Source organism: Tachypleus tridentatus, chromosome 9 (assembly GCF_004210375.1).
Source record: "Tachypleus tridentatus isolate NWPU-2018 chromosome 9, ASM421037v1, whole genome shotgun sequence".
Lineage (NCBI taxonomy): Eukaryota > Metazoa > Arthropoda > Merostomata > Xiphosura > Limulidae > Tachypleus > Tachypleus tridentatus.
Genome location: NC_134833.1, coordinates 146,508,486 through 146,652,664, shown reverse-complemented (window position 1 = coordinate 146,652,664; position 144,179 = coordinate 146,508,486). Strand labels below are relative to the sequence as shown.

The following is a 144,179-nucleotide window of genomic DNA, read 5'->3' as shown; positions in this document are numbered from 1 at the left end:
AACCAGTATTGAAAAGAGAAAGGTTGTGATCAGAGAGCATACGCTCTACAGAGTGACCCCTCCTTTCAGTATCAGCACTTCCCAAGAGAGGACGATGTCCATTAAAGTCCCCCAGGATTAAAAGAGGAGACAGCAACTGTTCAATGAGAACATCAAGGTCTGATTGATCATATGTAATTCCAGGCGACAGGTAGAGAATAAACAGTGATGGTATGACTCAAGGAAACACGAATGACTGTGGTCTCCAAGGGTGTGTTGAGTAGCAAAGACAGGGTGGGCACATGCTGATCAACCAATAGTGCCACCCATTCACACACTCGTCCATCACACAGCCTGTCATTTCTGTACAAAAAACTGCCGAAAAGTGACTGTATCAGCAGACTTCAGAAATGTTTCCTGTAAGGAAAGACATACAGGATGGTAGGAAGCAATCAGTGTTTTAATGTCATCTAGATTAGAACGTAAACCTCGACAATTCCATTGTATCAAGGTGGCCATTTTTATTTAGGTGCAGGTGAAATGGGTGTAGAACTCTCCCGTTTACGACCACGCCTTCTTTCTTTGCTATCTTTATTCAAGGAAAATCTATCGACCTCTATGGATCCTGTCCTGGGTCGATTGGGCAGGTCTTTGCTGCTGGAAGAGGATTCTAGTAACTGAGGATGTGAACAAATGATCCTTTTGCAACTTGGGGCAGGAGAAGATGTACCCGAGAAAATGCCCTTACCCAGAAACAAAGAAAGTGGATCTTGAGGTTTGCTGGAATGAATGTTAGGGACAGAGATGGGTGTTGACATTACTTATCAACTTTTTTAACCACGGAGGTCAAAATACTTTTCAAATGGTTTAAAAACTATTCTTTTGGAGGCACTGTAATAGTGGAACGAAGTGCAGCAGCATACGTCTGAAGTGAAGTGTTAGACAGCAACTTTCGAGCCTCAGGATAAGTAATGTTTTGAATCGTCTTCAAACTCTGCATCTCTTTTTCATCCAACAATTTAGGGCAAGAACAAAAGTAGGATGGGTGAGAGCCTTTGCAATTGACGCAGTGAGGGTACGTTTCACACTCATGGGCATCATGGTCCTTGCCATCACAACGAGTACACGTCAAGGAACCACGACGTGACGTATTTGAGTGACTGAACCGCTGACACTGGAAACATCAGAGAGGGTTTGAAATGTATGGCTATACCCTGCAATTAAGATAACCTGCCTTGGTGGTGGCAAATGGACGTGGTGATGTAAATGTCAGAATGAGAATACTGGTCAGCATCGTAGTCCCATCTTTGCAAGTGGAGATATGCCTAACTGCAGAAATTCCTTGAGTGGAGAAACCAGCGAGAATTTTCGACTCTGGGATGTTCTTCAAATCCCTCTCAACAATAACTCTTCATGATGAATTCAAAGTAGCATGAGGTGTAACCTCAATAGGTATATCCCCAATCGCCTTTGAATGTAAGAGGAGTTCACTGTGTTGAGATGCAGATGTTTCTACCAATATGTCACCAGATCGAAGCTTCTTTACTGACTTTGGGGAGCCAGCAAGGGTCTCTAGTCCATTCTGAATGAAAAAGGGAGCATCTGCTTTTAACGTTTGTCTGAAAGAGAATGTAGTATAATAAAATGAGGTATGTGTGTTACAGATGTTCAAGATTGCTGCACAGAATCTTCAAGACATGGTTGTTTACCTGTGGACTGTTTTTTCACTATTATATTTAAGTTTTTATTTGGAGGACCCATAATAAAAAAAGAATATTTCGGTGCCCACTGACCCCACTCACCATGGAGACCTACGAGGGGATGCACTACATTGTTAAACAGGACACTGCAGCAACGCCAGGGTTTCGTGAGCACTCTACCCAAACATCAGCATCAGATACAATGTCCATAACACTTGTTGAAAACATCCAACACTGGTACTTGGTTGATCCTAGCCCAAGTGGACCAGCCGATTGACCCAAGTGGGTAACCCGTCTACATGAATTCAAGGCCAAAGTGGTGTCTTAGTGGTGGTTGGACCCCTTAACCACCAGGATCCTTTCCTCCCTTTCACAGGTCGCCACGCACGGCAAACATGTGGGTGAATGTTTAGATCCCAGAGGAAGTAAACTGAAAGAACAGAACCTTCCTTGGGAGGACCCTCACCACGTATAGGAATCGACATCGAGAGCTCGTTGGTAAAAGAGTAGCCCAAGAGTTGGTGGTGATGACTAGCTGCCTTCCCTCTGGTCTTGCATTGCTAAATTAGGGTTATCTAAGAGAAGACTAGATGGAAGGCAGCTAGTCATCACCACCCACCGCCAACTCTTGGACTACTTTTTACCAACGAATAGTGGGATTCACAATCACATTATAACGCCCAACGGCTGAAAAAGTGAGCATGTTTGATGCGGCGGGGATGCGAACCTGCGACCCTCAGATTACAAGTCGCACGCCTTAACCCACCTGGCCATGCGGGACCTTGCCTATTGCAGCAAACGTGGACTAATATCGAATACCCGTTAGACGTAATAAGAGAAAGTAATGTTAAAACTGCATGGTTGTATTTTTTTTAGTTGAAAATATTAAAAATTATTTAGGCCATTCTGTATATTAACTGTGATTACACATGTAGTTCTTATTTTCCTTCTTTATGTTTATGTAAAAACAGTTTATTTATTACGAATTTATAATTAAAATACCTTCGTATTCGAATTCATTTTGAAAGTTTTAAGTGGCGTACACGTGACTGGGAAACAGACAACAGGTAGTTTTCCTGGTTATTTAAAGAATCTGTAACATTCTTTAAACTCTGCATTGCACTGGGAAAATTTAATGTAATTGTTTTACGATAATACAGTCTATGTTATAAATCTTGAAGAAAAATATACCTCTTTATGTTATCAACATAGCGTCTAATGCTTGTACTACTTTGTCGTCTCGTATAAACACGAAGATCGTGTTAGACTTATCGTCTCGTCGTAACACGCTTGTAGTGTTAGACGTATCTTATTGTTTGTTTCTGAATGTCGCACAAAGCTACTCGAGGGCTATCTGTGGTAGCCGTCCCTAATTTAGCAGTGTAAGACTAGAGGGAAGGCAGCTAGTCATCACCACCCACCGCCAACTCTTGGGCTACTCTTTTACCAACGAATAGTGGGATTGACCGTCACATTATAACGCCCCCACGGCTAAAAGGGCGAGCATATTTGGCGCGACCGGGATGCAAACCCGCGACCCTCAGATTACGAGTCGCACGCTTTAACACGCTTGGCCATGCCGGGCCTAAACGTATCTTCTTGTTGGTCTATTGGACTTCGAAGGCCAAATTCTTGTTTTCTTGGGATTACAGAGCAATTGAAAAGACAATGTTGTGACTTATATGTTGTAAATTGTGTTGTATTATCATGTAGGTTAGAACTGACGTGTTAGATTGTAACTTGTATAATGTGAACTGTATTGTATTATGGTGTAAACATAAATTGTGTGTAAAAGATTTTTTCCAAGTTTTTTTCGCTAGTTAACACTTTTAAGCCTTTCTCTGTGTTTCTATTTTAATTTTATTTAAAATCAGCAACATCAATTGAATATGGCTGAGTTAATTCATGTGGTTCACGGTCATAAACTTAATCAGCTTAGACCTTGTCTTTAGCTATAATCCTGCTGCTAGGTGATAATATTTCTTAACATTAAACCATCTCTTTCTTTGTTTTTGTACCGTACTATATTATATATAAGTAGTTACTTATGTTGGATATCCACTCACCTCATGACGTTACACGTATGTCGACTTCTGATGTAGAGGGGTAGAGAAGATGATGTCATAGTTTCACGAGATATTATCAGAGGGCTCGCAATAGGGGATCATTACTAGACCGTCATGACAGGTGGACACGACCACGGATGTCAGAAAATTTGTTGATAGTTCCACAAAGTGGAACCAGGGGGCAAAGTAGTATGATGTCATAATTATTTCATCACAGAGTGTCTTTACCTGTAATTTAACAAATCTGCTGTTTGAATTTTACAGGCCCGTCGTGTCCAGGTGGCTAGGATGGTCGACTCGTAATGTGAGGGTCGCAGGCTCGAATTACTGTGAACTATTAATTATATACTTTTACGTATATAAATCGTTGTTAGCCAACTTATTACTGTATTAACATATGAGCTTCTTTACTCCAATTTTTGTATGCGTCTTCTCTCTAACCACGAATCTAAAAATTAATTATGTACACAATATGTAAAAACAAAGAATGTTAACAGAGTAAAATATATCGACATGTTTTTAACATCATTCGTACACACAGATGTGTCAGGAATAGGAAGAGAAAGGGGCTGAAAGCTGATAACGAACTTTTCTCTCTATTATTCTAGGCCCGGCATGGCCAAGGGGTTAAGACACTCGACTCGTAATCTGAGAGTCGTTGGTTCGAATCCCCTTCACACCAAACATGCTCGCCCTTTCAGCCATTACAGTGTTATAATGTTTCGGTTAATCCCACCACTCCAACGAGTAAAATAGTAGCCCAAGAACTGGCAGTGAGTGGTGATGACTAGCTGCTTTCCCTCCAGTCTTACACTGCTAAATTTGGTACTGGTAGCGCAGACAGCTTTTGTGTAGTTTTGTGCAAAGTTCAAAACAAACAAAACCACCGAAGGCAATCGAACCCATAATTGTAGCGTTGTAAATCCAAAGAGAACAGAATATAATGTTCGCTTATTTGTTTGACCTGTACCGCTCAGAGTTTTACACATCAAATCCATATAACTAAGTTCATATTACTTCTGAATGGCTTTTTTTCCTTACTGTGTTATAAATTTATGCTCTAAAAGGTTTCGTATCTTGATACCTGACCATAAGATATCTTTTGCATGATTTTTACCGTTTAATGCACGGATAACCACCAGCTACAGCTGGTTGTTATAAAAAAGATGTCAAATTAACATTCCTCTGTGAAGTGCATTATAGTGAGAATTTATTAAGATTTTAACTGTCGAATAAGTAAATATTTTGATTATAAATTTACACAGTTTTCTCTAAACATGAAGAAAGGAAACAAAATATTAAAATGCACATCTGGAATTTTCAAAAATATAATCTATTTATCAGTTGCCCACAAAGCATTATTCTACGTCTCTTACATATTTTATGTTAACTAGAAAGATATTGTTTTTATTTTTCTCGATTTGTGCAACTTAGGCAGATTTTCCCAATTTTCACATAATTTATGTTAATTAGGCAGATTTTTTCCAATTTTCACATAATTTATGTTAATTAGGCAGATTTTTCCAATTTTCTCATAATTTATGTTAATTAGGTAGATTTTTCCAATATATGCATAATTTGTTAATGAGAATGATATATTCAGCTTTCGCTCAACTTATGATGAACAAAAGGATCTCTCCAGGTTTTACCCAAGCACTTAGTTAAAATGTTAAAAAACAAATTCCTCGATACAGTAATTCGTCTGCAGATGGAATGAAATTTGAATACCATGTGTAATAGAAAGCTACTAAGATAATTTATTTGTTTCCAAAGTGTATGTGCGTTACTATGCAAAACTAGTATTTTTCCGATTGCTTTAGTTTCAGATGTCAACATTAAACAAATGTTAACGTTAAAAGTAAGTAAAACATGAATATTCCAATCTTTTCGGCTCGTGCTAAATTAACTTCAAATTCTCTTTGCGAAATATTCTTACGTAAATAATTCCTCAACCGTATTCGAAATAAAACTTATACTACATTCAGAGGGCGCTACTTTCTAACCCTATCAATTAAGGTGTAAACCAAAAGCATTTCCGTAGTATCGAAACATAGCTTTAGCCAGTGGTGTACACAATTTAATCTTATCTGTCACATAGAGAGAGAGGAAAGAGGATTAGAACCTAAAGATAACTGAAAAGGCTTAATATAGTTGATAGGGATAACAAAGAAAATAAGATTACCATTAACCCAGTACTGAGTATATAACGAATGAGCTGATAGTGTGAACCAAATTAATAATATTTGTCGTGCACGGACAGAATAAAACACTAATCTCGGATTATTTCAACTAAGCTACCACTGGCCACAGTTTCAATATTAAATTTTCAGTCGGTGTGATAGGAAAGCATAAATTATAAACCCTTAAAGTTAATTACTATATTAGCAGAAATATTTAAACATGTGCGTTTACTTCACGTAAGAACCCGGCATGGCCAGGTGGGTTAAGGCGTTCGACTCGTAATCCGAGGGTCGCGTGTTCGAATCCCCATTACACCAAACATGCCTGCCCTTTCAGCCGTGGGGGCGTTATAATGTAACGGTAAAAGAATAGCCCAAGAGTTGGCGGTGGGTGGTGATGACTAGCTGCTTTCCTCATAGTCTTACACTACGAAATTAGAGACGGCAGGCGCAGATAGCCCTCGTGTAGCTTTGCGGGAAATTCAAAAACCAAACCGTTACGTAAAGAAACAAATACAAAAAATTGATAATAAATTTTAGTTTAATTAAAACGATCATAAAAATAATTCGTATGTAATGTGCTTGTCAAACTTGAATAATAACCATGAACGCAGTGGTTTAAATTGGAATTTTTTTCTTCGCTTTTCCATTTTGAAAGAGGGTATTACACCCGGATAACGGATGGGCTTTTTCTAGTTGAAATAAAATTTTACGAACGAACTGCCCTCTAGCAGTAATACGTCAAACTTGCAGAACACAAATGTAATATGATACTTTAAATAGCTAAGAAATATGAGGTTTGTTTGATATTCTAGAAAAAAATGTAATGGTAATTTTATGATATATTCTAGTTTCAGAATTCTATGCGGGTTTCAATCGAAAGTTTTCTTTCTCCTGTCACAATCTTGTATATTTCATGTTAAAGACAAGTTCTGCTCAATACGTAAACTGCGGGTTTCTTAATTCGTGTTTGCTCGCGATATCCTGTCAGTAAGCACACACAGTTTCATCAAAAGATATCGACGGGTCAAACAACATGCGCGTGACATTACAAACCTCCCTAGGTTTGTAGAAGATGATAACACAATTGGTGTTTGGATCTATTTTCATATCTAACAACCTGACTTCAAACTGTATTCGATGCCGTGTGAATGCTTCACGTGTTTCAACTAAACTGTTCTATTGGCTCCAAGCTCATTAAGTCGACTCCCACAGCCAGTATTTGTCACTTGCTTATTCAGCGAAAGCATGTTATCTGCTTGAGAGAGTCCAGTCTTACGTAGATAAGCTGGCTCTGTAAAGCTTCCTTCTGCTTGAGTGTCACATATCTTCTCTTGCCTCTTTATATTTAGTTGTCCTTCATATCTCTCAGGGTACATTCTAACCTTAAACGGATGAATCATTCTACCTCTATCAGAGTCGGTCCGTCCTTCTATACCAATTTATCAACCGTCGTGCTCGCTTAATGACCATTCACTGTGTTTTTGCTGTTGTCTTCTTAGTACTCTGTCTACTCCAAGGGATCGAACCACGTATTTTAGCTGACTTGATAGAAGAACCGCGTTTCCTTAAAGACACCTCTCATTCTGTAATTTTATCATGTACCATTTTCTTTCCAGTTTCTCTTTAAAATGTTTTCCTTCATTGTAATCTATTGTTCTATCTATTTTTGAAAACAAGTTTATTTATTCTTTTGCTTTTTTAGCTTCTAGCCCCCAGGTGGCTCAGCGGTAAGCCTAATGGCTTATGACGCTAAAATCCCTATTTCGATACTCGTGGTAGGCAGTGCACAAATACATGTATACAATTGTCTGGTTTAACAAACAAACAGACCCTATTTACAAAAAAAGTAAACATTTTCTTTTTCCCAATGAATTATTTGTAAAATTAAAAACGGCTTATCAGAAGATATAAATCAGAACTTGTCGTGCATCTTGTTTTGTTTCCACTTTATTTTCCCATCATATTGTCTCTTTCTTCCCACTCTCCCTTAAATAATAATGTTGTCTCCTAACTTAAAATTGCTTGTTTCTTTCGTTTCAGTTTTACGTCACAACCTGAACTCTCTTCTATTACTTTAATCTTTCATCTCTTCTATTCTCTTCAACTATTTATTGTCTTCTATTTCCTTTAATTCTTATTTGCGTTCTTTCTCTCTTTTCCAATGTCTTTACTTCTCTTCTTACCTTTCACACTTTCTTTAACTGATTTTTGTGATATTCTGTCTGTCTGTCTGCCCTTAATTTTCCTAAAGCGCTTGTCTAATAAACAAGATATTGCGAATTCGATTCTCGCCGGTGCCTTTAAGTAGTTTATCAAATTAACTTCACTGACAAAAGATATCTTTCAAAATAGAATGAGAAATATATTCCGGGCCTGGCACGGCCAGGTGGGTTAAAGCGTTGGACTCGTAATCTGAGGGTCGCGAGTTCGAATCCCGGTCGCACCAAACATACTCGCTCTTTCACACGTAGGGGCGTTATAATGAGACGGTAAATCCCACTATTCGTTGGTAAAAGAGTAGCCCAAGACTTGGCGGTGGGTTGTGATGATTAGCTGCCTTCACTCGAGTCTTACACTACTAAATTATGGATGGCTAGTGCAGATAGCCCTCGTCTAGCTTTGCGTCACTTTGATAATATAGTAGATAACTGGGTTCCAGATACTGTGGTTATACAACTGTATAATCATTTAGTAACATTCAGCTATTTCTGGTATAAATTTGATTCTTTATCAAGATTTAAATAGTCTACAATTCTTAAGATACTTCCTTAAGATACAAGTTCAATGTGGAAACGAATGTCATTTCTCTAATGACATCTGCACACACAAGAACTTTGACACAAGTTCTAGGCCTAAGGCCACAAACAACATTTCACAAGGATTTTCTTGTGCAATGGCCTGTACACCTGAGTTACTTAGCTTTTGTAGACAAATAAATACGTAATTCTCTAAGTAACTAAATAGCAAAATGGACGTGGTAACTTTCAGGATTAAAACTTACTGTTCACAAATTTACTATTTAGCTTATTGACTAACTGGCACCAAACACTTTAATTAAATAATTACTAATTATTAATAATCATAATATACTCATGTTTATGCAGATTATACAAACCTCCTTGATTATTAACTTTAGTTGCCTTTATAAATCTTAGAACTATCATAATGACGAGCCCCTTTTAACCAAAATCTAAACTGAAAAACATAGCTTACAACACTGCCCCTTCCTCTATTTTGAGCTCTTACAATCCTAATGCTCAAATAAAACAGTACTTTAAACTGTCCATTCATGAAGTCTTTGTGTTTTCTTTTCCAAGATTGATGGTATTCAAAAGTGACTTTTTTGTTGTTTTGTGCAATTTTGTCACTAGGATAAGTAGTCCTGCGAATCCACTGATGACTACCTCATTGATTTTCTTGTGAAAGTGGTTTTGAAGAAACCATGAGCTCTTTAGCAGATTTACATTCTGCAGTCGAATTCTCGCATAAATGTACTTAGTGGGCCATTCTCCACCGACGTACTTCCAAAAACAATAATGATGGATGACTATCAGCTTGGTCTATCTGCTCTTCTGAATTACAATTGTTCACCAGTCACTTCAGTGCTACCTGATCTATCATAAGTGTGACTGAATTAAGGCTAGAACAACACTTTGGAGGTAATTACGAGTGGTATAAACCTCCTTTCTGCACCATTCACTGCCTTACCGTAGGCAATCACATTTTATTATGTTATACTTGTAATAACACTGCTCTTATTGCATAATAAATAGTATCTGTATCTACAATGAATGGATCTTCAAGAGTTTGGTTTGCTAATAAAGAAGCAGCAGTTAATTACTTCTCCAGTTTATGGAATGTATGATCACAATTAGCAGTCCAATAAAACTTGTTTCCTTTCTCATGTAGTTTCTGTAGAGAACTAGCTATATCAAAAAACAACAACAAAATAATACAATGAGAGTAGGACCGAGAAGTTCTCTTGCCTCACTTAAGTCCTTTGATACTGATCAATGTTAGATAGATGTTAAGGTTATCTTATATTCGCCAATTGTTAATTAACAGCCTTTACTTATACTTCTTAGTAGTATAAATACACACTATATTGTCTTTGTTGGGCTTAGGATTCTTCTACAGTAGGTGTCTGTGACTTGTTGGCGATAAATTCAAAAATCAACGAGCAATATTCACTCCACTTGTTTTCAAAATAACGTATATATTCAGAACTAATTTAGCTTGTGTACAACAAATTCTTCACGCAATAATGATCATAAGGATAACATAAACACTGTATCGTTCTTTTTTTTTCGTGTTAAAAGTCCACTTAGACCTTTTCAAATACTTTACAATTTTAGTTGACAAGCCAAACTACCTCTCCTATTTCTATCGCACTAGTATTCTAGGTATAATTCACTTACAAGTAGCGCGAGTCACTGCAATCGTATATTACTCTTCTATTAATCGTCTGGTTTTCAAACTCTAAATATCATTTGTTCCTTTTATCAAAGTGCAATGTTCATGTTCAATTACTTCAGAACTCACTTCGGCGGAATAAACAATACTTCTTGTACCTTTAGAACTGTAAGTTTCCTCTAACATATTAAACGTTAGGTCTATGTTAATCGTTACACCTATTATTTCTACAATAGTTAACTTCATGACAAACATTTCTTTTGCCGTGACTTTACTCTCTTCTGATATTCTCTCTGTCTGTCATTAAAATTAATTAATTTAATGGTAAAACAGCATATTGTAGAACCTTACGGATTCACCTTTCTTCTTCACAAGGATGACAGGTGATGTCCCAGGACTAACAATAGGTTCTCTAATTTCTTGTTCCTTAATGGTTTCTATCGCTTAGAAGGTTTAGTTTATTTTCCCGAGTATAGATAATTGAAATATTAGGACTACATCTCTGGTATTAGCATTGTGTGATATTTTATTCACGAGTTTCATCAGAGATGGTATTCTGAAATTATATGAGTAAGCCATATAATCTCTGGAATTGATCAGTTTTATGGTCTCCACAGCTGTAGTAATGCAGTTATTTTAAACGAGATGGCAATCATATTTATGTGAGTATTTGACATCATACTACCTCCCAGTGGTCCAGCAGCAATTCTTCAGACTTACAATACTAGCATCCTGGTGGACAAAACATAAATATTCTGATGTGTGCTTTGTGCTTAATTATAAACCGCCATATTATTGTTTAATGTTGAAAGATGGCTTAGTGTAGGTAGTATTATTAATTGTTTTATTTTGTATTTGTAATTGATTTTTATTTTAAAGATATATAGATTTATGGAAGACCTAAGTGATATAAGAATAAATAATGGAGACCAAACGAGATAAAATAAGGAAAAAGTAAAGTCACGTGGAAAAGGAGCTCAGTTAGAGAAAAGTTAAACATAAAAAAAGTTAACCATTGTGGGAGTGAAAGGTGTAACAGTTGGCATGTTTGAGTGAGATAACCAATTTTAGAACAGATAAAGAGAATATGCTATCTCTTCAAGGAGAATTCTAAGGTAAATGAACCTGCCTAAATGAGCTTTGATAAGAGACAGGCGATTATTGAGATTGACGAAAGAGCAGACGATTTTCTTTAACTTTAGAATACCACTGCGGTAACTCATCGACAACGTAAGTGAACTACACATAGACACTACAGTGATAAGAAATAGAAAAGAATAATTAGGCCTCTCAACTGAATTCTAAAACAACCGAATTGGCCTAAGTGGACTTTTGATAACAAGAAGAAAACATAAAAGAGTTTGAGATATAACTATGACCTCCATACTGTGAAGAATATTTATATATACAGTACTTTGCAAAAGTGTTAGAACAGAATCAAAAATATACTTCAGGCTACTTTCAAAGAACAATTGGAAATTTATTAATATTCATATTTAGTATAATAGAAACTCAGTGGAAATGCTTGAGTTCAGTAAACAGTTAATATTTTGTGTGCCCCTTTTGTTTCAATAACTACAGACAGTCCTTCAGGCGTTTGAAACATATTTAATCAAAGTATCCTTTTTTGAATTTAATTCCGAATGTCAATAATAAATTTCTATAAACTATAAACTTTTAATTTGTCGTGTTTTTTTTTTTATCTGTAAAATCCCAGTAGGGGCCATTGCATCATTTGAATGACTTCAGCTGTTTCTTTCTTAGCTAATTAATGTCTACATAGGTTGAATGATTGTCTGAAGTCATTATCTGCTTGGTAGTAAAATTCTTAACCAATATATGCAACACCATGGCAGAGTAGCATCTGATGGTACCTTTATTTATCCATTATTCCATCTATTTTTTTGGAAATATCTCCTGTGTTCTTATCAGAAAAGCACCTCCAAACCATTATATTCTCTCCCCACATGCTTCATGGTAGATGTTATGTACTGAGATAGTTAACTTTTACCTTCCTTCTGCTGGACGTACAACCTACACTTTGAACTAAATATTTAGCACTTGGACTTATCTTTTAATACATTATTTTTTTAATAATCAACAGTCAGTTTGTACTTTTTTTATGAAATTTCAGTCTCTTATCGGTATTTGGAGATCGAAGTAAAGGTTTTGGAACTGTGACACAATCAAATATTCTATTCCGTTTAGTTTTCTTGACACTCTAGACCTGGACACTTGTCATTTGGTTCACGGTTGTTTATCTCATGCTTGATATCAGTAGCAGTCTTCCTTCTGTCCAAAGGCTGCATAAATAAAGATACCTAACATCAGTATCATTGAGTTCAGGTGTTCTGCCTTTCACTTTTCTATTTTCATATTTATCTATGTATTTGATAATGTTGTGGGAACACTTCAAATCTGCAGCAATTTGTCAGATAGTCCAACAAGTACCACTTACAGCTTTTATGCAGACTATTTGCTCTACTGACAACTACCTGTACTGTTTGAGCTGTAGCATAACAAAAAAACTTTATATATATATTGTTAAACAATGTTTTATCAAGGTTTATTTGTGAGTGGTGTTAAATTGATTTACTTTAGTATATACCGGTACCATATGTACCATATAGTAGCTCCTTGCTAGCTTCCTTCTGTATAGTTAAGTCACTGTATGAGGTACCATGACAGTTGACAGTTATTTCGGACCCTAAGATTGATTAGTGTGTTCGTTCAAACCGAATTCTTATAACATGCCCTTGGTACAAATACATGGGATTATAAAGAATGATAACTATTCTGACCCTAGTTCATTCTATTGTCAACAGGAGTCAGTGAAACATTACCACTGTGTTGAAATTTACATTCTGTAATGACATGAAATAATGAAAAATGTAGTCTCTTGTCCTAATACTTTTTCGCAGTACTGTATGTTTATCTTGGTTCGAATGTTCATTTTCTTAGTCTAACTCATCTATATACTTACTTTAATATACAAAATAAAAAATAAGCTCTTGAGAATCATATTTCCTATATCTTGTCTCAAACGTGACTAAGTCTAATGTTATTTGAGGTACACCTTCATATATTGTATCCAAACTTGATGTGAAGTTAATAGTTTGTTGTGTTAACAGTCCAAATGATGGCATTTATATTATTCCAGCCATTAATCCAAATGGAATGTTTGGTTGTACTATGCCTCAATAGTATAAGTATTTTACTTCTTGGTGGTACAATGACTGCCCTCGTCTTATCAATGTCAGTTCAAGCTCTGATGTAATAACTGTCATACAAAGAACAGGGATTACCTGTTCATAGTTTGTAAGCTATTCGAATCTTATTTTACTTCGCAGCTATGTCTCCGCAAGAAATCATTTCTTAGTACCTACTGTTCCTCGACGTAATTTACTCACATTGTGATGTGTAGAGAACTTTCTTACAGTACAACCTTTCTCTTACTGGAACTTTATGTCCACATTCTCTTTGGATCAGTACATCATCTTTCCTCATTGGTAGAGACAAGTTCGTTTCTAGTTTTTCATTACTAAATTAGCTCGAAATTTTGTAGCTGTAGAATGTCACAAACTTACCACAAGTAGACTTATGGACTGGTTTCTTTAAACAAGGAATTTCTTATTTTATTTTGGACAGATGGACTATTCTTAGCTGAACTTTTCCTATAATTCAAGTTGATTCCGGTTTCTTGGTGTCCAGTTAGCTCTTTAAGTAAATTGGGCTAGAAAACCCTTCCTAGGGTGTTTTCTCCTCAGTACACCAACAGTTATTAATTCCTCACAGATTTAGTTATAATGACTCTGCTTCTCACACTTATCACACTTCCCCTCTGCTGACATTATTCATCCGTAGTTCCTGTAATATATCATTTCCACTCACACTCGGAACACCTGTTGTCTTGTAGTTTATTTTCCCGTTTCTTTGTAACTAGTTGTCTAAGTAATCATTTCATTTCTTACAGACTACTTGATTTAATGATTCTATAACTACTAGAATGTGTCTTTAGTTGTTCATTTGCAATCTTAATGTATTCAAGTTACGTTGCTAATTGCAGAGAGATTTACACCTACTGTGCTTCAATCCAATTCTCATATAATTGTATATTATAGGAACTGCAAACTGGTCAAATGCCAATAAATCCATCATTTCTTGTAGAGCATCTAGGTAAAATAACTAGGCAAGCCTTTCTACATTATCTGCAAATGTGGTTCAGATGTCTTCTTTCCTGTGTACCCTAGTTATAATTAATAATCACTTACTTCTGGTGTGTCTCTTTCATTCTGTTAAATAAGTTAGTACCAATACCAGGCAAAACGCCTCTTCAGCACAGGACATGAAAGTGTGGTTGACACAGTATAATGTATCTTACTGGTTCTTATTGACGTTATGGTTGCTTGCACTGCAAGAGGTACAGAAGACTAGATCACTGGAACAGCAATTCTTGGAAGAAGTGTAAAAACTAATTTAAAATAATAAGATCCTGAATACATTTTCAGTTAAAATTAAGATGTTATACCAGTTGTTACCATAAACATCTGATTTGCAAATGACCCAGACAGAACTGAAAATTATTAGAGTTAACTTACGTAAACTGGTTCATATTATAACAATCGCTGTTCATGAAAACCGGATATATATATATCACTATTATTTGAGTCGTATCCCAGCCAGTCCTTATATTGGTTAAAAAGCCTGGTAAGCAGTTAATATGACAGATATAGTGTGTTAGACACATTAAAGGATATTACTGCTTCTTTTCATTCGTGGTTTTTAGATATGCATGAAAAAGTAGTTACGATTCTAAGTACTTCATGTTATCGAGACCGGTCCTTTGGAAGGGGCAGTAAGATGGTTTATTTGTTCTTCTCTTCTAAATATATTCATTTGGAATAATTTCAAACAGGGACCTGATATTGTTGGTTTCTCAGACTGATAACTTCATTCAACTGGCCAGCCTAAATTCTAGAGCTGAATGTAACAGTGATATGGCTGAAGTAGTCCAGGAAGGTACTGCAGTAACACACTGCAGTAGTCCAAGAAGGTACTGTAATACACAGCTGCAGTAGGTACTATAGTAACACAGCTGTAGTAGTCCAAGAAATTACTGTTGTAACACAGATGTAGTAATCCCAAAAGGTACTGCAGTGATACAGTCGCCGCAGTCCAGGAAGGTACTGCAGTAACACAGATGTAATAGTTCAGGAAGATATTGCAGTAACGCAGCTGTAATAGTCCAGGAAGGTACTGTAGTAACACAGCTGTAGTAGTAAAGGAAGGTATTGTAGCAAGACAACTGTAGTAATTCAAGAAGGCACCAAAGTAACACAGATGTAGTAGTCCAGGAAGGTCGTGTAGTTACAAATGTCACAGTAGTAGTCGTAATAGGATTAGAACAAATAGGTGCTTTTATTCAACATTTTGGTGTGTAAGAAAAAGTGTGGATGGTTGAATCTTACCATTTACAAATTCTCTTTCCAAGTGTTTTATGCTAACACTGATTTTCTTTTTGTAGTTCTTGGATTTTATCACTACTTCGTTTCTGCACTCCTTCAATGTTGTTGTTGTTGTAATCTCCAGTAGTTTAACCGTATTTATTTTTGTTCTTAATGTTTTTTTAAAAGATCATGTCTCTACCTTTTACGATATGGCCTCTTACCAGGGACCCATCTCGGAAGGGTTAAGACCTATGTTAAAGTTCTGTTTTTCTTTTTTGTTGTTGTTTAATTTTCTATCACGTTAATCTTTCAATTTTCTATAGATTACTTCTTTATAAACTTTAATTTTTGAATATCTTTATATTTAGCTTTCGTTTAATTTTCTATCACGTTCTTCTAATTTTCCTTCTTCTATTGATCTGCCTTCAATTTTCTTTCTCTTTCTGTCCTTCTTATAACTGGTTTAATCAATGTATCAGTGCTCAATATCTCACTGCTTAGCTTAGTAGTCTATCAGTCTGACTTGGTCATCACTCATATTTCTATCGTAACCAATGTTTCTACATATTACACGAACCTTCTCAATTCTTGACTTTAATTATATCATTAGATCTTAACGTTACAGTAATAACAAGCTCCATCTACCAATCATCTACCGTAAAACAAGAGAAACTAATATAAGAATATTCTAAGTTTAGATAATAAAGAGTTAAATTCCTTTAATTTTTGTTTAGGCCTAAAATTAGAAAGACTATTAAGATAGAAATTTATGCTATTTTGGTTACTTAGCAATTGAATTTATCATTAATAAAACTTGGAGTAGAGAATTCAAAACAATACATAGGATTTGACACGTGTAGGTATTTAAATTGTTTATTTATCAATAAAACAAGTAAAGGCAATTTCCAATCCGTTTACCTGGATTATTTTGGACTTCCTACTTTTAGGTTTCAAAACCTATGAATAATTCGTCGTAAATCACAATGGATCATTTGTACCATTGTAAAACACAATGGACCATCTGTACCGTTGTAAAACACAATGGACCATCTGTACCGTTGTAAAACATCTTGGACCATCTGTACTGTTACCCATCATGGCTATCGAAACATAATTTGTAGCGATATAAGCCTTCACACTTACTGCTAAACCAGTGGAAGTCAGAGTTCAAAGCAAAACCAAATAAAAAGTGGTAAACAACAATAAGTAGTTGCTGTCAGCCTGAATGTGGTCGGAATTAGAAATGGCATCTCACTTTGTGGAGTAAACATTGACAAATGGTTTAACTCTATGATTACAGTAAGAAATATCGGTGATTTGGCAGGCGTTGAAGTTGTCCAGCGTTTCGATCAAATCATAATGTTTATGTGAAACTTTCTTACTTTAACAATAAAGCTGGTTCGCTGGTTTCCACGAATGGTAGCAAATTTAATTCAATTAAATAATGATAAAAAATAAATACATGACAAATAAACAATATGAACAGAAACAGAAATAATGTTTCAAATTCTTACCTGAAATGTGACTTGAAAATGACTTAACAAAGTAGAGACAATAAATACACTTCACTTAATTAATCATAACGTTATTGTCAATTAAACTAATGACATAATTTGTTCCTAGACCATTCTTATATCTATAGTATCCTAGTTTGACTGACAAATCCTAGAATCGAACCCATGATTTTAGTGATAATCAAATCTCATTATGGGGTCGGACAAGAACATCATAAATGTTAGCGTGGTCACCGTGATCAGTTGCCTTATCTCCAAACTGTCAATTTCTAAATAAGATGTATATTAGTTTGTGTATAAATAATTTCTAACGTTAATATGTTAAATAACAAGTAAATTATAATACTGATTTAAAATGTTCGTTATTATTAACCGATAGGCCCGGCATGGCCAGGTTGTTAAGACACTCGACTCGTAATCTGAGGGTCGAGAGTTCGAATTCCCTTCACACCAAACAGACTCGTCCTTCCAGCCGTGGAGGCGTTATAATGTGACGGTCAATCCCACTGTTCGTTGGTAAAAGAGTTGGTGGTGGGTGGTAACGACAAGTTGCTTTCCCTCTAGTCTTATACCGCTAAATTATAGACGGCTAGCGTAGATAGCCCTCGTGTAGCTTTGCGCGAAATTCAAAACAAACCAAACTGCAAAACTAGACGTTTAGGCTTAAGCGTCTAAAACTATGTAAAAAGGATATACCTGCCAGACCTGACTCGCAACCCTGGCTTTCACCACCGTCTGATCCCTCTCCTACATCCTGTTTCAGGTAAGAGAAGGCTGTGGACTTAACTGGAGAATCGAGATACTGGGAAGGGGTACATCCAGCAAGGGCTGACTTAAAGGATCTCTCCGCTTGGTCGAAGTAGGCTAGCCTGGTGGTCTCGTAGCAAGAGAGAAACAATTCATAATGATGGAGACTGGGGTTAGAAATAGCCCATGAAATCATGGTGGAATACATCAATAATCTCACCGACAACATTCCACGTCAACTTACAGAGGTTATTAGAGTACGAGAAGAATCAACCGAGTATTAAATATTTAATTAGAACTAATAAAAGATAAGAGACGCTATTTATAAAATTTTGGTGTTACGTTTAGTCGTTATAAACGTTTTGGTTACAGGTTAAAAACTGAATTACACATCTTTCCACAGGTGTCTGAAAATTTGTTTGATATTCCAATAAACTGTTCATAATGTCCTGTCTCATTACACAAATTACACATGTAAATGTTCAATATAACACATTTCTCAGCTTCATATTCTAAGTGTATTTGTTTTCCATGTTCATAATAATACTCTAACGAGATCTGTTAGAGGCTTTACATAATAGTGCTGATGAATATAATCTGTATGTGTCAGTAAAGTTCATGTGAAAAGCAGCCTAACACATGTTAATAACGTATATTTTTAATATCCACTAGAACTTTAGTGTTTACAAAACAAGCCAGTTATTTTGATGACGAGAAAACCCACTTGTAGAGAAAATTCTAAATTTAAAAACGACTGATATGGGTAGAGAAGGCACTAGTAGGGAAGCAAACAACGTTTCGACCTTCTTCGGTCACCGTCGGTTTCACAAAGCTACCGGTCAGTAACCCTTTCTTTCTTTGTGAACCTGACGATGACCGAAGAAGGTCGAAACGTCGTTTGCCCTTCTGCTAATGCCTTCTCTACCCATATCAGCCATTCTTAAATATATAAGCAAGTTCTCGATGAACGAAACAAGTTCTTTCGCAGCGATATCATATTAAATTTGTGTTGTTTCAAACTAAGATCGTATTATCGGTATATTTACTTTGGTCAAGTTAAATTCGTCATGTTCGAAAAAGTAAATGTATAACTTACATGAATAATGTTGAACGCCTGAATCTTTAACCAAAGTATTGTCGTTTCATGACTGATTTACTCACCGGTAGAGGGAAACACATTAATAAATTTTGAGAGTCTTTAATCAAGTAGGTTCAGTAAAAGAAGTCTGTTTAAAAAATAAAATAACTGTAGTCTAAGATTACTAAGCTTGACATATCAATTCTAAATATTGTGTTCATTTAAATACCATCAATATTCTACAAGAAAAGACAAAATTTTATATGGTGTAAATAGTAATCACGATAGCAAACAGTGGCTAGTTTTCTGAATGACAAAAAAAAAAAAAAAAAACACTATTGGGGAAACAGAAGTAACAAAAAGTTAGAAACTGAGTAAAGCAACGTCTGCCAAGAAATAAGCAATAACTCTGACTGCCAGAACAAGCCCCATCAGATGTTACTGTGTAGAGCAGAGAATGTTCTGAAGTTGTAAATGTAAGCACTTCTGGAGAAATGGCCTTCATCCTAGAGAGAACAATGGTGAATATTAGAAGCTTCCCTTTAGTGAAAGATGAAGTCGAGACTCTGAATACGATAAATAGAAAAAATTCATTCTATTGTTTATTTGTTGTATTTTGAATTTCTAGTCTTTATTAGGGTTACACATTGGTTTCTATCAATGACAAAAGGAAATTTCTTGAATGTTACAAACCACACCATCAACTATCAGTCACTCCTTCGGATAAACTTTTTATCTGATAGTGCACAAAATAAACAAAGAAAAGGGAATTTATAAATATTCACAAAACTTTCCAATTTGTCCTTACAAAACTACAAAAACAACTGTCTTTGTTCTCCTGTAATAAGTTGAAAATAGATAATGGAATCAAAGTTTGCTTTTGAAGAATCGTTAGTTCGTATTTCTCAGTAAGTCATCTTTTATAAAAATAATAATTATTTTATTATCTATAAATAATAATTGAAGATAAAACCCATTAATAATGTGAGTAGGAAAATTATCTGGTTAACAAATACATTGTTGAGAGATAAGTTCGTAATAGTTAAAACCTATATCAATGATAAATAAACAAACAACGATTTATAAGCATAAGGAAAAACACTGATTTATGGTGAAACATACAACATGTTTCATACCTAAACAGGACAGACTGATGTTCTGACGAAATGTATAGCATGTTTCAACATCAATCAAACTTTTCCTTATGTTTATAAATAGATGTTTCACTACCTACTGTTATATTAGTGTAACATAATTCTGTACTTAAATATATATATATTAGTGTGCTTGACACAGCGCCTTCTGGTGAACTTATCTTTACCTCTATTCACTTGTTTTGATTGTTGGAACGCACCACTAATGATTAATTTGATCTGACTGATTAATAGTTTACAAACTCAAAGACTCTACTACCAACTAAACTTCGGTACAACTTCAACAATTGGTGTCTAGACCAGAAACTAGCTACCAGAAATAGCACTCTTTGTAAAATGTAATTTCTTTGCATTAAACAAGACAGGAGAGAAAACGCGGGAGAGAGGAAACTCTCGGGAGTTCTCCCCCTGTAGAAGATGTAGTAACATTTCTTTTTTTATTAACATTGGCCACAAGCGTCAAAATACTTACAGGGATTTCTATATTTAAATTGTCATCCGTCAGGTAGCGCACGTTTCTTTAAAGGGTGAGTTTTTACTATGGTCTTTCTTGCTACATATTAGAATGTCCGCGTTGTTTCTAATATAAATATGACGTCTATGTGCGTAGAATATCTACCTTCAATGTTCTCTTGCAGTCGTTGCTCAAGTCTGTAGAATATCCTATACCAAATCTTCATTCGATTAGCGGCTTCTGAACAAAGTAAACACCCTAGGAATCCACTTACCGGAGTAGAACACGACAAAGCCTCGCAAAGAACTAAACAAGCATTAAAACAGAAATGAATAAAAACAATATAACTTGAGCGCTTTTAAAAGGTAGATCTCTCAAAACCGCTCGGGTTATAGGGTTTTATTGATTTCTATCCAAACGTATTGATGTTACCTCTAACATCATAAAGTATTTCCCTCCGCTAGTACAACGGTAAGTCTTCGGATTTACAACGCTAAAATCAGGGGTTCGATTCTCCTCGGTGAACTCAGCAGATAGCCTGATGTGGCTTTGCTATAAGAAAAACACAAACACACATAAAGTATTATATAACTAGAATTCAGACACTTGGCACAATTTAACATGAAAGAGCTAATTACATAGTATCGTTCAATTGGAATGTTACTACAACAAAATAAAATAATTAATAGTGATTAGTTAGAATGTTCACATGAAAGTAAAAGAAAAATTAGTGTTGTAGTAAACTATAATTTTAGCACTTTATGTGTTTCTCTGCTAGAGGGAGCAAATTAAGTCATGGTGATGATGTAATCATCTATAAATTTAGTATAGTAAGGAGAAAACGAGAACATTATAAATAATAGAATGAATAAAGTTAATGAATACAAAGTGAGTTTGTTAGTTTAGTATAACATATTACATAATCCTGTCATTATGTACATATATATTTTAACCCATTGATTGTGTCAATGCAGAACAGTTAGTTTGTTATATAATCGTATATTATACAGATCATTGACGAAAGTTTTATTCGACTGGCTAGATGAGGGGTCTCTGTCTTAATAAAAGCTTTCTTTCATGGTTGAGACCGTTGCTCTGAATTAACATGGAGGTTGTTACTGTCCGAAACGCTTTTTGGTGCGCGTTTCCCTAATTACTTGAAAATAAAGTAGGCTCTCTTTTCTTTATTTCTCAAACATTGTGTCTCTTGGTTTTGCATCTCTGTTTTCATCTGTTTTATTTTATAGATACTAACAGTGTCGCCCATAGCATCACGTTTGACATCTGAGTTGACAAACTCTGTTGGTTCTTCTTTATAAATACGATCAGTCCTGTGTTTGGTTTGAAAGTAATTAAAAATAACAGACAACTCATGTAACGCATGGTTTATGACTTCCTTTGATTTTGAACGACATTTCAAACTCAATGTTGAATTTATTATCATAGACCGTACCGTCGTCTCCAGATATAGAATACAAAACCACTGGACTGAAACATAAAAACAGCCCACATATCAATTACACTAGCGAAACGTGTCTTGTTAGAGCAAGAGGTCGACAAACGTTCCTATATCCGCTACATTTACGAAGTAAGAATCGATTATAACTTTTGTATTTAACTTTCAGTTGAGATGAAACAAACGTTTCTGTGTTGAGCTACAGAGAACAACGTACATCAGTACCAAAGTTTGTATTATAACCTTTGTGCACTATATACAGTAAATTAGTTGTTTTGGGGGAACCGCTGAGAGGCGCTGCTTGTATGGTTAAAGTTTTGTGCCTCGCACTCCACCACTTTCATCGTTAATATGATTAAAACCAGGCTGTTATTTACTCTGTCCTAGTTAATTATTCACAGAGAAAGTAAGGAAAGGACACCTTGCGACTAACAGATTCATACATCAAAGTGAGCACTACATGCTTTCGTCTTCAATTAAGCAGGACCGGTCACGTCGCTAACTTTAAGATATTTATATATAAGATAACTTTTAGAATTACGTCATAATTAATTAAAGACTTGTTTTAGTTAACTTGACGTAAGAAGCTCGCTCGAAACATTAGATCTTACTGTGTTGGGTTCCTCTCACACAAAACCTAGAGTCTATTAGTGCTCTCACACACATCAATAACAATTTACAGAAATGAATTTCGTTTAAAACTATATTTTATGTTTATAATATTTATTTCTACAGACATGAGACTATATATACATATACTGAATTTTCAATTACAAAGTATTGGCACACTCCGAAATCCAAATTGATGTAGATGTTAGAATGTACTAAATTGAAGTTCGGGATTCGATCCCAGGAATAGTCTAAGCACAGACAGCCTATTGTTCAGTTTTTTGCTTAACAACAAACAAACAGTTACGAGTTGTACATCTCTTGTTCTGAAAAAAAAAACAGTAGAAAATTATCAAAACTATGAATGTTTTAGCATTGTTTATCTGATTTATAGAACCTGTAAAACTTTGAATCTTTCTTAACTTCACTTATTTCTCAGAACAAGTGTACGAACGTGATTAAACCATCAAGTCCAACATTCGAACCGATGGTTAGAAGTTCCACTCCTTCCGGTGTGGTGTTAGAGATAAATGAAGTATTGGCACGTGACAACCGCGGCTGACCAAAAGGTGGACCCAAAACCTGTTATGTAATAACTTACCATTTATCATGCTGACAGAGAAAGGCCTTGGTTCGTGGTCAAGTCCAGAGAACACGATATCTAATAAAGTTTTCTTTGGCCAGGAAAGATTTGTAGCTGTAAAAAGGTCATGACTTTCTAATCTACTTTCAACGACCTTTCTTTGTTTACATACTTATTAGTCGCTCACACAATTCTATATTAGAATATCATTGACAGTCGACGAACTTTGATTTGTTCATACACAGTTAGCTATTAAATATAGAATAGCACATTTTCATATTAAAAATACACAAGTATTATTATTGATGGGCAGGACATAAAAATAACTCTTAAAACACGAAAATTCAAAATATAAAAAAGAGCTTGGTAAAGATAAATGGAAGTTGGATTTAAATATTAGACAAATAATCTGTCAATATAGATAGAATATGGATCTAAACATGAAATAAAGAATTCGTCAAAATGAATAGAAGGTGGACTTAAACATAAGACAAAGAAGCTGTCAAGATGGATGGAAGGTGGATCTACACATAAAATAAAGAATCCGTCAAAATGAATAGAAGGTGGACTTAAACATAAGACAAAGAAGCTGTCATGATGGATGGAAGGTGGATCTAAACATAAAATAAAGAATCCGTCAAAATGAATAGAAGGTGGACTTAAACATAAGACAAAGAAGCTGTCATGATGGATGGAAGGTGGATCTAAACATAAAATAAAGAATTCGTCAAAATTAATAGAAGGTGGACTTAAACATAAGACAAAAGAAGCTGTCGAGATGGATGGAAGGTGGATCTATACATAAAATAAAGAATCCATCAAAATGAATAGAAGGTGGATTTAAACATAAGACAAAAAAGCTGTCAAGATGGATGAAAGGTGAATCTAAACATAAAATAAAGAATCCGTCAAAATGAATAGAAGGTGAACTTAAACATAAGACAAAGAAGCTGTCAAGATGCATGGAAGGTGAATCTAAACATAAAATAAAAAATCCGTAAAAATGAATAGAAGGTGGACTTAAACATAAGACAAAGAAGCTGTCGAGATGGATGAAAGGTGAATCTATACATAAAATAAAGAATCTGTCAAAATGAATAGAAAAATATATTTGTAAAACGGCTGGTTTAGGTTGAGAAAATTTTTTATGCAGAGGAGTGAACAACCTTTCGACCTTCTTCGGTCATCGTCAGGCTCACATGTGTATTTTTTTCTACAAGTGGGTTTTCTCGTCATCACTCAAAATGAACACAAGGTGGACTTAAACATAATTTAAACAATCTGTTGAGTTGAATGGATGGTTGACGTAAATATAACACAAATAATCTGTCAAAATGAATGAAAATTGAAATATCGGATATGGTAAGAAATGTGTAGGTTTTATTGTCCGTAATTAGTTCATAATAAAATGTGTTTGCAACTTTACTTGTTCTTTAGTGACGTAGTCTGTTTCAAATATTAGTTTTGTGGCTTTTTTAACAGGTTGGATATTTTATCCTGTCCATATACTCAACAGCTGACACCATATATTAACCATTGTATTTTGTGTTATCTCACTAACATTGTATCGTACATTTTGTCTTATCTCACTAACATTGTATCGCACATTTCTGCTTCTTATCCTAGATTACAATACTTTGACTCTTTTATTATCTTCAACACCCCCTACTGGCACAGTGGTAGGTCTGCAGACTTATAACGCTAGATATAGATAGATACAGAGCACAGATAGCCTGTCGTGTAGCTTTTGAAACAGAGAATTGTATTTAAACAGTAACCGACCCTATCTGCAGCACGCACATGAAAACCACGTTCATTAATTCACATTCAAATCATTTGACAAAGGTCGTGCGAAGAGTTCACGTAGATATATCAAATAACAGACTGTGGAAACACAAGGATTACACTGAATACACTTTGCTTCACGTGTGGAAAGCTAAATGGTTTGTGTAAAATTTGTTAATTTTCCAAGCTGTTAACATATATCACTTGAAACCGTGTTTCGATGTTCAGGAAGTGGCCTAGTGGTTGGAGCTTTTGGATCTTAAGGTTCAGAGATCTTTTCTCCGAATCCTCGTCACACCAAACGTGTCCGCTCTTTCAGCCATGGGGACTTTATAATGTGATAGTCTATCCCACTATTCTTTGGTAAAAGATTAGCTCAAGAATTGGCGGTGGGTGGTGATGATTAGCTGCCTTCCCTCTAGTTTAATTAGGGATGGCTAGCGCAGACAGTCTTTGCGCGAAATTCAAAAACGCACAAACAAACAAACAAACAATCAACTAATTTAGAAAAATGACATGAAATATATGAAGGGATCAGCTTATGTTTACCAAAATCAACACCATAAATCTGACTCTTTTGTCGCCTTTACTCGTGATTAACGTTCCATTAACAAGTTTAGTTGTTGTTTTTTGACAGAAGTAATCTGTTAACGTAACGTTTCTAGAATCGCGTTATGTTTAGTTGTTTTTTAACAGAAGTTACCTGTTGATGTAACTTTTCTTAGTCGTTTTCCACAACAGAAGTTTATGATAATAACACTACTTTTACTGTCAGGTCATCCCGAAGGTGACGTCTGAAAATACAGAAAGTGCATCATCATTTCTGGCTTTGTTGAAGTCTTTAATGACTAAGATATGTGGTAGGACGTTGATAAAAATGTTCAGACAAGTAAAATAAACTAACCCAACTCCACTTTTTCAGATCATTAATCTAATAAACCCTTATGAAAATGGACATGTCAGAGGAGCACATTAGGTATATAATACTTTATGAGTTTGAAAAAGGCAGTAGTACAGCAAAAACTACACGAAACATTCAAGGTGTTTAAGGTGCGGAGTCTCTCAGTGAAAGAAAATGTTGAAGATGGTTTCAGAAGTTCAGATCAGGTGACTACAACTTAAGTGATACGCCACGTTCAGGTCATCTTGTTGAGTTTAATGATGGCTTGCTGCTGGCTGCACTTGATGAAGATTGTGTTGTAACAGTTGAAGAACTAGCACAGAAGCTTAATTCAAGTCATTCAACAGTTCACCATCATCTGCAACAGCTTGGAAAGGTGTCAAAACTTGGTAAATGGGTCCCCATGACTTGACAAAAGCCAACCTTGGAGCAGATTGGACATTTGCATTTCTCTGCACTCCCGTAAACGTAACTCACCATTTCTGGACAGGTTAGTAGCTGGAGATGAAAAATGGATATTTTATAAAAGTGTTAAGTGCCGCAAATAATGGTTTAGTGCAGATATGCTGGTTAAAGCACAGCGCAAAATTGACCCCCAATCTCGGAAAGTCTTGTTAAGCATTTGGTGGGATATTGTTGATGTGATCCACTTTGAGTTGTTGCCCTTCAATGTAACGATTACATCAGACTTCTATTGTTAACAGTTAGAGTGCTTGAATGTTGCACTGAAAGAAAAGAGGCCTGCTTTGATCACGGATCACATCTGCAAAGATTGAAGAGCTAGACTGGAAAAACTTCCACATCTTCCTTATTCTCCAGACCATGCCTCATCTGTTTATCATCTATTCCAAAGCTTGCAGAACTATCTTAATTTTATAGAAATGGAATTCAGAAGCTTGGGAATCGTTGGTAGGAAGTAATTAATAATAATGAAACATAAATTATTGATTAAATAACATTAAAAGCGTTTGAAATCCTTTCTCCTTTTCTAAATCCAAAATCAAACATTACTTAAAGGACGAACTGATATAACATGTTGCTAATGATCGTCTTTCTCCAATACTTTACACAATATATATTTTACACCAAGAATAATTCTATATACTCATGAAGCCAGCATGAAGGACGAGAAGTAATAGGCACGTTATGAGTTACGTCTCAGACACTAGAGTTACCGAGAAAGTAAACTGTAGGATTTTTTATTAATGTGAAACATATATACCAACAACACTGAGCAGTTGAGTCACGTATTGCTAAACAGAACGTAGTATGTCCATGAACATTACAGTTTCAATTAGTGTTATATAGTGGAGAAAGAGAACAGTGACGTTACGTATTGATAAGCGAGCATTAAAGTTTTAATTAGTGTTATATAGTGGAGAATGGTTTTATTTAATATCTTTAAGAAAGATACAGTTGATTTTATATCCCCCACTATTGGTGGGAATGTCGCGTGACCTAACAATTCCAACAGTCCCAGAAAATGGATTCTACCAATCACTCGGAAAGCTTTTCCAGTAGTTGTTTTCTATTACTTTAAAACGAAGGTAGGAACCAGTTCTAAGCCAAGCACGATCATGCGTATGTAGATTTGGTCTGCAAAGTAGGAGATTTTCAATCCGTTCGACGACTTCTGTGTTACCTTCACAGAATAGTTTGTATACAGGCGTTTGAGCTCACGAGTTCTGTGATTTAAAAACACTATAAAAATGTGTCACTCCGCACTATTTGATATTGTCATATTGAGATAGTCTTGAATACGGCTAAGAAATAAATATGAAAGACGTAGTCATTTCCTTTTCGGATGCTTAGCCTAAATGTAACGCTGCATAAGATATTTTTCTCTCTAGTTATTAACTTTCCATCGCTAGCTGCAGGCACCAGAATAATCACGAACCAAGTATTGATCAAACGGCTTCCAGAATGTAACTGAGGGCGGATGAATAATGCAGAAAAACTCTGTCAACAGTTCTCCGGACTGGACAGACGGTTCTAGAAAAAAAACAAGTCAGATTTGGGTTTTGTTTTTCATTGTAGATTTTACGCGTCTGAAACAAAGTTGGTTTTTAAGTTAGTATTTAGGTTTACACGGATTATTTCGGCTTACTTTAAATCATCTCCTAGTCACTTTAGGAAGAACTGAGTTTATTTATCTTTCACCGTCCTTTCTCTTAAATCGATTTTTTTCTGATAAAATATTCCATTTATTAGTTCACACGAGAATTTAACCGCAGTTAAAGGTTTGTTAAATTACCACTTCTTCTTTCTATGAAACCCGTTAAGGTTACATACGATTTCACTCTTATGAATTATTAAACCGTCCATATAAAACGTAATTTCGTTTTGAGAGATTTATAAATATATTCTCAAAGAAGAAAATTTTTGTGAACTTCATAGATCGTGGCAGGTAATGTTACACATAAAGTAGTTCTAAATATTCTGTTCTAGCTATTATACTTAATAAATTGTTTGTTTCTACCTAATACAAAAACAGATTTCGGTTTATTGTTTTTGATATAATACAAGTTTGTTTAATCCCATAGCCCAGAGTATTGTGAACCTTACAGAAATCAAACCTCTTTATAAGCCCTCAAGTTCAACCATCGCAGGAGGGAAAGACAGACTACAGACAACAAAACTTATCTACTTATCGAATTATATTATTTTTAAAAGCTGAGTGAAATGCGTTTAAACAATAAATAATTGCCCAAGTAGTAAAAGCCGCACATTAAACGCACCGCAAGAGAGCGCCACATGTGTATCGAGAGAAGAGAGAATGATGTAATCAAATAAGGCGACATCATAGTTACATACGTTACCACCAGATGACGTGTCGTTAATGGCACGTTGTTGGGCTGCCATATGGTTGATAACGGAACACTATCAGAAAGCAGGAAACTTATTTTTAGGCCGGCATGACTAATACAATACTTATCTCATCATGTCGGTAGTTAATCAATAATTACCTTAAATCGTTTCTAAAGAAAGGACGCTTAACACTAATTTATTAAATTAGGTATAATTAATTCATTAAATCATATATAATTACTTTGTCTTATAAAGAAAGCTTAACACTAATTCATCAGCTAATTGAATGTCCTTAGTATTTATATATCCTTAAAAAATGATATAAGCTTACTTTCTAAAATTATTAACCAAACGTTTTTCATTTGACATGAAATATTATTTAGCGTAACATGACCAAAATTACACACGTTTTTACCACACGCACAATAGACGATTACATGTTTAAATCACCCTAGAAAGGGAATACCATAGAATAATTAAACTTATACTTTTATTAATTTGATTTTATACAACAATTTACATCATCAGTAAAACGTTTATTATGCAATGAAACTCTTACTACTTTGTAAGAAAATAATTCTCATATGTTTTACAAAGAGAGAATTTCAAATACACTTAATCTCAATTACTAGAGTATGGTTTTAACAAATATCATGTAATAGCACTTCTACAAGTCACCAACGTCTTGATTTAATTATGTTAAAAGTTATTATCTGTGATAAAAATAAAAATGATTGACTTTCTGTATTCGTCCATTTCCTATATAACCATTTATTACCGGTAAACGTACCCAACACGTGTAAAAGAATAGAACGCATTTCTAAACCGTTCAAGGCTTCTTTCAGGCAATGTTTTATATGGCACATAATGTTTCACAAATTATACATGACCAATAGGCCCGGCATGGCCAGGTTGTTGAGACAGTTGACTCGTAATCCGAGAGTCGCGGATTCGAATCCCCGTCACACCAAACACGCTCGCCCTTTCAACCGTAGGGACGTTATAACGTATCGGTCAATCCCACTATTCGTTGGTATAATAGCCCAAGTGATAACAATAGGTGATAATTACTAGCTGCCTTCCCTCTAGTCCAGTGGTTCTTAACCTGGGTTCAATCGAACCCCAGGGGTTCGATGAGTCAGTCTCAAGGGTTCGGCGGAGGTCAAGACACACACACAGTGTGTGTGTGCCCTTTCCGTTCATCCCACTCGTGTGATTCGTGACGTCATGCTCCACTTGGCCATCAATGGCTGCGGCTGATCACGTCACATCACTTGGCCTTAATATCTGTGCTGCAGGGAACTTCGTGCGCTTAGCAGTCGACTTGTGACTGTAGTAATCGTGCGTCATTTGTGATTTTTTCCCTAATCTTTCAATCTCTTCATACTAAATATGTCAAACAAAAACAGAAAGTGGTCGGACGAATACGTATAATATGGATTAACGTGTATAACGGAACATGGTGGGAGTCAGCGTCCTCAATGCATGATTTGTAATGCCAAGTTGAGCAATTCTAGTCTAGTACCGAAAAAACTAAGAGAACACTCCCTAAAGCTGCATGGAGATGGGAAATACAAGGTAATTTCAAGGTAAAGCACTCGTAAAAGCAGCTGAGTTAAAGATGGCGAATAGCATACTGGGAAAAGCTGCTGAAAATAAGTTATCCTAAATTCCTCTTTCAAATGACACCATCAGTAGCAGAATAGATGACATGAGCTATGACGTCTTGGCTCAAGTAGTTGCAGATCTGATTTCAAGCCCAGCAAAATTCAGCCTTCAACTCGACGAGACCATCGACATTTCCAATCTAAGCCAGCTTGTTGTATTCGTGCGCTACGTGAAGAACGACGAGATAAGATATTTTTTATTTTGTAAGCATCCTCTTACAACAACAACTAAGGCAGTCAACGTGAAGAAACTTGTGGATGACTTCTTCAGAGACAACGATATGGTTTCTTCAGTCATGCTGGGACGAAACTCTGGTTTAGGTGCGCTTGTAAAAGCCGATGCACCACACATCATTGTAATGCACTGTGTTCTGCACAGGCATGCGTTGGCAACAAAAACCTTGCCTTCAAAACTGGCAGAAGTATTAAAAATTGTAGTGGAATGTGTGAACTTTGTGCGAAACAATGCCCTGAAGCACCGCATTTTCAAAGAATTATGTAATGAAATGGGCTTTGAATTCGAGGTACTTCTGTACCATTCTAACGTTCGGTGGTTATCCTGGGGAATGGTGCTGAATCGTGTTTATGCCATCCGTGTGGAATTAGCCCTGGTTTAGCGAGAGCACCAACATTGTCATGCAGATTGTTTCGAAAAATCTGAATTCATTCTCATTTTGTCGTACATGGCCGACGTCTTCAATGCTTTCAGTCATCTCGATCAACAGGTGCAGGGCGGTGGAGTCAACATCATCGAAGCGGAAGAAAACCTGAAGGCTTTTCAAAAAAAAACTACCATTATGAAAACGACGAAAAGTGAATGATAACTTTGTAAACTTTCCCCTGCTGAACCACTGTGTAAGTAAGATCGAAGATGTTTCTGAAATCGGAAACATTTCTGTACACAGGGAACTGAAGCAAGCAATTGCCATGCACTAAGATGAGCTCGCAAAGTCTCTCAATGGTTACTTCCTCACCAGAGAGTCATATCCAGCATGTGTGAGACAGCCGTTCACGTTTAGTGTTGCGACAGCAGATGTCAATGATGAATACCTCGACAAAATCATTGAACTTCAGCAGAACCAGGTTCAACAGAAACTTTTCAGAATAACAACGCTCTCAACGTTCTGGTGTCACCAAATCGTAGCGTACCCTCTTATTGCTAAGAAAGTCCTTGAGATAATCATACCGTTTGTTACAACATATCTTTGCGAGCAATCCTTTTCGAGGATGGTAGACATAAAAATGAAGAAAAGGAACAGCCTTTGTTGCGAAAATGATATAAGAGTGGCACTTGCCAAGGTGAAGCCGCGCATTTCTGAACTTGTCTCTGACAGACTACAGCAAAAGTCACATTGATTTGCAGTAAATATTCATTGAGTTATGTTTTTGTTTTTGTGTGAAATATATGTTTTGTGGGTTTTGTTCTTTGAACACAGTGATATTATGTGCAACTGCTGCATGGCTCATTTTGTGCACTGATAAAATATCCACTTATGTTTTGAATTTGAAAAAATCATATTTTATTTTTACAATTACGAATGGTTCAGTGAATGCAAGTACAAAACTTTCGGGGTTCAGTACCTCCAACAAGGTTAAGGACCACTGCTCTAATCCTACACTGCTAAATTAGGGACGGCTAGCGCAAATAGTCCTCGCGTAGCTTTGCGCGATATTCAAAACAAACTAAACCATAACTGATAATCACTCTTCAGCTAAATATAATAAATAAACCACTTACTGATTAACAATATTTAACATACCACAGCTTTCAGGTTGTATATCACGAAAGACACTTACATGTTTCTACATGTCGTTTCTATTATAAGTTCATAAAACTAACGAACCAGTATTAGAGGTGAAACTAGAATACGCTTATAGACAGTTCGTTAATTTGACTGCACGTGATACAAATAAAATTTTCTTCTACAACACCGTCGAGATACTGACGTCACCAACACACAGCTTTATCAAAGGTCAGATATGAGTTAACCAAGACTATGCTGTTTGGGTTTCGATACTCGTAGTGGAGACAGCACAAATAGTTCATTGTGTAGCTACGTGCTTGAATACAACAAAATAAAATAGGTTGAAAAACTGTCGAAAATTTGCAAAAATATCTGAAAGTACATCTCATAACATTACGAGCAGTTAATCATACAACGCGAGCCAAGTTAAATTGTTAAAATTAATTAACAATAAGTCGTTGTCACCATGAATTACCGGCGAGTTTACATGTCAACATTAGTCAACAACTTAAGTTGTAAACGTGCATTAACAGCAAGTTAATAAACCATTATTAAACAAGCTGAGTTGTCAACACTAGACAAGTGTCTGTAATCTATCACCTTCATAGTTAAGACGTGTTGAAGTAGCTACTGAATATCACAATGAATTACTTTACATTGTGTTAAGATAACACTGGTCAACAAAGTTTTTGTTGCATTTATATCAAACACTTGGTATTACATAATTTCTTGCCCTGATTTCAGATCTGAAGTTAGTTTTTTCTTCAGTGCTCTACTTTTTTTGCAATCAAGGTATTTGAAAATCTCAAAATTTCGTCATCATCACATTGACGTCGTAGTCTATCATGAAAAATATGTGATAAAATATGTTATAAAACTCTTTAATATAGCTGGGTAATAAAAAAGAAAATGCAAGATAGTATAAATGTATTCAAGTTATTTATATAAATTCAATTTTATATAAAGTTATAATTCAATTTATTTATATAAAACTGATTAGTAGATAAGACATTTGCTACTATGAGGAGGCAAAGCTCAATTGCAGTCTACTCAGGCATGAATTTCCGCTTGTAGCTCTTGCGTTTGTGGACTGTCTCAGGGCATTCTCGTTTAATGCTCCAGCAGTAATCTGCCATCATATGTTTGTCCCATCTCCCTTGGTGACGCTCTTCCATGGTCTTGAGGTCCTGATGGAACCGCTCGCCTTGCTCGTCACTTACAGCTCCTGGGTTCTCAGGGAATCTATCAAGATGACTGTACAGGTAATGGAGTTTGACACTCATGTTACATCCAAGATCGCGAAAAGCTGACAACATATTCGCTACAAGGGTTTCATAGTTGTCAGCTTTTTTATTACCGAGAAAGTTTGCCATCACCGCCACAAATGAAAGCCATGCAGTCCTTTCCTTGTCGTTCATCTTTCTGGCAAATTCTTGATCATGCACAAGTGCACGAATCTGTGGTCCATCAAAAACACCTGCCTTGATCTTCTCGAAGGACAAACCAGGGAGCACAGAAAATATGTGTTGGAAGCATTCACCGTCAGTATTCAACGCCTTCATAAACTGTTTCATCAAGCCCAGCTTGATATGGAGAGGAGGAAATATGATCTTTTCTCGACTGACAATTGGATCGTTGACAATATTTGGCATACCTGCCTTCAGAGTCTCACGTATGGGCCACTCCTTCTGGTTCCAGTGCTTTTCTCGAGCTCGGCTGTCCCACATGCAAAGATAGCAGGGATACTTTGTAAATCCTCTTTGTTGACCTAAGAGGAAAGTAACCATTTTGAGGTCCACACAAATTGTCCAGTTGTGCTCGTGGTATTTTAGTAGGTCAATCACAGTCTTAATGTCATTATATTCCTCTCGTAAATACACAGAGTGTCCAATTGGAACAGCTGCATAGACATTGCCATTATGAAGTAGAACACACTTCAAACTTTGCTTAGAACAATCTAGAAATAATCGCCAGTCATTTGGATGGTATTCTGGCATCCCTAATTCCTGGAGAAGACCTGAGATATTATGACAATAAACAAACATATTCTCCTCTGTAAAAAATGGCACAAAAGTCTGCTCCCGATTTCGGAAGTATGACACTTTAGTTGTATGGCTCATCTGATTCTTTTCTTGCATCCTGGAAGCTAACACTTCAGCTGCATTTTTGGAGAGACCCAAATCACGTACAAGGTCATTCAACTCTGGCTGGCTAAACTGTTGAGGAGTTAATGACTGTGGGGTCTCATAAGAAGGATCGCCAGATTCTGAAAGTATTTCTTGAGTTTCATCAGCAGTCTCTTGCTCTTGGTCACTACCCACATCTTCAGATGGAAGAAATCCTTTAAAAACTGGGATTGGGAGCTCATCAGAGTGCAGAGTAGGTCGGATTGCTGAGGGGATACTAGGATATGAGATTTTGTGTCTGTTTTTCTTGCCAATGCCCTTTGTATTGACCAGACAAAAATAGCAGTCAGTTGTGTGGTCCATCGGTTCTCGCCAGGTCATGGAAATCCCGAAAGGTAAACCCTTACGTTTCCCTTTTGTCCAGTCACGCAGCATTTTCTCGCAGTTATGACACACAATATGTGGGCCCATTTCTTGTCTTGGTCACCAAGAGCAAGTCCAAAGTACGCTTTATAAGCACGCCTCAGAAACGATGTTATATTACGCCTTTGACGTATAAGCGTGAAGCATCCACAAATATAACAGAAAGCGTCCGGCTTGTTCTCACATTGACGTCTCCTTGTAGCCATGATCAGATCTGAAACAAAATCAAAACAATTTTAATATCTCTGTTGATAACATAAACGTGTAAGTAATTAACACGTTTCCTGCGATGGGACCCACCGGTGTCCCACTATTGTCTTACCTTTAACTAAGTTGCAGGCTGGAGACAAGTGTAACGACAACCTCACGTTATCATAGCTCATGCAGCACTGAAGCTGTCAGATGTACAAGAGCATCGCAGCAGTTGCCGGTTTGCCAATATAGGCATTGCAGGAAACGTGTTAATTTGACCACAAAAGGCTAGAATGAAAAACTTAAAATTGCATTAAAACTAGAGCATGTAGAGCTGAACCGTTTTCATATTTGAATTTAGCAGGTCACAAAGGGTAAGAATGAGTAAAAAAATCTTATGCAACTGAGATTTCGAAAAAATTTGTTGACCTGTGTAATCTATCTTGGTTTGATTAAACTTCCCGCTCTACATGATTTTAACGGTATAATCCTAACTTAAATCCATAAAGTGTTGAATTAATGTACAGGGTGGCCTGTGAGTCCCAACCCATCCACATGTTATTATGTTATATTCAATTATGCATGTATTATAAATTTGTTTCTTTTTTTTCAGAGAAATATGGTCGATGTCAGCCCATTTACACTTGAAGAGCGTATTGTGACAAGTACGTGGGTACATGAGCACAAGAATACTGGTGACACCACACAGATACACTGGATACATAATATATATGGATGGGTAGGGACTTACCTGTCACCCTGTAATTATCTAACACATCATCCTCAGAAACTTCGATCTTTGTAATTTAATCACCAAGTAAAAACCATTAACAATTATTATACTCCCAGACGAGTCGTTTGAAACACTGTAATTAAATTTTTCAGAAATCATGCAGGGTTGTTGAACCAAAATAACAAAACCAAAAATAAACATAAATTACCAAATATAATATGGAAGGTGATATGTTGAATGTTATAATCACTTACACAAAGACACACACATATATTTTAAGTAAAGTAAATTTGTGTGATACTAATATAAACAACACCTGAAAAACACGATTATATGAAACTCGATACTTTTGGTTACGTCACTGATGAAGGACTCACCTTGAGAAAATATAGTAGAAGTTGGTATTGTTTGTTTGTTTGTTTTTTTTGAATTTCGCACAAAGTTGCTCGAGAGCTATCTGCACTAGCCGTCCCTAATTTAGCAGTGTAAGACCAGAGGGAAGGGAGCTAGTCACCACCACCTACCACCAACTCTTGGGCTACTCTTTTACCAACGAATAGTGGGATTGACTGAAAAATTATAACGCTCCCACAGCTGAAAGAGCAAGCACGTTTGGTGTGACCGGGATTCGAACCAACAAACCTCAGATTACGAGTCGAACGCCTTAACCCACCTGGCCATGCCGGGCCATAGAAGTTGGTAATAGTACAAGACCTCCGCACTTTCAGCTATTTGTACCCATAATGGCTCAGAGGTAATTCTGAGGGCTTATGATGCTGTACATTTTCCTTCTATAACCTGTGGTAGGGTAGAGTGCAGATAACCCATTATATAGCCTTATACCAAGCACTAAAAACAAAATAAAACATTTTTCCTGTAACTTCCTGCTACTGATGACTCAGCGGTAAACGTTAGGACTTACAGTAATAATTCGATTTTATTCTTCCGGTGCTCGTAATAGAAGTATAGTGAACGGGCTCGTAGCAAACTCTGTTCAGTGCTCCTAGTTTCGTGTAGGCCTAGGTAGAATGAATATAAAGTATTATAATAAAGTGAAAAGCAGTACAAACCAAAGATACAAAGAATATACGTAATCAGTACCTACAGAAATTACACTTACGACCTTCAAAACTAAAAACAGAGAAATTAAAACTTTATAAGGCCTTTAAAATATAAATTCAATTTAAGACTAATTTAAGGACTACTAGGAACGTTGTTTTATTCTCACTAGTTTGATTTCGACACTCACGTGACAATATCATAATTCACTGTTGAATCAATCTAAAAATAATTGTTCACACCATGGTTATGCAGTAGTTCGTAAAATTATGGTAAAATTAATGTTGTCCTTACCATACTTATGCAGGAAAATACGAGTAGTGGTTTTCGAAGGAGATAAAAATGTTGAAGGTCAAACCACTACATATCTGTAGCTAACTTCTTAATGGTTTGACCTTTAACATTTCTCTTACCATACATATGAACGAGTTGGTAAAAGTAGTGTTTCTTACCATGATTATGGAGGAGTTGGTAAAATTAATGTTGTCCTTTCCAAATCTCTGGGGCACGGCATGGCCAGGTGGGTTAAGGCGTTTCACTCGTAATCGGAGGGTCGCAGGTTCGAATCCCCGTCGCACCAAACATGCTCGCCCTTTCAGACGTGGGGGTGTTATAATGTGACGGTTAATCCCACCATTCGTTGGTAAAAGAATAGCCCAAGAGTTAGCGATGGGTAGTGATGACTAGCTGCTTTTTCTCTAGTCTGACACTGCTAAATTAGGGAAGGCTAACGCAGATAGCCCTCGTGTAGTTTTACGCGAAATTCAAAAACAAACAAAAACAAAACAAACCCTTTATGGGGCAGAGACCGTTTTTGCAGCAAAGGAGCGCAAACCATGAACCATCGGATTTGCAATACAGCACGACAAGTATAGTTTTTGAAATTATATAACATCACAGAAAATAATTCCTTATTATTGTAATATATAAAGACCAGAATGTTAATTTATTTGCGATCCATTCATGAAGTCTCCCGCTGGTACAGCGGTAAGTTTACAAATTTACAACGCTACAATGACGGATTTGATTCCTCTCGGTAGATAGCTTGGTGTGGCTTTGCTATAAAAAAACACAAACACACATTCATGATATAGAAGTATTTTGTGGGTTGGTAACAGATATTTAAATTGGTGTTTTCTATAATTCTTCTAAAAGGATATCCTAACTACGTGTTAATAAAGACCTACGACATTTTAATTCAAACTTTAAAATATTATTAAGATATTTAAATTAAACATATTAAATGGGTCAAATACAACACGCGAGACAATTATTGGACAACTTAATTATTGTGTAACACAAAAGGCGGTTAAACAACCATTAGGTCGGACTTGAGACAACTTGTTTGTTCTAACGATTACTCTAATAATTATATCTCAGAAATTTTCTTGTTTTTTACAATACAGATATTTAACCCTGATTTTTAAAAGTTTCTTCCAACCAGAGTTCGACTCTACCTTCTGTGAAAACTTTTAAAAATCACGGTTAAATATCTGTATTGTAAAAAAAACAAGCAAACGAGGTCACACAAAACAATTAATTGTTCATTCGGCTTTCAATAAAACAATTATTCTTTGTCGAGAAACTGTCTTGATAGAAATATTGAACTGGTTTGATCTGATACTATTAAAAATTTATATATTAAATGACACATATCCAATGTCGTTTGTTTGTTTTGGAATTTCGCACAAAGCTACTCGAGGGCTATCTGTGCTAGCCGTCCCTAATTTAGCAGTGTAAGACTAGAGGGAAGGCAACTAGTCACCACCACCCAGCGCCAACTCTTGGGCTACTCTTTTACCAACGAATAGTGGGATTGACCATCACATTATACACTCCCACGGCTGGAAGGGCGAGCATGTTTAGCGCGACGCGGGCGCGAACCCGCGATCCTCGGATTACGAGTCGCACGCCTTACGCGCTTGGCCATGCCGGGCCCTCCAATGTCGTGATCAATACATTGGTGAAACTTGTCGTTTAGTACAAGAATGTTTAACAGAATTGTTCCGTGAACCTGTATTCTTGAGAGGCCACTTCCTTATGAAACATGGTACATAAAACACTATTTATCGATAAGCTCTATTGAAATACTAATAGTTTAATTGATCGTGGACTCAGAGATTCTCTCTGGATTTAATCTTATGAACCTAAAATAAATAGAAATAATTCTTTGTCTTCGTAATGAACTTTTCCTCTTTCTTTTTTTTATATCTAAATCCCCTTGAGGTGCGTGCAGTTGCACGTGAAATTACCATTGTTAAATCAGTTTCTAATTGTTGGATGTGTATTTTTTTGGTTGTAAATTTGTATGAGAAATTAATAAATCGAAACTTCGGTTTTGATTAAAATTGTTTCTTATGGAATGTGATTTCCATTTTGTTGTTACTGTTGTCTTCGTAACGAAACATTGCATCAGCTGGTGATAAAATGAAACGTCGTTATGATGTTCATGGTTACATCAAGGTGATATGGTTTGGCAGAATAATTCCCTTCACAAGAAGGAAGAAACTCCAAAGTTAAGTAGGATAAGTAAAACTAAGTCACATGATTTACAGAAGATAGAAATACGAGTAAAAGGTGATTCGCCAAGGTCGTCAGCGAAAAAAATGGACACTAGATAGTTTCAAAAAAACGTTTGCCTGAACTTCAACCTGACGAAGATACCAGAGTTACTGTTATGACCACTTCCAGCCTGGCATGGCCAGGTAGTTAAGGCACTCGACTCGTAATCTGAGGGTCGCGGGTTCGAGTCCCCTTCACACCAAACATACTCGTTTTTTCAGCCGTGGTCAATTTGATGGTCAATCCCAATATTCGTTGGTAAAAGAGTAGTCCAAGAGTTGGTGGTGGGTGGTGATGTTTAGCTGTCTTCCTTCTAGTCTTATACTCCTAAATTAGAAGCGACTAGCGCAGATAGCCCTCGTGTAGCTTTGCGCAAAATTCAAAACAAGCCAGATCATTACCGATAATCACCCTTCAGCTGAATATAATAAACAGAACACTTACTGATTAACAATATTTAACATACCACAGCTTTCAGATTGTATATCACGAAAGACACCTACATGTTCCTACATGTCGTTTCTATTATAAGTTCATAAAACTAACGAACCAGTATTAGAGGTGAAACTAGAATACGCTTATAGACAGTTAGTTATTTTGATAGCCTATGATACAAATAAAATTTTCTTCTACAACACCGTCGAGATACTGACGTCACCAACACACAGCTTTATCAAAGGTCAGATCTGAGTTAACCAAGTCTATGCTGTTTGGGTTTCGATACTCGCAGTGGGGACAGCACAAATAGTTCATTGTGTAGCTATGTGCTTGAATACAACAAAATAAAATAGGTTGAAAAATTGTCGAAAATTTGCAAAAATATCTAAAAGTACATCTCATAACATTACGAGCACTTAATCTCATAACACGAGCCAAGTTAAACTGTTAAAATTAATCAACGATAAGTTAAGTTATGAATATGAATTAACGGCAAGTCAACATTAGTCAACAACAAGTTAAGTTGTCAACATGAATTAACAACAAGTTAATAAACCATTATTAAATTTGCTTGAAATTTAAAATCAAACAACAAAACAATATGAACACTTCTTATGGATCAACAAACAGAGCCACCTTCATGGGAAGAACTCCGCTAGGTACAGCACAACCAGGGACGACAAGAGAAAGGAAACCATCCTTTACTGGATCACGGAAAGAAAGACCACCAAAGGTCAAAAAGAGTTATCGAGTGAAAAGTCTGGTATAGCGTTTTATCTTCGTATTAAATACTTAAGAAATTTCACAATACATTTTTGTAAATTATACTTTCAATATTTTAATTTAAGTATTTTCTTGAGAGCACGCAAAGTGAAATCAAATAGGTTCATAAAAGCAATCGAAGAAAACATAGGAAATTCATAATAACGTAAAGATCTGCTAATATACAATAATATCTGGTCTTGGTTACGTTACATTGATCATACATGTAACATAACATGATGTTTAGAGACAACAAGAGACCTGCTAGTCCATCTTAGCTGTTACATCCTCTGAGACCGACTAGAAATATTAAATGAATAAATTCAAAGCCAGCCCCTTATCATTCATATATCTATCAAGTTTTATTTTAAAGTCACTCAAATTTACTGCTTCCACAACATTCCAAAGCAACCCATTCCGTAGGCTAAACATTATTTGAAAAATAAAATTGTCTTAGCTGAAGGCGACTTCTAAATTTTCTAAATCTATATTTCTGTCCCCCTAGTTCCATAATTCTCGCTGTTAAGTATGAAAAATGTTGATGAAGCATCAAAATTATCAATTGGTTTTACAATCTTCACCAGTTCAATCAATCTCCTTAAACATTCTTTTGGAAGAGAAAATAATTTTAAGGATATTAATATCCCCTTCTATGAGAACCCTCCTGTCCCAGGTTCCAATTTAATAACCCTCCTCTGAACCTTTTCCAACAATTCAAAGTCTTTCCTAAAGTGAGGAAACTAGTACTGAACACAACACTCCAAATGTGGTCTAACCAGTGACCTACACAAGGAAACTATAACTTCTTTAGACTTGTTTTCACTATGTCTGCAGTTACAACCTAAAAACCACTAGCATCAGCACACTGCTTGAATGGCTTAAGGAGGTAATCAGTTATTACACCAATATCCTTTTATTTCATGATATTCTTAAGGCTATTCTCATCCAAATTATGATAACCCACGTCTGTTATCTGGCATTTATTATAAATAAAACTCATCTGTCAACTCACTAAACGATCTAAATCCTTTTATAAAACAGCAGCGTCCTCTTCACAGTCAGAAACATCTAAAACTTAATACCAACTGTAGATTTAATTAATTTATTGACCCTTCATTCTTCTGTGTAATTGATGTAAATCCAAAAGAACAACGGTTCTAAGACTGAGCCCCGAGGTGCACCACTTGTAGGATTAATTCAGTTTGACTGAACTCAATTTATAACAATTCTCGTCTTTATTTCGTCAGACCACTGTTTTGTTCAATTAGTTAGCTTATCCCCACACCTAAGGAACACTTCGTCAATCACCTGTTAGTTAGTTAAAAGTCAGTTAACAGCTAGTTAGATAGTTAGTAGTCATTCCACTGAGTAAACAAGTGGAGAAGCAGTGTATTCAATGTGTATATGATAGAGTGATAATTAAATATATTCAGTCAGAGAAACAGTAGCTCGGAGCAAATGTTATTGATGAAATACAATAATTAGTTATTGTAAAACAGACTGGACCTCGCAGTTTTACCAAAATATCTAAAATCAGCAGTTCCAATGATGAAATATTTTAGAACAGTAAAAATAGAATATAAAACGTATACCACTGATGCAGTTCTTACAACACAATGGCACAGTGCAAAACTTATATCAGATTTTATAACAACAAATCACGTAACCTTTACCGATAAGTTTAACGACAAATTACGTAGACCAACTTGCGTAATGATGAAAAACGAATGCATACCACTTTGTTTAACGTAAGTCGTATAACAATCTGAATAATGGTAAAAGATAAGACGTGTACTATTCTGTACTATGAGAGAATACAAGATGTATGGCATTTCATATAATGGCAAACACGAGTGTCTTATTACAACACTAATTAACTTAAAGTGCTTATCAAACTGTGTTTTATTGCTTTCGTTTATCAATTACTGAAGGAAACCTTGGAGGAATAAGAAACTTAATACACTAAATCAGTAAAAACTGAAAAGTTTCTTTTGAATTTCAAACTACGTAATTAGTGTAGCTGACAACGATCATTAAATCTTCATTAGCTGATACTTGGTTCAACATGCCTATCCTGATCTCCTCCCCTCACTTCGTCTTCATTAACGATTGAATAATATGTGTATGTACACATTTATTCTTGGGCATTTGAGGACCCGACATGGCGAGGTGGTTAGGGCGCGCGACTCGCAATCCGAGGGTCGCGGGTTCAATCCCCGTCATAACAAATATGTTCGCCCTTTCAACCATAGTGGTGTTATGATGGTGGTCAATCCAATTGTTTGTAGGTAAAAGAGTAGACTTGAATTGGCGGTGGGTGGTGATGACTAGCTGTCTTCCATCTAGTCTTACACTGCTAAGTTAGGGACGGCTAGCACAGATAGTCCCCGTGTAGCTTTGCGCGATATTAAAAAACGAACAAACAATTATGCTTTTTATATACTTTAAACTTTTCTGCTAACCACCAACATTATGCTAAACACTTTATACAAAATTGGAGCTCTTTTATATATCTACGTTATATTAGGTCCATATGTTATTTGGACCTTTACTTGTTTGTTTTACAACAAAGCCTTGTTGGGCTATCTGCTGTGTCCACTGCTGGGAATCGAGCCACAGATTCTAGCGTTGTAAGTCTGTAAACTTACCGCTGTTCCACCAGGGACTTAAATTCCATACAAAAAGATAGCAGGAAGAAACTAGTAGACAAACCAATCAGTTCTGATGTATAACTTTGACACTAGAGCAAAGTTCAGTTTCAAGAAGTGAAATGTTCCTCTTGTTCTCTTCTTTTACAGGAGGAAGTGAAGGCTTTCAGTATCAACTAGGCTTAAGTCTCATGAAACTATTAACTAGGTCATAGCTCGAGTCTCATGGCATTGTTATAGAGGAGCTAGAGTATCATTACCTTCTTAATAAGAGCATAGCTTAAGTCTCATTACGTTGTTAACTAAATCATAGCTTGAGTCTTGTAACATTGTTATAGAGCAGCTTGAGTATCATTACCTTGTTAACAAGAGCATAGCTTTAGTCTCATTACGTTGTTAACTAAATCATAGTTTGAGCGTTTTAACAAGTCTAGCATTACGTTGTTAGATCATAGCCTGAGTCTCATCACGTTGTTAACTAAATCATAGCTTGAGTCTTGTGGCATTGTTATAGAGCAGCTTGAGTATCATTACCTTGTTAACAAGAGCTTAGCTTCAATCTCATTACGTTTTCAATTTGGTCATAGCTTGAGTCTCATTACATTGTTAACAAGAGCATAGCTTGAGTCTCATTACGTTGTTAACAAGATCATGGCTTGAGTCTCGTTACGTTGTTAACAAGATCATAGAGTGTCATTAGATTGTTAACAAGTATAGCTTAGCTTACAATCTTCAGTTATGTTTTAACAATTTTACGTTTGCACATAACAGTTTAAGCAACATAATGATTTTGACTATTCAAAACAGAAAAACTACAACTAATATCGTGGTGGAATGAAATGCATCAGGGATATATTTTAACAATTTTTATCGTTAGTGATAGCGTTATAAACAAAACTGATTGCTTTTAATAAGGGTGTGTAACAGCCCCCTTCGACGCTGAAATCATAAAGATTTGTTCAGATTGTAGATTTAGAATTTTCAAGAAGTATTATCTAGTACACTTAATGGTATTAAAAAAACAAAGAAATGTGGATTAACATAGGGTCCCAGGACCACCCATAAAGAGATCTATAACAAGTACCGCCGCTGAAGTGGTAAACAAAGGTCAAAGTATTATAACAGGTGAGAATCCACGAACACATAGATCAGTGGCAAGTAGTACACAACATAACATAGAAAAATCTCTATCTGGAAACGAAGCCAAACTAGAGATTCACCAAGACAACCCTTTAAGTCATACCTTCCATTCCAATTATACAATCCAACCAGCTGTAGAAAAAAACAACAACATTAAAATACTTGTATTTAGGTATTCCAAACAAAGACTTATCGTTCAATTCACCTTTGGATTTCTTATTAACCCTCCTGTCTTATTAAGAGCCAACGGAGAGAAGAAGTATACATCGTGGATAAGACGCTTACGACAGAAATACTTGTAATGGTAAATACACTGTTAGAATATTGTCAAGATAAACTGTGATTGAACATAGTGGTATGAAGCTGCAAATACGTTTTAATGCAACATTTACTGAACCATCTTTCGCTTACAACCCATTTATTCTCATTTGGTTAAGTATTTAACATTTGCCACACTAACCAACCAAGCATTTTTTATTACCAATCCTAGCATGTTCAAAAGGGGGATTATTTTGGAAACCGGTAATTTATGATTATTTCGACAGATCTAGATGAATGAAGCTGGGCACAAAATGTATAGTAATGAAAATTATACTTAGAGAAATATATATACCATGGTGATATCATGCTGGGTACTATACGATCCATCTTATATTTACTCATCCTTGTCTAATTGGCATCTTAAATTTTATAATTTGTAGAAACATCTTGTTGTATCATGCATTCACTTCAACACTGTATCTTTGGGCTTCACTGTGCCTTTAGTTTCACAACATATTTAAAGTAATATGATTCTATGCCCACTTTTCAAAGACAATAATACTATTGTGCTCTTTATTTTATGTTTTGCTGTCAATCCAGTAATCAATTGACGAATCTTCGATTCAGCTGGTATGGTGGTCTGGAGACCTAGACTTCAAAATAGTGCCAAGTATCTTGTTTTTGTTCAATCAAGATAACCCAGAACTTTCCAGAATGAGTCCTTTTTTGCATCCACTTAAAGATGGCGGGCTGATTCATGTTTCTGATGTTAAAAATCTCAAGAGAGTAGAATGGGGTCTCTAATCCCAGTAAACAAAATCTGATTACCTGATAGTTGTTTCGTTTTCTAGTAAATATTTAAAGGAAATATACATAAAATCTTTATTTTCTATAGGCTGATAAATTAATTAAAACATTAGAAAGTACTACAACTGTGTGTACAAGCAGTTCATTTTACAGATATTTATTTCAGTCCTATAGAGGTCACCACGTGTACAACATTATATTTCACAAAATATTACGTGTTTTGAAATAAAATACCGTCAGAAAATATATATATTTCAAGAAAATTGTTACATTTTTCCTACAGTTTAATATTCGTATAAATGCGATAAAAAGAAATACAAGAAAAACACGTCAAGGGTAAAGTCTTAAATTCACGTCACGAAAATGTCTATTGACCAATCATAAATTTGATTTTTGTTGATCCTGTACCTGTCTCTAAATAAAGTAAAAACTCCAAGCGAATACATGCACTTCAAAACAAAATTAGTGTTGATGACATATGGGTGTTGTTTAAGAAGCAAAAACACTCAGCGTGTAATTTGTTTTTGAATAAATAAGACAAAGCCAATTGTCTTCCCTAAAACAAATTGGTTATCGTGGCGTATAACGAAGACCATAAACTCAATTAAATAAATAATTACTTTTTTATCTGTCTATAAGAAGTGTGTGATCTACCCATAACAAGTACGAAGGCCGAAATCCAAATATCATTTTCCACAGGTTCGTATGACGTCATGTGAGTAACGCCTGTAAAACTGTTTTCTCCTCAACGTCACAATGAGAAAGGCGAAGAAAGTTCGCGGAAGTACTAAAGGGGCTAATTAATTGTAATGAACAGAAAACTGACCTTTTGTCACTTTAAATTTGCCAACATTTTAGCATTCATTAAAATTTAAAATAAAGTAACAACAATAAACGCACTGTTAAAACAGTTTAAACGTCTGTTATTTCATACACAAGTTAACAAGAGAGTGTCTGCAATTTCTTACGTTGATAAATACTGGTTTAGAAAATTCTATTTTGATCATAAAATAGAGATTTCATTTAAATGGCTGCTATTGTTCTTTTTGGCGCTAAACTAAATAATGGGCTCTGTTCACTGAGAGGAATTAAACATCAAATTTTAACGACCGCAAAAACACAACTGTTTCACTGACAGCCTTGGTTTAGAAGTGATATCCTGGAGGAAAGAGAGTTAGTCAACACCACTCTTTGGTGAGTAGTGGAAATGACCATAACAGACTCCAAAATAGAACGATAAATTCGTGATGACGAGAAACCCACTTGAATTCAAAATGTATTTTCAATGGGTATTGAAACTTTTATTAAAATAAAGTAGAGAACAACGTTTCGACCTTCTTAGGTCATCTTGAGGTTATCAAAAAGATAGTTTGCAAATTACCGTTGCCTGGCACATGTCTTAGGTCATCTTCATTAGAACGATAATTACTTCTACAAAACAGCTTTATCACACATGATGATAATATATCTAAGTACTTCTAACCACTAAATCTAATCAACTCTTCATATAACCTATGGTGAAATACTTACTTCTGGGTAAACTGGTAACTTGATATAAACGTTAACATTACTTCAAAATGATTTTCTTATATGTAAAAGTAAGATTACTGCTGTAAGTCTTTTTACAACGGTATTTACGGAACTGGAACTGTTTATGTGAATGTATGTTATATTGACAAGAAACGAAGAAAGTGAAATACGTAAGAACAAAACGAGAAAAAAACTTATGTTATATAGTCATGGAAATGGCCAGAAAGAGGCCACTCGCATCTGAGAACGAATAACACTACATCACAAAATTTTTACATTTTCTTGTTCCTGACCAGAAAGTGTTATTTCCCAATTTCTTATGCATAAAGTAAATGAAAAATACCGATTTTTCTCTTCAAACTTTGCTTATATGACCCGGAAGCGTACAACGAAAACATGATGAGAGACTATATTTGTGGGCTGATACGTGAAAGTGATTTACATTTCAGTCGCAAATCTCGAAAAACTATAACTACTCACTTCTATACATTTTTGTATAACTTTAGTATAAATACATGTAAATCTTGATTCATATGTTGTTTTATTCAGACCTTATGTAAATGGAAATATGCAAATTTGTCCATTTCTACATATAAAATAGGTTAATTTATAAATTTCATTATCCAGGTTACAAAAGCAAAGTTCGAAGGAAATCATGGCCATTTTCTGTACTTTTACAACATAAGCAATTAAGAAATAACACATGCTATCCAGGAATAAAATTTGTGTTACATAGTGTAATTATAACACTTATGCATTGTGTAAAACGGGTTTTCCTCACTATTGGACGAATTATACCGGATATCTTTCGTGGACTTCATTCTCAACAATCACGGACTAAACCAACAGCCAGAGGAGGATGGTAGAGATCCAGAGTGTATCCAATCCTCCTAGATCCCTTGACCAAAAGAGTGACCACAGATCAGACAAATGTTCAACTTTCGCACCACGAATTACTTCCAAAATTTCCAGCCAGTGCCCAATATCCAAGCCGAGTGTTTCGTAACATTTTTCTCTATGTAACCTCTTGGCCACATTGACGCAATTCATCTTTGCTCGTGACGATGTGGAGGACTGTCTTTCTCATTTTTCACGTAGAATGTGCCCCCAAGTGGCTCAGCGGTATATCTGCGGATTTACAACGCTAAAAACCGGGTTTCAATACCCGTGGTGGGCAGAGTACAGATAGCCCATTGTGTAGCTTTGTGCTTAATTCAAAACAACAACAACAATCATGTGATATGAGAAAAACAACATTTGTGTTATTATTTTTTCACCTTTACAAATCTTGTTTCTCTATTTGAAACAGTTCTTCTCTTTATATTACAGCCAGTTGTTACTCTATATTAGTATTCAAAGTAAAATTATATTTATAAGCGGGGATGTCTGTGGGCCTGTTCTTCATGCACAGCGACATCTTTAAAGGCTGTTGCTTTTACTCGCACATGCACACACATTCCGTCAGTTAAACAGGTTTGCTTGAGGTATATTTTGCTTTGCTTGCTTGTACTCGCAAAAACCAGCTATACGATGACCTTACAAAAACGCTTATTTACGTTATGTTGCAACGAGAAAAGCATAAATTAATTCTTCGTGAAATGAAACGATAATAAAGTCAAAATACGCTACAAAAGTGTGACAGAGCAAGTTTTATGTTTATGTTTATTGTTTCCTCGCATCGCTTAGTTTATCTATAAATAATTTATTGCATTGAAACATTAACTTATCTTTTACCCAACCATATCCATTTTGAGTCAGTACGTATGTATGATGAAACTGACACCAACTTCTCTAGTGATGACGTACAAGTACTGTTAATATATAAAAAAAACGAATATGTAAATCTGTGGCCACATGAGGATGTACTCTCGTGACCTACTCTGCTAGAAGTTTAACCATGAGATAAGAGAGTCACGAGGCAGTTAATGAATTATTGCTGTTTATCACTCGATATTGTGACTAAAGGGTATTTTAATAATATTTTATTTACTGTATTGTTTGGGGGAATCCATTGTTCCATTATTTGAAATATATATATATAATATTAACTTATTAATATTTATGTTAAATTATTTATTAACACTAGTATGAAGTCCTGCCTTTATTTACTACCTGTGTTTAATTTATTTTTTAGCGTTGTTGTTATTGTGAACAACTTGTGTCAATGTTGTTAAACCTTATTGTAAGGACACGTTCAGTGTAGATAGTTGCAAACTACAACCACAAAGCAGTAATCGGGACACTAAAATGTAGTGAATTTTGTTTTCGAAACTTCAAATATCACGCGAAGCACATGCACTAAGCAGGAAGGATAAACATACTCGGTTTTGCTTTGATTGAAAATGCTGGAACAATTTTTTCTCAAACATTGTTATTTTTTAATAATTTTGATAGGAATATTCAGTCAGGTAAAAAAATACAGTTTGATTTATTTGCATGAAATTGGGATTAATATGGTTGATTTCTTTTACAACAACTTCGTATATATCGAATATTTTTTTCAGATGATAATAACAAATGTTAAACGTTTATATGCAAAAACGGCTCGTTTGGGTTGAGAAAATATTTTACATAGAAGAGCAAACAACGTTTCGACCTTCTTCGGTCATCGTCAGGTTCACAAAGAAAGAGGTAACTGACCGGAAGCTGACCACATGTTTGGAAGGGGTTGTGTAACTGTGTGTCGAAATGTAGAGGGCGGTATTAAATGTTTGAATGTATAATTTTATTTATTTTATTATATTAATATAGGTATAAAGGCGTTCCTTTATATTGGTTTATTTTGGGTTTAAGTTGTTGTATAAGTAAGGCTTCTTTCATTTTGTGTTTGTTTATGTTTGTTTCTTTATTTAGTATTTGAGTGTTTTCTATGGTTATGTTGTGTTTATTTGACTTGCAGTGTTCGAAAACGTGTGAAGGTGACTTTTTATGTTCTTTGAATCTGGTTTCCATTTTTCTACTTGTTTCTCCAATATAGAAGTCGTGGCAGTTATCACATTGTATTTTATAAATAATGTTGGTGTGGTGTTTGTCAGTGTAGTTTTTACATAGTATAGACCTCAGTTTTGTGCCTGGTTTTTTTAATAAATTTGGTATTAACTGGAATGTCATATTTTGTTACTAATTTTTGCCAAATGTTGGTTATTTGTTTGCTGATGTCAGGAATATATGGTATGGTATGGTAATACAGAGACAAAAAGATCTGCCACAACAAAAAACTAGAAAAACTAAGATGCAAACAACAGAAAAGACACCAAAACGACAAACCGTTGAGTAACCTCATAATTAACAGATCCGACCGTCAATTAAACACAGACGAGATACATCTACTTAACAAAGGACTCAACTTCGCAATAGCATCTAGGTACATTCCAACCATAGAAATCAAAACATGTTTAGAAGATCTAGCCAGGAGACTTGTGAGAAGAAAAACAAGGAAACAACCAAAAAACAACCAACAGAAAGAAGACAACTTAGATAATTTTATTGACATCCAACAGCCAAACTTCCCAGGTAAAATTACAAATTTATATTTCCAGAAACACCTAAAAACAACATCTTAAACGATTTTTTCAAAGAATTTTCTCACAAAACCATCAACATAATTTCACAAAACAGAAAACTAAAAAACAACCTTACAAAAAGAGACATTAATTCCATTAAAAACCTAAAACAAGACAAAAACATAAAAATTCTAAAAGCAGATAAAGGTAACGCTATAGTCATAATGAACACAAATGAATATATCCAAAAAATGAATAACATCCTATCAGACACGAACAAATTTAAACCAATACACACAAATCCAACAAAGACACACGAAACGCAACTGAACAAATTACTACTACAAATGAAAAAAGCCAACACAATTTCATAAACACTTTATTCCTACCTACGTAAAACCGACTCACGCACACCGCAAATATACGGCATCCCCAAACCTCATAAACCAGATTGTCCATTACGACCAATAATGTCCACATATGAATCGTTTAATTACAATCTTGGTAAATACATAGCATGGGCATTCTCCAAATATGTAACATCAGCCAGCTCATTCATCAAAGACTCTTTTAATTTCAAGTCTAATCTAAATCAACTTAATCATAAAGCCTTAATGGCCAGTTTCGATGTTATATCCCTCTTTACAGAAGTTCCAACCACTGAAGCCTGCAAGATAGCCTTAGAACTCTATATCCGAGACCCTAACCCAACTATAGAAATTCCCAGTAACCAGTTAGCCAACCCTCATAGAATTCACCACGATAAAGACAAACTTCATGTTTAACAACCACAACTATATATAAACAAATGGCCGAAGCACGGGAAACCCAGTATCACCAGTTCTAGACAATATTTTTATGACACAAGTTGAAACACAAGCAATTAACACAGCATTACATCCACCACTATACTGGTATAGATATGTAAATGACACGGTTGCGGGATTCAAATCTACAGAACACATACTTAATTTTTTCAATCACATTAACTCTATACATCCCAACATTAACTTCACATGTGAACAGGAAGAAAGCAATCAAATATCATTTCTTAACCTCAAAATTACAAGAACTGACACACAATTCAAAACAGAAATCCACCGAAAAATCACCCATACTGGACTATACATTCCTTGGGACTCAGCACATGAAACAAAACAAAAACTCAACATACTAAGAAACCAAATAAACACAGCCATAAAACTATGCTCACCAGATAAAATTAACGATGAATTAGACAAAATAAAACAATACTTTATCAACATCAATAAGTTTCCTCCACAAACCGTAGAAAACATTATACGCACACACCTAGACAGAAAGCAAAATCAACCAACTAAAGTAAATACAGCTCACGAATCAAAAAACCACGAAACCATATACTGCTGTATACCATATATTCCTGACATCAGCAAACAAATAACCAACAATTGGCAAAAATTAGTAACAAAATATGACATTCCAGTTAATACCAAATTTATTCAAAAACCCGGCACAAAACTGAGGTCTATACTATGTAAAAACTACACTGACAAACACCACACCAACATTATTTATAAAATACAATGTGATAACTGCCACGACTTCTATATTGGAGAAACAAGTAGAAAAATGGAAACCAGATTCAAAGAACATAAAAGTCACCTTCACACGTTTTCGAACACTGCAAGTCAAATAAACACAACATAACCATAGAAAACACTCAAATACTAAATAAAGAAACAAACATAAACAAACGCAAAATTAAAGAAGCCTTACTTATACAACAACTTAAACCCAAAATAAACCAATATAAAGGAACGCCTTTATACCTATATTAATATAATAAAATAAATAAAATTATATATTCAAACATTTAATACCGCCCTCTACATTTCGACACACAGTTACACAACCCCTTCCAAACATGTGGTCAGCTTCCGGTCAGTTACCTCTTTCTTTGTGAACCTGACGATGACCGAAGAAGGTCGAAACGTTGTTCGCTCTTCTATGTAAAATATTTTCTCAACCCAAACGAGCCGTTTTTGCATACATATTTCTCAACAAGTGGGTTTCTCGACATCACTGAAATGTTAAACGTATCTAAACATGCAGCAGAAGCCAAAGCTGTAAGTGAATGATGAGACAGAAGAAGGTGGAGAGAACTTCAAAATAACCTCTTCTTCTTTGCCAGTAACAACAAAAATATTGTGTACAAAGAAGCTTTGCAAGAGGTCAATAACTCAATAAGTGTTTGTTTGTTTTGAATTTTCGCGCAAAGCTACTCGAGGGCTATCTGTGCTAGCCGTCCCTAATTTAGCAGTGTAAGACTAAAGGGAAGGCAGCTAGTCATTACCCCCACCGCCAATTCTTGGGCTACTCTTTTACCAACAAATAGTGGGATTGACCGTCACATTATAACGCCCCCATGGCTGAAAGTGCGAGCATGTTTGGTGCGAGCGGGATTCGAAACCGCGACCCTCGGATTACAAGTCGAACGCCTTAACACACTTGGCCATGCCGGGCCCTCATTAAATAAAGTACTAAATCAGGGAAAGTCATTTTCATCCAAACAACGCCTGACACTCTAGTAATTAAGTAATATTTTAACGCCGTTATTAAGAAACCAGTAGGCCTAGAATTGCGATAAAAGCGTGTGTGTTTGTTTTCATATAGCCATGCCACTTCGGCCTATCTACTGAGTTCGGTATGCCAGCGGGGGATGTAAAATAAAATTAGCTGCAAATTTTCGAAATTTCTCTTAATATTTTGACATGAAATTTTAACAAAAGATGTTTTCGATGTATCTTTTTATTTTCTCACAAGCCACTCGCCAAAAGAGTTTGTTGTTTTTTTAATTTTGCACAAAGCTACTCGAGGGCTATCTGTGCAGCCGTCCCTAATTTAGCAGTGTAAGACTAGAGGGAACGCAGCTAGATTGACCGTCACATTATAACGCCCCACGGCTGAAAAGGCGAGCATGTTTGGTGCGACCGGGATTCGAGCCCGCGACCCTCAGATTACGAGTCGAAAGCCTTAACCCACCTGGCCATGCCGGGCTTCGCCAAAAGAGAACTCATCACTTGAGCGGGACTTATGAAGGATTAGATATTGATCTAAATATTACAAAACTCCGATTTTAAGCCACAGTTGATAAATTAAGAAGATTCTAGAAAACTTAAGAACCTTTTTAAATAACTTGTGTTCAGAAACGTAATTAATTCCGTCTAATCGACATTGCTTTCTCTTTGTAATAGCTTCTATTGTATATTTGTTTAAAAATCACGTACGTCTAATAACGATTGCTTCTTGTTGAGAGCTAAGTTGGCTGATGGTTAATTAATTTATTTATTCTCTTTGAACAAAAGAAAGAAATCAAACCAAATCTTACACCAGTAAATATAATGTTTTTTATTTTAAAATCCGCCAAGAAAGGAAAAAATGAATTACAATCCTAATTGTTTTTTCTTGTTGTTATTACTTTATTTTGGTGTTTCTGTTGTTACGCGACGCGGATCTAAATATAAGCACCAGACACTAATCTATTATGATATTCAGCAATTTTTATCGATATATACCAGTTTCGGGAAATTTCTCACTGTCGCCAGTAACCCTGAACGTGAGACAAGGACAGGGTATGTACGAGATATATGGATTTCTTGTGTAAAAAAACATATAAGTAATACACACGTAGGTAATATACACACATACACCTGCAGATGATACATGTACGAGCGTATACGTATATACTTACTTGTCGATGTGTACATGTATATACTTACTTGTCGATGTGTACATGTATATACTTACTTGTCGATGTGTATATGTATATACTTACTTGTCGATGTGTACATGTATATACTTACTTGTAGATGTGCACATCTATATACTTACTTGTCGATGTGTACATGTATATACTTATACGCTCTGTTTCTCTACTATATAAATCTAATTAAAACTGTAATGCTTGATTATAAATACGTAACATCACGGTTCACTTTCTCTGCTATATAACACGAATTAAAACTGTAATGTTCACTTATCAACACGTGAACTGTTCTGTTTCCTTCTATATAACAGTAATTAAAACTGTAATGTTCACTTAGCAATACGTGACTTAACTGCTCAGTCTTGCTGGTATATATATTTCACATTCATAAAAAATCCTACAGTTTACGTTTCCAGTAACTTCAGTGACTGATTGTTTGTTTTTTGAATTTCGCACAAAGCTACTCGAGGGCCATCTGTGCTAGCCGTCCCTAATTTAGCAGTGTAAAACTAGAGGGAAGGCAGCTAGTCATCACCACCCACCGTCAACTCTTGGGCTACTCTTTTACCAACGAATAGTGGGATTGACTGTAACATTATAACGACCCCACGGCTGAAAGGGCAAGCATGTTTGGCGCGACGTGGATGCGAACCCGCGACCCTCAGATTACGAGTCGCACGCCTTAATACGCTTGGCCATGCCGGGCCTGCTGTAAAGTATTGGAGAAAGACGATCATTAGCAGCATGTTATATCAGTTCGTCCTTTAAGTAATGTTTGATTTTCGATTTAGAAAAATAGAAAGGATTTCAAACGCTTTTAATGTTATTTAATCAATAATTTATGTTTCATTATTATTAATTACTTCCTGCCAACGATTCCCAAGCTTCTGAATTCCATTTCTATAAAATTATTGGTGTTTGGAGGAAATGAATGTAAGAAGGGTAGTTCTGACATCTTCATGTGTTACAAGCTCTTTTCCATCAAGATAGTTCTGCAAGCTTCGGAATAGATGATAAACAGATGAGGCAAGGTAAGGAGAATAAGGAGAACGTGGAAGTTTTCCCAGTCTAGCTTTTCAATCTTTGCAAATGTGATCATTGCTGTATGGGGCCGTACATTATCCTGGTGTAACATAACACCTTTACAACTGGTCAAAGCAGGCCTCTTTTCTTTCAGTGCAACATTCACACACTATAACTTCTATAACAAATAGAAGTCTGATGTAATCTTTACATTGAGTGGCGGCAATTCAAAGTGGATCACACCAACAATATCCTACCAAACACTTAACAAGACTTTCCTTGAGTGGAGGTCCATTTTGGTGCCTTATAGCCAGGTAACCTGCACTGAGCCATTATCTGCGACACGTAACATTTTTATAAAATATACATTTTTCATCTCCAGTCCATAATCTGTCGAAAAATAGGTGAGTTGCGTCCACGAGAGTTCAGAGAAGTGCAAATATCCACTCTTGCTCTAAGGTTTGCTTCTATCAAGTCATGTGGGACCCAGTTACCAAGTCTTGACACCTTTCCAAGCTGTTGCAGATGACTGTGAACTGTTGAATGGGTTGAATTAAGCTTCTATGCTAGTTCTTTAACTGTTACAGCACAATCTTTATCAAGTGCAGTCAGCAGCAAATCATCAATAAACTCAACAGGACAACCTGAACGTGGCACATCACTTAATCTGTAGTCACCTGATCTGAACTTCTGAAACCACCTTTGACATTTTCTTTCATTGAGAGACTCCGCACCTTAAACACCTTGATTGTTTCGTATAGTTTTTCTGTACTATTGCATTTTTTAAACTCATAAAGTATTATATGCCTAATGTGCTCCTCTGACACGTCCATTTTCATAAGGGTTTATTAGATTCATGTTCTGAAAAAGTGCAGTTTGGTTAGTTTATTTTACTTGTCTGAATATTTTTTATCCACGTCCTACCACATATTGTAGTCATTAAAGCCTTACACAAAGCCAGAAATGATGATGTACTTTCTGTATTTTCAGACGTCACCTACGGGATGACCTGACAGTAAAAGTAGTGTTATTATCAAAACTTCTGTTGTGGAAAACGACTAAGAAAAGTTACATTAACAGGTAACTTCTGTTAAAAAACAACTAAACATAACGCGATTCTAGAAACGTTACGTTAACAGGTTACTTCTGTCAAAAAACAACAACTAAACTTGTTAATGGAACGTTAATCACGGGTAAAGGCGACAAAAGATTTATGGTGTTGATTTTGGTAAACATAAGCTGATCCCTTCATATATTTCAGGTCATTTTTCTAAATTAGTTGATTGTTTGTTTGTTTATGCGTTTTTGAATTTCGCGAAAAGACTGTCTGCGCTAGCCATCCCTAATTAAGCAGTATAAAACTAGAGGGAAGGCAGCTAATCATCACCACCCACTGCCAATTCTTGAGCTAATCTTTTACCAAAGAATAGTGGGATAGACTATCACATTATAAAGTCCCCACGGCTGAAAGAGCGGACACGTTTGGTGTGACGAGGATTCGGAGAAAAGATCTCTGAACCTTAAGATCCGAAAGCTCTAACCACTAGGCCACTTCCTGAACATCGAAACACGGTTTCAACTAATTTATCTTAACAGCTTGGAAAATTAACAAATTTTACACAAACCATTTAGCTTTCCACACGTGAAGCAAAGTGTATTCAGTGTAATCCTTGTGTTTCCTTAGTTTTTTATTTGATATATTCACGTGAACTATTCGCACGATCTTTCTCAAATGATTTGAATGTGAATTAATCAACGTGGTTTTCATGTGCGTGCTGCAGATAGGGTCGGTTACTGTTTAAATACAATTCTCTGTTTCAAAAGCTACACAACAGGCTATCTGTGCTCTGTATCTATCTATATCTAGCGTTATAAGTCTGCAGACCTACCACTGTGCCAGAAGGGGTGTTGAAGATAATAAAAGAGTCAAAGTATTGTAATCTAGGATAAGAAGCAGAAATGTACGATACAATGTTAGTGAGATAACACAAAATGTACGATACAATGTTAGTGAGATAACACAAAATACAATGGTTAATATATGATGTCAGCTGTTGAGTATATGGACAGGATAAAATATCACCAACCTATTAAAAAAGCCACAAAACTAATATTTGAAACAGACTACGTCACTAAAGAACAAGTGGAGTTGCAAACACATTTTATTATGAACTAATTACGACAATAAAACCTACACATTTCTTACCATATCCGATATTTCAATTTTCATTCATTTTGACAGATTATTTGTGTTATATTTACGTCCACCATCCATTCAACTCAACAGATTGTTTAAATTATGTTTAAGTCCACCTTGTGTTCATTTTGAGTGATGACGAGAAAACCCATTTGTAGAAAAAAATGCATATGTGAGCCTGACGATGACCGAAAAGGTCGAAAGGTTGTTCATTCCTCTGCATAAAAATTTTTCTCAACCCAAACCAGCCGTTTTACAAATATATTTTTCCATTCATTTTGACAGATTCTTTATTTTATGTATAGATTCACCTTCCATCCATCTCGACAGCTTCTTTGTCTTATGTTTAAGTCCACCTTCTATTCATTTTGACGAATTCTTTATTTTATGTTTAGATCCACCTTCCATCCATTTTGACATCTCTTATGTTTAAGTCCACCTTCTATTCATTTTGACGGATTCTTTATTTTATGTTTAGATCCACTTTCCATCCACCTCGACAGCTTCTTTGTCTTATGTTTAAGTCCACAATCTATTCATTTTGACGGATTCTTTATTTTATGTTTAGATTCACCTTCCATCCATCATGACAGCTTCTTTGTCTTATGTTTAAGTCCACCTTCTATTCATTTTGACGGATTCTTTATTTTATGTTTAGATCCACCTTCCATCCATTTTGACAGCTTCTTTGTCTTATGTTTAAGTCCACCTTCTATTTATTTTGACGAATTCTTTATTTTATGTTTAGATCCACTTTCCATCCATCATGACAGCTTCTTTGTCTTATGTTTAAGCCCACAATCTATTCATTTTGACGGATTCTTTATTTTATGTTTAAATTCACTTTCCATCCATCTTGACAGCTTCTTTGTCTTATGTTTAAATTAACCTTCTATTCATTTTGACGGATTCTTTATTTTATGTTTTGATTCACCTTTCATCCATCTTGACAGCTTCTTTGTCTTATGTTTAAATTCACCTTCTATTCATTTTGACGGATTCTTTATTTTATGTTTAGATTCACTTTCCATCCATCTTGACAGATTCTTTGTCTTATGTTTAAATTCACCTTCTATTCATTTTGACGGATTCTTTATTTTATGTTTAGATTCACTTTCCATCCATCTTGACAGATTCTTTGTCTTATGTTTAAGTCCACAGTCTATTCATTTTGACGTATTCTTTATTTTATGTTTAGGTTCACCTTCCATCCATCATGACAGATTCTTTGTCTTATGTTTAAGTTCACCTTCTATTCATTTTGACGAATTCTTTATTTTATGTTTAGATCCATATTCTATCTATCTTGACAGATTATTTGTCTAATATTTAAATCCAACTTACATTTATCTTTACCAAGCTCTTTTTTATATTTTGAATTTTCGTGTTTTAAGAGTTATTTTTATCTCCTGCCCATCAATAATAATACTTGTGTATTTTTAATATGAAAATGTGCTATTCTATATTTAATAGCTAACTGTGTATGAACAAATCAAAGTTCGTCGACTGTCAATGATATTCTGATATAGAATTGTGTGAGCGACTAATAAGTAAGTAAACAAAGAAAGGTCGTTGAAAGTAGATTAGAAAGACATGACCTTTTTACAGCTACAAATCTTTCCTGGCCAAAGAAAACTTTATTAGATATCGTGTTCTGTGGACTTGACCACGAACCAAGGCCTTTATCTGTCAGCGTGATAAATGGTAAGTTATTACATAACAGGTTTTGGGTCCACCTTTTGGTCAGCCGCGGTTGTCACGTGCCAATACTTCATTTATCTCTAACACCACACCGGAAGGAGTGGAACTTCTAACCATCGGTTCGAATGTTGGACTTGATGGTTTAATCACGTTCGTACACTTGTTCTGAGAAATAAGTGAAGTTAAGAAAGATTCAAAGTTTTACAGGTCTATAAATCAGATAAACAATGCTAAAACATTCATAGTTTTGATAATTTTTCTACTTTTTTTTTTCAGAACGAGAGATGTACAAATCGTAATTGTTTGTTTGTTATTAAGCAAAAAACTGAACAATAGGCTGCCTTGCTTAGAATATTCCTGGGATCGAATCCCGAACTTCAATTTAGTACATTCTAACATCTACATTAATTTGGATTTCGGAGTGTGCCAATACTTTGTAATTGAAAATTCAGTATATGTATATATAGTCTCATGTCTGTAGAAATAAATATTATAAACATAAAATATAGTTTTAAACTAAACTCATTTCTGTACATTGTTATTGATGTGTGTGAGAGCATTAATAGACTCTAGGTTTTGTGTGAGAGGAACCCAACACAGTAAGATCTAATGTTTCGAGCGAGCTTCTTACGTCAAGTTAACTAAAACAAGTCTTTAATTAATTATGACGTAATTCTAAAATATAAATATCTTAAAGTTAGCGACGTGACCGGTCCTGCTTAATTGAAGACGAAAGCATGTAGTGCTCACCTTGATGTATGAATCTGTTAGTCGCAAGGTGTCCTTTCCTTACTTTCTCTGTGAATAATTAACTAGGACAGAGTATATAACAGCCTGGTTTTAATCATATTAACGATGAAAGTGGTGGAGTGCGAGGCACAAAACTTTAACCATACAAGCAGCGCCTCTCAGCGGTTCCCCAAAACAACTAATTTACTGTATATAGTGCACAAAGGTTATAATACAAACTTTGGTACTGATGTACGTTGTTCTCTGTAGCTCAACACAGAAACGTTTGTTTCATCTCAACTGAAAGTTATATACAAAAGTTATAATCGATTCTTACTTCGTAAATGTAGCGGATATAGGAACGTTTGTCGACCTCTTGCTCTAACAAGACACGTTTCGCTAGTGTAATTGATATGTGGGTTGTTTTTATGTTTTAGATCAGTGGTTTTGTATTCTATATCTGGAGACGACTGTACGGTCTATGATAATAAATTCAACATTGAGTTTGAAATGTCGTTCAAAATCAAAGGAAGTCATAAACCATGCGTTACATCAGTTGTCTGTTATTTTTAACTACTTTCAAACCAAACACAGGACTGATCGTATTTATAAAGAACCAATAGAGTTTATCAACTCAGATGCCAGACGTGATGCTATGGGCGACATTGTTAGTATCTATAAAATAAAACAGATGAAAACAGAGATGCAGAACCAAGAGACAAAATTTATAGCAATAAAGAGACACTTAATCAATGGGTTAAAATATATATGTACATAATGACAGGATTATGTAATATGTTATACTAAACTAACAAACTCACCTTGTATTCATTAACTTCACTCATTCCATTATTTATAATGTTCTCGTTTTCTCCTTACTATACTAAATTTATAGATGATTACAAAAACATATAAAGTGCTAAAATTATAGTTTACTACAGTAATAACTTTTCTTTTACTTTCATGTGAACATTCTAACTAATCACTATTAATTATTCTATTTTGTTGTAGTAACATTCCAATTGAATGATACTACGTAATGACCTCTTTCATGCTAAATTGTGCTAAGTGTCTGAATTCTAGTTATATAATACTTTATGATGTTAGAGGTAACATCAATAAGTTTGTATAGAAATCAATAAAACCCTATAACCCGAGCGCTTTTGAGAGCTCTACCTTTTAAAAGCGATCAAGTTATATTGTTTTTATTAATTTCTGTTGTAATGATTTGTTAGTTCTTTGCGAGGTTTTCTCGTGTTCTACTCCGGTAAGTGGATTCCTAGGGTGTTTACTTTGTTCAGAAGCCGCTAATCGAATGAAGATTTGGTATAGGATATTCTACAGACTTGAGCAACGACTGCAGGAGGACATTGAAGGTAGATATTCTGCACACACAGACTTCATATTTGTATTAGAAACAACGCGGACATTCTTATATGTAACAAGAAAGACCATAGTAAAAACTCACCCTCTAAGAAACGTGCGCTACCTGACGGATGACAATTTAAATATAGAAATCCCTGTAAGTATTTTGACGCTTGTGACTAATGTTAATAAAAAAGAGAAATGTTACTACATCTTCTACAGGGGGAGAACTCCCGAGAGTTTTCTCTCTCCCGCGTTTTCTCTCCTGTCTTGTTTAGTGCAAAGAAATTACATTTTACAAAGAGACTGCTATTCCTGGTAGCTAGATTCTGGTGTAAACACCAACTGAAGTTGAACAGAAGTTGGTAGTGGAGTCTTTGACTTTGTAAACTATTAATCAGTCACATCAAATTAATCATTAGTGGTGCGTTCCAACAATCAAAACAAGTGAACAGGTGTAAAGATAAGTTCACCAGAAGGCGCTGTGTCAAGCACACTAATATATATATATTTAAGTACAGAATTATGTTATACTAATATAACAGTAGGTAGTGAAACATCTATTTATAAACATAAGGAAAAGTTTGATTGATGTTGAAACATGCTATACATTTCGTCAGAACATCAGTCTCTCCTGTTTAGGTACGAAACATGTTGTATGTTTCACCATAAATCAGTGTTTTCCTTATGCTTATAAATCGTTGTTTGTTTATTTATCACTAATATGTGTATTAACTATTACGAACTTATCTCTCAACAATGTATTTGTTAACCAGATAATTTTCCTACTCATATTATTAATGGGTTTTATCTTCAATTATTATTTATAGATAAGAAAATAATAATTATTTTTTTAAAAGATGACTTACTGAGAAATACGAACTAACGATTCTTCAAAAGCAAACTTTGATTCCATTATCTATTTTCAACTTATTACAGGAGAACAAAGACAGTTGTTTTTGTAGTTTTGTAAGGACAAAATTTATAAATTCCCTTTTCTTTGTTTATTTTGTGCACTATCAGATAAAGAGTTTATCCGAAGGAGTGACTGACAGTTGATGGTGTGGTTTGTAACATTCAAGAAATTTCCTTTTGTCATTGTACATAGAAACCAATGTGTAACCCTAATAAAGACTAGAAATTCAAAATACAACAAATAAACAATAGAATGAATTTTTTCTATTTATCGTATTCAGAGTCTCGACTTCATCTTTCACTAAAGGGAAGCTTCTAATATTCACCATTGTTCTCTCTAAGATGAAGGCCATTTCTCCAGAAGTACTTACATTTACAACTTCAGAACATTCTCTGCTCTACACAGTAACATCTGCTGGGCTTGTTCTGGCAGTCAGAGTTATTGGTTATTTCTTGGCAGACGTTGCTTTACTCAGTTTCTAACTTTTTGTTACTTCTGTTTCCCCAATAGCGTTTTTTTGTCCATTCAGAAAACTAGCCACTGTTTGCTATCGTGATTACTATTTACACCATATAAAATTTTGTCTTTTCTTGTAGAATATTGATGGTATTTAAATGAACACGATATTTAGAATTGATATGTCAAGCTTAGCAATCTTAGACTACAGTTATTTTAATTTTTAAACAGACTTCTTTTACTGAACCTACTTGATTAAAGACTCTCAAAATTTATTAATGTGTTTCCCTCTACCGCTGAGTAAATCAGTCATAAAACGACAATATTTTGATTAAAGATTCAGGCGTTCAACATGATTCACGTAAACTATACGTTTACTTTTTCGAACATGACAAACTTGACCAAAGTAAATTTTCCGATAATACGTTCTAAGCTTGAAACAACACAAATTTAATGTGATTTCGCTGCGAAAGATCTTGTTTTATTCATCGAGACTGGTTTGTTTTGTGAACACTAAAATATAAGTGTTTTTTTTTTTGAATTGCGCGCAAAGCTACTCGAGGGTTATATGCGCTAGCCGTCCCTAATTCAGCAGTGTAAGACAAGAGGGAAGGCAGCTAGTCATCACCACCCACCGCCAACTCTTTGGCTACTCTTTTTACCAACGAATAGTGGTATTGACCGTCACATTATAACGCCCCCAAGGCTGAAAGGGCGAGCATGTTTTGTGCGACCGGGTTTCGAACCCGCGACCCTCGGATTACGAGTCGAACGCCTTAACACACTTGGCCATGCCGCGCCAACGTATAAGTGAATATTAGAAATATACGTTATTAACGTCTTAGGCTGCTTTTCACCTGAACTTTACTGACACATACAGATTATATTCATCAGCACTGTTATGTAAAGCCTCTCGTGTGCTTACCCAAAATATCTGCATGTTTTGTGTTTTGTAATAAATAAGATCATTATTATGAACATGGAAAACAAATAACCTTAGGATGTGAAGCTGAGAAATGTGTTATATTAAACATCTACATGTGTAATTTGTGTATTGAGACAGGTTATATGGACATTATGAACAGTTTGTTAGAACATCAAACCAGTTTTCAGACACCTGTGGAAAGATGTGTAATTCAGTATTTTACCTATAACAAAATCATACCTAAACATTTATAATGACAAAATATAACACCAAAATGTAGGTGTGGACATCTATATACTTATATACTGCTGCCCCAAATCTTAAGGCCAATGGACATAAAGAAAAAATATGCATTTTGCGTTGTTAGACTCAACCACTTATTTGAGTAGAGCTTCGAAAGATGAAAATAAGAAAGGGGAAAATAAAAGACTTTTTTAGCATTTAATAGGGAAAATGTGAACACCATGAAATTAGCCTAAATACTAGCTGGTCAAAAGTTTGAGACCACACTGAAACGAAGCGATAATCGGTAAACACGTAACAAAATTTAGTCATTTGTGTTCAAGCTTTAGCGTTTTCAACATCTCCTGTGTCACATTGGGTAAAAGCATTGCAAAGTTTAAATGTGGCAGAACTGTCAGGCTGTAAAAGCAAGGTCTCTTTCAACGTGCCATCGCTGGTGAGATTGGGCGTAGTGAAACTGCTGTTGCAAATTTCTTAAAAGACTCTGAGGGATACGGAACGAGAATTTCAAGTGGTCGGCCCAATAAAACTTCGCCGGCGTTGAGTAGGAGGATTCGACAGGTTGTTCGGACAAGACACCAACCGATCGTCGAACCAAATTAAGGCCCTGACGGACGCAGAATGCAGCTCAAGAACAATAAGACGGCATCTACAAGAGAAATGCTTTAAAAACCGTAAACGTCTTCAAAGGCCACCCCTCCTTCCACACCACAAAACAGCTCAGGTAAGCTTTGCTGAGAAGCACCAAACATTGGACGTAGAAAAGTGGAAGATTTTGTTCTCTGATGAGAAAAAAATTTAACCTGGATGGTCCAGGTGGCTTCAAACGTTACTGGCACGATAAGGATATCCCACCGGAGACATTTTTTACACGACACAGTGGAGGAGGTTCCATCATGATCTGGGGTGCTTTCTCCTTTTATGGAACAATGGAGCTTCAGGTTATACAGGGGCGTCAAACAGCAGCTGGCTACATTGGCATGTTGGAGAAAGCATCTTTATTGACTGAAGGCCCTCGCTCGTGTAGAAATGACTGGATCTTTCAGCAGAACAACGCTGCAATCCACAATGCACGCAGGACAAAGGACTTTTTCATGGCGAATAACGTGATTCTTTTGGACCATCCAGCGTGTTTGCCTGAACTGAACCCCATTGAAAATGTTTGCGGGTGGATGACATGGGAAGTCTATAGAAATGGACGTCAATTCCAAACAGTGCATGATCTTCGTGAAGCCATCTTTACCACTTGGAATAACATTCCAGCCAGCCTTCTGCATACGCTTATATCGACCACGCGAAAGCGAATGTTTGAAGTTATTCGGTATGATGGCCATGCAACTCACCACTGAGACCTCTTGTTGGGCTTTTCCTATCCTGTTTAGGACCTTTTGTTGGAATGGTCTTAAACTTTTGATCAGCTAGTATTTAGGCTAATTTCATAGTGTTCACATTTTCCTTATTAAATTCTAAAAAAGTTTAAATTTATTTTCCCTTTTCTTATGTTCATCTTTTGAAGCTCTTCTCAAATAAGTGGTTGAGTCTAATAAAGCAAAATACATATTTTCTCTATGTTCATTGGCCTTAAGATTTTGGCCAGCAGTGTATGTAGGCATGTACATGTATATACTTATATGTAGCAGTGTGAATATATAAAATACATATGTATATACGACGCAACATAACATCGGTAAACTTCCTTTACAAAGTACAGGACCACAGTCTTTGTGACAATCAAAAATTATATGTAAATAAAACTCAACATAACATGGACAAACTTCCTTTATGAAGTTTAGGGACCATAGTCTTTGTGACTATCAAAAGTTATAGGTAAATAGAAACAACATAACACGGACAAACTTCCTTTATAAAGTTTAGGGACCATAGTCTTTGTGACAATCAAAAGCTATAGGTAAATAGAAACAACATAACACGGACAAACTTCCTTTATGAAGTTTAGGGACCATAGTCTTTGTGACAATCAAAAGCTATAGGTAAATAGAAACAACATAACACGGACAAACTTCCTTTATAAAGTTTAGGGACCATAGTCTTTGTGACAATCAAAAGCTATAGGTAAATAGAAACAACATAACACGGACAAACTTCCTTTATGAAGTTTAGGGACTATAGTCTTTGTGACTATCAAAAGTTATAGGTAAATAGAAACAACATAACACGGACAAACTTCCTTTATGAAGTATAGGGACCATAGTCTTTGTGACAATCAAAAGCTATAGGTAAATAGAAACAACATAACACGGACAAACTTCCTTTATGAAGTTTAGGGACCATAGTCTTTGTGACAATCAAAAGCTATAGGTAAATAGAAACAACATAACACGGACAAACTTCCTTTATAAAGTTTAGGGACCATAGTCTTTGTGACAATCAAAAGCTATAGGTAAATAGAAACAACATAACACGGACAAACTTCCTTTATGAAGTTTATGGACCATAGTCTTTGTGACTATCAAAAGTTATAGGTAAATAGAAACAACATAACACGGACAAACTTCCTTTATGAAGTTTCTATAGGTAAATAGAAACATAACACGGACAAACTTCCTTTATGAAGTTTAGGGACCATAGTCTTTGTGACAATCAAAGCTATAGGTAAATAGAAACAACATAACACGGACAAACTTCCTTTATGAAGTTTAGGGTCCATAGTCTTTGTGACAATCAAAACCTATAGGTAAATAGAAACAACAGAACACGGACAAACTTCCTTTATGAAGTTTAGGGACCATAGTCTTTGTGACTATCAAAAGCTATAGGTAAATAGGAAAAAACATAACACGGACAAACTTCCTTTATGAAGTTTAGGGACCATAGTCTTTGTGACTATCAAAAGCTATAGGTAAATAGAAACAACATAACACGGACAAACTTCCTTTATGAAGTTTAGGGACCATAGTCTTTGTGACAATCAAAAGCTATAGGTAAATAGAAACAACATAACACGGACAAACTTCCTTTATGAAGTTTAGGGACCATAGTCTTTGTGACAATCAAAAGCTATAGGTAAATAGAAACAACATAACACGGACAAACTTCCTTTATAAAGTTTAGGGACCATAGTCTTTGTGACAATCAAAAGCTATAGGTAAATAGAAACAACATAACACGGACAAACTTCCTTTATGAAGTTTATGGACCATAGTCTTTGTGACTATCAAAAGTTATAGGTAAATAGAAACAACATAACACGGACAAACTTCCTTTATGAAGTTTCTATAGGTAAATAGAAACATAACACGGACAAACTTCCTTTATGAAGTTTAGGGACCATAGTCTTTGTGACAATCAAAAGCTATAGGTAAATAGAAACAACATAACACGGACAAACTTCCTTTATGAAGTTTAGGGTCCATAGTCTTTGTGACAATCAAAACCTATAGGTAAATAGAAACAACAGAACACGGACAAACTTCCTTTATGAAGTTTAGGGACCATAGTCTTTGTGACTATCAAAAGCTATAGGTAAATAGGAAAAAACATAACACGGACAAACTTCCTTTATGAAGTTTAGGGACCATAGTCTTTGTGACTATCAAAAGCTATAGGTAAATAGAAACAACATAACACGGACAAACTTCCTTTATGAAGTTTAGGGACCATAGTCTTTGTGACTATCAAAAGCTATAGGTAAATAGAAAAAAACATAACACGGACAAACTTCCTTTATGAAGTTTAGGGACCATAGTCTTTGTGACTATCAAAAGTTATAGGTAAATAGAAACAACATAACACGGACAAACTTCCTTTATGAAGTTTAGGGACCATAGTCTTTGTGACTATCAAAGTTATAGGTAAATAGAAACAACATAACACGGACAAACTTCCTTTATGAAGTTTCTATAGGTAAATAGAAACATAACACGGACAAACTTCCTTTATGAAGTTTAGGGTCCATAGTCTTTGTGACAATCAAAACCTATAGGTAAATAGAAACAACAGAACACGGACAAACTTCCTTTATGAAGTTTAGGGACCATAGTCTTTGTGACAATCAAAACCTATAGGTAAATAGAAACAACAGAACACGGACAAACTTCATTTATGAAGTTTAGGGACCATAGTCTTTGTGACTATCAAAAGCTATAGGTAAATAGAAAAAAAACATAACACGGACAAACTTCCTTTATGAAGTTTAGGGACCATAGTCTTTGTGACTATTAAAAGTTATAGGTAAATAGAAACAACATAACACGGACAAACTTCCTTTATGAAGTTTAGGGACCATAGTCTTTGTGACTATCAAAAGTTATAGGTAAATAGAAACAACATAACACGGACAAACTTCCTTTATGAAGTTTAGGGACCATAGTCTTTGTGACTATCAAAAGCTATCGGTAAATAGAAACAACATAACACGGACAAACTTCCTTTATGAAGTTTAGGGACCATAGTCTTTGTGACTATCAAAAGCTATCGGTAAATAGAAACAACATAACACGGACAAACTTCCTTTATGAAGTTTAGGGACCATAGTCTTTGTGACAATCAAAAGCTATAAGTAAATAGAAACAACATAACATGGACAAACTTCCTTTATGAAGTTTAGGGACCATAGTCTTTGTGACTATCAAAAGTTATAGGTAAATGAACAAATCATAATATGGACAAACTTCCTTTATCAAGTACTAAGATCACAAACTTTGTGACCATGAACAACATATATCTGAAGAGTTTTAACAATTTTACTAACACTCCCACTTTATGGTGTACTACATTCACTGACTTAATTTCATAAATGTATTTAAACCACAAAAAAAGAATAAATTTAAAGTAATTAGTGGGAACCTGCAGGAGTAGCATGTCAGCAACTTATTTTTAGGACTGATCTTGGACAAAGATATCAAGGAAATTTCTGGACTATTAAATATTTTGGATGTAGGTGATGGAATTAATGTTGGTAAAGGATTTTTGGTTAAAATAAATATTGATAAAATACAAAATCATTTTGTCACAGAAATTACTGTCTTCAGGGTAAGAAGTTAGGCCAAAAATTATTTTATCACTTTTGCACGTGCATGTTGAATAATCCTTTCAATACCTCATCATGATGAATCCTTTCATCATTTTATGAAGCATCACTTCTTTTGTTTCAGCTGTTTATCTTATTTGGAGGAATTCAAACAGATTTGGACTGTTAGTGTCATTTGACTGGTTTTCACGTGAAAATAAACACATGGAGTTTGTAATAATTCTACCTGTATGTTTTACCATTTAGGAAGAAAATTATTGTCACGCCTTATTTCAACTGTACGTTAAATGAATTTGTGTCCCACTATGGGTCGCATTTTTCATCATGTTTTTAAGAACATACTATTCTGTTTTTAAGTAAGTAATGTATAAATGATGACCACAAAAAGTGTATTTTGTATAAATGTTTTTATTTAAAACCATGAAAATTATATAATGTTTCAGAAGAGTAATTTCTATTTGAAAATCTTTAGTTTGCACTAAAAACAAAAATCATACCATAATACCCCAGGTAGGCCTAGCATTTTACAATCATTGTGGTGACTGGTTTTGTAGTCCAATTTGTTGAACGTTTTCAAACACTGTCACACACCACTTCTGAAGGATAGTATTTTGAGTGGACTCCATAATACAGCTTAGACTTACATCATCAGATCAGGAGAGCAACTAAAGAACATTATGACGTCCAAACTAGGGTTTAGTTGGCTATTAGGCTCAGTTTGGAATATTTTCTAAAGTGACCGTGAAATACAGCAAACAATGTTTCTATCTTTACTCATGTACAACAACCAGTTTCGACAAAATTATGTGACCTTCCAAGTCAGAACCAAAAAACTACTACCATGTCGAACAGAATCAGTGCAATTCCATAAAGAAATATTAAAAGAAAAGTTCTGGAATAGGGAATGGACAAAGGAAGAAACATTTGCCAGATCTGGAAAGGCTTGCTTAGCCAGGATACCATATTAGGGGCAATCAATTTGTTGATATTTGACCTAACAAGCAAGATATATTTTGCCAAATTTATATATATATATATACATTACGGTTAATATAACCCACTGTGTAAACAACAGCTGCCAAATTCTGACATCATCAGCAGTAGGTTTATGTCCTTAAAACAAATGTACACAGCTTAGAAAAACAAGACACTACTGGTTCCACGATCAACACTTTAACTGCTATAAAAAACAATCATGTGAAGTAAAACGTCTAAACAAGAATGACTGTATGCTGCATGTTCTAAAAGTAAAAAGTAAATAAAAATGACTGTATGCTACATTTTCTAAAAGTAAATAAAAATGACTGTATGCTCTATGTTCTAGAACTACGCAGTACACAAGAATGATTATACGCTGCACGAAAATTATCTAATTAATTGTGCAAAACATTTCTTTTTATTCTGGCACAAAGAGATTCTGCACAAAGAAATATGTTTGAAACTGTTGTTTACAGGGGAAAATTGGGAGTACATGAGGTTAATCTGGTTTTTTCATCAGAATTTGGCAAGAATGAAAATAACCTTCAAGTACCTTTAATATTGTCCCACTGTGACTAATACATTCAGATTTCCCAATGTTAATATCGCTTGTCTTTGTTAAGGCCACCCTAACGAATACAAAAATATCAAAGAAGTCGTTCTCAATGACGAGAAACCAACTTGAAATAAAAGTGCATCTCAGAATGGCTGGTATGGGTATTAACACTTTTAGCAATAAGGAGAAGACATTTTGACCTTTCTATGTCATCTTCAGGTTAAGAAAAAAAGAGTGTTTGAATGTGACCATTCCTGGACACACGTTTTATGAACAAGAGTATAAACAGGTACAAAATTGTAGGGGGCGTTGCAGTTGGATGTTAGGTTATTAATTAGTATAGGTATAAAGGTGTTCTTTTATATTGGTTTAATTTTGGTTTTAGTTGCTGTCTAAATAGGGCTTCTTTGATTTTGCATTTATTTATATTTGTTTCCCTACTTAATGTCTGGGTGTTACTGATAAGGTGAGAACAACATTTCGACCTTTCTAGGTCATCTTCAGGTTAAGCATACCAGCTGTTCTGAGATACATTAAAGAAGTGCCTTACTGATGGTTTACGTCATATTCCTGCACCACAAAGAATATAAATACACAGGTCAAGGGTTATTAATAATAAATATAAGCCTAGTGGTATAACTGTAGTAGAACCAAATACTCTGACATGTCTTGGTAACTGGAAGACCTGTGAACATTAAGAACAAAGATTTGAATCAGGCTACTAGATAAAGTTATGTTGCTATGGTGTTAATGACGATAAGACTGGATTTCATAGCATGGCTGAACAGTTCACATCATAAGAGAATGTGAACTACAAGGTTAAGGATGTTTACAAGAGAGGTGATCATACTTCCTTTCTGGACATTCTTGTTAACCATGATACTAATGGTTCTTCAACTTGTGTCTATTGTAAGAACACATTTACTGGCTTTTTCACTCAATTTGGTAGTTTTCTACCCTAAAATATCAAACAAAATCATATTCGCTGTCTGTTAATAAGAGCCCACAAACTTACCTCATCCTATGTAGCCCTTCAAGCCCACAAACTTACCTCATCCTATGTAGCCCTTCAAGCCCACAAACTTATCTCATCCTATGTAGCCCTTCACAAAGAAATTACTTTCACACAAAACATTCTCTTTCAAAATGGCTTCTCTAAGTAATGTTTGGATAAAATAACTTATCATTCTTAACTGATTTCTTTGTCAAACCACCTATGATACCAACTGTACCAAAACTTACCTAATACACCTGCTTACCACTAATATACCCAACATACCCAAACTTGCCTTGTAAACCTGCTTACCACTAAGATACCCACCATACCCAAACTTGCCTTATACACCTGCTTACCACTAAGATACCCATCATACCCAAACTTGCCTTATACACCTGCTTACCATTACGATACCCACCATACCCAAACTTGCCTTATACACCTGCTTACCACTAAGATACCCATCATACCCAAACTTGCCTTATACACCTGCTTACCATTACGATTGCCATACCATACCCAAACTTGTTTTATACACCTGCTTACCATTACAATACCCGCCATACCCAAACGCGTCTTTATGCACCTGCTACCACTAAGATACCCATCATACCCAAACTTGCTTTTATGCGCCGCTAAGATACCCATCATACCCAACTTGCCTTATACCTCGTTCTGCTTACCCACTATACCCAGACGCGCCTTATACACCTGCGCCATTACTTACCATACCCAAACTTACCGCATATACACCTGCTTACCACTAAGATATCCACCATACCCAAACTTGCTTTATGCGCCTGCATACCGCCGATACCTGCCATACCTTAAACTTACCTTATACACCTGCTTACCCATACCCACACTTGCCTTATACACCTGCTTACCACTAAGATACCCACCATACCCAAACTTGCCTTATACACCTGCTTACCACTAAGATACCTACCATACCCAAACTTGCTTTATACACCTGCATACCACTAATATACCCACCATACCCAAACTTACCTTATATATCTGCTTACCACTAATATACCCACCATACCCAAACTTACCTTATACACCTGCTTACCATTAGGATACCTACCATACCCAAACTTGCCTTATACACCTGCTTACCACTAAGATACCTACCATACCCAAACTTACCTTATACACCTGCTTACCATTAAGATACCCACCATACCCAAACCTTTACACACCTGTTTCCTTGTCATAAATAGTTGCAGAATTATATAACTCTTATTCTCCCCAAATTGACTTGAAAATTATTATAAAACCTAATTTCAGAGTAAAAATTTTTTTTCTCTACAGAACCATCCTATATTGTTGGAAACCAAATGTTACTATAAATTACGAGCAGGCGAACACATATCTGTAAAAACTAAAGTTACAAACCCTCCCAACTTCCCTATCTATCAGAATAATACAGAAACAGGACATCCACTTCCTCTCTCTCCAACTTTAAAATTCTCCCAATAGCTAAATCTAATAATAAAAACTCTTCTTTTGTCTGTAAATAACAGTTTTCACATTACTTAAACTTCTTTTAACTATATCATCTGTATTATATTTTTCATTTTCTCTTGTTATAATCTTTTATATATATATATACATATATTTTTTTTACTGAAAATAAATATATTTTAATGAAGTTAAACAGTAAAATAAGTAAAATCATAACTGCATTAAAAACAGGATTCCAAAACCTCTAATTAATTAAGTAATTTGTTATTAATTTATTTTTGTTTCAGCTTGTTTTTGAGTTAAAATAACAAATTATATAATACACATGTACATATATATATATAGTGAGAGATCCTTCCTTCTAAACTATTTCAGATTAACAATATAATGCTAAAAATAAGCAACAAAAACTAAAATAAAAAACACCATAAATTAGAAGTCCTTAGTAAATTGCATGAAAAAAATGGTTTTATCATATTTCCTAAACATTGGAGATTAGTACCAAACATTTCTCTCATAAGCGAAACGAAGCACAAATTGCTACTTTATAAAAACATGTAAAAATGAAGTTAAAACATCTTTTTTACACATGTAAACATAAATGAAAACAAAAACAATTATTCCATCTAGAAATGGTACAAAAATTTATTTTCAGTTCACCATCAATGCATTTTTCTCTGAGATAAAAATAACTCCAAGTATAAACAGTAGAAATTCCATTGTAATTTTTTTTTTTATGTATACAGTATTTTAGTTTAAAATAAATTAACTCACATAATGTTGGGAACCAGAATTGTTTAGAGCATTCATTTTATTTAGTATGCTACTCAGTATTACCTTTTATTCATTTAACTATATTTGTCAAATTCTGAGAGTGAGTGGGCATACTCAGAAAACCAATCCCTTTTAAAGACAGCAGATAATTGATTTATGATTGGTTGGCTAAATGCAGTATCATTTTGTGATTGGTTTAAAATAAAACCAATCCCCCCAGTGTTGATGAAATAGTCTTCAGACCAATTAGATGTTCCTGGATAACAAAGAAAATAAAAAAATGGAAGTTAAAACACACGTAAAACATTTACAATGCTACGGTTACTTTAAAAAAGCATTTGAATCATTAGTTCCATAATGAATTTTTAATTAAACAATAAGACTTATCAGTATGTCATAGTTTGAGATCCAGTGGTGTTGTGAGCTGATTGTTTAGCTTTGGTTTTACACTTCAAATCAGGAGAGCTTCACTCTTTCATTAATGCCTTTTCATCTACTGCTGACTTCATTATTTTCAAGCGTTCTATGATTGGCTTCTTGTTCCAGCCCTTCCAGTAAATCTGAAATTTATAGCCATGTAAAGAAAACTTTAAAATAACAGACTCAGTAACAGATGAATGGACATTAATGAAAGAATGAAGCTCTCCTGATTTGAAGTGTAAAACCAAAGCTGAACAAAATCTGGCTAACAACACCACTGGATCTCAAACTATGATAAACTTATCATGTGTGAAATGAGCAAAGAATGAAAATTTTAAAATGTTTATTGAAGAATCAAATGTTCATAACACTTAAATAGATCTGAGACAAAAATGTTAACACAAAACCAAAAGGATATTTGTAAGAACTTTCTGAAGTTAAACAAGCTGGGCCCAGATGTTTAGAAACTACAAAACTAGTCTTTAAACTTTTAATTCCGCAATGTAACTTCAACATAAGAAGTTATAATTAACAGAAATTATTGTGTGATCTATTCCATAACACAAAACTTTCAAACACTCTAGTTAATTATAATTCACAACACTGATAAACTGTAACTCAGTTTTAAATAATGTTTAATCTAAGATCACACATTCTCAAGTATCTGGCCCATGAGTCTTCATATAACATGATGACAATTCAAAACAGAACAGTTACTGACAAATCACATGATCAGCCTATTAACACAGGGTGACAGACTGCTTCAAGTGTAAAAACAGCTACTACAAAAAATACCTCAGCACAGCCAGGTATGAAATAATGTTATCATTAATTCTAACTAGGGTGAGATCAGCTGATACCAGGAATAAATAAACTTGAAAAACAACTGAACAAAAACCAAACAAAGAAAAAGACACATAAAAACAGAATTACAATTAACAATGTATGAAAGAGTACACTCAGTGGCTTGTTTCATTGGTTTGACATAACAGTCTGTTTTATTGATTTAATAGTACTACACATAGTGTTTTATTGGTTTAATAGTACTACACATAGTGTTTTATTGGTTTAATACTACTACACATAGTGTTTTATTGGTTTAATAGTACTACACATAGTGTTTTATTGGTTTAATAGTACTACACATAGTGTTTTATTGGTTTAATAGTACTACACATAGTGTTTTATTGGTTTAATAGTACTACACATAGTGTTTTATTGGTTTAATACTACTACACATAGTGTTTTATTGGTTTAATAGTACTACACATAGTGTTTTACTGGTATAATAGTACTAGACATAGTGTTTTATTGGTTTAATACTACTACACATAGCGTTTTATTGGTTTAATACTACTACACATAGTGTTTTATTGGTTTAATACTACTACACATAGTGTTTTACTGGTATAATAGTACTAGACATAGTGTTTTACTGGTATAATACTACTACACATAGCGTTTTATTGGTATAATACTACTACACATAGCGTTTTATTGGTTTAATACTACTACACATAGCGTTTTATTGGTTTAATACTACTACACATAGTGTTTTATTGGTTTAATACTACTACACATAGTGTTTTATTGGTATAATACTACTACACATAGTGTTTTACTGGTATAATACTACTACACATAGTGTTTTACTGGTATAATACTACTACACATAGTGTTTTATTGGTTTAATACCACAACACAGCATGTTTAATTGAATTACAACCACTAAAGAATCTGTTTTATTGAGTAAATACATTATAGGACTTCTGTTGGTTTAATACCAATATGCAATCTGTTTTGTTGAATTAATACCACTACGCAATCTGTTTTGTTGAATTAATACCACTACACAATCTGTTTTGTTGAATGCACAAGACCAGATAAAAATCCTGTAATGCTACAACATTCAAACTGCTGTGTCAACTTTCATACAAATAAGAACAAGGACCTACCAATGTAAACAGAATTATCTGTAACCATATACTTGTTGTGATTCACTCTAGCATAGGGAATTTGTGCTTGGGCTTCAGTATAAGTTGGAACTATAAAAAGTTTCTGGAAGTAAAACAAAAAATCTATAGCAACAAATGTAAAATATTCTTGATGACAAGAAAACCACTTGATATAAAAATTTATCTCAGAACAGCTGGTATGGGTATCAACACTTTCAGTGATAAGCAGAGAAATTGAAAATGAATTGAGTGAATATAGACCAATTGAAAGAGGGGTGAGGCAGGGATGTGTATTTTCACCAGATCTTTTTAACTTATACAGCGAAATAATCCTACGAAACATCAATGAACATCAGCGAGTCAAAGTAGGCAGATGCAATATCAACAGCTTGCGCTACGCTGATGACACAGTCCTCATTGCGGACTCCGAATGAAATCTACAGACTCTCCTCACAACAACAGTAGACGAGAGTGAAGAAAAATGCTTGCAGTTAAATGCAAAGAAAACAGAGTGCATGGTTATCTCAAAACAATCAATTACACCCACATGTAGCATAACCGGCAAGGACGTAAGAATAAAACAAGTCCAAAGCTTCAAATATCTTGGATATACTATAACATCAAATGCAAAGAGTAACACAGAAATAAAGAAAAGAATTGCAATTTCCAAGAATACTTTCAATAAAATGAAGTCCATATTCACAAACAGGAACATAACAAATGTCACTAAAATTAACACCTTGAAATTATATGTATGGTCTGTTCTCTTATATGGCTGTTAGAGCTGTACACTGAACAAAAATACAGAGAAGAGATTAGAAGCTGCTGAAATGTGGTTCCTTAGAAGGATGCTAAAAATATCATGGACTGAAAGAAAAACAAATGTGGAAGTCATGGAACTGGCAGGATACAAAAGGTCCCTCATGAAAACTATAAGAAAGAGACAAATGGAATTTCTAGGACACATCTGTAGGAAGAATGGGATAGAGAAACAGATGCTATCTGGAAAAACAGAAGGGAGGAAAAGCAGAGGGTGTCAAAGAACTAAATATATCGACAGCCTCAATAACTATGTCACCAAGAACTCAATGAGCAACATCGAAGTTGATAAGGAGGATTGACAACAGAGAAGTCTGGCATGCCATGGTCGTCGATGTCTGCCGCAGATTTGACACATGAAGAAGAAGAAGATAAGCAGAGAGCAATGTTTTGACCTTCCTAGGTCACCTTCAGGTCAAAACTTTGTTCTATGCTATCAGTGGAAGAGTTAATATCCATCACAGCGATTTTGAGACAGAAATTTAAAATATTTTTCACCTTAAACAATTTCTTCTACAATAGGTATATACTAGAAAAACTATTGTAGAACAGAAGCATGTTCATCTATATTATAATTGATAAAATACTGCAATTTAAACAGCCTGCTACTCAAATTCACACAACAAATATTTATATTAAAATAAGTTACTTTAAACTGAAAGTTTTCCTTCAATTTCATGAAACAAATTTTTCTCACATGAATGGTGGTTCTTTTTTAATTATTAAATAAATTATAATTTATACACAAATTTTAAAGATGGCTTAAAGGAAATGATGGTTTTTAATTTAACATTTCAAAAATATTCATTTAAAAATACTTAGCAGTTTCAACATGGTGACCAATAATGTGTTCTAGGGAAACATTTTTAATATCACTTACTGACAATCTAGGTGGTCTTTGGTCATCACCAGGTAAAGAAAACATTTTAAAACAAAATGCAGTTGAAGCTAATTGCTATGTTTTATTTTGTTTAAAAAAAAGAGAAAACAGTAAAACATTCATTTTTAATTCTAGTTTATGAAGCATATTTTTGGATTATTATAAAAAGAATCACTTTTAAAAACAAGAAGAAAGCTTTGCAAATTTTCATGCAGCTTTAAAAATTCATATAATTAACTTTTTTATTTCATGTCACATGATACTTGATACAAAATAACTGGTTTTAATTTCTAAAGAACCTAACATTTACATACTGGAATGCTAATTTAAAGTCAGAATATAGAAACAAGAATAAAAATATTGTAGAATAACAGGTTATAAAAAGAACATTTAGTCAAAATTTAGTGAGTATGGAATACAGTTTAACTAAAATACAAGGAAATAAGAAAACACAAGTTATCTTTTGTTGCCACTTTTAAGAAGTCATTAGGTGCTTAGAAATTATGAGTATAAATGTGAAACAATAAAAATAGAAGCCAGCTGCTCCTGAAAATTGAAAAAAAAAAAGACAAATTAGTTACCAAACACATCGTTTCCACAAATGCAAACACTGTCTAAAATAAATATGGTTGTAAAGTTCTGTTAGTATCCCATTGTTAAAATAAAGGCTTACCACTTCAATGTGGAAGTCATCACTGTTGAGGGCAGCTAGAGACTGCACAAAGTATAACATAGAAGAGTGCGTATGGTTCCACCAACTGGCTAAAAGACGCACGTGGATTCTCCGTTCTACTGCAGCTCTCCTGAGAGCATCGTCAATAACGGGCCAGTAACTAGGATAAAATACCAAATAATAATGTTATGATCAGCTAAAAAAAACACCTGTAATAAAAACACTATTTCAATTTCTAGGTGAACAAAGAATTCCCCCCCCTCAAAAAAAATACACATTTTGTGTCAATTTTTATGCACTGAATTTAAGTTATGTACTCAAAGCTAAAACACAACCTGATTAAATTGAAATTTTTGTAGTTAAAATCACAAAAATTATTTTCATTTGGAAACTCTCAAAGCTGATAAAAGGAACACAAACTGTAACTTTATTGACCACAATGAATTAATTTTGTTTCTAAGTGTGTATAGCTAACATGTTCCTACACTGAAAATGTATTTCTGATCATTTCTTACTTCTTCTCACATGACATCTTTCTTCAACTTATCTATGTGTGAAACTTTTCACTCACCACTACCATTAGTAACTCCAGATACTCTCTTATGTTTATGAAACAGCTGTGTGATAACATGCAAATGAGTCTGCAACAGTCCACCACCGAAAGAAGTGCAACACAACTCCTAGCACAGCTGACTCCACCAATAGAAGTGCAGCACAACTCTTAGCACAGCTGACTCCACCAACAGAAGTGCAACACAACTTCTAGCACAGCTGACTCCACCAACAGAAGTGCAACACAACTTCTAGCACATTTGACTCTGCCAATAGAAGTTCAGCACAACTCCTAGCACAGCTAGTCAATTCATGTGTGAGGACTTGTGGCTGGTTCCAGCTCCAATCAACACCAGTACCCACAGGAGATGAAATTCAGAGGATGGTAGAAAGGAGAGTATCCACCCAAAGGGGCAAATTTCATTTTGAAAGAAGTCATTCACTCAATAATCAGACGGCACCAGAAATAGAACATCAAGTCCTCGGTAAGAGGAGTACCTATACATCATCTATATTGGCAGAACACTACCACTATACTTTAAACTGAGTGGAATTGACCACACTCAAGAGGAAGCCTCCATGGTTTACTGCACTAGTTGCTATGAGCTGGTAGGTGGTAAAAACTCCCATACACTCCATTGAAATAATGTGGGGAGGAGTGCATTGACAGTCTGGAAGAATGAGCAGCAATCCCATTCTGCATTACTAATGTTAGTCCCTGGGTGTACAGTCTGGGAAAAACATATTTATGATGCAAACCATTGCAAGGAAAAACCTACAAACAGTCTTGCAGAATGCACCATCTCAACAGCAGCATTACTGACATGAATGGTCATGCATTGGAAGTTTCAGAAGTTGTAAAAATAAACTGTATGAACAAAAAGAGCCCACACCCTCTCACAAATAAACTGTGGAGCTCAAGATGGCAATGAGAAGTAGACAGTAACCTGTAGAACAGGTGATAAAGAGTATGTGAGATAAGTGTATGAGAAGTAGTACATGTGCAGGTTGAGCTATATCTTAAAAAGAAACAGAAGGGAATTGGATGGACAGCCAGGGACATAATACGGTACCAGATTTAATGGGAGGAGATTTGGAAGAGACAACAAAAATCAAGAGAAAGCAAAGAATACACCTGTCAAATTCAACCCATAAGGGTAATAGGAGTAATACCATAGGAAAGGTTCCAATTAATAAACAAACAGGAACCAAGGTAGAGAAATGCACAGGCCACATAACAACAGAGAGTTCAGACAGGATAGAGGAGGAGATCCAGATCAGAAGGAGGACAGAGATGAGTAATGGAAGAAAGAGAAAACCAAGAGAAAGAAAATTTTCCCTTGTGTACAACTGCAATTTTTGGCAGGAAAGACTATTCTGGATAGATAATAATATAGGACCTATGACATAATGTGTCAAGAGGAGGCAGAGAAAGATCTTTAATGAGAATTTATATAAGGAACAGGAAGACATTAGCTCAAATGTTGAAGAGTGATAGTATGAAAAACAATACTGAGGTTCCAATCAGGGACAGCAGTAGGACACAGAAGACAATGAAAAGGCAGAAAGAACTAAACAAAATGGTAAGGACCAGAAAAATGAAGACATAACAAGGTCTTGTAAAGTGGAGTGGAAGACAATGCCACAGATAACCAACAATAGTGGATACTGACAGCCATGTGTCAAAAAGTCAGATAAGGAAGGAAGTCAAGGGTGGGAGAGTAGAATCGGACAAAGAAAAACAATGACAAGAAGAACACTGGCAACAGACATACCGCTTATGTTGGTATACTGACATGAAGAATAACACACAAAGTGGAAAATTAGGGAAACAAAGGACCAGACAAAAGCTAAACGCAAAGATGTAGTGTGCGTCATTGAAGTGGTTTGAGGAAGGTGGATGAGAGGTAGAGCACGAGGAGATATAAGCAGGAACAGGCACAGAAGGGAAGCTATGGCTTTTCCAGCCAAAATGGTGCCACCAAGAGGACTTAACACAAAATAGCTTGTATGACTGCAAAGGCATAAGGAAGAAGATGGTTACAGCCAAGATTCTACTACTTGGAATTATGGGGTTCTTGGTCCCTATATTTCATGATGGTTGCTCAGGCAATTGGGTTGAAATGTTGTGTGTGTGTGTATGTGTACTGCCAACTGAATATGAACCTGTAGCCACAGTGCTGTGTTCCAAACCACCAAAATCAGGACAAGAAAGTAAGCAACACTGAAGTGGACAAACCTTCTTCTCCACCTGAGGAAGCCAAAAAGCCAGCACCTAAGGCTCGGAATGATGAGATTTAGTATGCCAAACTTAACCAAAGAAAGAGATAATGTCACCAAGTTTGAAAATATGAACATTCATTCCTACTTCCCAACTGAATGGACAAGGAAATTATATATTTAAAAACGGCTGGTATGGGTAGAGAAAGCACTAGCACTCATACCAGCCATTTTTAAATACATAATATTCTCCACAAGTGGGTTTTCTTGTCATCATGGATGAATGGAGAAGGAGCATTCCACTTGCCTTTGGAATTATGAGTGGGAGGTGGAACAACTGTGATCAACTAAGGTCCCAAGATAGAACTCTTCCCCATCTAGAATTATGAGGAGATAGTGAACCCCCTTCCAGAAACAATGCACTGAACTAATATTGATCAAAAAGAGGTGCCATGCTCATCTCAACCAGATAGCCAAGCATAGAATCTGAACCGGTATTACAAGTAGGCTCCCACATAGGCTGGCAATACTCCTACTGATATCTGGGGAAAAAACATTTAGGAACCCAACAAGGAGGGATCCTAACTTCACCCTTTTCACCAACAGTAAAGGAATTCACGCTAACACTCTGGAAGAAAAGCCTCTCTCCACCACACTAGTGACTAGAAACTGGGTGTGGCAAGGGTTCCCTAGATCCGCAAGTACAATCTGGGGGGTAATACTTGATGACGAGAAACTCACTTGAAAGAAAAATAAATCTCAGAATGGCTGGTACTGGTATTAACACTTTTATTGATAAAAGGAGAGAACAACGTTTTGATACAGGATAAGATATAATCTGGGGGATAATGCATGTTGGGGAGACCTCAAGAACAGTGCTCTGGAAACAATGCAATACGTGAAAAAGTTCCTTAAATTTTTAAAAGCAAACTGTCCCTGAATTAGTTAATCCAATGATCAGCAGGGATGAACAGGATTCCCTTTAGCTTTACTTGCTGTAATCCATGAACAGTGGTCCAGTATAGTATGGTAATAGGACTTGCTGAGCTCTTATGTGGTCTTATGGAACACACAATATGTGAAAGGCCTGTCGTATTAAGTGGAAATTGTAGTTACCAGTGCCAAACTGGTTTGATAAAAGCACACTTTTCTAGACAATAATCACCACAAATTGGAATTCACTAAAGCTACCACAGAGAATGACAACCATGAAGATGTAAAGGTGTGTGTCAAAACATGATTGAAAAGGGTTCAACCTCTTCTCAATACATTGCTAATAAACATGTTGTTACCTTTAATAAAAGTTTCTTTTGGACTAAGCAGAAAATGTAAATGATATATGTCAACCTTACAAATTAACTCCTGTGCTGTATGAAAGACAGCATAACTTCTATACCAGAAACATGAGCTTAAGTGCCTACATAACAATAAGAAAAAAACAATGTAAACAACTAAACACGCTATCCAGTTAGAAACATATGTTTGTTGTGTATATTCTATTTAATTTTTTAATGTTTTCTTAAGTTTGATAGCTAAGTTAGCTACTAGTCATAATAACAACATTAGGTTCAGGTCTAGAGAGTTTTAAAAGCTATAATGTTACATTTCCTAGTATGTTTTTAGAGTACAGCATAAATATCAGATACCAACGAAAGACTGCAGAGTTGTTTCTAGATATAAGGATAAATCAGTAGAGAAGGTTTCCATCAATATTCCAGTTCCAGTTCCTTGATTTATCAGACTTACAATTATATGGGTAAGTTTAATTTTAATGTCATTCAATGATTGAGAGCCACTGCTAAATTTCTTAGGCCTACAAATTATGACAGTGTTTAAAAGTGTTATGTGTTAAAGGATAAAATAGCCTAATTTATTTGTCATCATTACATGAATCAGATCTTGAACTATTTCACCAGGTAATTTAAAACAACCCACGAACAAAATAAATGTTATAAACATTCACATTTTTTTAAAATGTTCAAAGTTTTGTTAGTGGAGGATATTAGCTTTTAAAGAAAACTATAAGTTACCAAAAAAAATTGTTCACTTATAATAAATATTTTGTAAAAGAATTTAGGGTAACTAGGATCAAACCCATATTAAAAATTAAATTAGCCAACCTCTTTTAAATATAAAAGATATTTAGGTTAATTATTTGGATTAATCCGAACACTTGTGGTAACCTTTTAAAATAAAGTATGGACTTTTTTTTTTAAAGAAATATGACCTTGGACATAGTTTCACAAAACCTTAACCATATTTTACTTTCACCAATATCAAAATTTTTTATTGTTTATTGTCGATATAACATACTTGAAAAAGATTCACTTATTTTAAATAAAATTTTAAGATATATAAAAAATATATTACTGTTTGGTCTTTGTATAAAGTGTAGTTGGAAAATAATCCATTACAGCTACAAAAATGTATTCTTCTGCTTTATTAATCACATCTAGGATACTGTCAATGTCACTGGTCCTGCCATCAGGACAGAACTGTGGAGGAGAACTCTGAATAATGAAAGATAGAAATATTGGATTTAAGGCTCAACAAAACACTGGATAGCTTTTATTCTTGAGACTTTTTACTGACAAAATATTCCTGCAACCTCTACCAACTGTATTAATACAGGTAGTTAATCACAAAAACTTAAACTGGATTTAACATTAGTTTAACAAACCACAAAGTGTTACTGCATGTGCACTAAACAAATTCAATGAAATATTCAAACAAACATGAGAAGAGGAGGTAAAAAATATTTAAAATAAATTTTTCTTTTCTATAAAAATTATGGTTGTCATTAAGACAATCTCAGTATTTGTACTTCATTCATTACATTTCTGTAAAACTTAAAGAAATTATGTTAAATAAACAAATTTAAAGATTGAAATTATTTATTTAATAAAGGATTATAGAACAAACACATAACATGACATTCAGAGTAAACAGAGTAAAGAAGAAAACTACAGTCCAGTGTAGTGTTAAATAGCATACAGTCCAGCATAGTGTTAAATGGTCAATGATTCAGTATATTGGTTTGTTGTTTAGGTTCAATATAGTGTTAAATAGCCTATATTCCATTGCTTTATTTAAAGAAAAATGCATTTTCTGTAAGGGAAACGTTGGTGCAACCCACCAGAGGGAACTGAAAATATTTGCTTTTGTAATTGAATGAAAATGCTGTTTTAGTCACTAAACTCTCTGTTATGGACAAGCTATGCCTCTGGTTTGCTTTATGCAAGTATATTTTGTATGGAGTTCAACTGAGTGTTAATGGCTGTGCATTAACATAGTGTATACAGCTGAGTTACATGACCATACATTGCTTTATGTAATACGGGAATGCGTACATGGATAATTAGGTAATGAGAGCTGATAACATGAATATTTACTGAGACATTTATAGCATAGATACTTCTGACAACAAAGTTATCATGGCTGTCTCAATTTCTTACCAATAAATATTTGGTAGGAATTAAAACAAAAAAATTTATAAAATCAAACACAGAATATTCATTGTTAATTGTCACTTTTGAAATATTGAACCTTCCTTTTACCTTGTGCATGTGTGTCTATATGTGAGTGATCAGACACTGTAAGTGTTAAAGTAGTGTAGATGATGGAAGTCTAATCTTACGACAGACTGAACATTACTCAACTTGGTAGAAGGCAGATATAGTTAAAATGAAAACACTGAATCTTATTGGCCAAGATTGCTGTTTTCTTTAAAAGTTTACATATAATTAACTGTTTGTTTCCCTAAAACACAATGAAACAGTGTTTGTGGCTTATTTTCCTTCCAATTTTTATGAAACTTCCTGGAAAGTAAGGCCTCCAATATTAATTGAATAAAAATGTAAAATTAATAGTACTTTTTGGAAATAGGTATGAAATAAAAATATCATCATTCTTGTAACTGGGACTTCATATATCAATATTATTATAACTGGATCTTTTTTGTCTTTTTATAGGATTTACATATCTTAGTTCTGGACAACCAACAAATACCTTCAGACAGCTTCCAATACAGGTTAACTTGTCTGAAAAAAAAACAAAGAAATATTCTAAAATTGAGCCTTGTCTACTTACATAAAGATAAATCATTAAAACAATACCTCTACTTACAAAATAATATATAATTCAAACAATACCTCTACTTGCAAAATAATATATAACTCAAACAATACCTCTACTTACAAAATAATATATAATTCAAGCAATACCTCTACTTACAAAATAATATATAATTCAAACAATACCTCTATTTACAAAATAATATATAATTCAAACAATACCTCTACTTACAAAATAATATACAATTCAAACAATATCTCTACTTACAAAATAATATATAATTCAAATACCTCTACTTACAAAAGGATAGATAATTCAAATACCTCCACTTACAAAAGAATAGATAATTCAAATAATACCTCCACTTACAAAATAATATATAATTCAAACAATACCTCTACTTACAAAATAACAGGTAATTCAAACAATACCTCTACTTACAAAAGGGCAGATAATTAAAACAATACCTCTACTTACAAAAGGGCAGATAATTCAAACAACACCTCCACTTACAAAAGGGCAGATAATTCAAACAATACCTCCACTTACAAAAGGGCAGATAATTCAAACAATGCCTCCACTTACAAAAGGACAAATAATTCAAACAATACCTCAATTTACAAAAGGATAGATAATTCAAACAATACCTACTTACAAAAGAATAGATAATTCAAACAATACCTGTACTTACAAGAGAATAGATAATTCAAACAATACCTCTATTTACAAGAGAATAGATAATTCAAACAATACCTCCACTTACAAAAGGACAGATAATTCAAACAATACCTCTACTTATAAAAGGACAGATAATTCAAATAATACGTCTACTTACAAAAGGATAAATAATTAAAGCAATACCTCTACAAACAGAAGGACAGACAATTTAAACAATAATTTTTCTTCTTATAGATAGGCAGGCAATTCAAAGAGTAATTGCTCTACTTACAGAAAGATAGGCATCCATTTGTGTGTTACCGATTTTTACAGCCAATGGATTTTCAGCATTAATATCAGTATGGAGAGAGATTGGCCATGTGGGTGGAATTTTAGATCCTTTTTTGCCAAGCATCCAGTAAACTTCAAATATCTTAGCAATATCTGTTGCTAAGCAACTACAATTGTGTACTATTGCTCCAAGCTCTTTGACCTGTTAGATTAATAGGATATTATATCAAAAATTAAAAGTTCACACAGACCTAAGTTACTGAGAACTAAAAACAAAAATAAAAAAACACAAACATGGAACAAAAGAGAAAGTTTATTGAATAAAAACAACATGAGTAATCTTTGTGTTTGTAAATTTTAGACCTTTCATTATTACAGTCTGGAAAATATTAGAATTTACTAATAGCCAAGCTAGGTTTAACATTTCAGATTCCAAGAGCCATGTTCTTTATAAAACCTCACAGGTATCATTCACTAGTTGCATAGTCGATTTTAATATTTTAATAATAAAATATATAGTACTGATTTGTGGGTCAAATTGACTGGCTTTTGTATATTAAAAAGACTGCTGTAGTAATGAACATGTGCTTCCAGAGTGAACCGTTTTACAACTGCCCTAATGAAATTTGGTATCTATGTTTTTCCTCAGAACACCTGTCAAATTAAAAACGAATCCTTGTGTTTACAACACAGTATCTAAGTACTTAAGTTTAGATTATACATGACTCTTCCCTGTGGTTAGAACACAGCATTCAAATACTTACGTTTTGACATACACATGATTTTACTATGTTTACAATGTGGTACCCAAACACTTAAATTTTAGAGTATATACCAGGTTTCCTTGTTTGCAACATAATAGATAAATACTTAAATTTCAGAGTATGCATGATTTTTATAAGCCTAACAAGTTTCTAATTAGGATGTTGAATAAAGTAAACTCATAAGCAGCTAGGACTTACAAAAATTGACCACTAAAACTACTTAATCCTTTCCAAGTTAGTATTGCATGTTTAACTTGTATTTCCAAACTTTTAATAAAGAAGATTATAATACTTTTATGTCAGCTATCAGCCTATAAGCTACCTGTAAATACCTGAAATTTTACAACAACCAAGATGCCTGTTTGGTACTTTGAGGGCCTTATGCAGACCAAGACTTCTTTAAATCTTTCAATGCAAGGTGGAAAAAAACTAGACTAAAATCAAATTTAAGGTGTAACAAAAGCTGAAAAATAAACACTGATAAAGAACAAATATTATGTTTATAACTTTTTCTGTTCAAGCTGATACATTTTGTATCACTTAGACAGGAAAAGGGCATATACAGAAAAGCACATGTGGTAATTATGAATCATCCTCACAAAAGCTGATAAAATACTGTTATAAACTTTATCTTGTACAGAAATAACGATGTCCTTTTAATAAATTTTATAATAAAAATGTTATTTACCCAAAGAAGTTATCTACACTTTAAAATGTTCAAATAGTTCCAGTGTAAGATGATTTTCATGTTATGTATACAAATACTTTTCTCCATTCTGTAGTTTCATTTCCATAACCTCTAAAAACACCTTAATGAATATAAACACTTTTATAAGGTAAATTTTATATTTTTTATTTTCTTCATGTTCACTTAATAAATTCATATCTTTTGCTTTTCACATGTAGTTAATTTTTAAAGTTTTATTTCCCTTCATTGTCTTTTACAATCTATTATTCACCCTGACACAAGCTGACAATGCCTTTGGGGCATATTACACTCTCTTTGGGAAACATGAGCAAACCCTCAAAAAATTTTAGTTCAATGCATAATATCACAAGCCTTGAGAACTAACAAACAGTAAGATATACAGTTAAAAACATGTTTAAACCTTTTAATTATGAAGTTTAAAATATAACTAAAATGAACTTAACTGAGGTATAATAATAATGTAAAACCTAAACACAATTTAAACTGTATCTCTGTCTATACCATATTTAGGTAACACACAACAGTAAAATGCTATAGTTGATCAAGCAGCCAATGATAACTACAGCCAATTACATATAACCTGTAAAAACGATTGCAAGCTAACATTGAAATTACCATTGTTAGATACTGTGTAAAACAATCTGTTTCTAACAAGTATCCACGCATGTATATAGCATTTACACATAGGCTATAAAGCTCATTTTATTACCTTAGTGATAGACCTCCAGTCCATGTTAGCATTATTTTATTAACTGAAAGACCTCCAGTCCATGTTAGCATTATTTTATAAACTGAAAGTCCTCCAGTCCATGTTAGTATCATTTTAGTTTCTGAGTGAGAAACCTCCAGTCCATGTTAGCATCATTTTATTACCTGAGTGAGAGACCTCCAGTCCATGTTAGCATCATTTTATTACCTGAGTGAGAGACCTCCAGTCCATGTTAGCACTACCTACATAGAAGTGTTGGTTGTCAATCACCCACATTTTGGTGTGCAACACCCCTGCACCCATCAATCTATCAAAATCTACACTTCGTACTTTCGCAGCTCCTGAGAGGGTTAGAAACAGGTGACACAAATCAGAATACTAGACATAAGATATGGTAAACTTCAACTTGTCTCAATATAGTGTAATGAAATGCAAAGAGTACTACTACATCAGTGAAAACAAAGATAACCACACCAGTGTATGACCAAATTATAGAAATAGGTTTTTATTAGACTGATGGTACTATAAAGTAGCTTCAAGTTGAACATGATGGATTTTGTACAAGATCAAATTATTTAAAAAGTGATGACAGATCTTAAAATATCAAAGAAAGATAATAGTTTATTTAGTTTTTATAAAGCTGATGATACCAGTTTCAAGCTAGTAGACCTCAAAATTAGAGATGACATATAACAAAGACAGGAGAAAAAATGTGGCATTTTATGAAAAAAATGAAGTTTGATGGCCAAAAAAAAACTATTGGAATAAAACCTTATACAAAATCATTCTCTTTATTTTGTAAGATTTTCCCTGTGAATAACATGAAAAATAGAAATGTGATCAGTTGTACATACTCTGTCAACAACACTGTTAATTGTTAGACAAATGTGATCAGTTGTACATACTCTGTCAACAACACTGTTAACTGTTGGACAAATGTGATCAGTTGTACATACTCTGTCAACAACACTGTTAACTGTTGGACAAATGTGATCAGTTGTACATACTCTGTCAACAACACTGTTAACTGTTGGACAAATGTGATCAGTTGTACATACTCTGTCAACAACACTGTTAACTGTTGGACAAATGTGATCAGTTGTACATACTCTGTCAACAACACTGTTAACTGTTGGACAAATGTGATCAGTTGTACATACTCTGTCAACAACACTGTTAACTGTTGGACAAATGTGATCAGTTGTACATACTTTGTCAACAACACTGTTAACTGTTGGATATCTAGCGTACAGCAGTAAGAGAAAAACTACAGTAATACAAGTTATAAAGGACTTTCTGTAGCATAACTGTAATTATCATAACTCATCAAGAAGACTAATAGGTAAGTTCAAAAACCACTGTTAGTCACCTGAAGTTGACCTTCCCAGTCCTGGTTTTGAGCTATTTAACATTATAGCCATTTTCTAATTTCAAATCGAACTAAATATAATTAAATTCTTAAAAGGGAATCACATTAAAAAGGATCTGATGTATCAATTAAAAAACTTAAATAGTAGTAAAAAGATCAATAGCCTTGAAAAAATTAAAAACACTTCTAAGGTGAACAGTGTCACCATTGCCAATAACACTGTCTAACGTTATGGATAAACCTTGGGACAAAATATGTTTAAAATGGTGCCGTCGTTTCGAGCCGTAACAACGGGAAGACAGTAAAATGAAGCTTATTGTGACATGAGTGTTACACAGACAACACATTGGTGTATCTATCCCAAATAAATTAAAACGATGAGTTAAAAAGCTGTCACCAATGCATAGCCTATTTAGAACAAATTCCTCCTTCCAATCCTTACGGAAGCAAGACAGCCAAAGTCCAATATAGGGTTTTATTTGGAAAAGCTTGTTTTCATGTTGCTCATACCAAGTCGACTGCCAACTGGCATAGAGACAAGTCCTGAATACAGGATCAGAGTCCATGTATGGAACAGGCACAACAGCGATAGCTGCCAAAGCAGATAGATTTTGCTGTGGTGTTGACGAGCCCATTCTCACAAATACCAACGTGGCCTGGTATTCACTAAAACTGGATGAAGCAATTCCAGGGCCAGTAGAGAACTAAGTGAGTCAGTATAAATAGTGCAATTTGAGTACTGCTTAGTTTCTATGTGATACAGGGCAACAAAAACGGCATACAGTTCAGCAGTGAACACAGAAGCTGTAGAGTGGATTTTGAGTGCAACCACCAAACCACAACAAATCATGACAGAGACCATAGAGTCACCTGATTTTGATACATCTGTATAAACAGGAACGGGTGGATGGTTCGAAAGATGTTCAGCAAATAACAGACAGTATTTCCAATTGGGAGTGTCTGCTTTTCTCAGATGCCTTAAAGATAGGTCACATTTGGGGACTGTAATAAGCCATTGTAGGATGGGCTGACCAGTGAATACAGCAATGTTAGCCAAGGACAGACCCAATTTATCCAAATGCTCCTGGATACAAAGACCAAAAGAAGCAATGATAGATCATTGTTCTGAAGAAACATAGCCCACTGAGGAAAGACAACACAACCCCAGGTGGGATGCTTTAATAAGGAATGAAGTTTCAAAGCATACAGAAAAGACAGCTGCAAACAGCAGAGGTAAATAGGAGGTTCATGAGACTCTATGTATAAGCTTTAAACTGGGGAAGTGCAGAAAGTCCCAGTGCAGAGCTGAAGTACCTGATGATGAACAGGTTCTAGCATCTTTAAGGCCAAGGTCCTGGAAAAACCGTAGACCTGTGATCCATAGTCTAATTTCAATCGAATAAGAGCATGATATATCTTTAGCATAGAACATCAATCTGCTCCCCAATTGGTGGAAGAGAGGACATGGAGGATGTTCAGTACTCTTATACATTTGACCCATAGCTGCTTGATGTGTGGTATAAAGGTCAGGTTATGGTCAAAGATAAGCCCCAAGAACTTTGTCTCAGGAACCACAGGTAGCAAAACTTCACTGATGCAGAGTTCAGGATCAGGGTGAATACTCCATTGGTGGCAAAAGTGCATGCAAATGGTTTTAGACAGAGAGAGAAGTTAAAACCATTTCTTGTGGTCCATTTCAATAAACAACTGAGGGAAGTCTGTAGCTGCCACTCAATATATCTCCTGTTTGATGACTGACATGGGATGTAAAAATTGACATAGAGCCCATTGGCAACAGTAAGAGGGAGTTGTTCAGTGATGGCATTAATCTTTATACTGAAAAGTGTGACACTCAAAACACAGTCATGAGAGACTCCAAGTTCCTGGACAGAAGAATGGAAAATTGTCAAACCCACATGAGCTTGGAATCTCCTGTCCATTAAAAAGGTTTTAATAAAAATGGGCAAATGGGCACGTAACCCATATAAATAGAAGTCTCACAAAATGCCATACCTCCATGTTGTATCATAAGCCTTCTCAATGTCAAAGAATATTGATACAAGATGTTGTCGTTTGAGAGAGCCTTCACTGACCGACATTTCAAGTTGAATCAGATGGCATATGGTAGAGCTCTGTCATCAAAACCCACACTGGGTGAGTGAGAGGAGGTTGTTTGATTTGAAAAACTAAACAAGACGAGCATTATCCATCCTCTCTAAGGTCTTACAAAGACACCTTGTCAAAGCAATTGAACGGCAGTTTGAAGGAATCTTGGGATCTTTCCCAAGCTTAGAGAAAGGTAAGATAATAGCCTGGCACCAGACATAAGGAAACACTCTCCTGCCAGATCTGGTTGAAAACAATCAGAAGAATACCAAGAGAAGCAGGAGATAGATGTGCAGCTTTTCATAGTGTACATCATCAGGTCCAACTGATGTGCTGCCAGACCAATAAAGAGCAAGTTTACGTTCCACCAGTGTAAAGGGACGATTATAGTCGTAGAGACAACCAGCTTGAAAGGAAAGAGGTAATCATTCTGCTTGAAACTTGATGGCTAAGAAGGTGGAGAATGAAGCAGAAGTGCTAGATGCCTGGCAAAAGCTTTCACCTAGAGTATTGGTGATTCTCTGGGTATCAGCTACTTCCTGGTCATCAGAGAGCAAGAGTGGGGCAGAATTATATTGCCCACAGACCTTTCAAATCTAGTCCCATATGACTTTGGAACTGGTGGTAGAAGATATGCTTGTTGCGAACCTAATCCAAGATTCCTTCTGGCTTTGACGTCTTACCCACCGAGCATGTGCACAGGCCTGCTGGAATGCGATGAGGTTTGAGAGTGTGGGATATCTATGGAAAGTATCCTAAGGCTGTTTTTGAGCTTTCTGTGCCATGTGGTAAGGCAGAATTCCATCATGGACGAAAATATCATAGTAATGTGTTGAGGTTTTAGGAATACAGTGAGCAGCTGCCTGTATAATATAGTCAGTTACTGCTGCCACACAGTCAGCTATTGATGGCTTACAGACATTGGCAGGATCAAGTTCTGTGAGAGTCCAGTTTGCTTGAACCAGCTTCCACTGGGACATGCGGGTCGGGGTACATCAACCACGGCCAGTCTCTCTCAAAATTATAGGAAAATTATCACTACCTTGTGGGTTATTGTCAACCCTCCATGAAAAGTGAGAAGATAGTGAAGGGGAGCAAATTGAGAGATCAACAGCAGTAAAGGACTGACTAGGTGCATGAAAATAAGTATGAGAACCACTACTGGAAAGAAAAAGGTTGTGATCAGAGAGCATATGTTCTTCAGAGTGACTCCTCCAATCAATATCAGTAGTTCCCCAGAGGGGATGATGTCCATTAAAGAACCCAGGATTAAAAAGGGAGATGACAAATGTTCAATGAGAGCATCAAGGTCTGATTAATCATAGGTCTCTCCAGGTGACAGATAGAGAGAACAAAAAGTGATGGTATGATCCAAGTAAACACAGATAGTTATGGCCTCCAAAGGTGTGTCGAGTGGCAAGGACGGAATAAGCGCACGGTGATCAACCAACAGTGCCACTCCTCCATCACAGAGCCTGTCATTTCTGTACAAAGAGAACTGCCAAAAAGTGACTGTATAGGCAGGTTTCAAAAATGTTTCCTGTAAGGAAAAACACACAGGATGGTAGGAACCAATCTGTGCTTTGATGTCATATAGATTAGAATGTACACCTCAGCAGTTCCATTGTATCAAGGTGGACATTTTTATTTATGAGTAAGTGAATTGGGTGGAGAGCATTTCTGTTTATGACCCTATATTTTTTCTTTACTGTCTTTATTCAAGGGAGGTCTGTCGACCTCCATGGACCCTGCTCTGGTTCAATTGGGAAGGTCTTTGTTATTGGAAGAGAATTCCAGTGAATGGGGACATAAAAGAATGATTGTTTTGCATCTTGGGGTGGGAGAAAATGTGTCCAAGGTAGTGCCTGTACCCAGAACCAAAGGAAGTGGATCTTGGGTTTGCTAGAATATATGTTAGAGACAGAGATAGGTATTGACATTGATTCATCAACTTTTAACCATGGAGGTCACAAGACTTTTCATTGGGTTTGAAAATGATTCTTTTGGAGACACAGAGAGATCTGTCTGTACTCACTGTAGTAGTGGAATGAAGTGCAACAGCATAGTCCAAGATGAAGTGGTGGACAGTAACTTTCGATCCTCAGGGTAAATAATGTTTTGAATCATTTTCAAATGCTGCACCCTTTTTCCTTACAACCATTCAGGACAAGAATAAAAGTAGGATGGGTGAGAGTCATTGAAATTGATGCAATGAGAGCCCATTTCACACTCATAAGTATCATGGTCCTCGCCACTGCAACAAGCACATATCAAAGAACCATGACATGATGTCTTCAAGTGACTGAATCAATGACACTGGAAACATCCAAGAGGTTTTGGAAAGTATGCCATTACCTTGCAATTAATGCTTTAATGGTGGCAGGTGGATGCAGTGACATAAATGTAAGAATGAGGACAGTGGTTGGCATCATAATTTCATTTTTGATGGTAGAGATACACTTCACTACAGAAACTCCTTGAGTGGAGAAACCAGCAAGAATCTCTGACTCAGAAATGTTCCTCAAATCCCTCTCAACAACAACTCCTTGTGACAAATTCAATGTAGCATGAGGCATAATCTCAATAGGTATATCCCCAATCGCCTTTGAATGCAGGAGGAGTTCACTGTGTTGAGATGTGGATGTTTCCACCAAAATGTCACTAGAGCAAAGCATTTTTACTGACTTTGGAGAGTCAGCAAGCCCCTCTAGTCCCTTCTAAATGAAAAAGAGAGATATCTGCCCTAGAGGTTTGTCTCAAAGAGAGTGTAGTATAAGAAAATGAGGTACAACAGGGGTTACAGATGTTGAAGATTGCTGCTCAGAATCTGCAAGACATGGTCATTTACCAATGGACTGTTTTTTCACTATTTCATTCAAGTTTTTATTTGGAAAATCCACAATAAGAAAGGAATATTTCGGTGCTCACTGACCCCATCCACCATGGAGCCCTATGAGGGGATGCACTACAATGTCAAACAGGACACTGTAGCAATGTCAGGGTTTCGTGAGCACTATACCCAAACACCAGCATCAGATACAATGTCCACAACACCTGTTAAGAACATCTAATACTGGTACTTGGTTGACCCTAGACCAAGTGGACCAACCGAACGACCCAAGGAGGGCCACCCCAAGTCTGCCCATCTACAGGAATTCAAAGCCAAAGTGTTGTGTTAGGGTTGGTACCCTCAACAACCAGGATCCTTTCCTCCCCTTCACAGGTCACCACGCACGGTAAACACATGGAGGGATGTTTAGATCCCAGAGAAGGTAAACTGAAAGAATAGAACTTTCCCTGGGAGGCCCCTCAACATATACAGCAATTCAAACCAAGAGGTATTGGTAAGAGTGGTCTATTTATGGACTGATGCCACCCATGTCTCTACTGGTTCTGAAATTGTGTTAGAAAGGTATTGTTTAAGAAATGGGGCCATGCAAAATTCCTGAATATAATTCAATGGTAAATGGAACACAACTCAAAACTGCATCCTGAACTAGATGGTTCCAACAACAGAGAAACCATAAAGACAATAAATGGATGAGTGTGGAGAAAAGAAATGAAAGGGTATCCTTAGAAAACGCCTCAGGTATACAGAAGAAATGTCACAAAAAAATAGTTGTAAGGGTAATATGCAGGTGAGAACATTGGACAGGGATCAGACTGACAGGTGATTCTGGAACCAGCCTCGAAGCAGATAACATGAAACCTAACAACTGTTAGTCCAAAAAAAGAAGAGTAAACACAATGGTTGATTTAGTGTTTTATGGCACAAAGCAGCTAGGCTATCTGTGCCAAAAGTCTAGTGAAAAGGTAAAAATAAAGTAAATGTAGTAAAATTCATAAAAGGGAATGAAGGTAAAACAAAACATCATTGAAAAACAGAAAAGTATAAAATCAATGTTGACACCTAGTCTACAAAGTTAAGAGAGAAACTATAGTAATACAAGTTGTAAAAGACTTTCTTTAGCATAATGGTAATTATTATAACCTGCCAGGAAGACTAACAGGTAAGTACAAGAACCACTGTCAGTCACCTGAAGTTGGCCTTTCCAGTCCTAGTTCCGGGTTATGTGTCATTATGGCCAATATCGAAAAGTAAAGTAATAAAAGTGTTAAGAGACATGCAGCAAAACTGTAATAATAACTCACCAGGATGACTAACGGGTAGTTCAAACAGCAGCATTAGTCACCTTAAGTTGGCCTTTCCAGTCCTGGTTTCAAGTTATTTAATGTAACAGCCATTTTCTAATTTCAAATCGAACCAGAAAGATTGTGACCCTTAAAAGGGAACCACAATTAAAAAGGTGTAATGAATAAATATAAAACACTAAAATGACATTAAAAAGATTAATGGCCGTTAAAAAACTTAAAACTTTATCAAGGTGGACAGTGTCATTGTCACCAATAACACTGTCTAATGTTATGGACAAACCTTGAGACAGAACATGTTTAAAATAATGCCGTCGTTGAGAGTCATAATGATGGCAAGAAAGTAAAATGTGGTTTACAGTGATCTGAGTGTTACACAAACTACACACTGGTGCATCAGTTCCAAATAAAAGAAAACGATGAGTTAAAAACTGTGACCAATGTGTAATCTAGTTAGAACAACTTCCTCTTTCCGATCCTTACGGAAGCAAGACATCCAATATAGGGTGTTATTTGGAAAAGCTTGTTTTCACATTGCTCACTCCAAGTCAACTGCCAGCTCGCATGGAGCCGAGCCTTGAATACAGGACCATAGTCCATGTATAGAATAGGCACAGTGGTGATAGTGCCAGAGCAGATAGATTTAGCTGCCATGTCTGCAAGCTCGTTCCCGTGAATACCAACGTGGCCTGGTATCCAGAAAAACTGGATAGAAGTAAATGTTAATGAGAAATGGGCCAGTCAGTTTTGAATATCAGCAAGAATGGAGTGTGAACCAATGTGACGTGACTCCAGGGTCAGTAGAGAACTAAGCAAATCAGTATAAATAGTGCAGATGGAGTACTGCTTAGCTTGAATATGATCCAGGGCAAGAGAAATAGCATACAGTTCAGCAATGAACACAGAAGCTGTGGAGGAGATTCTGTGTGCAACCACCAAACCACAACAAACCATGGCAGAGCCCACAGAGTCACCTGATTTAGAACCACCTGTATAAATAGGAATGGAAGAATGGTTCAAAAAATGTTCAGCAAATAACAAACAGTAATTCCAATCAGGAGTGTCTGCTTTTCTCAGATGACTTAAAGATAGGTCACATTTGGGAGCTTTAATAAACCATGGGTGGGATGGGCTGACCAGTGGATTCTGCAATGTCATCCAAGAACAGACCCAATACATCCAATTGAGCCTGAATGCGAATTGGAAAAAGAGCAATGGCAGATCATCTGTTCTAAAAAAGTATGGCCCACTGAGGAAGGAAAATGCATATTCAAATGGAATGCTTTGGTAAGGAAAGAATTTTCGAAGAATATAGCAAAGACAGTTGCAAACGGTGAAGGTGCAGAGAAGGTTCATGAGATTCTACATATAAGCTCTGAACTGGGGAGGTGCAGAAAGCCCCAGTGAAGAGTCAAAGTCCTTGATGATGAATGGGGTCCAGCATCTTTAAGGCCGAAGGTGTGGCAGAGCCACAGACCAGCTATCCATGGTCAAGTTTTGATCAAATGAGAGTACGATACATCTTTAACATAGAACATCGATGTGCTCCCCAACTGGTGGTAGAGAGGACACGAAAGATGTTCAGTGCTCTTGTACATTTGACCCGTAGTTGCTTGATGTGTGGTATAACGGTCAGCTTACAGTCAAAGATAAGCCCCAAGAACTTAGTCTCAGGGACCACAGGCAGTAAAACTTTATCGATACGGAGTTCAGGATAAGGGTGAATACCCTGTTGGCGGCAAAAGTGTATGCAAACGGTTTTAGAGAGAAAGAAATTAAAGCCGTTTGCTGTGGTCCACTTCAGTACACAACCAAGGGCAGTTTCTAGTTGCCATTTAATATATCTCATGTTCAATGACTGACAAGAGATGTGAAAGTCGTCAACATAGAGCCCGTTTGCAACAGTGAGAGGGAGTTGTACAGTTATGGCCGATGACAATGCTGAGGGACCTCAAGTTCCTGTAGAAAAGAACGGGAAGTGTCGAACCCACACGAACTTAGAATCTCCTGTCCATTAAAATTTTTTTAATAAAAATGGGTAAATGGCTACGTAACCCACATATACTCTTCAAAAAAAGAAATGCAAAAGGGATATTTTTGTTATTTTAAAGAGAAATATATGTAATAACGTTACAAGCTCAGAGTATGTGATGTTACACGTGTTAAGGCACTGATTGTCAGACAAAAATGACAATAAAAGTTGTGCACTTTGAAAACGGAGGAAAACATCGGATTTTTCGCCAAAACGCATGTGTGTCCAATAAATTTGTTTGAGAGATCTGCATGTTCTACAAGTGCAACATGTGCAAAATCCCTATAAAAGTGACAGGTTCTCGGTTTCCATAGCTCAGTGTTAAGCCACCGACACGCAATATAGTTACGCCAAGACTGACTGAAGCACAACGCAACAACGCCATTGGTCGCTTGGAAGCAGGCGAATCTCGATCAGATGTTGCCAGAGCTGTGAATGTCCACCCAAGCACCATCACAAGGCTATGGAATCGTCACCAACAACATGGATCAACTCGTGACCGTCCACAATCTGGCAGACCTCGTGCGACCACGCCCGCACAAAATCGCAACATCCGGTTACGTCACCTTCGGGATAGGACCACCACTGCAACGTCTACTGCCTCAACCATACCAGGGCTGCGTAGGATTTCCGATCAGACCGTCGATACATCGACGAGATTCTTAGGCCCCATGTGCAACCCATCATGGTGAACGTCAACGACATTTTTCAACATGACAATGCCCGTCCTCACACAGCCCGACTCACCACTGTCTTCTTGAGACACCATAACATCAACATTCTTCCCTGGCACTCCAGATCACCAGATTTAAACCCCATCAAACATCTTTGGGACGAGTTGGACCAACGTCTGCGACGGCAACAACCTCAACCGCAGACTCTACCTCAGCTTGCAGCAGCTTTGCAGGCTGAGTGGACAGCCATTCCACAGGATGTGATTCGTCATCTCATCGCTTCCATGGGCAGGAGATGCCAAGCAGTTATTGATGCTCATGGGGGGCATACTCTTTATTGACGTTGAGTAACGTTAAACTTCAACTGGTGAGCGTGGACTTCGCCTTTGCAGACTTTGGATGTTCAGCAGTGAATGTGCAAAGTTTCACACATGTCATACAGAACTACCCAGAATAAACTTGTCAACAATATGTCTCAAATTTTGCCTTTTGCATTTCTTTTTTTGAAGAGTATATATAGAGGTCTCGCAAAATGCCATACCTCCATATTGTGTCATAAGCCTTCTCAATGTCAAAGAATATTGATACAAGATGTTGTCGTTTGAGAAAGGTTTCTCTGATTGACATTTCAAGTCTAATTCGGTGGTCCATGGTGGAGTGCTGTCATTGGAACCCACACTGGGTGGGCAAAAGGAGGATGTTATATACGATGAACTAAACAAGACGAGCATTATCCATCCTCTCTAAGGTCTTACAAAGACACCTTGTCAAAGCAATTGAACGGCAGTTTGAAGGAATCTTGGGATCTTTCCCAAGCTTAGAGAAAGGTAAGATAATAGCCTGGCACCAGACATAAGGAAACACTCTCCTGCCAGATCTGGTTGAAAACAATCAGAAGAATACCAAGAGAAGCAGGAGATAGATGTGCAGCTTTTCATAGTGTACATCATCAGGTCCAACTGATGTGCTGCCAGACCAATAAAGAGCAAGTTTACGTTCCACCAGTGTAAAGGGACGATTATAGTCGTAGAGACAACCAGCTTGAAAGGAAAGAGGTAATCATTCTGCTTGAAACTTGATGGCTAAGAAGGTGGAGAATGAAGCAGAAGTGCTAGATACCTGGCAAAAGCTTTCACCTAGAGTATTGGTGATTCTCCAGGTATCAGCTACTTCCTGGTCATTAGAGAGCAAGAGTGAGGCAGAATTATATTGCCCACAGACCTTTCAAATCTAGTCCCATATGACTTTGGAACTGGTGGTAGAAGATATGCCAGTTGTGAACTTTATCCAAGATTCTTTCTGGCTTTGACATCTTACCAACCTAGCATGTGCACGGGCCTGCTGGAAAGCAATGAAGTTTGAAAATGTGGAATATCAACGGAGAGTATCCCAGGCCCGTTTTTGAGCCTTCCGTGCCATGTGGTAGGCAGGTTTCCACCATGGACGAGGATATAGTGGAAAACGTGTCAAGATTTTAGGAATACAATGAGCAGCTGCTTGTATAATACAGTCAGTTACTGCTGCCACACAGTCGTCTATTGATGGCTGACAGACGATGGCAGGATCAAGTTCTGTGAAAGCAGTGAAAGTGGACCAGTCTGCCTGATCCACCTTCCACTGGGGCACGTGGGTAAGGTGGCATTGACCACAGCCAGTCTCTCTCAAAAATACAGGAGAATGATCACTGCCTCGTGGATTATTGTCAATCCTCCATGAAAAATGTGAGAATAATGAAGGGGAGCAAACCAAGAAATAGCAGTAAAGGACTGACTAGGTGCATGAAAATAAGTAGAAGAACCAGTATTGAAAAGAGGAAGGTTGCGATCAGAGAGCACACACTCTAGAGAGGAAGACAGCAACTGTTCAACGAGAGCATGAAGGTCTGATTGATCATATGTCTCTCCAGGTGACAGGTAGAGAGAACAAACAGTGATGGTTTGACCCAAGGAAACATGGATGGCTACAGCCTCCAGGGGTGTGTTGAGTGACAAAGACAGGGTGGGCACATGCTGATCAACCAATAGTGGCACCCCTCCATGTTCTCATCCATCACACAGCCTGTAATTTCTGTATAGAGAAAATTTCTGAAAGGTGACTGTATCAGCAGGTTTTAGAAATGTTTCTTGTAAGGAAAGACATACAGGATGGTGGGAAGCAATCAGTGTTTTGATATCATTCAGATCAGAACGTAAACCTCTACAGTTCCATTGTATTAAGGTGGCCATTTTTAATGACGTGTAGGTGAATTGGCTGGAGAACCCTTCTGTTTACGACCATATCTTTTTTCCTTACTTTCCTTATTCGAGGAAGGTCTATCGACCTCCATGGATTCTGCCCTGGGTTGATTGGGCAGGTCTTTGTTGTTGAAAGGGGATTCCAGTGACTGAAGACGTGAACGAATGATTGATTTGCAACTTGGGGTGGGAGAAAAAGATGTATCTGAAGAAATGCCTGTACCTGGAACCAAAAGATGTGGATCATGTGGTTTGTTGGAATGTATGGGAGATGGGTGTAGAAGTTGATTCATCAACTTTTTTAACCATGGAGGTCAAAAGGCTTTTCATTTGCTTTGAGAATGATTCTCTTGGAGGCACAGAGAGATCTGTTTGCATTCCCATTGTAGTGGTGGAACATAGTGCAGCAGCATATGTCCAATCAGAAGTGGCGGACAGCAATTTCCAAGCCTCAGGATAACTAATGTTATGAGTCGTTTTCAAATGCTGCACCTCTTTTTCCTCCAACCATTTTGGGCAAAAACGAAAGTAGGAAGGATGAGAACCATTGCAATTGACACAATGTGGGTCTGTTTCACACTCATAGGCATTGTGGTTCTTGCCACCACAACGAGAACATGTCAGGGAACCACAACATGATGTCTTTGAGTGGCCAAATCCCTGACATTGGAAACATCGGAGAGGGTTCAGAATGTATGGCCATACCCTGCAATTCAGATAACCTGCCTTGATGGTGGCAGGTGCACGTGATGATGCCAAATGTCAAAACGAGGGTATTTGTTGGCAGTGTAACTCCATCTTTGCGAGTGGAGATGCGCCTCACTGCAGAAACTCCTTGAGTGGAGAGACCAGCGAGAATCTCTGACTTGGGGACGTTTTTCAAATCCCTCTCAACAATAACTCCTCGTGATTAATTCAAGGTAGCATGAGGGGTAACCTCAATAGATATATCCCCAATTGATGTTGAATTCAAGAGGAGTTCACTGTGGTGGGTTGTGGATGTTTCAACTAATATGTCTCCAGATCAAAGCTTCTTTACTGACAGTGGAGACCCTCTTGTCCCTTCTGAATAAAAAAGGGGGACAATTGCCCTAAAGGTTTTTCTGAAAGAGAATGTAATATAAGAAAATGAGGTATGTGTGTTACAGATGTTGAAGATCGCTGTTCAGAGTCTTCAAGATGTGGTCACTTACCTATTGACTGTTTTTTCACTAATTTATTTAATTTTTTTGAAGGAGGATCCATAGGAAAAAAGAAAAATTTCGGTACCCACTGACCCCACCCACCATGAAGCCCTACGAGGGGACGCACTACAATGTCATGCAGGGATAATGCAGCAACACCAAGGTTTCGTAAGCACTATACCCAAACACCAGCATCAGACACATGTCCACAACACCCACTGAGAACTTCCAACACTGGTTGTTGGTTAACTTTAGCCCAAGTGGACCAGCTGACTGACACAAAAGGGGCCACCCAAAGGTTGCCTGTCTGCAGGAATTCAAGGCCAAAGTGGTGTATTAGGGTTGGGCCCCTCAACCACCAGGATCCTCTCCTCCCCTTCACGGGTCACCACGCATAGCAAACATGCAGGTGGATGTTTAGATCCCAGAGGTGGTAACCAGAAAGAACAGAACCTTCCCTGGGAGGTTCCATCACCATGTACAGGTATCCACACTGAGGGGGCAATGGTAGGAAAGCTTGAACTAATCTGAAGTCCATGTGGGACAAGACATGCTAATTCTATCATTTAATTAAGATGAAAAGTGACAAGCATGAACTCAAATATCAGGGGAAAGGGGAAAAAACCAGAAAGGGGTGGGATGATTGGTTGTGGTGTAAGAAAGGATGTGGCTCATAAGAAATAGGAGCAAGGTATAAAACTTCTCATACATGAGAAACAAAATCCAAAAAAATTGTTGGACAAATGCAAACAGTTGTATGTACTCTGTGAACACCATTAACTGTTGGACAAATGTGAACAGTTGTATATACTTTATCAATGACAACATTAACTGTTGGGCAAACGTGAACAGTTTTTTTCACATCAATTAATTTGTATTCTGTCAGTAAGACTGTTAACTGACCAAGGAATTTCTACACTTTTCCTTATTTTACATGAAAAGCTATACATATCATTTTAATCGGACTGTTTTTAACTGTCAGATTGCCACACACAACTTTTTTTTCTCATCTTCTATGAACAGTTAGACATATTACTAAAACATTATTATATAATAACACTTTTGTTTCAATGAAAGATGTTTGAACTAACAATAGTTTTAGTTAACTTTCACAAACATGAGACTACAAGTTTATGACAACTAAACCTTCCACAGTTACCTTTCCTTGCTAAATATTCAGTATCTTTATTTGGTTGATATTTTGATGGCTTGTTTTGGGCAATCCTAATACTAATGTTCCTTGTGCTTCCGGCACGAAGAAGTTCTTGAAAAACACGTTCACCCTATAAAAGGATAACATCATCATCAAAGCTGTATCTCTGAAACGACAATATCCTGAAATATTAAATTAACCCATTCTGTACAAGGAAGAAGGGGTGTACCAATGTTATCCTTTGACCCTTTCTTTTTTTCACAGTAGAAATACTTAACCAAACTGTATGAATCTTGGTTAAAACCTATTTAACAGTATCTCCTTTTGACCTTAAAATATATATTTTTTAAAACTTGATTACCCCTTTCTGGACTTTTACAGACTGTGAAATGTTCAAAAATGTTGATGAAAAAATGTTTTCTAAAAAAATATTAAGGATACTTCTTTTTATCTTAAAACTTTATTTTTTTTAATTATTGATTAAAAACTTTCATTTTCTGTTTAAAAAATCAGTTTCAATTAAACCGCTTTTAAGTAATATATTTTATTCTGATATTTTTTATCCAGCATCTGCTGTGCAAACAGATATTAAATCCTGGATTGTAGCCTTGTAAGTCCATAAACTTATTGCTGTTCCTCTGGTGGATTCTACAATTTAAACCTTCAATTAGTTATTATTTTCCTATACTGAGAATTTATTTCAAATAGCTACTTACACCTCTCACAAAATTAGCTATCTTGTTTAGTGCTGCCCTCTACACACAAACTATTTCTGTATGCATGCCACAAGTCTTCTGTCCACTCCCCTCTACTGTAATTGAGAGGTTCCAAAATATCTTTCATGCAAATCATTATGTGTCATTTCACCACCAATAGCAGCAGGACATCATCATAATGCAATGCATGTGACTCCCTCTATACTCTTCTACTAAACGATCAGTTCAAAGTTTGGCAGAAGACGTAAGCACTGGATTAAAGTGGGAAGGAAGGGTAGCAAGTGTGAGTGAAGGTAAGTAACTATTGAAAATACATTTTCAGTATACAAAAAATTATAACTTCTGATATGGTACTTACCTCTCACAAAAGATTAATTAGAATCTCACACTACATGGGAGAAGGGACAGGTGTCAGGGAATGACAGAAGTAACCCCCACCACCAAAACAATACATAGAAAGGATACCCCTAGAAATGAGATTTTCAGATCCAAGGATCCAAAGAGGGGAACAGTACCACTTCTGAACCAGGTATACTATTTGCCTCACCATGAAATATGAGGAAGGGCAGTAAAGAAGAGGATTACATCTTAGTGGGAGACAAGTGTCAGTGTCAAGTTCCAAAACACATAAAATAACTCTATACCATGACATAAAAGTAGGTATGAATGTGTCCTTAGGTGTACAGTGGGTAGGAAGGGCATGACAGACCATGCTTGGTAAGTCAACTACATCCAAAATCAATGTTACTGAAACTAAGGCTCACAGAGGGATAAAATGAGAATCATACCATCTTCAGTTCAAACCCAAAAGACTGGGGGATTGAGAATCACACTGTCTCTCAGCTATATCACAAGTATTTGCAATGAGCTACTGATCAAAGGATTCAACACCTGGTATTAAAAAGATGCATATTGCATGTAATCAACTCCCCAACCAGAAACTTACTGGAATCATGCAAAAAGCAACAACATCCCTGTATTAAACGAGGAAAAGGGAGAGCCAAAAGGATAGAACTGTAAAAATTCCACATACTATGTCTGTGACCCACAAACACAGAGAAAAAAGTGAAAGAGAAAGACAGACAACCCAAAATATGTGTGAAGACTCATGACAATCTGTGGTACTCAAAATCCAAAACCCAGTCACAAGGTACTGACATCTGTCTGTATGGGAGTAGGATGAGGAATCCTGCTCAAAGGGATAAGCCATATTTTTATAGACATAACATCCCTTAACGATTATATGTTGTGAAGGAGAGTGCATTACACTATCCATACCCACAGAACACCAATATCTTACTCTGTAACTAAATGGGTATTGTGAGGAACTCATTCAACAGGATGTCTCCCTAGCAGTTTGGAACTGGAAAGTGGTAGGAATTCCCATACTTCACTCAAAGAAAGGAGGTGAAAATGTTACAAAAAGCCTGGAGGAATGCCATCTCCTGAGACAGTGCAATGGGTTCCCATGTAACCTTATTTTGAAAAGGAAGTCATAATGAGTTATTCACTCTAGGTATGGCAGGAATGAGCAGCAATTCTCTTCTATTTTACTTATGCAATCCTTGGATAGTACAGTCTGGAATGTGCATGTTTATGAAGCAAAACATCATGAGGTAATCCACCTACAAGAGATCTCGTGCAACACCTCATCTCAGAGGTGAGCACTGAGAAGCCATAGAATACAAAACACAAGTCAACAAGTCTATACATTTTGATTTTGAGTTTAAAAAAAAGCACCTGATCATGCACCACTCGCCACAGAGCAGAATTCATATAATGATTAATAAAGAAAAGGTCCCTACAAGGAAAAAAAAACATGAATAGAAACTAATTAATCAGATGCAAACCTGACAAAAAGAAACTACAATATGAAATGGAAGATAAATGTATTGGACATGGTCCACATACCTGATCATAAAATTTCCTTTAACAGATGATGAAGACAAGAAGAGAGAAAAACAATGAGGTGTTTAATCTGATAAGAAGACCCTCAGAACAGACAAGGAGGAATAGGCCAATCAGATGAAAAATTGGATACAATTAGTAAGGGTTGAAGATGAAAGATCATGAAGAGAAAATGACTTCTAGGGAATAAAGAGTCTGGAATGGGTTCTATGAAGGGAAGGTGTATGGGCAATATAACAATGAAGACCCCTGATTGGACACAAAAGCCTATCCAGATTCAGTCAAGGGTAAAGATAAAAAAAGAAGGAAGAAAAATAAACAAAAAGGAGGAACTACCCTCCTAAGACACTGAAGTCTTTATGAGGAAGGAATAATCCAGATAAGGAAGAAGATAGGTAGAGTGATAAAGTGTACGTGAAATGCCAAAAAGCAAACAAATCTGATCGCTGACATTCACATGCTAAGAGGAGAAGGAAACACATTTTAAGGGAAAGACAAAATATGCAACTCAAGGAAATTAGATTAAACAGAGGTAAAATTAATGACATACCACATTAACATCCCAAACCAGAAGGATAGATAAGCTGGGATAAGAACACACCTGGAAGGAACACATCAGCATGGTAAAATCAGGTAAAATAAGAACTCTACATTATTGGGAAAAACAAAATATATTGCATAAACCCATATGATAAACTGTGATCCTGTGTAAAAAAAAAACAAAGAAGAATTTTCACTACACAAGCCACAGTAGACTGGTAATTAACAACTCAGAGTTGTAGACAATCTTTGGAATACCTTCCATGGATGTGTATCAGTGAAAATGGTACCAAATGAAAGGAAAGCAGCTTGATGAGAGAACTGGATCTCCTCACCAAGACCCAGATAAAAGCAAGACATGAAGATGTAGGATCAGCAATTAATGTTGACAAAGGTAGGAGGGAGACAATAAAAGAGGTACAGGAGGGGAGAGTAGCAGCTGCTGTAAACAATGGAAACCATGGCTGATCTGGCTAATAAAGAGCATTCAGAAGAATCCAGCAAGGAGTGGTATAGATGAAAGAGACAATCCAATGAAGCAATCAAACAGCAGAATAAACATAAAGATAATTCTGGGATCAATCTTGACTGAAGGCATTGACTGCACTGCCAGTGTCTGAAAATGAAGGACTAGGAACCAAAAGAGAGGTAATTTGTAACTGAGGCTCATCGCAAGTACATCCTCTTGGGAAGAATCCACCAAATGAAAACATGGGGATTTAAGGACCACTCTGGTCAGATATATCCATCCAGAGTGGAAAAGATTACCTGCAATGAGATTGAAAGCATCCAGTACATGATACACAAAGAGATGTGTTGTGTGTGTGGGCCTAGTATAAAAGATCCCATATTTGAAAACGAAAATCCCTTGATCACATTCTCCCTTGGTGATTGATATGTGCTATTACCATAGAATTGCCTGAATGAAGAAGTTTCTTGGTGACTGAAGCATGCACCACAGTCCTGCAGGAATGCATCCATAAAAAGATATAGATCCAGACACAAGGGAGGAAATGGCACACCCACTGATGTATGTGTCTTGTCTAACCATCAAAGCAGATCATCTTGCATTGTGAGAGGAAGGATAACTGGAGTAAAAGAGGAAAGAAAGGTTATGAAGAGCACACCAAAGAGATCTCATATGGGCATAACTGAAAGAGACCAGTGATGTCATTGAAGACCACATAACTTATAAAGTGTGGAGAACTAACAGTTCCAAAGAACAAGAAAGCTTGAACTAATCTGAAGACCATGTGGAACAAGACATGCTAATTCTATCATTTAATTAAGATGCAAAGTAACCAGCATGAACTCAAATATCAGGGGAAAGAGGAAAAAACCAGAAAGGGGTGGGATGATTGGTCGTGGTGTAAGAAAGGATGTAGCTCATAAGAAATAGGAGCAAAGTATAAAACCTCCCAAAGATGAGAAACAAAACTAAAAAAAGACCTTGTTAAGTTTAACTGATTCCTCAGACAGGGGTGAGAAGGTAAAGCAAAATCAGGAGACATAAACAGACGATCCAAGTCCTTATCAGTCTTAAGAGGCTCATCCTGTTCAGGAGGAACAACCAGGACAAAGACCAGCCCATGTAAAATTCAATCTTCCAGCAGATAAATACAAAATGATAGCATGAACTTTGGAATTCACATTGAAAAAAAACAGTCCACCTAAATCAAGAGGTGTAAAAGAATAATGAGACTGGAACTAATTGAATACAAGCACTACGAAATGAGAAGTGAAAGTTTGGCAGAGTAGTACAGAGGGAGTCACACGTGTCATGTATGTCATGCTCCTACTGGTGAAGAAGTGACACATGATGATTTGCATGAGAAACATTAAAATCTTTCAATTCCAATAGGGGTGAGCAGAAGGGTTGTGGCATGCATATAGAAAAAGTTTGTATACAGAGGGCAGCACTGAATAACAATAGCTAATTTTGTGAGTGGAGGTAAGTGCACATTAGAATTCAAATTTCCTACACCTATCATACAATTTTATTCACTTTACATTTATATAACTAAATGATGATGTGTTCAAGCAAATAGTATTTGTACTTTTGTCTTTAGCTATATCGTACGCTGTGGTTCATCACTAACTGTTCAAATATTTTGTTACAAAGTCTTAAAATGGTCAGAACAAAGGCTTGTTGTAATTAAACTAGAAGCACATAAGAAATACAAATTGTTAATTCCTTTTTCATAGAATGACATTTTCTCAGCAAATGAACACTTATGAACTTTAAAAACTCTGCATTTCTGAAAGGCAAGTCTCTTTGGAGCTAACTGTACATTGAGTGAAAGATTTCACTTTCATTTCATTCTTCATTACAAATTACACAAAATAAGTTTTACAATTAGAAAAGATATCCATCTTAAAATAATTTTCAGTGAATGATTTTTGAAATAGAGTTATAACAATTATTTTATTTAATGGTTTTAAGTTTTATATGAAGCTATGCATTCCTCACCTGAGAAGTATCTACTAGATGGAGTTAACACAATCAGATAAACATTAATAGAAACTGTTGAAAGTTTTTCTTTCAATAATAAATCAAAGTTAAATGTTTACTACTTTAAAATAGGTTTATAGTATATATCACTTTAAATATTCTAAACAATAAATATTCGAAGAAAGGTTCAATATTACTCAACATTTAATAAACAATGATTTTACATTATTATAAAAAAATATTTTAAAATATCCACTACACCTATTACTTCAATTTCCTTAACTCTTTAAACCCATAATTGTTTTTAGATTTCTGCTGGAATTATTTTCATATTTTCCTAATACTTATTACCATATCTTATGAAATTTAAATTTTCTTAATTTTATAGATAATAACATGGTTTGCATTAGTTTTTCACTAAAGACACTGAAGTGTAATTGGATGAGTATATTGGGATTTTGGGGTACACTGGCAGCATCCTATCAGGTTTAAGAAGTTAATACCCATCCCTTTACTAACTTTAACCTCCTATATTAAGTTTGGCTGAGGACAACAAGCCACAGTTAGAATACACGTTTCACTTCAATCACAAAATGTTAGAAATGCTTTAGAGTTTACTGAAGTCAGTTTTTACCTCCCATGCAGTCGGGTCAGGAACAACATCATCGCCTCGCAACGTCCAATAAAAGGAAGCAATATCGATAGATTTCTCAGTTTTGTTTATTAGATCAAGCCATCCTTCAAAGATAGAAGGATGTAGAGGTGAGCCTTTTGTATATGTTAGATTCTCTGGAATACTTTCAACAAGTTGGAAACTGAAACAAGTGATCAACAACCATGAACAAATTATACCATTACTGCTCTGATATCATAAAATTATATAACAAGAACTACTAAACCTGGTATTTAACATTTTTCACAAAAAATAATTCACACAAAAGCACTTCTCTACATTTTTTTCCAATACAATAAACATAAGCTAATCATAAAATGAGTCTCACTTCAAAATAATATTAGAGTGTAATTTCAAAACTGTGAAGTAGTCATGTATCTCTTTAATATTTTGCTCTTGTCAATTTTCTAGTAACTTTTAATTTTCAAGCTACATAGACACATACAAGCATATGCTTATTGTAATAACATTAAGATTTTGTCCGTCCTTAAAGTACAAGCATATCTTACTATCTTGGTGCACAAGCACATACACTTTCTTATAAAGAATGTAAACAAGGTGGTTTATAAATATACTTTATAGAAATGTTATACAAAAACTATTAAAAACTTTACACAGTTTTCAAAAAGGTCTAACAATAGATCATAGAATAACATTATAAGTATATTTACTGATAATATTGAGTACAATAAATTTAGTCCTAACTAAACTAAAGCGAAAAACATGGACAAGTTACTATGTTTTTTTTTTAATTGAATATATGTCATACTTAATAAAGGCTTAACTAATGTTAGTCCTAAGACAAATACACTTAAAAAGATTTCAACATCTGTAATTAAAATTATTTTGTATTATTCTTAAAATTCTGTATTTAAAGAGATGCATTAATCTGGCCACAAACATGTTGCAGGTCTCTGATACATATATTATAATCTAAATGTTACTATGATCTAGGAATACCAAACATTAATTATTCACAGAGCAATATATGAATATTATAATTCAATGATATGGGATAAGTAAATTAACTAATAAGCACACATCACTACACTCTTTATATATACTAGATTTTACATGTACATTGCCATCTATAAAACTAAATCACCAACTCATCTTCAACTTTTAATTTACATTTTATAGATTACAATGAAAACAAACATTAAGATGAAATTTATTGACCTTCTTAACATATTTTACTTTTCACATTACAAGCACTAAAAGTAAGTTTACTCTCACAACTAAGTAACACAGCCTACTATAAAATATATACAGATATATTATGTATTCACATATTAAAATATCAACTGGCAACATTAAAGTCCGATTCAGCATTTAACATAACACTCCAAGAAAGACTGTGATACAAAAGTAATTCTTGAGTAAACATACACTTTTTGAGTCCTATTTAACAGGTTATCCAAAACAATTACACTAATTATAAAACAAGGCATAAATTTATCAAACTGTTTACAGTTTGTGTACTATTCTCCATTAAGTTTTTATATAATTAAGTAGACTCACACACTTACTCATATTATTGTAAATACATACAAGTATAATACAATAAATTGTACAGTTTAATATTAGAGTCAGATTAAAAATGTTATGACTTACACACACAGACTAGAACAGCTTTTTCCTAAGTATGTTAAGTGGTTTAGTCCTGCTATAGGACTACTGTTATGTTTCTCATGATCTAGTAGAGGAAAGAGAACCACCAAGAGAGTTAATATCAAGATAATGATAAGAGGAACACAGGAGGGCTTTAACCAACCAGTCCTCTTTTCATCTTTTCCTTCTTTCAACATGTAGTGTGAATCAAAGAACTGCAGTTCAACTTTGCCTGTGTCTAGTTTTCCTGTTCTCTTGATCACTGGCTGAGATTAAAGATACATAACATGCATTTTTACAACATAAATCAATACATTTTTCCAATGTTTGTAGTTACTTGCTAGGATACACAGGGGCATGTAATCACAGTTTTAATATTACATAATACATATATATTTCAAATATTAACTGTACAGACACCTCACTTCCATCTCCTAACATACGAGCCTCTTTCTACATAGCTACTATCCCTTAAATGAAAAGATTTCCAACAAACATTTTTATAAAAATTTACCAAGGTTCTGTAACAAGAATATTAAGAAACATTCATACACTGCTAACTTTTGTAGTGTAGCAAATGTTTTCACTTATACATATGACCAATATTCATACATTCAAAAGTAAACTACACGTTTTTTTCAATTATGCAATCTATACTTCTGACTATGTACCACAGAATTTACTAGTTTACAGTTACGTTGTTGAACTGCATAGTTAATTATACAAGTTTTTATTACAATGTATGTTATCATGAAAACAAGTTACGAGCGTGCTTGGTCGCACGTGGCAGCTGTTTATCTAGAGTTTAAACAATAGATATATCATTGCAGTATTAATGCATCATTTTGTAAACCAAATGCATAGCAGTTATTTCAAAGCAACTACACAACAATTGTGAAAGTAACTTTGTCATCTCTATATGGAAAATTGTTTTAATATCAGTTGTTTTACTAGTTCCAATTAAATGTGTCACGTACTAACCCAAATTAACCAAACCTAATCTACAATATCGTAACCAATTCCACTTAACTTAGATCATGTAGAAAATATAGCACACCTTTCTCTGCTAATCATGGTCCATTGTACAATCAAAATGGATAAAATTAACTTGCAAGTTTCACATCACAAGAAACACTACTCTAAAGAAGAAAATTGATTGTCTCAGGTTAGATTCTAACACCTGACCCCATTATCGTGAAACTAATGTTTTTGTTTATTACCCATAAAGCACTGCTATATAGCATAAAAGGTTAATTTTATGAACATTAAAACAATCATGGTATAGCCATCCAGTGATACGTACATATAGCACCTTAAACAGTAGGTGCTTAACCATCTCATATATAATCACTGATTCTTAATACTAGTACTAGGCCTTGTCAAAACAAAGGTTATTGCCCAGAACGTTTCCATCTCAGTCAGTATCCACAAGAATTACCAGAAACTAAAAGTAAAATACAGCCACCTACTCCTTGGTTTTCTAGTATTAAGTTATTGTAGTTACTAATAATATGACGTAAGACAAATCGTACAATTTCCACATAATGAACTGTTAATTAATATTGGTAATATCATAATAATGTTAATGTATATTTTAACTAGACTATGCAATTTATAACATTTCAGACATTCAGAAGAAAAAATATTATTTTTAAAATATGTAGTAAATGGATTATAAGAACTGTATTTATGGAGCTTTTACTAAATGTATAGTACCAGCATATTTTATTTAAGTAAATAAAATATATATTAACATCAGACTATATTAATTACAACTGTATGGTGTTTCAGCTTTGTTTCACTTTAGCATATATTAACTTTTCGTTAATATTATTCACCTGATGAGCTACAATACCCTACAGCCGCATTCAAGAAGTTTGCAAAAACACTAAGTAACATACCGATGCATCTCAATTATACAGAGTATTTTTGATAAAAGTAAAACCAGTTTCAGATGTAATAAAGTTATTAACATACCACCTTTTCAAGATGGCCGGTAGCTTAAAAAATTAATATTTTAATTTTTGAAAATTATTATTCATTTGATATCAGATAAAAATACAAATATTTTAATTTGTTTAATTTATATTTATTGATGCAAGATTGTTTGCACTTAAAAATATCGTATACTGGTTAGAAATAAATACAGAGCAAAGGTTAATGTTACAATAACTTGTTAAAATATTAACTCTTAATCCGGTAATATGCTTTTTTTTTCATTGTTTGTTTCTTCATATTTTTCCCCATCCGGTATCAGTAACTTAAAATATTAATATACATGATAACTGTAATTTATATTATCGGGTTTTAAAAAATAAATAAATTAGTGTAAATTATTCGTATCGTACCTATCGGTTGGCCCGGCATGGCCAAGCGTGTTAAGGCGTGCGATTTGTAATCTGAGGGTCGCGTGTTCGCATCCCCGTCGCGCCAAACATCCTAACCACAGCCACATAAAAATCGCCAAATAAAACAGCTAACCACATACTGCAGCAAGTCTTTTATCACATCACCAATATATTATTATAAATCTGGACCTGAAAACATCGCCAGACTTAATCACAATAAGAATGTCAAACTTATAAAACAAATTAGGCTTTTCACACATGCTCGTTCTCTCAGCCGTGGGGGGCGTTATAATGTGATGGTTAATCTCATTATTCGTTAGTAAAAGAGTAGCCCAAGAGTTGGCGGTGGGTGGTGATGACTAACTGCCTTCCCTCTAGTCTTACACTGCTAAATTAGGGACGGCTAGCACAGATAGCCCTCTAGTAGCTTTGTGCGAAATTCAAAAAACAAACAAACGTATTCATCGAGAATAGATCTAGAAATAAAGATAATTATTGCCGAAGAAAGAAATATGGTAATTGATAAATTTGTAATAGAATACTTAAAAAGCGGCTACAGCTAAAGTCAAACAATTTATTAAATACAACAACTGAAATCAAAACAAAAAAACATTTCACGTTTTATCACTTGCCAAACAATAATAACCCGTGCCCTATCAGCACTGTGTACAAGCGTCAATAAATACAATAACATAAATCTTAATACACACCAAACGAATTAAGAAAAAAAGAAAAAAATATATACAATTCATAAGAAAAAATATTTTTTTTAAAGTAAATCATTATTGAATGTGAAGAAAAACGTTTAGCAAATAACTAGCAATAGTTTTGCCAAAATCTCGTGAACTAAATCGTTTTCAAGATCAAAGAAGGCTTCTGATTAAGTGGTTGGACTAAGAGGTTATGTTTCATATGACAAGCTGTTATCATAAATCTAGATTAACTTTCTCAACATTAATATCAGTATGTCACCGCCAGAAGGGGATTGTGTCGATATCGTAATTCATAAATTCTTAATCAAAATCAGCATGCTTTAGAGAGAAGTTAAGTTAGTGCTTAACATAACTAAAAATTCATAGTTGAACTAAATAATAGAAGGAATAATAAACTCGTTCGTTCGTTTGTAATTAAGCACAACGTAGCGCAATGGGCTACCTGTGTTCTGCCCACCATGAGTATTGTTTTGTTTCTTTATTTGATTTGTTTTTTAATTTCGCGCAAAGCTACTCGAAGGCTATCTGCGCTAGTCGTCCATAATTTAGCAGTGTAAGACTAAAGGGAAGGCAGTTGGTCATCACCACCCAACTCCGGATTTTGGGCTACTCTTTTACCAACGAATAATGAGATTAACCATCACATTATAACGCCCCCACGGCTGAGAGAACGAGCATGTGTGAAAAGCCTAATTTGTTTTATAAGTTTGACATTCTTATTGTGATTAAGTCTGGCGATGTTTTCAGGTTCAGATTTATAATAATATATTGGTGATGTGATAAAAGACTTGCTGCAGTATGTGGTTAGCTGTTTTATTTGGCGATTTTTAGTTTTCTGTATGCTTAAAACCAAAAACAATCCACCAATTCCTATGCTCTGTTGGGTTTGTATAAATAAACTTCAGTAAAAATATATCGGTAAAATTACACGTCACGTACAAATACGTGTACATGAGCACGTAATAATTTCAGCTAGAAGCGGATATAAGATAACTAATCTACCTGAGTTTTGTATCCGATTGTACACTGATGATAACAACCGCACCATGAAAACTTTAAAATTCTCGACTCTGGAACTGCATACACTGTTGGCCAAAATCTTAAGGACAATGAACAAAAAGAAATACTATGCATTTTGCGTTGTTAGACCCAACCACTTATTTGAGTAGAGCTTCGAAAGATGAAAATAAGAAAAGGGGAAAAAATAAAATTAAAATCTTTTTAGCATTTAATAGGGAAAATATGAACACTATGAAATTATCCTAAATACTAGCTGGTCAAAAGTTTAAGACGATACTGGAATAAATGTGTTAATCGGTACACACGTAACGAAATTTAGTTATTTGTGTTCAAGCATTAGTGTTGTCAACATCTCCCACTGATATCTCTTGTGTTGCATTGGGTGAAACATAGCAAAGGCTAAAAAGTTGACAGAGTTTGAACGTGGCAGAATTGTCGAACTGCAAAAGCAAGGTCTCTCTCAACGTGCCATCGCTGGTGAGATTGAGCGTAGTGAAACTACTGTTGAGAATTTCTTAAAAGATCCTGAGGGATACGGAACGAGAATTTCAAGTGGTCGGCCCAAAAAAATTTCGCCGGCGTTGAGCAGGAGGATTCGACTGCTTATCTGGCAAGACCCCAACCGATCGTCGAACCAAATTAAGGCCCTTACGGACGTCGAATGCAGCTCAAAAACAATAAGTCAGCATCTACGAGAGAAAGGCTTTAAAAACCGTAAACGTCTTTAAAGGCCACGGCTCCTTCCACACCACGAAATAACTCAGTTAAACTATGCTGAGAAGCACCAAACATGGGACGTAGAAAGGTGGAAGTAGATGTTGTTCTTTGATGTGAAAACATTTAACCTGGATGGTCCAGATGGCTTCCAAAATTACTGGCACGACAAGGATATCCCATCGGAGACATGTTCTACACGACACAGTGGAGGAAGTTCCATCATGATCTGGGGTGCTTTCTCCTTTCATCGAACAATGAAGCTTCAGGTTATACAGGGGCATCAAACAGCAGCTGGCTACATTGGCATGTTGGAGAGAGCATCCTTATTGACTGAAGGCCCTCGCTCGTGTGGAAATGACTGGATCTTTCAGCAGAACAACGCTGCAATCCACAATGCCCGCAGGACAAAGGACTTTTTCATGGCGAATAACGTGATTCTTTTGGACCATCCAGCGTGTTTGCTCGAACTGAACCCCATTGAAAATGTTTGCGGGTGGATGGCATGGGAAGTCTATAGAAATGGACGTCAATTTCAAACAGTGCACGATCTTCGTGAAGCAATTTTCACCACTTGGAATAACATTCCAACCAGCCTTTTGCAAACGCTTATATCGACCATGCCAAAGCAAATGTTAAGTTATTCGCAATGACGGCCGTGCAATACACTACTGAGACCTCTTGTTGGGCATTTCCTATCCTGTTTAGGACTATTTTTTGGTATGGTCTTAAACTTTTGACCAGCTAGTATTTAGGATAATTTCATAATGTTCACATTTTCCCTATTAAATGCTAAAAAGGTTTTAGTTTTATTTGGCCTTTTCTTATTTTCATCTTTCGAAACTCTACTCAAATGAGTTGTTGAGTCTAATAAGACAAAATGCATATTTTTCTTTATGTTCATTGGACTTAAGGTTTTGACCAGCAGTGTATTTCCATGAAAAAATATACAAGAAGTATCACACATGAGAGAATGTTAGTAGATAGAATAATTCCTGAAGCCATTTTAATTTATCAAGTTAAACCTAAAATTAGTTTATGAAACTTGTAGCTGATAAGATAAAACTTTTTCATTATCATCAGCTTGACTGAACTTTGTAATTGTTTTAACATAATCCTCAAAAGAACTCGTTAAATAATAAAAATAGAGATGAAAATTTATATCAAAGTGTGTATTGTACAGCGAGATGGTAGACAAAGCTTCTTTCTTAAGAATCAGCTCATATTGTATTTCCAAACAGGACTGATCTCCCTGAGTAACAGGATAGGTCCATAGAATAATTCTTACAGGTACTTACTGTGAAATAATTCTACATATATATATATATTATGACGAATTGGATTTGTGAGAAATAAAGAGAAACTGAATACAAATGTAAAACCACAGTAAATAATTATTATTACAAAAACAAATACTGAAAAAACATGTTTTACTTCCTACAACTGATTTTATTGGAGCGTCAGTTCTGAAATTTACCCTAATTAATTATGTAGATATCCAGTTCCAAACTGAATAAATCTCTCAGTATTTACATAATATGTTAATGTGAGACTTATCCAGAGTTTATAGCACTTAATACGTGACTGGTCCTTCCCGGTGAAACATAAAGTCATAATGTCAAAAGATAGCACAACTGCTAGTGAAAAAGACAATTGTCTAATTTCACATACTATAGGTGACCTGGCAACCATCTTTATCATGGGAAAACAAAAGATGCTACTCAAGGTGAATGACACAGATCTATAGTTATTTAGAGCGAAAGGAAAGTAATGACAATTTTGATCATTGTGTCATGTTAAAATTGCCTGTAGTTATATAAATACATTTTTAAAGTTCCCTATATTATTACAAGAAGGTGATAATCCACAAAGTAGTTACGTATCATACTTTTCCTGTCTCCTTTGTTTCAGGTTTGCCCTCGAGTTGTTATTCATCTTAACTTTAACCAAGTGTACACGGACTAAGTCATAATGGTAATAACGAACTTTATTACAGATGATAAATTTAATAATATAATAATATCCTTAATAAATATTATTACACACCAAAATCACAACTACAGTTTAACACAATACAGAATACAACAGCAAATATTAATATATTAAATTACGCGAATCCTTCCACTGTAGTTAATTTAAATCATTAAACAAACTTACGTAACAGAATAATGTCACAAAATGATGTTAAAGAAACAAAAATGACCCTATGGTAGGCCTAAAAGACTGAAAAGTTATAAAACAACATGTCATATAGGAGAAGCAGTATTAATCAATAAAACACATGACATCTTCACTGAACAATAAGCAAACAAAGGCAATGTCATACAATAACAAAAGGGAAGATATCATACAATTATATAATTAAGTAATTTTTTTAAAAAAATTTCTTTGGAGGCAAGCACAAAGCTACACAGTAGACTCTCTTTGTGTTGCCCATCAAAGGTATCGAAGCCCAGTTTATAGCATTGTAAGTCCTCGGACGTATCGCTGTGTCAATGAAGAGCTAAGTAATAATGAAAAAACAATACAGCATCATCTACATTATCAACCAAGGCTTCTTTAACAACGTTGTACAAAGTCATATTCAAAGATGGAAAACTTTAAAAATACATACATATTTGTAGGCCTGGCATGGCCTAGCGCGTTAAGGCGTGCGCTTCGTAATCTGAGGGTCGCGGGTTCGCGCCCGAGTCGCGACAAACATGCTCACCCTCCCAGCCGTGGGGGCGTTATAATGTGACGGTCAATCCCACTATTCGTTGATAAAAGAGTAGCCCAAGAGTTGGCGGTAGGTGGTGATGACTAGCTGCCCTTCCCTCTAGTCTTACACTACTAAATTAGGGACGGCTAGCACAGATAGCCCTCGAGTAGCTTTGTGCGAAATTCCAAAACAAACATATTTGTAAGTCCTTTTATTCCAATATGTATGTACATAGATCACCTGAGCAAAAATGAAATTGAATGGGAAACACACTAAAAGGGTAGTATGTTTAGACAATTATGAAGCATTTGATTGTGTTTGTTTGGCGTTAAGTGCGAAGCAACACAATAGGCTATCTGTACTCCGTCTACAACTCGGTTTCTAGAGTAATAAGTCCGTAGACATACCACTGGGAGGCATTACGAAAAATGTTAGCATAATATAATTTTACTCCAAGGGCAAACAGAGATTAAACCCCGACAGTAGATCATCAAAAGCTGTCATTTGTCTTGTGCTGGTATTGGTGGTTTTCTGTACTGTCTCTTCTGTTTTTGCTAAGACCTTATAGGTGTAAGCTATCCATACGTTGTCATCACACCTTCGTTCATAACCAAGATGGAATGTCAGAAGTCTCTGTAGTTGATAATTAGGGACGTTACAGTGACACTTCTGTTCAATAGGTGGCTGTCTCTTGGCAATGTCTTTTAAACATTATAAACTGGATAGCACATATCACATGGTGATTGTCATTCGTAGGATGGTGGGGAGATATAACTTTGATTGTGTCTTATGGATACAATTTGGGTGTTTAGGTGATGGTGGTTTAGGTGCTGTCAAAACATTCTTTACTGGTGTTGAGGTGATTTTTGGCTGTAAAGAACTAGCTATCTTGGGAAGACTAGATCATTCCTGATCGACCCTCAGGAAAAGTAAGCTCCAAGACTGTGTTTTTGGTTTTTATTTCAGAATGTAGTGATCTCACCACAGATGAGTGTGTAGTTGGTGCTCCTTTAATTGTGGTACTTCCTTTGAGAAGATCCCTTACTGATTGTAGGCAACATCCTGTTGGCAGCTCTCCTTTTACACCTTTGTTGCCTGAAAAGTTGTTACATGAGTCTTAGCACTTGAGAGCTGGGCTCTATTGAAGTAGTTGGTGCTTACGGAAGGGATTGCTTTAGAGAACAGATTGGACTTTCACAACACACATTTAACAGTATAAGTTACATACATTTCTAAATATATATTTAACTGAAATAAATATCAGTATTGAAATAAGTATACTTACTAAATCCGTTACTCCAATAACAGATATCGTATTATAAAATTACATTTCACACACATAGGGTAATAAAATTATCACCTTGGTCGAGCACATTTCAACCATCACACTTTACGTCATTTAACATCTCTGGATGGTCCAGTCTACTGTGATCTGTTGGGTCTTCATTTTATCAATACACAGCTCTGCTGATGGCAGTAGTTAATATAGTAACTCTCTCAATCATTTCCATTCTTTGTACTACCATCTTGTTGTTATAAAGATATTTTTCCAGGTTCCAGAAAGAAAGACGTAGGAGTCAATTGTACAAAACCTGATTCCTACCCACATGAGTTACTAACCAATAACTTCTGATAATAAGAATGGCTGATTCTTATATTGTCTCTTTCTCGGGTCTTTTTCCAGACAAAACTATAGTATTGTCAGGTACGAAGTTTCTCCATATGGCTGTTATTTTCCACTCTCAGTAACACACTCATTATCTACATTTTTAAATGTATCTTCTAATGAAACAATATTTAAAAAAATGTTCAGTAAATTCACGTGCTTATAAGATATTTCAATACACGTGACCATATCAACCAAATAAAACACTGGTATATTGTATTCAGATTTTGTTTCTTTTATGAAATTCGCGCAAAACTACTCAAGGGCTATTTGCGCTATCCATCCCTAATTTAACAGTGTAAGACTAGAGGGAAGACAGCTAGTCGTCACCACCCACCGCTAACTCTTGGGCCACACTTTTACCAACGAATAGTGGGATTGATCGTCACATTATAACGCCCCCACGGCTGAAAATGCGAGCATGTTTGGTGTGACGGGGATTCGAACCCGCCACCTTCAGATTATAAGTCGAACGCCTTAACCCACCTGGCCATGCCGGACCTTCGCATTTTGTATGATATTCTAGCTATTTACAAGGGACTCTGGCATGGCCTTCTACTTACGACACTCAACTCGCGAATTATAGGTTCGAATCCTGTCATCGAACATCATGGCTCTTTTATCCATGGGGCTATTTTTGTGTGAAAATCCATACCACTCATGAAGAGTATCTCAAGAGTGGTATCCGGTTATACATCTTCCTAAATACGACACACAAGTCCGACTTTAGAAGTTCGTAAGTCTTCCACACGTTGGTGTATGAAGTGGTATTGGTCTTTGAATTAATTTCTAGAGGTCCGAAACGTGTCCTGGCTGTTGAAAACATTGAACATTTATTTATATATTTTTTCCAATATTTGATGACCAAGAGCTGCCTAAGGATTAGTTAATATTTCCGTTTGCCTACACACAAAGTACTTTATGTAAATTAAAAAAAAAATGTTATTATTATTAGTAGTAGTAGTATCTGCACGTATACAGAGTTTATTATTTTATTGATATTTGTTCCTGCACTTTGTGTGTGTAATCGAAACTACCTTTTCAAGTAAGCCTAACTACTAAAAAATCAAGCAGCTCTTAGCATAACTTTCGCTGGTAATGTTTGTATGCATTACCCTTTTTACAGATGTTTTATTTGTACTAAATTATTTTTTACCGTTCGTTAGTTTTTACCCAAGTCATTTTTCAGTTGTTAAAACAACAACAACAACAAAATTCTAATAAAGTTTCAGAAATATATTTTTAAAAAATCTTCCACCGTGTTTTTATGACCGTTATAGAAAATTTATGTATATAAGTCTGTTTGAAAGGCTGAAACGTTTGACAAACAATAGAATAATTAAATGCAAAAACATTCTTTCGAAATAAGCCAGTTCATTCTCAAATTATAATACGTACTTGAACCACCAGGGGCCTATTCAGAGGACAGTGGTAGTAAAGTCGATTTTTTCTTACTGGTCACACTAACCTCTTGAGAGAACTTAGTATAATGTTTTGTGCCATAATAAGCCCACCATCCCTCTATCACTTTGGAAGCTCAACAGAAATTCCACTTTTATGCGAAAAATTCTAAGCTACGTTATCTCACTATGTTTTAAGCAACATAGTTATCTACTGTTTCTGTATTTGATAATTCGGTTTTTCTGGTAGCGTGAAGTGTAAATGTCAAATGTCACTAACTAACCCTGTTGGTTCTTTCGTTCGTAAAAAAAAAAAAGGATTGCACACAAAGTATTCAGAAGTCGACAGAACGTGTAAAACAGATAACTTTTGTGGCAGATAAATTAATTAATCATAATATATACTTTAGGCATTGCATGTTTTAATTCAGGTGTTTGTATTATTGCTCGTCTAGAAGGAGTCTGACGTTATGCGATGAGCAGGTAGCTTAATGACTGGAAATGTTTGGAAGTTTAGGAAACGAACAGTATTAAAGCCGAGCTATGTGAGACTAGATAAGATTTATGCTTGATTAGGGAGTATTTTACAGTGGTGAATAAATAATTAGGAAGTACATTAATGTGTTCTTGACAGCCATTTTGGTGCTGTAAAGTTTATATTTGTTTGAACAATGAAACAATGGACACAAGAAGTACTACATGTATGAACAAAATGACTGTTTAGCATTATATAAGAAGTTAGGCCTGTTGATAGTTCTTGAAACCATGTAAATTGTAGAGCTTGTGATTGAATGAATAAAACACTTTCATTATGTGGAATGAAATGCAATTCTTCTTTTATTGAATAATCCAAAAGAAATAGGCCTACAAAAATAAAGTTGTTAGAAAAAGCTTTTGTGAAATAAATTTTAGGAGAACGTCAACAGAATAAAATAGTTTCATCAAAATATAAAAGTATAATTACTATAACGTAGCCATTAATTCTGTGACTGTTAGATGTTTGAAGATAATAAACGTAAGACACAATATATAATTTTAAATCACAACTTACTAAAATCAAAACCGTCCCCGTCTAGAAAAATAAGCTATCAGTAAGCATTGTTTGATGAGCAGTATTTTCTAACCGATTCTAGATTTGTCGAGCTATCAGTAATCATTGCAGGAATGGTGGTACTTTGTAACTATTTTCAGAAAATTGACCGTGAATTATCCCAAAAAATCTTGTTTAGGCATTTCTAATATGAAATTTGCTGAAAACACAAAGTTATAAGTCAAATGCCACATTTCCAGAGTTCTGTAGATGTGTTATCTCAACAAATGTCACATTTCCAGAGTTCTGTAGATGTGTTATCTCAACAAATGTCACATCTTCAGAGTCCTGTGGAAACGTCAAATCTATAGCGTCCTGCAAGAAGTGTCACATCTTCAAAGTTCTTTGGAAATTCTTCCTTGGAAATCTAGAGAAAATGGAATGAGGTTCACTACTGCAACTAAAGTACATATTTGGTAGGCAGTATTCTTTGTTAAAAACCTCATCAGCAAACTTTGTAAGTTTCAAAAAAATCCTAATAAGTGTACAGGGAAAGTTATATTAAAAAACGTTCTGAGCACACGATGTTTCTCCTTTACAGAAACATTTCAAATAACCCACGATTATTGTTATTGTTGTTTTCAATTAGGCAAAACACTACCCAGTGGGCTATATGTGACGATTATTGTACCAAACTTTTGTCATATTCAAATTATTTATTAAGATTTATTCTGGTATTTTCACAATTGCTTCCACAGTAGAAATATCAAACATTTTTAGCACATATAAGCGAATCAACAGTTTACTTGCTACAGGTAGTGCACTATTGGTGGTGATTTATTATCCGCTAGGGGACGTTAGGGTATGATGCCCTTGAAGGTAATAACACGAACAAAAGAGGGACGGAGACAGACCAACATATTCGATCAAACAATAAATATGGAGCGTGTAACAACTGGAAAAGTTTGAGATTTACTAAAAACGAGTAGAACAATAGTTGTAGATTATTACTAATATTGTTATTGAACATTCTTTGTCCTTCTCGTGACCTGTATTTTATATCCAAAAGGCGGACTGTTGTTATTTTCTATTCTACTTCTAAGTGTAGAACAAGAGAATATTGGGAGGCATGATTTGATATCAATACATGTGGATAAAAACATGACATATATCAATATATATGAATATAAAAGTGACGGATATCAATATGTGGATATAAACTTAACGGATATCAATATATGTGGATGTAAATTTGATGGATATCAATATATGTGGATGTAAACTTGACGGATATCAATATATGTGGATGTAATTTTGATGGATATCAATATATGTGGATGTAAACTTAACGGATATCAATATATGTGGATGTAATTTTGATGGATATCAATATATGTGGATGTAAACTTAACGGATATAAATTGAACAAAAGTTATCAAGAAGAAGGCACAAAGAAAGTTTTAACACTAAAACAATAAATAGAACCAGAAGTTTGAGAAAATTCTGTTTATAACAAAAAATTATTGTACTCCACGTCTTAAGGAAATTATTCATCGTAAAAACATTGTGTAAAGCTCATCTTGAGACCCGGCATGGCCAGGTGGGTTAAGGCGTTCGACTCGTAATCGGAGGGTCGCGGGTTCGAATCCCCGTCGCACCAAACATGCTCGCCATTTCAGCCGTAGTGTCGTTATAATGTTAGGTCAATCTCACTATTCGTTGGTAAAAGAGCAGTCTAAGAGTTAGAGGTGGGTTATGATGACTAGCTGCCTTCCCTCTAGTCTTACACTGCAAAATTAGGGACGACTAGCGCATTATAGAAATTCAACAGTAAAGGAGCATACTGCCATCTAAATGTCCATTTAACCTAAATGTGATCATTTCTTCAACTATAAACACGTGCGTACAAAGTTTCCAGTAGCCTTCAGGAGTGACAAGGCCGAAAACACGTCAAGGATGTTAAAATTATCTTACTCTGATTAATGAACAGGCAATAGACAAAACAACTTCGTTTTAAAATACAGTCGATAGATCAATTGTAGAGTTATAGTTTAAAATCTATTATCCTTTAACAAACTTGAAAAGTTACTGTTTCATTAGGTAATACCACCCTTTCACAAACTTCTAATAGATATAGAATATTGTGTTATAAGATTGTTTTACAAATAAATAGAGAAGTTATCACAACACTTTTGAAACAGTATAATGCGTATGGTTATACTATGCAATATTTTATATTATAATAGGGTCTATAATGTATGTTTTGTTATACCAATGTCCTGTAATATATTACGTAACAAAATATGTTTGAAAAGAATATTACAAAAGAAAGTGTATGTAATATAAGGTGTAGGTTATATAATGTATTATGTAGTAAAATAGGTTTAAAAAGAGTTTTAGAAAAGAAAGGGTATGTAATATAAGGTGTAGGTTATATAATGTATTATGTAGTAAAATAGGTTTAAAAAGAGTTTTAGAAAAGATAGGGTATGTAATATAAGGTGTAGGTTATATAATGTATTATGTAGTGAAATAGGTTTGAAAAGAGTATTAGAAAAGAAAGGATATGTAATATAAGGTGTTGATTATATAATGTATTATGTAGTAAAATAGGTTTCAAAAGAGTTTTAGAAAAGAAAGGGTATGTAATATAAGGTGTAGGTTATATAATGTATTATGTAGTAAAACAGGTTTCAAAAGAGTTTTAGAAAAGAAAGGGTATGTAATATAAGGTGTAGGTTATATAATGTATTATGTAGTAAAACAGGTTTCAAAAGAGTTTTAGAAAAGATAGGGTATGTAATATAAGGTGTAGGTTATATAATGTATTATGTAGTAAAATAGGTTTCAAAAGAGTATTAGAAAAGATAGGACATGTAATAAAAGGTGTTATGTAATAAAATAGGTTTGAAAAGAGTTATACAAAAGTTACGATATATAATATAAGGTGTTGTTTATTGCAGGTTTTGAATATGTGATATCATATAGATAAAATAATTTGTACTGTCTTGTATAGAGTAACACAACAGATTTGTAAACTTCCATAGAGTGTACAAGTTTTGTAATCTTAATTCATCAATAATCTGTTCTCGTAGGTTCTCGGCTGGAAACTGACAATGAAAGTGTTTATGGAGCTTCGTGTCTCTTGTAAAAAGAAAATTTACTTGGAGAAAAAACCAAATATACTGTCACTGCATGTTTCTGTTTCACTCTAAGTTTATAAAAGAAACGTTCTGTTGTTGTTATATTGTCTTACCTTATTAAAATGTATGGTACGTTAAATTACCTTACCTTATTAGAGCTTATAAAAAGTTGTCTTACCTCCTTCAATCTTGTAGTAATAAGCTTAATTACTTTCATATTTCTAACAACTTTGACTTCTATACACAGCCAAGGAACAAAAATTAATATCTCGTTACCATAATAATTACAGTTAATAAAAAGTCGGGATATCCTGAGGGTTTTTAAACGGATATAATGTTACTTATCTGGAGAGCGGGAAATCCTGGCAGCTTGTTACGGATATGATGTAAGTAGCTTACCTACGTTGTTTGAACCAAACATTAGGTACATACTGCTGAAGAATAATACATCTCTTGGAAATTCACTATTTCACGGTACGAATGACTTCATGCCCTCTGACGGTACGTCAACACCAAGACCTCGTGTTCTATAACTGGCTAAAACAAAAGACCTCACGTGTGTTCCCTCAGCTTCAAATACTAAGGGAATAAACACTAGCAAATCATTTTGATCTGGTGTCTTAAGTCTTTAATGACCTCCATCTAGAGTGTTAAGAATTTGTACTGATTCTTTTAAGTGCTGTTCATTACTCGGTTTTCTTGTGTGCCGAGAAGTTTCAATAATCTAAAATATTTAATAAACTATTCGTTGATAAAATAGTAGCGTAAGAGTTGGTGATGAGTAGCTGACTTCCCTCCAGTCTTACACTACTAAATTAGACGTGGCCAGCGCAGATAGCCTCCGTGTAGCTCTTCGAAATTCCAAAACAAAAACAAACAAACTTAGGTGAAAAGAAAATGATATATTCATAATGACCGGCCAACTGGCGTGATTTTCAAACACCAGGAGAAATTAACACTAATAAAACTTCATTCCTTTAAATGTTAGCGAGCATGGGCTCTGTGATTTTAACAAGTGTTACAACAGTACCTCGTAAAAGACAACATTTTATTGAAGTGAAGAACAACTATGGGACATTCAATATTTTAGAAGGTTGGTAACATTCTATTTTGGATGTTTTAATTATGTAACGAACAAGTTCCACTCATAATTGTTTTCAGAATGACAACTCGAACTGCTAAAATATGAGATATTTTTCCTGTATTATAAATCATGTACTGCAGAAAAGAAAACACTTTAACAGTCTGTTTAATTCCGTGTTATCTAACTTTACTTATAGTCAATGAAGCTAAAATAAAAATGTAATAAGAATTTCATTACCTATATGTCAGTTATTTGGTTGGTCCAGTATAATATTTACTGACTTTAAGAGAAATCTACAGAACAATGTCATTATAATACAACATTCTAATAAACCACAAACACACACGCATCTATAATAATGAAAGAGTGTGTGTATGTGTGATTGCCACAGCTTCAAGAGAAAAGAACCTAGAAATCTCAAATTTTGCATACATATTAAGTGAACCCTGAGAGTGTAGATCTTGGTATTATTACTTATCTTGGCCATATGACTGCGCAAAAGCGTACTCCATAAGATACCGTATAATGTTTCAATGTCATTACTTATAACATCAATGAAAGCCGGTGAGTTTGGGTAACAATGCGCTCCAACAAAGAATTTATGTCATGTTACATGTCAGGCTTAGCAAAAAAAATATAACTTATTATAGTTGTTAGTCTATGTACTAAATGTATAAAATAAAATGTATAATAGGCCCGGCATGGCCAGGTAGCTGAGGCACTCGACTCGTAATCTCAGGGTCACGAATTCGAATCGCTCTCACACCAAACATGTTAGCCCTTTCAGTCGTGGGAGCGTTATAATATGACGGTTAATCCCACTACTAACTAGCTGCCTTCCCTCTAGTCTGACACTGCTAAATTAAGGACGGCCAGCGCAGATAGCTCTCGTGTAGCTTTGTGCGAAATTAAAAAATAAAACAAACAAAACAATAAACAAAACAACATGAAAAAAGTTGTTGATTTTTTAAAAATAGATTTCCTGTTATTCCAGATAATTGTTTTCTTAATAAAAATTTGTCGATAAAAGAGAAAATAGCTTAACACAGAAACGATTTAAAATTAAAATTATTTTACGTTCATGATAAATGTTATAACAACAGTCAGTTCCATTAACAAATCTGTAAATAGTTCCTTCTTTTGCAAAAGTCAATTCTACTAACAAACCGTTAAACCACTGCTCTCCTTTTCTAACAGCCAGTTCCACCAACAAACCTGTAAATCAGTAATCTCTCATTGTAACAGCCAATTCTACTAATAAACCTGTAAATCCATGCCCTCTTATTGGAACAGTCAGTTCTACCAAGAAACCTGAAAATCAATGATCTCTCATTGTAACAGACAATTATAATAATAAACCTGAAAATCAGTGCTTTCTTATTGTAACAATTAGTTTCACTAACAAACCTGTAAATCGGTGCCCTCTTATTGCAACAGTCAGTTCTACCAACAAACCTGTATACCAGTGCTTTCGTATTGTAACAGTAAGGTTCGCTAATAAACTTGTAAGTATGTGCCCTCTCATTGTGACAGTCAGTTTCACTAAAAAACCTGTTAATCAGCGCTCTCTCATTGTAACAGTCAGCTCAATTAAGAAACCTATGAATCAGTGCCCTTTTACTGTAACATTTAGTTCTACTAACAAACCTTTAAATCAGTGCCTTCCTATTCTAACGGTCAGTTCCATTAACAAACCTGTAAATCGGTGCTCTCTTATTGCATCAGTCAATTCAACGAGCAAGCCTTTAAATCAGTGCCCTCTTATTCTAACAGTCAGTTTCATGAACAAATCTGCAAATCAGTGCTCTCTTATTGTAGCAGTCAGTTCAATTAAGAAACCTCTGAATCGGTGCCCTCTTATTGTAACATTCAGTTCCAATAACAAACCTTTAAATCAGTGCCTTTCTATTATGACGGTCAGTTCCATTAACAAATCTGTAACTCGGTGCCATCTAATTGCAACAGTCAGTTCAATTAACAAACCTGTATATCCATGAAATCTTATTGTAACAGCCAGGTTTACTAATAAACTTGTAAATCAGTGCCCTCGTTATGCAACAGTCAGTTCAATTATCAAACCTGTAAATTAGTGCCACTTTATTGTAAAAGTCAGTTCCACTTAGAAATTTGTAAATCAGCGCCCTCTTATTGTAACAGTCAGTTCCACAAACAAGCCTATAAACCAGTGCCCTCTTATTGTAACAGTTAGTTCCACTATCAAACCTGTAAATCTGTGCTCTCTTCTTCTAACAGTCATTTCCACTATCAAACCGGTAAACCACTGCCCTCTTCTTCTAACACTCAGTTTCAGAAACGAACCTGTAAATCAGCGCCCTCTTATTGTAACAGTCAGTTCCACAAACAAGCCTATAAACCAGTGCCCTCTTATTGTAACAGTCAGTTCCACTATCAAACCTGTAAATCTATGCTCTCTTCTTGTAACAGTCATTTCCACTATCAAACCGGTAAACCACTGCCTTCTTCTTCTAACACTCAGTTCCAAAAACGAACCTGTAAGTCAGTGCCCTCTTTTTGCAACAGTCAGTTCTACCAACAAACCTGTAAATCAGTGAATTCCTATTCTAACGGTCAGTTCAATTAACAAACCTATAAATCAGTGAATTCCTATTCTAACGGTCAGTTCAATTAACAAACCTGTAAATCAGTGCCCTCTTCTTCTCAGAGTCAGTTCTGCAAAGAAACCTGTATACCACTGCCCTCTTCGTGTAACAGTGCGTTCCACTAACCAACCTATAAATCAGTGCCCTCTTATTGGAACAGTCAGTTCCACCAACAAGCCTGTATACCAGTGCTTTCTTATTGTAACAGTAAGGATCGCTAACAAGGATCGGTCAGTTCAATTAACAAACCTATAAATCAGTGAATTCCTATTCTAACGGTCAGTTCAATTAACAAACCTGTAAATCAGTGCCCTCTTCTTCTCAGAGTCAGTTCTGCAAAGAAACCTGTATACCACTGCCCTCTTCGTGTAACAGTGCGTTCCACTAACCAACCTATAAATCAGTGCCCTCTTATTGGAACAGTCAGTTTCACCAACAAGCCTGTATACCAGTGCTTTCTTATTGTAACAGTAAGGATCGCTAACAAACTTGTAAATATGTGCCCTTTTATTGTAACACTCAGTTCCACTAACAAACCTGTTATTCAGCGCTCTCTTATTATAACAGTCAGCTCAATTAAGAAACCTCTGAATCAGTGCCCTTTTACTGTAACATTCAGTTCCACTAAAAAATCAGTAAATCGGTTCCTTCTTATTGTAACAGTCATTTCCACTAACAAACCTGTAAATCAGTGCCCTCTTATTGTGACAGTCATTTCCACTAACAAACTGTACATCGATACCCTCTTATTGTAATAGTCAATACCATTAACAATCCCATAAATCGGATACATTTTACTGTAAATGTCAATTCTACTAACAAACCTGTTAATCAGCGCTCTCTTATTGTAACAGTCAGCTCAATAAAGAAACCTCTGAATCAGTGCCCTTTTATTGTAACATTCAGTTCCACTAACAAACCTTTAAATCTCTGACTTCCTATTCTAACGATCAGTTCCATTAACAAACTTCTAAATCGGTGCCCTCTTATTGCAACAGTCAATTCCATGAACAAACCTTTAAATCAGTGCTCTCTTCTTGTTGCAGTCAGTTTCATTAACAAACCTTTATATCCGTAACATCTTAATGTAACAGCCAGTTCTAGTAATAAACCTGTAAATGAGGATCCTCTTATTGCAATAGTCAGTTCCACTAACAAACCTGTAAGTCAGTGGCTTCTTATTGTGACAGTCAGTTCTATTAATAAACCTATAAATCGGTGCCCTCTTATTGCAACAGTAAGTTCCACCAACAAACCTGTAAATCAGTGTCGTCTTATTGAAGCAGTCAGTTTCACTAAGAAACCTATAAACCAGTACCCTCTTATTGCAACAGTCAGTTCCACCAACAAACCTCTGAATTAGTGCCCTCTTACTGTAACATTCAGTTCCACTAACAAACCTTTAAATCAGTGCCTTCCTATTATGACAGTCAGTTCCATTAACAAATCTGCAAGTCGGTGCCATCTTATTGTAACAGTCAGTTCCACGAACAAACCTTTAAATCAGTGCTCTCTTCTTGTAGCAGACTGTTCCATTAACAAACCTGAATATCCATGACATCTTATTGGAACAGTCAGTTCAACTAAGAAACATGAAAATCAATGCCTTTTGATTGTAACAGTTAGTTTCACTGACAAACCTGTAAATCGGTGTCTTCTTATTGCACCAGTCAGTTCCATTAACAAATCTGTAATCAGTGCCCTCGTTATGCAACAGTCAGTTCCACTAACAGACCGTTAAACCACTGCCCTCCTCTTCTTGCAGTCAGTTCCACTAACAAACCTGTAAATCAGTGCTCTCTTATTGTAACAGTAAGGTCCGCTAATAAACCTGATAATTAGTGCTCTCTTATTGTAACAGCTCAATTAAGAAACCTATGAATCAGTGCTTTTTTACTGCAACATTCAGTTCCAGTAAGAAACCTTTAAATCAGTATCTTCCTATTCTAACGGTCAGTTCCATTAACAAACCTGTAAATCGGTGCCTTCCTATTATGACAGTCAGTTCCATTAACAAACCTGAATATCCATGACATCTTATTGTAACAGCCAGTTTTACTAATAAACATGTAAATCAGTGCACTCTTATTGCAACACTCAGTTCCATTAACAAACCTGTAAATAGTTCCTTCTTCTTGCAAAAGTCAGTTCCACTAACAAACCGTTAAACCACTGCTCTCCTCTTCTAACAGCCAATTCCACCAACAAACCTGTAAATCAGTGCTCTCTTCTTGTAGCAGTCAGTTCCATTAACAAACCTGAATATCCATGACATCTTATTGGAACAGTCAGTTCAACTAAGAAACCTGAAAATCAGTGCTTTCTTATTGTAACAATTAGTTTCACTAACAAACCTGTAAATCGGTGCCCTCTTATTGCAACAGTCAGTTCTACCAACAAACCTGTGTACCAGTGCTTTCGTATTGTAACAGTAAGGTTCGCTAATAAACTTGTAAGTATGTGCCCTCTCATTGTGACAGTCAGTTTCACTAAAAAACCTGTTAATCAGCGCTCTCTCATTGTAACAGTCAGCTCAATTAAGAAACCTATGAATCAGTGCCCTTTTACTGTAACATTTAGTTCTACTAACAAACCTTTAAATCAGTACCTTCCTATTCTAACGGTCAGTTCCATTAACAAACCTGTAAATCGGTGCTCTCTTATTGCATCAGTCAATTCAACGAGCAAACCTTTAAATCAGTGCCCTCTTATTCTAACAGTCAGTTTCATGAACAAATCTGCAAATCAGTGCTCTCTTATTGTAGCAGTCAGTTCAATTAAGAAACCTCTGAATCGGTGCCCTCTTATTGTAACATTCAGTTCCATTAACAAATCTGTAACTCGGTGCCATCTAATTGCAACAGTCAGTTCAATTAACAAACCTGTATATCCATGAAATCGTATTGTAACAGCCAGGTTTACTAATAAACTTGTAAATCAGTGCCCTCGTTATGCAACAGTCAGTTCAATTATCAAACCTGTAAATTAGTGCCACTTTATTGTAAAAGTCAGTTCCACTTAGAAATTTGTAAATCAGCGCCCTCTTATTGTAACAGTCAGTTCCACAAACAAGCCTATAAACCAGTGCCCTCTTATTGTAACAGTTAGTTCCACTATCAAACCTGTAAATCTGTGCTCTCTTCTTCTAACAGTCATTTCCACTATCAAACCGGTAAACCACTGCCCTCATCTTCTAACACTCAGTTTCAGAAACGAACCTGTAAATCACCGCCCTCTTATTGTAACAGTCAGTTCCACAAACAAGCCTATAAACAAGTGCCCTCTTATTGTAACAGTCAGTTCCACTATCAAACCTGTAAATCTGTGCTCTCTTCTTGTAACAGTCATTTCCACTATCAAACCGGTAAACCACTGCCTTCTTCTTCTAACACTCAGTTCCAAAAACGAACCTGTAAGTCAGTGCCCTCTTTTTGCAACAGTCAGTTCTACCAACAAACCTGTAAATCAGTGAATTCCTATTCTAACGGTCAGTTCAATTAACAAACCTATAAATCAGTGAATTCCTATTCTAACGGTCAGTTCAATTAACAAACCTGTAAATCAGTGCCCTCTTCTTCTCAGAGTCAGTTCTGCAAAGAAACCTGTATACCACTGCCCTCTTCGTGTAACAGTGCGTTCCACTAACCAACCTATAAATCAGTGCCCTCTTATTGGAACAGTCAGTTCCACCAACAAGCCTGTATACCAGTGCTTTCTTATTGTAACAGTAAGGATCGCTAACAAGGATCGGTCAGTTCAATTAACAAACCTTTAAATCAGTGAATTCCTATTCTAACGGTCAGTTCAATTAACAAACCTGTAAATCAGTGCCCTCTTCTTCTCAGAGTCAGTTCTGCAAAGAAACCTGTATACCACTGCCCTCTTCGTGTAACAGTGCGTTCCACTAACCAACCTATAAATCAGTGCCCTCTTATTGGAACAGTCAGTTTCACCAACAAGCCTGTATACCAGTGCTTTCCTATTGTAACAGTAAGGATCGCTAACAAACTTGTAAATATGTGCCCTTTTATTGTAACACTCAGTTCCACTAACAAACCTGTTATTCAGCGCTCTCTTATTATAACAGTCAGCTCAATTAAGAAACCTCTGAATCAGTGCCCTTTTACTGTAACATTCAGTTCCACTAAAAAAATCAGTAAATCGGTTCCTTCTTATTGTAACAGTCATTTCCACTAACAAACCTGTAAATCAGTGCCCTCTTATTGTGACAGTCATTTCCACTAACAAACTGTACATCGATACCCTCTTATTGTAATAGTCAATACCATTAACAATCCCATAAATCGGATACATTTTACTGTAAATGTCAATTCTACTAACAAACCTGTTAATCAGCGCTCTCTTATTGTAACAGTCAGCTCAATAAAGAAACCTCTGAATCAGTGCCCTTTTATTGTAACATTCAGTTCCACTAACAAACCTTTAAATCTCTGACTTCCTATTCTAACGATCAGTTCCATTAACAAACTTCTAAATCGGTGCCCTCTTATTGCAACAGTCAATTCCATGAACAAACCTTTAAATCAGTGCTCTCTTCTTGTTGCAGTCAGTTTCATTAACAAACCTTTATATCCGTAACATCTTAATGTAACAGCCAGTTCTAGTAATAAACCTGTAAATGAGGATCCTCTTATTGCAATAGTCAGTTCCACTAACAAATCTGTAACTCAGTGGCTTCTTATTGTGACAGTCAGTTCTATTAATAAACCTATAAATCGGTGCCCTCTTATTGCAACAGTAAGTTCCACCAACAAACCTGTAAACCAGTGCTCTCTTATTGAAACAGTCAGTTCCACCAACAAACCTGTAAATCAGTGTCGTCTTACTGAAGCAGTCAGTTTCACTAAGAAACCTATAAACCAGTACCCTCTTACTCCAACAGTCAGTTCCACCAACAAACCTCTGAATTAGTGCCTTCTTACTGTAACATTCAGTTCCACTAACAAACCTTTAAATCAGTGCCTTCCTATTATGACAGTCAGTTCCATTAACAAATCTGCAAGTCGGTGCCATCTTATTGTAACAGTCAGTTCCACGAACAAACCTTTAAATCAGTGCTCTCTTCTTGTAGCAGACTGTTCCATTAACAAACCTGAATATCCATGACATCTTATTGGAACAATCATTTCAACTAAGAAACATGAAAATCAATGCCTTTTGATTGTAACAGTTAGTTTCACTGACAAACCTGTAAATCGGTGTCTTCTTATTGCACCAGTCAGTTCCATTAACAAATCTGTAATCAGTGCCCTCGTTATGCAACAGTCAGTTCTACTATGAAACCGGTAAACCACTGCTCTCTTCTTGAAACAGTGAGTTCCACTAACAAACCGTTAAACCATTGCCCTCCTCTTTTTACAGTCAGTTCCACTAACAAACCTGTAAATCAGTGCTCTCTTATTGTAACAGTAAGGTCCGCTAATAAACCTGATAATTAGTGCTCTCTTATTGTAACAGATCAATTAAGAAACCTATGAATCAGTGCTTTTTTACTGCAACATTCAGTTCCAGTAACAAACCTTTAAATCAGTATCTTCCTATTCTAACGGTCAGTTCCATTAACAAACCTGTAAATCGGTGCCTTCCTATTATGACAGTCAGTTCCATTAACAAATCTGCAAATCGGTGCCATCTTATTGCAACAGTCTGTTCCACGAACAAACCTTTAAATCAGTGCTCTTTTCTTGTAGCAGTCAGTTCCATTAACAAACCTGAATATCCATGACATCTTATTGTAACAGCCAGTTTTACTAATAAACATGTAAATCAGTGCACTCTTATTGCAACACTCAGTTCCATTAACAAACCTGTAAATAGTTCCTTCTTCTTACAAAAGTCAGTTCCACTAACAAACCGTTAAACCACTGCTCTCCTCTTCTAACAGCCAGTTCCACCAACAAACCTGTAAATCAGTGCTCTCTTCTTGTAGCAGTCAGTTCCATTAACAAACCTGAATATCCATGACATCTTATTGGAACAGTCAGTTCAACTAAGAAACCTGAAAATCAGTGCTTTCTTATTGTAACAATTAGTTTCACTAACAAACCTGTAAATCGGTGCCCTCTTATTGCAACAGTCAGTTCTACCAACAAACCTGTATACCAGTGCTTTCGTATTGTAACAGTAAGGTTCGCTAATAAACTTGTAAGTATGTGCCCTCTCATTGTGACAGTCAGTTTCACTAAAAACCTGTTAATCAGCGCTCTCTCATTGTAACAGTCAGCTCAATTAAGAAACCTATGAATCAGTGCCCTTTTACTGTAACATTTAGTTCTACTAACAAACCTTTAAATCAGTACCTTCCTATTCTAACGGTCAGTTCCATTAACAAACCTGTAAATCGGTGCTCTCTTATTGCATCAGTCAATTCAACGAGCAAACCTTTAATCAGTGCCCTCTTATTCTAACAGTCAGTTTCATGAACAAATCTGCAAATCAGTGCTCTCTTATTGTAGCAGTCAGTTCAATTAAGAAACCTCTGAATCGGTGCCCTCTTATTGTAACATTCAGTTCCAATAACAAACCTTTAAATCAGTGCCTTTCTATTATGACGGTAAGTTCCATTAACAAATCTGTAACTCGGTGCCATTTAATTGCAACAGTCAGTTCAATTAACAAACCTGTATATCCATGAAATCTTATTGTAACAGCCAGGTTTACTAATAAACTTGTAAATCAGTGCCCTCGTTATGCAACAGTCAGTTCAATTATCAAACCTGTAAATTAGTGCCACTTTATTGTAAAAGTCAGTTCCACTTAGAAATTTGTAAATCAGCGCCCTCTTATTGTAACAGTCAGTTCCACAAACAAGCCTATAAACCAGTGCCCTCTTATTGTAACAGTTAGTTCCACTATCAAACCTTTAAATCAGTGCTCTCTTCTTGTAGCAGACTGTTCCATTAACAAACCTGAATATCCATGACATCTTATTGGAACAGTCACTTCAACTAAGAAACATGAAAATCAATGCCTTTTGATTGTAACAGTTAGTTTCACTGACAAACCTGTAAATCGGTGTCTTCTTATTGCACCAGTCAGTTCCATTAACAAATCTGTAATCAGTGCCCTCGTTATGCAACAGTCAGTTCTACTATGAAACCGGTAAACCACTGCTCTCTTCTTGAAACAGTGAGTTCCACTAACAAACCGTTAAACCATTGCCCTCCTCTTCTTACAGTCAGTTCCACTAACAAACCTGTAAATCAGTGCTCTCTTATTGTAACAGTAAGGTCCGCTAATAAACCTGATAATTAGTGCTCTCTTATTGTAACAGCTCAATTAAGAAACCTATGAATCAGTGCTTTTTTTTACTGCAACATTCAGTTCCAGTAACAAACCTTTAAATCAGTATCTTCCTATTCTAACGATCAGTTCCATTAACAAACCTGTAAATCGGTGCCTTCCTATTAAGACAGTCAGTTCCATTAACAAATCTGCAAATCGGTGCCATGTTATTGCAACAGTCTGTTCCACGAACAAACCTTTAAATCAGTGCTCTTTTCTTGTAGCAGTCAGTTCCATTAACAAACCTGAATATCCATGACATCTTATTGTAACAGCCAGTTTTACTAATAAACATGTAAATCAGTGCACTCTTATTGCAACACTCAGTTCCATTAACAAACCTGTAAATAGTTCCTTCTTCTTACAAAAGTCAGTTCCACTAACAAACCGTTAAACCACTGCTCTCCTCTTCTAACAGCCAGTTCCACCAACAAACCTGTAAATCAGTGCTCTCTTCTTGTAGCAGTCAGTTCCATTAACAAACCTGAATATCCATGACATCTTATTGGAACAGTCAGTTCAACTAAGAAACCTGAAAATCAGTGCTTTCTTATTGTAACAATTAGTTTCACTAACAAACCTGTAAATCGGTGCCCTCTTATTGCAACAGTCAGTTCTACCAACAAACCTGTATACCAGTGCTTTCGTATTGTAACAGTAAGGTTCGCTAATAAACTTGTAAGTATGTGCCCTCTCATTGTGACAGTCAGTTTCACTAAAAAACCTGTTAATCAGCGCTCTCTCATTGTAACAGTCAGCTCAATTAAGAAACCTATGAATCAGTGCCCTTTTACTGTAACATTTAGTTCTACTAACAAACCTTTAAATCAGTACCTTCCTATTCTAACGGTCAGTTCCATTAACAAACCTGTAAATCGGTGCTCTCTTATTGCATCAGTCAATTCAACGAGCAAACCTTTAATCAGTGCCCTCTTATTCTAACAGTCAGTTTCATGAACAAATCTGCAAATCAGTGCTCTCTTATTGTAGCAGTCAGTTCAATTAAGAAACCTCTGAATCGGTGCCCTCTTATTGTAACATTCAGTTCCAATAACAAACCTTTAAATCAGTGCCTTTCTATTATGACGGTAAGTTCCATTAACAAATCTGTAACTCGGTGCCATCTAATTGCAACAGTCAGTTCAATTAACAAACCTGTATATCCATGAAATCTTATTGTAACAGCCAGGTTTACTAATAAACTTGTAAATCAGTGCCCTCGTTATGCAACAGTCAGTTCAATTATCAAACCTGTAAGTTAGTGCCACTTTATTGTAAAAGTCAGTTCCACTTAGAAATTTGTAAATCAGCGCCCTCTTATTGTAACAGTCAGTTCCACAAACAAGCCTATAAACCAGTGCCCTCTTATTGTAACAGTTAGTTCCACTATCAAACCTTTAAATCAGTGCTCTCTTCTTGTAGCAGACTGTTCCATTAACAAACCTGAATATCCATGACATCTTATTGGAACAGTCACTTCAACTAAGAAACATGAAAATCAATGCCTTTTGATTGTAACAGTTAGTTTCACTGACAAACCTGTAAATCGGTGTCTTCTTATTGCACCAGTCAGTTCCATTAACAAATCTGTAATCAGTGCCCTCGTTATGCAACAGTCAGTTCTACTATGAAACCGGTAAACCACTGCTCTCTTCTTGAAACAGTGAGTTCCACTAACAAACCGTTAAACCATTGCCCTCCTCTTCTTACAGTCAGTTCCACTAACAAACCTGTAAATCAGTGCTCTCTTATTGTAACAGTAAGGTCCGCTAATAAACCTGATAATTAGTGCTCTCTTATTGTAACAGCTCAATTAAGAAACCTATGAATCAGTGCTTTTTTACTGCAACATTCAGTTCCAGTAACAAACCTTTAAATCAGTATCTTCCTATTCTAACGATCAGTTCCATTAACAAACCTGTAAATCGGTGCCTTCCTATTAAGACAGTCAGTTCCATTAACAAATCTGCAAATCGGTGCCATGTTATTGCAACAGTCTGTTCCACGAACAAACCTTTAAATCGGTGCTCTTTTCTTGTAGCAGTCAGTTCCATTAACAAACCTGAATATCCATGACATCTTATTGTAACAGCCAGTTTTACTAATAAACATGTAAATCAGTGCACTCTTATTGCAACACTCAGTTCCATTAACAAACCTGTAAATAGCTCCTTCTTCTTGCAAAAGTCAGTTCCACTAACAAACCGTTAAACCACTGCTCTCCTCTTCTAACAGCCAGTTCCACCAACAAACCTGTAAATCAGTGCTCTCTTCTTGTAGCAGTCAGTTCCATTAACAAACCTGAATATCCATGACATCTTATTGGAACAGTCAGTTCAACTAAGAAACCTGAAAATCAGTGCTTTCTTATTGTAACAATTAGTTTCACTAACAAACCTGTAAATCGGTGCCCTCTTATTGCAACAGTCAGTTCTACCAACAAACCTGTATACCAGTGCTTTCGTATTGTAACAGTAAGGTTCGCTAATAAACTTGTAAGTATGTGCCCTCTCATTGTGACAGTCAGTTTCACTAAAAAACCTGTTAATCAGCGCTCTCTCATTGTAACAGTCAGCTCAATTAAGAAACCTATGAATCAGTGCCCTTTACTGTAACATTTAGTTCTACTAACAAACCTTTAAATCAGTACCTTCCTATTCTAACGGTCAGTTCCATTAACAAACCTGTAAATCGGTGCTCTCTTATTGCATCAGTCAATTCAACGAGCAAACCTTTAATCAGTGCCCTCTTATTCTAACAGTCAGTTTCATGAACAAATCTGCAAATCAGTGCTCTCTTATTGTAGCAGTCAGTTCAATTAAGAAACCTCTGAATCGGTGCCCTCTTATTGTAACATTCAGTTCCAATAACAAACCTTTAAATCAGTGCCTTTCTATTATGACGGTCAGTTCCATTAACAAATCTGTAACTCGGTGCCATTTAATTGCAACAGTCAGTTCAATTAACAAACCTGTATATCCATGAAATCTTATTGTAACAGCCAGGTTTACTAATAAACTTGTAAATCAGTGCCCTCGTTATGCAACAGTCAGTTCAATTATCAAACCTGTAAATTAGTGCCACTTTATTGTAAAAGTCAGTTCCACTTAGAAATTTGTAAATCAGCGCCCTCTTATTGTAACAGTCAGTTCCACAAACAAGCCTATAAACCAGTGCCCTCTTATTGTAACAGTTAGTTCCACTATCAAACCTGTAAATCTGTGCTCTCTTCTTCTAACAGTCATTTCCACTATCAAACCGGTAAACCACTGCCCTCTTCTTCTAACACTCAGTTCCAGAAACGAACATGTAAATCAGCGCCCTCTTATTGTAACAGTCAGTTCCACAAACAAGCCTATAAACCAGTGCCCTCTTATTGTAACAGTCAGTTCCACTATCAAACCTGTAAATCTGTGCTCTCTTCTTGTTACAGTCATTTCCACTATCAAACCGGTAAACCACTGCCCTCTTCTTCTAACACTCAGTTCCAAAAACGAACCTGTAAGTCAGTGCCCTCTTTTTGCAACAGTCAGTTCTACCAACAAACCTGTAAATCAGTGAATTCCTATTCTAACGGTCAGTTCAATTAACAAACCTATAAATCAGTGAATTCCTATTCTAACGGTCAGTTCAATTAACAAACCTGTAAATCAGTGCCCTCTTTTTCTCAGAGGCAGTTCTGCAAAGAAACCTGTATACCACTGCCCTCTTCGTGTAACAGTGCGTTCCACTAACCAACCTATAAATCAGTGCCCTCTTATTGGAACAGTCAGTTCCACCAACAAGCCTGTATACCAGTGCTTTCTTATTGTAACAGTAAGGTTCGCTAACAAACTTGTAAATATGTGCCCTTTTATTGTAACACTCAGTTCCACTAACAAACCTGTTATTCAGCGCTCTCTTATTATAACAGTCAGCTCAATTAATAAACCTCTGAATCAGTGCCCTTTTACTGTAACATTCAGTTCCACTAAAAAATCAGTAAATCGGTTCCTTCTTATAGTAACAGTCATTCCCACTAACAAACCTGTAAATCAGTGCCCTCTTATTGTGACAGTCATTTCCATTAACAAACTTGAACATCGATACCCTCTTATTGTAATAGTCAATACCATTAACAATCCCATAAATCGGATACCTTTTACTGTAAATGTCAATTCTACTAACAAACCTGTTAATCAGCGCTCTCTTATTGTAACAGTCAGCTCAATAAAGAAACCTCTGAATCAGTGCCCTTTTATTGTAACATTCAGTTCCACTAACAAACCTTTAAATCTCTGACTTCCTATTCTAACGATCAGTTCCATTAACAAACTTCTAAATCGGTGCCCTCTTATTGCAACAGTCAATTCCATGAACAAACCTTTAAATCAGTGCTCTCTTCTTGTTGCAGTCAGTTTCATTAACAAACCTTTATATCCGTAACATCTTAATGTAACAGCCAGTTCTAGTAATAAACCTGTAAATGAGGACCCTCTTATTGCAATAGTCAGTTCCACTAACAAACCTGAAAGTCAGTGGCTTCTTATTGTGACAGTCAGTTCTATTAATAAACCTATAAATCGGTGCCCTCTTATTGCAACAGTAAGTTCCACCAACAAACCTGTAAACCAGTGCTCTCTTATTGAAACAGTCAGTTCCACCAACAAACCTGTAAATCAGTGTCGTCTTATTGAAGCAGTCAGTTCCACTAAGAAACCTATAAACCAGTACCCTCTTATTGCAACAGTCAGTTCCACCAACAAACCTCTGAATTAGTGCCCTCTTACTGTAACATTCAGTTCCACTAACAAACCTTTAAATCAGTGCCTTCCCATTATGACAGTCAGTTCCATTAACAAATCTGCAAGTCGGTGCCATCTTATTGTAACAGTCAGTTCCACGAACAAACCTTTAAATCAGTGCTCTCTTCTTGTAGCAGACTGTTCCATTAACAAACCTGAATATCCATGACATCTTATTGGAACAGTCAGTTCAACTAAGAAACATGAAAATCAATGCCTTTTGATTGTAACAGTTAGTTTCACTGACAAACCTGTAAATCGGTGTCTTCTTATTGCACCAGTCAGTTCCATTAACAAATCTGTAATCAGTGCCCTCGTTATGCAACAGTCAGTTCCACTAACAGACCGTTAAACCACTGCCCTCCTCTTCTTGCAGTCAGTTCCACTAACAAACCTGTAAATCAGTGCTCTCTTATTGTAACAGTAAGGTCCGCTAATAAACCTGATAATTAGTGCTCTCTTATTGTAACAGCTCAATTAAGAAACCTATGAATCAGTGCTTTTTTACTGCAACATTCAGTTCCAGTAAGAAACCTTTAAATCAGTATCTTCCTATTCTAACGGTCAGTTCCATTAACAAACCTGTAAATCGGTGCCTTCCTATTATGACAGTCAGTTCCATTAACAAATCTGCAAATCGGTGCCATCTTATTGCAACAGTCTGTTCCACGAACAAACCTTTAAATCAGTGCTCTTTTCTTGTAGCAGTCAGTTCCATTAACAAACCTGAATATCCATGACATCTTATTGTAACAGCCAGTTTTACTAATAAACATGTAAATCAGTGCACTCTTATTGCAACACTCAGTTCCATTAACAAACCTGTAAATAGTTCCTTCTTCTTGCAAAAGTCAGTTCCACTAACAAACCGTTAAACCACTGCTCTCCTCTTCTAACAGCCAGTTCCACCAACAAACCTGTAAATCAGTGCTCTCTTCTTGTAGCAGTCAGTTCCATTAACAAACCTGAATATCCATGACATCTTATTGGAACAGTCAGTTCAACTAAGAAACCTGAAAATCAGTGCCTTCAGATTGTAACAGTTAGTTTCACTAACAAACCTGTAAATCGGTGCCTTCTTATTCCACCAGTCAGTTCCATTAACAAATCTGTAATCAGTGCCCTCGTTATGCAACAGTCAGTTCTACTATCAAACCGGTAAACCACTGTTCTCTTCTTGAAACAGTGAGTTCCACTAACACACCGTTAAACCACTGCCCTTCTCTTCTAACAGTCAGTTCCACTAACAAACCTGTAAATCAGTGCTGTCTTATTGTAACAGCCAGTTCTAGTAATAATCCTGTAAATCCATGCTCTCTTATTGCAACAGTCAGTTCCACCAACAAACCTGTAATCCAGTGCCCTCTTATTGTAACAGTAAGGTCCGCTAATAAACTTGTAAATATGTGCCCCCTTATTGTAACAGTCAGTTCCACTAACAAACCTGATAATTAGTGCTCTCTTATTGTAACAGCTCAATTAAGAAACCTATGAATCAGTGCCCTTTTACTGTAACATTCAGTTCCAATAACAAACCTTTAAATCAGTACCTACGTATTCTAACGGTCAGTTCCATTAACAAACCTGTAAATTGGTGCCTTTCTATTATGACAGTCAGTTCCATTAACAAATCTGCAAATCGGTGCCCTCTTATTGCATAAATGTATTCCACGAGCAAACCTTTAAATCAGTGCTCTCTTCTTGTAGCAGTCAGTTCCATTAAGAAGCCTGTATATCCATGACATCTTAATGTAACAGCCAGTTTTACTAACAAACCTGAAAATCAGTTCTTTCTTATTGTAACAGTTAGTTTCACTAACAAACCTGTAAATCGGTGCCCTCTTATTGCACCAGTCAGTTCCATTAACAAATCTGTAAATCAGTGTCTTTGTTATGGAACAGTCAGTTTAACTATCAAACCTGTAAATTAGTGCCACTTTATTGTAAAAGTCAGCTCCACTTAGAAATTTGTAAATCAGCGCCCTCTTCTTGTAACAGTCAGTTCTACAAACAAACCTATAAACCTGTGCCCTCTTATTGTAATAGTCAGTTCCACTATCAAACCGGTATACCACTGCCCTCTTATTGTAACAGTCATTTCCACTATCAAACCTGTTAATTAGGGCTCTCTTATTGTAACAGTCAGCTCAATTAAGAAACCTCTGAATCAGTGCCCTCTTATTGTAACATTCAGTTCCACTAACAAACCTTTAAATCTGTGACTTCCTATTATAACGGTCAATTCCATTAACAAACCTGTAAATCGGTGCCCTCTTATTGCAACAGTCAATTCCATGAACAAATTTTTAAATCAGTGCTCTCTTCTTGTTGCAGTCAGTTCCATTAACAAACCTCTATATCCGTGACATCTTAATGTAACAGCCAGTTCTAGTAATAAACCTGTAGATGAGTATCCTCTTATTGCAATAGTCAGTTCCACTAAGTAATCTGTAAATTGGTGCCCTTTTATTGCACCAGTCAGTTCGACAAACAAACCTATAAACCAGTGCCCTCTTACTGTAACAGTTAGTTCCACTATCAAACCTGTATGTCAGTGCCCTCTTATTGTAACAGTCAGTTCC

The 144,179-nt window shown here is 35.6% G+C and overlaps 1 protein-coding gene and 1 long non-coding RNA gene across 10 annotated transcripts; both read right to left on the bottom strand.

The window, feature by feature from the left end:
- Positions 1–69,158: 69,158 nt before the first annotated feature.
- On the bottom strand, positions 69,159–72,092 carry LOC143226615 (uncharacterized). The gene is made up of 2 exons (XR_013014684.1): positions 72,051–72,092; positions 69,159–71,786 (listed from the first exon to the last, which is right to left on the bottom strand). It is a non-coding gene; the product is annotated as an uncharacterized LOC143226615 (long non-coding RNA).
- A 1,298-nt stretch (positions 72,093–73,390) lies between these two features.
- LOC143226613 (5'-3' exonuclease PLD3-like) lies at positions 73,391–126,175 on the bottom strand. Of its 9 annotated transcripts, none has more exons than XM_076457817.1 (11): positions 125,952–126,168; positions 120,794–123,087; positions 111,072–111,334; positions 109,419–109,599; positions 103,175–103,298; positions 88,472–88,605; positions 86,084–86,284; positions 83,431–83,570; positions 78,289–78,448; positions 75,917–76,019; positions 73,391–73,797 (listed from the first exon to the last, which is right to left on the bottom strand). In XM_076457817.1, exons 2-11 carry the CDS (start codon positions 120,830–120,832, stop codon positions 73,616–73,618), a joined length of 1,527 nt encoding a protein of 508 aa, XP_076313932.1. In that variant the 5' UTR covers positions 120,833–123,087; positions 125,952–126,168; the 3' UTR covers positions 73,391–73,615. The 9 variants fall into 9 exon arrangements, with proteins under 9 accessions (XP_076313932.1, XP_076313930.1, XP_076313929.1 ...); XM_076457815.1 differs by having other exon boundaries at positions 125,982–126,168; XM_076457814.1 differs by lacking the exon at positions 120,794–123,087 and having other exon boundaries at positions 125,952–126,174.
- Positions 126,176–144,179: the final 18,004 nt, after the last annotated feature.

What these genes read in the sequence shown, in the direction of transcription:
- LOC143226613 (XM_076457814.1), bottom strand. Translation starts at nt 126,020, where the DNA reads ATGAAAGTAATTAAGCTTATTACTACAAGATTGAAGGAGGTAAGACAA. An exon ending in CTGACCCGACTGCATGGGAG is followed by an intron (nt 103,299 to 109,418) that starts GTAAAAACTGAC and finishes ATCCTTTTATAG; the next exon opens with GGTGAACGTGTTTTTCAAGA. An exon ending in AAATGGATGCCTATCTTTCT is followed by an intron (nt 83,571 to 86,083) that starts GTAAGTAGAGCA and finishes TTCATTATTCAG; the next exon opens with AGTTCTCCTCCACAGTTCTG.